The sequence below is a fragment of the Pygocentrus nattereri genome, chromosome 12 (genome assembly GCF_015220715.1).
Source record: "Pygocentrus nattereri isolate fPygNat1 chromosome 12, fPygNat1.pri, whole genome shotgun sequence".
NCBI lineage: Eukaryota > Metazoa > Chordata > Actinopteri > Characiformes > Serrasalmidae > Pygocentrus > Pygocentrus nattereri.
Window position 1 is genome coordinate 23,655,244 of NC_051222.1, and position 130,713 is coordinate 23,785,956.

Here is a 130,713-nt window from a genome sequence, read left to right on the forward strand (position 1 = left end):
TCACCAGCTCTAATATTGATAAACGACACACTCACCAGCTCTAATATTGATAAACGACACAAACTCACCAGCTCTAATATTGATAAACGACACAAACTCACCAGCTCTAACATTGATAAACGACACAAACACTCACCCCAGCTCTAATATTGATAAACGACACAAACACTCACCCCAGCTCTAATATTGATAAACGACACAAACACTCAACCCAGCTCTAATATTGATAAACGACACAAACTCACCAGCTCTAATATTGATCAACGACACAAACTCACCAGCTCTAATATTGATAAACGACACAAACACTTACACACATGCACAGAACAGTCTACTTGATTTCTAGATTTTTTTTCTTTTCTCTGCATCTTTCTTGTTTTTCTTTATCTTTTTCTTTCTATTTGTCTTTCTTATTCTTTTTGTCCTTTCTTTCTTTGCTGTCTTTGCCTGTTTTTGTTTATCTTTCTTCATTTTCTTTCTTTTCTTTTTGTTGCTTTCTTTTATTTCTATACCTTGTGTACCTTTTTCTTTCTCTATTTTTCTTTTTACACTTCCCATCTTTTGTTCATTTATTTATTTTTCTTTCTCCCAATCTTTCTTTTTTCTTTTCTTTCTCTCACACACTTTCTCTCATTGGGCCTCATTCACCATGTCTCTGCATTTTTCTTTTTCTTTCTTTCTTTGTTTCCTTTAAATTATGTTTTTCTGTCTTTCTTTCTTTCTTTCTTTCTTTCTTTCTTTCTTTCTTTCTTTCATTGTTTCCTTTAAATTATGTTTTTCTGTCTTTCTTTCTTTCTTTCTTTCTTTCTTTCTTTCTTTCTTTCATTGTTTCCTTTAAATTATGTTTTTCTGTCTTTCTTTCTTTCTTTCTTTCTTTCATTGTTTCCTTTAAATTATGTTTTTCTGTCTTTCTTTCTTTCTTTCTTTCTTTCTTTCTTTCTTTCATTGTTTCCTTTTAATTATGCTTTTCTGTCTTTCTTTCTTTCTTTCTTTCTTGTTAACCACAGGCCGCAACAACAAAACTGAGACAGGTCTCCTCCACATGCAGCATTTTTTGTTGATGGTGTTAGCTGTTTGGTTGAGCTCTAAGGTCTTCACTGGTGGGCTGTACCTCCATGGGACGTTTCTTTTCACTTGTTTTAGGGGTTTGAATATGAAGAAGTGGTGGTTCAGAAGTTGTGAGCCTAAGCATGACATGTAACCAACAAGGGACATGCAGCTTTCACTTTGGTTAAGTGGGTGTCAAACAGTGTTGAGGACCCTGAGAATGGACAAAGCAAAAGAAAGAGAAAGAGAAAAGGAGAGCAGGATAAATGATGAGACAGAAAAAAAGGTGATGAACTGTAGAGACACACTTAAGAAATGTGAAGGAAGGTTGCATGAGGGCAGGATCTTAGATACCATTAGCCAGTAACCCATATTAATACAAATCTCCAGTAGATAGTGTGACTTAAGGAGGGGCAATATGGCAAATATATAACTTGAAGACCTTATATTTGCTCATTGAACGTTGTCAGAACAAAACTTTATCTCCAAAACGGTAACCTTACAGGAGAAGGAAAAAATGGGCCTCACTCACCAATGTTTTTCATGATGTGTTCGTATTTGCACCTTTGTGTTCTTGAGTGTTTGTAGGTTCTTATCTAAGAACAAATCCCATTACGAAAACACTGGTGAATGTCAGTCTTTGTGAAAACTGTGTAGATGGATTTTAAGAAGAAATTTCCTCTTGTTGAATGAGGCCCATTGTTCTTTAATTTGAGTCATTTTGACTATTTCTGTTGATCCGTTTGTCCCCGTTTTCACCCAAAGTAAAGGGCAGCTGATGTTTTCAAATTGAGTGACAGAAAAATGGGGATACTAAGTTTTGTTCTGACAGTAACAATAAGTACGTTATATGCTTGAAGATATATTCACAGTACAGTTTGGTGGTCTACAAGGTCTTGCATTGTTGTTGAGTACCATTTTCTCTATAACTTTTGATTATTTTTGTTAACTCTTGTTTTGGAAATTACTGTTTTTTTTCACTTACTTTACCTTGTCTTTCTCCTTCTGTATGCAAGTGTATTATCCCATATGTAATCCCTACAGAAATAACAGAAATACAATGTAATGTATGAAAAATTAATAACCTTTATGGCTGTTTTGACTGAAAATTTAATAAATGAAGGGTGGGCTGATAATAATGAATAAGATAATGTCCTAATGTGCTGGCAGCCAATCAGCTACTGCTACTGTACACTGGTTTATGTTGCTGCTCTATAATTAATTTTTTTGGTATGGATATAGCTCAACATGGATTTAAAGATGTAGGTTATTTTGATGTTTTCCCTAATCTAACACTCCTATTTCAACTGCTCAGCTAATGATCTATCAAGGGTTGGGTAGTAGATGAATGCTGCAGTGTTCCCCCAAATCTCTATATGCTGCATCTGTAATGTACAACAATCTACTACAGACAGTCATTTTGAGGCTCCTCAGCACAGAAAACATGTAACACACTTAAAATAGAGGCCAACGAGCAGATGCTGAAGCTACATTATTTTCTGTGGTTATCGACCATATAGTGCAGATGCGGCACATAAATTATGCCGAAGCAGCGTTGCCCAAAGCGTGGCCCATGAGCCAAAGTTTGCCTGTGAGAACGTTTGATTCATCCCACTAGAAAGTTACTCTAAGCCCACCCCTTCACGCAATGAAAGAACATATTTTTATATTATTACATTTTCTTTAAGTATTTCAGTAACAAAATGCAGTGTAGTGTTGTTATAAAACTCACTAAAATCTTTGAAACCTCCTTTATTTGCACAGTCAGTTTTGCGCCTCTAGTAAAATTACACTGTGTCAATCAAAATAATCCTCTACAGCCCACTGCCAACACATAAAATGCAAAAAGAGCAAAAGCTATGCCACATTTTGTTGTTTTTTTCCCCTGTATTTTAAACTTATCTGTGTTTCCTGTAGAGGATGGGATATTTATTTCACTTGGATTGAATGTCATTTGACTAGAGGTGTTCAAACTTTTGCATAACACTGCATAGTCTTGTCATTTTGACCCACAAAGAGAAAAAGTTCAGGTACACCTGAACTACAGCACCCTGGTAACACTTTAAAGTGTTGATATGTGTATACTAATATTACATCATGGATTTGTTAACATGTGAACACACAAGGTACTACATTACCAATGGTTAGCTAACAGCATGGAGAACACAACTATGCAGAGATCATAAGCGCCGAGATCGGAAACTACTTGCTTCGGCCTAATCTTGGACTAAATTACACACTGTTTATGATTATTCTCTCAGTTTCAGTTTTAAACATCTATTGCCAGAAAATAAAAAAAACAAAACAAATAAAACACAACATCCAGCATGTTGTCTTTGAGAATAGTGTAAATGTTTATTGTTTTTTCTTGATATCATTCATTAAGTACAGAACACAGAATCATCATTTAATAATATTTTCATTAATATCTTCTTTATTACTGTCATTTATATTATATGTGACAACACATCAGTAGAACTGCGAGAGAGAGTGGACCAGATTTGAAGGTCATATGGGAGGACCGAACCACTGTTTATGAAATCAGGAAGCAGGGCTTATTAAGGACACTAGGAAAGGACATCGGCCCTGTTCCAATCCACTTTTGACAGCCTCTGTATTTATCATATTCCTAATCGACTGTTTATGTAACAGGTAGACACAGAGGGTTAGTGCGGAAAGAAAAGCAGATTTATGAGTGTATGAGATGTCACCATTTTGTTTTGATGTACCATTTTATCAAATGTATTGGAAAACAAGGAAACTGGTGAAATGCACTAAAGAGTGAACTGGAACAAAGTTCTTCTTTCTTGCTGTATCACTCCTTCAGTGAAAAATCTGCTCTGTTCTGAATTTGAAATTATGAAAAGTGGAAAATGATGTTTGTATTTTACACGATTCAGTTTATGCAAATATGTAGTAAATCTGTAATAAGTCTCATCTGACACTTGTTATGGCACCGAATAGGGGTCACTTCTGCCATGAAAACCCCAAGCAATCAACCATGATCCACAAATCCATGATTGCAATAAATAAAAGACACTGACACAAACATAAATGTATGTAAACAACACTGGAGAGATTGTTCTAATTTCACAGTGATGGATGTAGCAGGTGAAACTATTCAAATTGAATATATTGAGAAACTTCAAGCACCATGGTATTTTAATAAAACTGACACTGTGATAAACATACAAGTGACAGGGCATTACAAGAACATCCCAACTGCAGTATCTACTTGCTGGAGAATACCACAATAATGATCTCAGTTCAGATGACCTGAGCATGACTACATTGACCAAATGCTTTTACGTCTTGTTTGCAACAGGTGTTTGTCAATTGGTCAGCGTTCTCTGGAAGTCACAACGTCAACCACAAAGCAGTTACTGATGATGTAAGAACACCAACCTATGAGCACAACTTCCTCTGAAATTTCAAAAAAGCTACATTATTCCGTTACACCAACTGTGGGCCCTGACATGAGCTGATACATAACCTTGACCTCAGTCCTGCCACCTATGCCCACAAGATCAGTTGATGTGTAATACTGGGATTATTTTTCTTTTGTGAATCGCTCCCTTATTTTTAATGCGGAATAGGTTTCCTTTCATAGTGCAAAAGAATGTAGCATTCTGGCCAACACATATGACCATGATATACGCTCTAAAACATTTAAGTACAATTAGCTGTCTCGTACAACATGCACATTAGTGTCTGATAGAGGATATGATGATGGTGTGAAGCACTGAAGTCAAATAATAGAATCATTCACTCTTAATGACTGTCACTGCTCAGCAAGCATATTAACAGCACATTAAATTAAGTCCACACAGACTGGTGGGGGGTCCTCAGGCAACATCCTTTAGGTGTGAAAAGATGCTGCTTTTTGATCACCTGCTCAACAGTTCATTATGTCGCTGTCATATGAAAAGCCTGTAACTCCTGTTTTTTTATTGATGTATTTTTACTCCATTTGAAAAACGCCAGTTACCTTTATATTGTTGTTTCCTGATGAATGGAAAATCAAACCAATCAGAGTTACATGAACAGAAGTTAGAGCGTGCAAATATTTCATATTAGTTAGATTTGGGAAAAAAGCAAGCAAACCACACTTCAAACAGAGTTAAAAGCTAGACAAGCTCCACTGTTCTGCCTAATCATTACTGTGTTTGCGTTTGAACCGCATGGTGATTGACAGTAGCATAGCTACAGCAACAAAAATAACCCCATGTCAACAAACACATCATGCAAACAGTGTTAGTGTGGCTGGGTGGCTAGATGGTTATGACAGGAGACGTTAGCGATTCTGGACTAGTCAAGTCAGACTAGAAGAAAAAAAAAAGTCGTGTTTTCAGTAGTAGATGTACAACAAGGTCTGCCACCAAAAAAGCAGTGGCATAACAAAATGACAAATAAACAGAGTTGGTAGTTCAGGCCCCGAAAGGGAAATCCCTACTGAGAGTTTATTCTAACTGCCTGGGTTCTTTTATGAACTAAAACCAGCAGCAGAGTTCTCCAGGCAGTTGGAGCAAAATCCAGAAGTTGAATTACCTAAGGAGATGTAATTCAGTAAAGGAAAACTGGAAATAGTATAGCCCATAAAAATGTGCTTTCTCACTCAGGCTCAACTACAGGGTTGCAAACAAAGAAAAAACAAGGACTAATGTGATGTCAGTGTCTTCCAACATGGTATTGTATTCTTTACTTGACAGCCCATAGTAATTTCTTGGCCTTTTTCTTAGCAGCAAAAAAATAGATTTAGGAAATAAGGAAATAATTTTTCCTTCACTTCTTAAATTGCTGTTTTGGAGATATAAGATTTTCTTACAACAGCGACAATTTATTCTTTATGAAGGATACATTAAATACACCTCTCATCATTCAGAGTACACATAATGACCTATACATGTGTGCAAAAAAAAACGTTCTTCATATATTTAGAGACAACTTGTTCACTTCTAAAGCATCTGTCCATAATGAAGCCATGGTATGCTGTGAAGACATCTGAGGACATTTGAACATCCATTTCAACACCTACAAAGTCCATAACTATGTCTAATAAGGCAGTGATATGAGTGAATGAGGAGTCAGGGACGAATGTCTTATCAAGATGAAGATCTGCATGTATAAGTACTGATGGTGGTATCAAAATGTAGAAGTCAGAAATGAGGCAACAAAATGGTGAACAACTGCAGTGGCCTGGTTTTGACTTATTTGACAAACAAACAGGATGACGAAATATAAACAAAAACATGATACATACCTCAAATCTTCAATCATGTTAGCAGTCAACTGAGAAGTTCAGTCTTCTTTCTGCTACTGTTTAATAGATTCAGCACTGAAGAATTGACAATAGACATCAAAAGCTTATATGGCAGCCTCTTTGTTCCAATGAATCAGCTTGGCCAAATCCAAAACCAAAATGCTGAACAGTGAGTAGCTAGAACCTGTGGTTTGCATGTTGAACATCTATGAGAAACAGATGTCTTGCTAAAACAATTGTAGCCCTGAAAAGTTAACACATTTAAAATTATTTGTGAGGAAATATGGAATTCAAGTAACCCTGGAGTCCTTAATATACCCTCGTTCAAGTCATATTTCTTCACAGTACGTCTTGCTATGAGAGACCTACTCTACAGGGGAAGATGGGCTATTAGTTAATGTGCATATATGAACATAAGGAATATCTCAAAGGGAAATAAAACATCATCGTAGCAGCATAGTTAAAATTTCATTCTGTCTTTTCACCGCATTTCTAATGTGGCGTTGCCATGGAGACACTAAACGCCACCGTTTTGCTGTTTACATGGTTTGGCACAGAGGAGTAAAATTAAAAACAATAAAAAATTTGGCTGCCGTTTCTATGAAGTATTTATATCGGTCTCAGTATACATATAAAAAAATAAAAAAATATCAAAATAAATAGGAACATATAAATAATAGCAAAACAACTTAAGATTTGGCAATTTTGAAATACTGTGTTTGTTTTTCAATGATGGACTTTCGCTGTCCAAAAAAGTGTGATCACCCTCCTTGTTTGCAGCAAGGCATCAAGACACACACAAACAAATGGATTAGCTACTGTAAATTGTTAATATTTTTAGCTATGCATCTATTAACATCCCTATAATATCATATATGTAGAAGTCCATGCTCTTCTTCCACTTGTTTCTCTTTCACCCATCTTCTTTTCCCTCCCTCTTTCTTATAAAGTGATTGTAGTGTCTTGTAGGGTTGGAAATGTATCAGGCAAGGTGTCTTCTGGAAGAAAGGGTGAAAAACAAAATCTGGATGGACTGCTACGGAACAGTGGCAGAGTGTACGTGTGTATGAGTGCCGGTAGCTCCTGCACCTTCTTTCTGTAGGAAAAGGTTTTTAGCTGTCAGCGTTTAGCTTCATTAGCTTCATCCCACTGGTTCACAGCCAAGGGCCTGGCACTGTATGGTTCTTGTGGGATATCTTCTATTTCCAAGGAGTTTCACTGTCCATCTCCCAGATCTGTGATGCTACAGATTCAAAGTTGTGGCCCCAAGGAGTCTCAAAAATCAGGAGTCAAAGCCTCAAGAACCTTTGATTCAAACTATAAAGGTTCGTGAGCACATTTCAGTCTATCTAATAGAAAGGGCCACCAAAGGCTGAATCTCCATATCTAATTCATGATAGTGATAATAGTCATGATATGCATGGACATGTATGTTAGAGGCTGATCTATGGACATTTGGATGTTTGGACCCTGGACATTTGGACGTTTGTGTTTTACTGTAAGTTTCAGTTTTGGGTAGGTGTGAGATCAGTCGGAGAGAGGGAGGGAAAAATAACTTGTGTCATACACTCTTAAAAATAAAGGTTCATATATATTTCTAAGCTCCAGACCCCGTTTACACCTGGTCGTTTCATGTCACTTGTATCTGGATTGTGCCCAATGATGGTTAGCCAAGTTACCACAGTAAAAGCACACTGACCGCTGGTTTACAGCGGTCGTTCACTTGATTTATTTCATATATTTCCTCACATGGACACAACTGAACATGTTGGGTGATATCCTACTTTAAAATTACATTTATTATACCTAACATAGATGGAATTGTTCGGTAAATGTGGCTGTTGAGCTGCACTGGTTGAATGTTGTTCCTTGTTTTTTTCAGGTTTATTCAGAAGATGGTTGAAAATCACAATTCTTCAGGGCATTATTAATTTCCTTACACTGGCTTTACACTGATGTTTTCAAGACGACTGCTGCTTAGAATAATCAGTCTCCTGAAGGAAGATTATACATTAAAGCTTAATGTTTTGTAGTGAGATGATGATATGAAGTAAAGATTAACCAAACTGAGGCGATATTGTAACTGGCTTTTGAAGGCTACTGAGATACACTTTGAGAAGAAACTCATGGTATGAGCTAAGGAGCAGTGATGACTCTGTTTAGTGGTGGCAGTCAAGTGGGCATTTATTTCCCCAATATGTAGCACAGCTAAGGGAGGCTTCAATGCAGTATTGGTTGTCAAATGTGGTTTGGACATTTCAGGCTAAAATCAATCTCAGACCACTTCCTTAAGTTCTGAATTTGCCTACTGCATTTCAAAATCATTTATATGTGGATAATCTGGATATCATTATAATTCTGATACTCAAGATACATCAAATAACCAGGTGTAAATGGAGTCACACATCTTAATTACAGCAATACCATTATAACATACAGTATATAATATCATTCTTTGAGAGGTTCTTTAGGGAATTACAAGTAGTTCTTCTATGGCATTGCACCAAAGAACCCTTTGTTGCACCTTCATTTTTAAGAGTGCAGTCTGTGCTTCTGTACTTCTGTCGTGTTTCTATACATATATAGTCTTTCTCTTGAACTTAGATGATATTTATGCATTCTCCCCTTTCTTTTGTACCAATCACAGTTCGGTCTTCATGGGTGTGTATTAGTATGTATGTGTATGTTTGTACTCGCGTGTTCTTTGTGACTCTGCCTATGTGTTTGCAGTGTTTCTCCTCTCCCATGTCTCAGTATGAATCCATCACCCTCTTTTCTCCAGTACCATCAGTTCTCCAGGCCCTCAGGGCAAACCATACCGGGATAAAGCTGCTGTGTAGTGGGTAAGACATCCTGCCGCAGGTCCTGGTGCTGGATCCTCTCTTCTCCGTCACTGTCGGTGCTGCCCTCGCTGTCCAGCCGTGGGGATGGGTGGTGAGGGTACAGAGCGGTGGCTGGCAGGGGGCTCTGGAGGAGGTCCTCGTCCGAACTCAAGTAATCTCCTTCTGCAGAAGCTGGGCTTGCCAGGCACAGGTCCTGAAAGGCCCCACCTCCAGAGTTTTGGAATTTGGAGGGCTGGCCACGGAGCTGCCGTATCTGACAGAAAAAAAAAAAAAAAACATGAGAAAAACACAATAAAGCAGTAGTTTGTAATCAGTTCACATTTGGAATTACTGCAGATACATATGCAAACTCTGCGTAACTTCAAATAGTTTGTAGAAAGCTTTACAAAATTAAGACACTGGTGATGTGGGTTAGATGTGTGGTTCCCAGTTTGCAATGATCGCACCTTTGGTCTAAAACTAGGACTGCTTAACATAAGATCCCTTACAGACATTATCCATCCATCCATCCATCCATCCATCCATCCATCCATCCATCCATCCATCCATTTTCTCAGCCGCTTCTCCCTCAGGGTCGCGGGTGCTCTGTGCCTCACAGAAACGTGGATTAGACCCGATGAATACCTTAGTCTAAATAAAGCCACTCCCACACGCTACAGCTATGCACATAGCCCTCGTTTAAGTGGCCGGGGTGGGGGTATACCAACCATTCATACTAACACTTTAGGCGTGAACCAGAAAGTAGGATATACATTCTCTTCTTTTGAAGTTCTTTTACTTAATATACTTGATCAAGGAATAAATAAAAATTATTTTTTACGGCCCGGGCCGTGTTCTCAGTTCTTACAGGAATTCTCTGAGTTTCTATCAAGCTTAATAACGTTTTCAAGTAAAATAATAATTGTCGGAGATTTTAATATCCACTTTGACAATCCTCATGATGCACTAAGTAAGGCATTTATATCCATCATAGACTCCATAAGTTTCACACAAATTATAAAAGGGCCCACACACTATCACAGCCATATTCTAGACTTAATACTGACCTTTGGTGTAGACATAGATAACAGGCATTCTCCTCCAGAGCACAGCAGTCTTAGACCATTACTTAATCTCAGGCGAAATTCAGTTTAGTGGTAATGTGCATTCATCACCATGTTATCATATTAAGAGGACTATAACTTCCTCCACAGCTGGCAGCTTTATCAGAAACCTCCTGCAGTTATCAGCTTCTGCCAGCTGTGTATCTAACCCTAACAAGTTAGATATTTTGACCAAGTGCTTAGAGCATACTTTTCGATCTACTTTAGATAATGTGGCTCCATTAAAAAATAAAATAGTATGGTAGAAAAAACTCGCCCCTTGGTATAATGATCATACCCGAGCTTTAAAACAGACTGCCAGACAACTAGAGCGAAAATGGCGTCTGACTAAATTGGAAGTGTTCCAGTCCGCCTGGAAGGAGAGCCTTATAGACTATAGAAGAGCTCTTACTGCAGCACGATCAGCCTATCTCTCCTCTCTCATAGAAAACAATAAGAATAATCCTAGACTACTGTTTAGCACAATTTTTAAAATAAGAGAATAAAACAGTTACTGATGCCATCAGCCTATAGCAGCAATGACTTTATGAATTTCTTTAGTGATAAAATTGAATAAATTAAGCAGAAAATTCAGAACACACAATTAAACTCTACAAACCTGCTGCCTTATAATGCCAGTCTAGATCCTGAGAATATTATAATCACTACAGAGAGGCTGGAATCATTTACATTACTTCAAGAAAATGAACTAGTTAAAATGGTTTCTTCCGCAAAATCATCTACCTGTATTTTAGATCCGATTCCTACAGGTTTACTCAAGGACATTTTACCAGAAATGACGAAGCCTATTCTGTCAATAATAAACTCCTCTCTTAGTCTTGGATACATCCCAGAACTCTTAAACTAGCAGTAATTAGACAGCTGATTAAGAAAGCTAACCTCGATCCCTGCGAACTATCAAATTATAGACCTATCTCGAATCTCCCCTTCATATCTAAGATCTTGGAGAAAGCGATAGTAAAACAATTAACCTCTTATTTGCATAGGAATTATCTTTTTGAAAAATTTCAGTCTGGTTTTAGGCCACATCACAGTACAGAAACAGCACTAGTAAAAATTGTAAATGATCTTTTATTATTCTCTGACAAAGGAAATGTGTCTCTGCTAGTTCTTCTTATTGGGCGCCATTATCAGTAAACACAGTATAAATTTCCACTTCTATGCCGATGACACTCAGTTATACACATAAAGCGAACCGGATGATAAAATCAAACTTTGCAAGATTGAGGACTGTGTAAAAGACATAAAAGACTGGATGTTGAGTAATCTTCTCTTACTTAAATCGGATAAAACAGAGATCCTGCTTCTTGGTCTAAAAGCAGCTAGAAACAAACTGTCTAACTTACCTCTTAAACTTAACAATTTCTCAGTTGCATCAAGCTCATCTGTTAAAAATCTTGGTGTCGTGATAGACCCTGATCTGTCCTTCGATGCACATATAACTAATATCACTACAACAGCCTTCCTGCATCTCATCAATATTGCTAAACTAATAAATGCATTATCTCTACAGGATGTAGAAAAACTAGTTCATGCTTTTATTACTTCAAGGCTAGATTACCGTAATGCCCTGCTGTCTGGATGTCCCAGCAAAAGCCTTAACAAACTTCAGCTAGTTCAGAACGCTGCAGCCAGAGTCTCACAAGAACCAGAAAGTTTGACCATATTAGCCCAGTTTTATCAGCCCTGCACTGGTTACCAGTTAAATTTTGCATTGATTATAAAATTCTATTACTAACTTATAAAGCTCTAAACGGACTCACCCCTCAGTACCTGAGTGAGCTTCTCTCCTACTATGAACCATCACGCCTACTTAGATCACAAGGTGCTGGCTTACTACTGTTACCTAGAATTAATAAAGTTACATCAGGGGGTACAGCTTTCTCATACAAAGCCCCCCAGCTTTCCTGTTAATGTTCGGGACTCAGACACAGCCTCAGTTTTTAAGTCTAGGCTAAAAACTTACTTGTATAGTCAAGCCTTTGGTAATCAGTCTTCCCTGTTAGATCTAGACCTGCCAGAGTCTCTGCTGCTCTGTTAATACTGTAATCTGTGATTAGTCACTCTTTACAGAACTGACTCTGTGTTTTCTTCTTTTCTTTGCTGAGTTGAACAGCTGCCCATCCTGTGCATCTGATGCTGTTGGCCCGTCTGCCCTGATCGGGTGCCACTGCTAACCAGCCATTGGCTTGACCACCGCTGTTGCTGCATAATCATAAGCTAATCAAATTAGCCACTGCTTTCTTTTTTTTCCCCCACTTTGTTCTGTAACACTTCATAGTAACAATGTTTGCTATCCGGTGGAGGATGGGTTCCCCTTCTGAGTCTTGGTTCCTCTCAAGGTTTTGTCCTCTTTTGGGGAGTTTTTCCTTGCCACTGTCGCCACTGGCTTGCTCATGGGGGCTTGGACCCGGATTTTTCTTTTCTTTCTTTCTGTTCCGTTCCTATTTCCCTTATATTTTAATGTTGACCTCTTTTGAACTTGGGGTTCCCTTTGATAATGCAATTTAAATAAGTTATTAGAGTGTGAAAATGTATATAAGACAAATTACATTTTAATTATCATTATTACCATTGCTACATAATCACATTAAGCATAAATAATTCTGGAAATACAGTACATTTTAATTTAAATAAAGCTACTTATAAAGCATCTTATCTCTGTGTAAATGAAATGTCAATACTAATATAACAAATGGCAAATTAACATTGCAGTACTTAATTTGAATTTTCATTTTGAGCTCAACTTTGCATATATGACTGGGACATACAAACAGATTGCATTACATTTTAATTTAAACTTTGATACTGATATGTTTCCATACAGCCTTAGATTCTACTTGAAATCAGTGTACTATTCAATAAAGGCTATTCATTTTTAATGAGTCTCATTTTTAATAAATTTGAGATATTGGGAAAAATAACATAAAACGTGGCCTGTGCAAAAGTTACTGCAGATTTTATACTGTATGTTCCTCCAATATGTTAAAATTGTGCACTTGTCATATTTATTTTTTTTCTGAGGATGTAGAGGCTGTGTTAAAATCAACAGAACAGAACTGGGGTGTTTCAGAGTTTTGGATACAACTGTATGTATGAAGGAACCAGACAATAGAAGGTGGATTCAGATTTCCTTTTCTGTATTTGTGACATGTTGTAAACTCTTTTGTTCAGCCCAGGCCTGAGGAGAGTCAGTTAGATCGCTGGCTTCAGGCCTGTGGTCTGCTGCCATAGCAACACGTGTGGTTTGATAGACATAGTGGTATAATATGTGTCATGAAGAGGAATTTAAGCAGCACTGACGATAAGAGTGAGGTTACAGCGCAGCACATACACACACTCATACTCTTAAATACACACGTAGACACTGATTACGATCAAACTGCTTGATTTGTTTCTGTGTAAATCAGTGGGACTGATGTTGTGCTATTGATGTAATATCTGCTCGTGACAGAATTTAGCCTCAGCTAAGCACCATGTTCTAATATATTATATATAAAGTGATTGACTTTAATCTGATTTCATATTCTGCACTTTTTTCAAAATGAAATATGGGGTGTTTCTAAGTTTACATTGATTTTAATGTGCCTTGTGTGACTGACCTTAATTTGACTTCATCTTCTGTACTTTCTATGGAATGTTTGACAAAGTCTGTTGCTTTGTAGCTGTTCAGTGCATGTGCGTGCGTATAGTGCGTGTGAATGGCTTAGTCCGTGGATACCCTTGCGTGACTGAAGTGGACCACATTTTTCTGTCTCATTTCAAATCTCTCATTCTGACTCATTGATCTTGTGTGTGTATGATTTGTATGCATGAGAGAATGTCACAGGTATAGAGTAAAAAAAATCTCAGACTTGACATCATGGATTTCCCAACAAGCACTCAGGCAATCTGCAAATGGGGGAGGGTCGGTGGTTAACCAATGGAAAGGCTTCCTGAGACAGTGATCAGTACAGACTCCTCCTCTCACTTCCTCTCTCTCGGCTTTCAGTGAAAACCACAAAGCAAAAGTCACTGCGCCAAACAGGCCGCCACCGAGATTTACCTGCATATCTGAGCTACAGAACAAGTGTCAATCAGAGGCCTAATATCAGGGCTTCTTCTCTTTCTATAAATATATATATAAACGAGTTACAACAACTATCAATTTGCTTAATACTGAAGTCTTGACATTTTAATGCTCGTAATGAAACAAACCTTACACCACTTACAAGGAAACTGAAATGTACCATTATATGTTGTATAATTCAAAATATAAATGTAATGTATTGTAATATATTTTCAATACTCTGCATTTGGATGCAAAGTTCTAATGAAAAATTCTCCCAAAAATTTACTAATAATTTACAATAATCAGTGCCAATGCTTAAATCAGGGTGCTGCTCTGTGTTCTTCTACACTGCTCTTCTATACAAGATATCAATATATTAAGTTTGTTTAAAAAAAGAAGTGTGTGTGTATGTCCAGACTTTTGGACACATTTACTTTAAAACAAAGGGATCTAACTGCTCACCATGTGGCCATGAGGGAGGTGGTTAAAATAAGACTCCACCTATGGACTTCAGTGTTTCAGTAGGGACATGAAAACATGGAACAGCATTTTTTTAGTTTCAGTTTTTTAATTTAAAACCTAAACTCACGATAAATCTAAATACTTCAGTTTAACTTTTAAAGAAATCAGAAATATCTTTACTCTGAAAAAATAAAGTTCTGAATACTTAATTGTTTATAAACAGTTTTTTACTGTGGGACTACAGTTTGAAGTATGAAGTATCACGTATTTGCAGAATGATTCATATATGTATACATATACATTACAATATGATCAAATATGGCAGTATTTAATAAATTATTCAGCACTAATAAGACTTGCAATAAAATATTCTGTATTCCACCACATAGTGTTTAATAACTGTGCCTAGCCAATCAGGTTTTAGATTAATCCATTTTACAATAAAACAAAATTGTAAGAGGCTGTATGTTAGTGACTTTTACCACAGCTAAAGGGTGTTGTTAGGCAAGAGAAAAACAGTAAGAAAGTGCAGTATGATAAAATACACCAAATGCAATAAATAAGTTATTATAAATCTAATCAATGCATTATAATTTATTATTAATAATAACCACAATTAACAATTCCTCTGCTAAGAAATGTAGTTTATTATCAGTAGGCTTTGGTTGCCGAGTAACATAATGGTAAAGTATTATACCATAAACAGCACAATAATTTGTACTTATTTGACAATAATGTGTATATATTGGGCATTTTACAACAGCTTCAGACAATCAGATTTTTGAATAATCATAATGTTACATTTTTGACAGTGCATCGTTATTTCAAGAGCAGAGAACGACTAAATGCTGCTAATTTCACTGTACATAGATTTGTATGTAAACACTGGTTGAAGGGCATGAATAGTATGAGTGAAAGACAGAATGAGAGCGCGGTGAGCGGTAAAACCAAAAAGGAAGATGACAAGGACAGGATAGCAATACACAGAGACAGGGAGAGAGAGATAGAGAGTAAATGGAGAATGTCAGCATACTCTCACACCCCCATGTCACGAAAGGCTTGTCTCTGGATGAGCAAGCACTGCTCTGATCAACAAAATGTGCGCATGTGTGTGTTTGTGTGTGTGTGTGCGTAAATGTGGGTGCAGGCAAGAGGTCTCATTAGCATCACTCATACACACACACACACACACACACACACACACACACACACACACACACACACGCACATTCACACATCAAAAGCCCACTGTATGCATCTGTGTATGTGGTTCATTTGGGAAATAGGAAAAATGGGCTGCAGTGTGATCTATGTCGTGGTTTTTGGCCATTGTTAATGCATTTCTCAAATTGCAGGATTGACTTATGATCTGTCAATGCTAATCTTAAGGCCATACAAATGCTATACACTTGCTGACTTGGGAACAACCAACATGCTGAATACTAGAAATGACTGCGGACTGTTTTCCGGCTCAAAAGGTAGACAGTCGGACTGTAGACAAAGTGTGCTAAATGATATCCAGCAATGTTCAAGACAGAGACATTATGTTTAATATTTTGACCTAAAACTATACCAAATATCTTTCAGACTCACTTTTTAACCTATATAAGACTATATTTCTTTAGATTTACTTTTAATACTACTTTATAGACTACATGTCTTTTAGATTTGCTTTTTGACCTACACTATGTACTAAATTGCTTTTAGAGCTCCTCTTTAACCTACAGCACAGACTACATTTCATTTAAATTTGCTGTTTAACCTAAACAACAGAACAAACCTCTTTTAGTTTTGCTTTTTTAACCAACACCATAGACTAAATTTATTTTAGATTTGCTTTTCAACCTACAGTACAGACCAGTACAGATCTTTTACATATGCTGTGTTACCTAAAAATAGACCAAAATGTTTTTCACACTATAGACTAAATTTCTTTTGGATTTGCTGTATAACCTTGACTATAAAATTTTTTTTACCTGGAATATAGATAGTTAGAATATAGATTTGCTGTTTAACCCACAGTAAAGATGGAATTTGTTCCAGACTCACATTTTAACCTACACTATAGATATACAACATAAACTAAAATTTTAACCAAGATTATAGACTGTTTTTCTTTCAGATTAACTTTTTTTAAAACCCAGATTATAGCCTGAATCTCATGAGTCTGAATTTGCTTTTTAATTTGAGTAAAGATTTCAGTATGATCAAAACAACATATAGACTCCCTTAGCAGGGATAACTTTTGACAGTGCTTAAGTGTACAAATATACTGTATGTACTATAGTGTGTGTGTGGGTGTGTGTGTGTGTGTATGTGTGTGTGTGTGTGTCTCACCTCATTCTTTAGCTCGGCGATCTGTTCCCTCAGTTGAGTAATGTACTGTCTAGAATCAGAGTGATTCAGCTGACCCTGTATCAACCCTTCCTCTTTCTGAAACACAAAACACACACACACACACACACACACACACACACACACACACACACACACTCACTTAGAGACACTATAAGACGCATTAAAGGTGCTTCAATATAATAAACCTTCAAACCACATCTACGTCTTCAATATGCCTCCACACAAAAACACACAATTCCTGTGTACCTACTTGTATTTCTAGCTCAGCTATTTTTTGTCGGAGTTCAGCCATGGCTGCCATACTGTCTGCCTCCCTCAGGCGCACCGCCATCACCTCCTCCTTACTCTGAGAGAGAGAGAGAGAGAGAGAGGGAGAGAGAGAGAGAAAGAGAGAGAGTGGAAAGAGAAACAGAGAGAGAGAGAGAGAGAGAGAGAGGAAGAGATAGTGATTAATTCATTACATGCATTCTTTTTTTTTATAACACTTTATCCTTTTCAAACATTCTGACACATTCACTCATGCAGCTCATTACATGGTATGATTAGAGATTATTACAGACTTTTTATGTATGTGTTGATGTCCTCATGTTGGAAATGAACATATTTCTTAAGGGGAAATTTTTGCCCCCTAGATTAGATTTTTATAAAGACATTTTTTCTCCAGTCTTATAAGTAGATAAAATCAATCACAGATAAAATCACAAACACAAATGAAATCAATATATTTAAAAAATCAAGATCAAAGTTGCTTTGACAGCTGAAAATATCACTGTAGATTTTGCTGTATGTGCAGTTTTGAATGTTAGAGTGTTCACACGGTCATGCAGTGCTGCTTCAGAAGAGAATTGCATTTGTGTGTTTTTTTAATGTGTAATGATTCAAAAATGTTCCATGATTCACACAATCCCTACCAAAGAACATTATCACTATCAGTGAATGATGTGTAATATGTATAAAATACCATTCATTACTACAAAGAATGTATCTGAATTGTCTCCACATAAAATACATTACTACAACACAGTTATTAACAGTAAGTGAAATGAAAGAAAAATTGGGTTGACATTATATATTATACTCATGTGGAAATGAAGGATGTACAAATATAGATCAAGCAAATTCACTGCATCAGTTTTTGCAGATGCATATGCGTTTTGCATATACATGGGGCACTGGCTAATTTCTGATCCTGTTGTGTTTACATGTGCAAGACAAACAAGCATGCGGTACCTTGCAGTCTGACTCTGCCTGTTTCCTCTTCATCTCGTTGAGCTGGCTCTGCAGACTCTTGTTGTGAGATAAGGCATTCTGCAGTCTCTCCTGCAGGGCGGCGCTCTCCTGCTCATGACGGCTCACTGCTTTACTGTAAATCTGATTCTGCATCACAGAACACAGAGTGTGTGTGTGATTAATGCATGATCAACATGATTACAGGATATAGTATGAGCAGTGCGTGGGTCTTGTCACTTGGTAATCCATTACAATACTGAGAAACTGATATCTAATATGAGAAATATGAAACATGTTGAAGCAAACACATTAACAGTTAGGGGGGATGTGACAGAATGGGATGGGATGTGATAGAATGGAAGACAGAATATATATTCAGAAAACAATCTGTATTACACTTGGTAGAGTTTTTAGAAGAATATTTCTAGAGTACCTACCAACTTAATTTATGTATGAGGTAAAAACACTATTAATGGCTGGTTTATTAACTAAATTAAACTTTAAATTAACACACAGCATGTAGAGACATATGTCATAGGAAATCTAAAAAAAAAACAGCTTTACAAACACTGAAGTTCCTGAAAAAGCCTGATAGCTTGAAAGCCATAGCATAGTGTTAGTCTGTGTCACATCCCCATGTGCCAGTGGATCATGGATCCCGCCCAGAGCTTCAGTGCTCATTAACCACAGTGGACACCTTGCACTTTAAACCTAAACTGAATCTAGCAAACCTACTAACTGTATTACAGCGTAACTCGTCTCTAACATAATGCTTACTGGCACAACTGTACAAGTGTTAAAAATGTTTTTTGTCCTCTAGTTAAATATTTGTTAATAGCCTGTTTGGTCTGGGTACAACACAGTCGGGTCATTGAGACTGAGCATAATTTGGGAAAGCTTTTATTTGCTCTTTACCACATTTCAAACTAATCTGATAAATTAACACAGCCTAACATTATTATATTTAGATATTGTATTTCATGCTATTTCTGTGGTAAATGTGGTAAAAGCTTAGATATAAACCATAACTGTGATTAGGCCTAATTTTTCCACTCTGAAATACATACAAACTCTTGGCTGGGGCCTCATGAACTGCTGTTATTGCTTTGTACTGTATTGCTCTGCTTGTTGTACTGTATTGCTGGCTGTTGAAGTCCTTCAACAGCCAGGAACGACCAGTGGGCCCAAGTTTATTACATACTTCTTTAATCTAAGAATAGCTCAGCCAGTTTGCACTGACGTCTGTGTAGTTACTGGATAACAAGCCTTGTAATATGACTACTATAACTTCAATTCACATCCAGTTTTAGTTTTACTAGGCCTTGTACTAGGCCCAAAGATGTCCTTTACATCTTTGATTTTCTACTATAGAGCACCCAAGTGCATATTAAGGCATATTAAGTTTACGTTTCTTCTGGAAAAAGTTGGACGTTCACTTCTGGCCAGTATTAAGTTTTTACTATTAGTATTTTTACTATTTGGTAAATCCCAGCTCTTAATAGTGTAATTGTTTAAAAATCCTAATTTTGGAGCCGCTCATCTGTTGAATAAGGAAAAATAAAATTACAAGTGACAATAAACACATTTTCCACAGGAACTGAACTCACGACTGTTACAGTTGCTCATGCCTCGCTTTACTCAACTTCCTAATTAGCTGTGCAAACCAAAAAACTACATTGGTTCATTACTTTCACAAATACAAATATATACACACAAATAAAAATATACACACACAGAACAGCTTCTTATAAACATAATATTGTATAAGAGAACTGATAGACAAGTTGTTATTTTAAGGGCAAGACTGTGAACCCAATGCACAAACTTCACAGTATATTTTCCTTACTTAATTCAAACTTCTTGAATTGATGGTGTAGATATCTGGAACAGGAAACTAAGCTGCTAACAGCAGCCTCTAAGCTGTTGCTCCAACTACTCAGCTCTCAGACACTGGTTGCGAATGTTTGTTTCAACTGAGGTTTAAATGCTTGTCTAACAACAGTTCTTCTGATGAAACTTACCCACACAGCTAGACAACAAAGCTATGTCATCAACTGAAAAATCACACAGCTACCCACTTTACAGACAAGATTGCAAGATTTTGTTGTTGGAATATTGCAAATTGTTTGCCTAGTTTATGAGTCGACAGTGGGATTATGTGAGCAGCAGTGGACTGAAGCAAACAGTTAAGAGGCAAAATAATGATGAGCATTGGTAACTTAATTTAAATGTTATTTTTTCTTGTAATACATTAACAGAAGAATCCTATCAATATGTATTCTGAATACTTCTACCTTTCATACGTTGTAAAATACATCCTTATACATTTTATTATTTTGTTTACAGCTTGTTTGCAGTCTTCACTTTCAGAAAAAGACCTCACAGTGGATTATGCATACATGTTTTGGTGGGTTTTAGAAGTCTGGAATGTGTCTAACCTGGCTCTCCAGCTGCAGGTTTTTGAGTTTGACCTCTTTGAGTTCAGCCTGGGTCTGAGCCTCTCTCAGTTTTAGGCTCATTAATTTGTCCTGCAGCTCATTCAAGGCATTCTTCTTGGGAGACTCTTTCCAGTGGCCTCCTCCACGAGATGTGTGGTGCTGAGAGAGAGGGGCAGGTAACTTGATAAGAAACCATTGTAATCGGACAATAAATTACAGAATATTATTATTATACATGTCTTTGGACTACTGAAAAGTGCTATAGTCATACAATGTATTAATATAATTTTTTAATAGTTCCTGGTGTTCAATTTATACTGTTTTAATTGTCACTGTAGATGTTTTTATTGAACATGAATAATATAACCATTATTAACATGATAATGGGTCCTAACTTCAGTCCTATGGGCCCTCTGTATTACTTCCACTACTATTTATACCCAACACACTCATGATCATGGAGGCCTTGATAATTACTACAGACATGCACAGGTACTTGAATATTTGGTTGCTTGCTCCAGGGGTCAGTATTCAAATACTAAACTCACTATGTGAGTATCTGTTACACTGCATCATGGAAACTATTCAGAGAAATGCAGCTGTCCAGTGTGATAGTTTTGTTTGTATTTTTATTTTAATTAAGAATACTTTGCTACTATGAAAAATGCCTTAACATGAGCACATTTACAAGGATGCTTTGCTAAGGATATGACAGCAGTTGTACTGTAGTGTAGTGTTGTGTAGAGCTACCTGCCAGCGCTGGTTGAGTTCAGTGACAATATCTTGCAGCTCTCTGAAGGACCGTAGTGTCTCCAACTCTCTCAGCTTCACCTGCTTCAGCTCCTCTTGCAGCTGTGCTACATTTGTCTCATCAGGCAGGGAACTGCTCCTCTGTGAGCACATTACATGTTGGAACAGACATATAGTGGAGTCCAAAAGCCCAGAAAGACCACTAGTAAAAATGCTTCTCTTTTACATGTTTCTTTACATGTTTACATCTCTGTTTTCTAATTTCATATATTTTTTTCAAATCTGAGTGAAATGTACATTCTTTGAAATATTTACATGAATTTCAGAATTTCTTAGTATTTGGCATCTCTCCCTCTCCCTGTGAGAACTCAAAAAGCCTCGGATGTGTAGATTACATGTCACACATGCTTCAGTGACAAATATAAGACTCTAAGAAAAATCTGACCTTTTTGCACAAAACTATAAAAAATTGCTTAAATATTAAAATTAATGTTGCACAGAATTATTGAAGATTTTACAAACTAATAAACATTTAAAAATTTTCAGACTCCTAATACTTTTTTTTGTTTATTTCTGAGTTTAAATGTTTTCAAAAAAATAGTGTGGTCTCAGACTTTTGGGCGTCAATGTCAGATGTACAGGAACACATTAGGGACCTACTGATAGCATCTGGCTGGTGAAATCAGCCAAGGTTTTATACAAAGATTCCTCAACTTTATCAACACAGGCTAAAATCAGACCAATACACCAACTAGTATAGCAACTATTACAGTTTTTTCATTTTCAACTATATACAATTACATTCATTGATATGGCTAATTAATGGAATTTCCTTAAGATCAGTATCTATGACATGTTCATATTGGTTGGGCCCTAGAACATACACACAGTTCCTCACCTTCTCGAGGTCCAGCACCTTATCCTGCATCTCCTTCAGTGCACTGAGGAGCTCTGCCTCCTGAAGGCGAGACTGCTCCAGCTGAGTCTGCAGCCCATGCACAAATTGTTCTGTGTACTATAGAGCAAAAGAAACAAAGAAAGAGGCTGACACACTAATACAAGAGGGCATCTAATTGATATATTTTAATTACAGTGATACGGAAGAATGTGTAAACAACACCACATGGAGCAATGTCTTTATCACTGTCCTTTTAGTAAAGAAAAAAACTAATGTAAAGGTAGCTGGTAAATAATTCAGTAAATATGACCTCATGACTATGGAAATTCAGCAACTAAATAGAAATGTGAATGCCATATTTTATTACCCTCTAGTTCTTCTAGATTTCTGGAATGTTTAACAACAACAGTTTATAGGACACTTTTCATTCATGTAGCAGCTCAAAGTCCTTTTTAAGTGGAAGAAAAAAAAAAACATACAAATAATAATACATTTAAAAAAATAAATAATTATTGGGACAACATATATAATATTGGTGTGCAATATAATTTATACAAAAGCTACATTAAAAAAAATATGTTTTCAGATGTTTCCTAAAAGTATGTACTGGACTTGAATGCCTATTTGTGAATGGTATTACAGCGATCTGTTATTATGGACCTTTGTCTGTTATTTACACAGGGTAATTTCACCCTCTTTAAAATGTCAATTTCATTCATAATGTAATTTATACTGCGACTTTGGATTATAAAGTAATAGAACTGTGCTTGCTGGTTTCATATCCATCTGCTATTTTGGCCGCAAAGAAATAGGAATTAGAAATGGCCTTGAGCTGAGCATCCCTAGTGATAGGCCACTTTAAAAACACACAAAAGAAGTTTTAAGTCTATCCGAAAAGCTAGCCAGAGAAGTTTAGCATCTATACGGAAATCCTGTAGCCTATGCCTTCTAAAACCTTACCTCAAGCTTTACTAAGCTGTAACATTACTTTCAAATGTTTTGACTCTTCAAAAGAAGAAATCTTCAGGGCTCATTTCTTAAAACCACCATTATTCCGTACTCATCACTTTGAGCACTGTCCGTGCTAGTTCAGTGTAAAAGCTTTTTGCTTTTGGGAAATCCGGCCCTGCTCGAAAACAGGTCTGTATTAAACCACCCCAATTTTCCATAAACAGTGTCATGACAAGTTCTTCACAACTGATAAATAAGGCTGTTCAAAGTGATACTCGCTCAACTGCCTCACCATCAGCTTCGTTCTGTGGTGCTTTTGGGAAACCAGACCCCTTAGCTAGCATTAGCATGATCAGCAGTGCGTGTGTGTGATCTGTCACAGTGTGCATGTTGTAAGGTTGTGGGCTAGTGGGAAAGCTGTGGCCTCGCGCAAGTGTCGTGTTCTCACGGACCTTGACTTCTCTTTCTTCACCTCCCTCCATCTTTTCCACTCACCTCACCATTCATATTTCAGTCATCTTTCTCCTTCTCACACACATACACACTCTGCCCTCTCTTTCTGTGTAAACTCGTCTGTCATCACGGTGTCAAAAGGTTAGTATCACAATAGACTCAGTGGAATGAACACTCCACTTGAAACAATGACAAACCCCCGCCCCCGAGCATGAGACATCAATGAAAGTCCATATTCAGTGACTACCAAAAGGGCTTCTATGAAAGCTTGACTCAGTATTGGGATCTGACATGGACTAAAATTCACTCACCACTGTAAGGGTGTCATTTCATTCCAACCACTGTGGCCCCCTTTGCTCAGAGCGAAAACCCACGATGAACTGATTTAGATCAAATATAAACGCGCACAGAAACCTATTTACTCAGAATCATGACCTTTTTTTACTGATGTGCTCATACATGTATATATAGTACATGTATATATGTATATATAGAGAATAGGTTATTCCCTTTACAGCTTCAGGAAAAAAAACTACAAAGAACAACTAAATATATTTTTTGTGTTTTCCAGTATTTTGTGTGCCCACCTTATGGCTTTATAACAGCTTCCATTCTTTTTTAGGACACTTGCTTTCAGCTTTTCAAAGTAATCTGTAGGGATATTTTTTCACACCTCAAAACTTCAGTCTCTGAGGTTGGTTGACTCACTGCTTCTCACAATCCAAGCAATCCAAAATAGATTCAATTCAGGTCTGGAATCTTGGGTGGTCCATCCACTGTTCTGAGAACATTCACAGCTTATTTGCTTCATTTGCAAATTTTCTTCCATTTCATTTTGACAGCTACACATCCTTTCAGACCCAGAGTATTGCGTTGCCTTCTCACAATGGAAGCATGGACAAAATCAGCTTATGGTTTATTGCTTTTGTTTTTTTGTAGGCTTAGAGTTAAAATTTCCAAACCACAAGCTTTTTACATGAAACTATGTTTTATATAAAAAAGGACAGAACCAACAATCACTAACTTTAGCCACTGAACCCTCTGTACATATATTCAGTTGATCGACAGGGGTCATAGGGGCAGTATTTCAGCAAGTCATATAACACAAAACTGCTGAGAACGTGACAAACACAGTAAAACATTTCTCTTTCACACATCCCATCACACACTTCTCTCACGCCTTTATGAGTGAAATCCCCAAGCTCACAAAGTGCTAAAATAATGCGTTAACTGACAAACCAGCTATAACAAGCTTTGAACTTATAACACATCTAATGAACGGCCCTAGCAAGAAATTTGCAAAACAAGAGGTAAATTTTACAGTGATACAGTGGTTTAGGTTTAAGACCAGTTCGTAGAAATGCTGTAAGATGTGTGCAGTGGCCTACATTGCCAATGCCTTATCTCAAAACAAGTCTCCATGGTGTGGTTTCATTAGCAGGACTGTCTATTCACACAATCTGTAATCTACACTGTACTAAGATCCTTTTCGTGTAGAATTTTTACTTAATATTACCATAAAATTATGATACAGTAGTTATATGATTGTGTATGTCTGGACCTCACCGGTGACTAATGCCATACATGCCTATTAGCATGTATGCGGCTATAAACCCACACCAAAAAGAGTCTCACGAATGCACGTGTTTGCACTGACAACTTTCAAAACAAGACGTGAAACTTCTGAAAATGTTGAGTTACTCAGTATTATATTGGTTAGTTTGTGCTTGTCCTAAAAGATTTTAATTAAATCATTTAATGGTAAAAAAAGCAATAAGCTAAAAATGAGAAAGTAGATCAAGGCTGAGGCATACCGTTTTTTGACAAGACAGTTTGTTGATTATGCAAATAATTTTAATAATTGGCCATAATAGTACTACAAATAATAGTTATGGCTCACTGACCTCTAATGGGTCTTACCGTGTGTTGCTGCAGTTCTCGTATTGTGTCCTGTGCTTTTTCCAGGTTTTCGCTGGCTGCTGTGCACTGTTGACGCACCACAGCTAATTCCCGTTTGATCACATAATTCTCTTCTGCTTCCTGCGCTCGTGTCACCTGGCCCTGCGGTGGTAGCAAGAGAAGATTCTTTAGTGTTGTTTTTATTTTGACCCTTGGAGAGGAGAAACACATGGTATGCATGCAAATGATCACAGGTTCCATATTTCCAAGTACTAAAGTCTTTTATAAAAAAGGTAAATGATTTAATAATGTGTAACCAAGGAAAAACTGTACTGCCAACCTTAAAATATTTGTGGACCTACAATGGAACCATGGGGTACACCTGCACCTCCACAGTCTGCATGCAAATCTATGAAAACTGTCTCCATAAAATGCTGGGGTTAGCTTAATTTTTACACGACTGCCATCATTCCTGCCATATACAATGCATGCGTCCACAGGTGCAAGGAACAATGGATCATATCAGTTAATTAGCAAAACAAATGAACGTTCCCTCATGCATTGGGCCCATTCTCAGGAGAAGTGAGAGGCAGTGTGAGAGGCAAACAGAAAATAAACTGAGGGTATATAGATAAAACAAGAAGGGAGTTATGAGAGAAAAGAAGGGAGAGATTTAACATTAACATTGACAGTACTTTACCTGGATCAACCTGTCTGCCAGCGCAGCACTTTCCTATGACACCACAACAGAAGAAGAGTGGGAGGGAAGAGAAAAAGGAGGAAAAGGAAGAAAAGCAGAAGATACAGGTAGAAAATCACACATGGAAAGCGAGTGGGAAGGAGGTAACAAAATTAAATGTTTACAAATAAACATTTTTGAAAGAAAAATAGGTTTTTAAAAATAAACAGAAATAAACAAACCAAAAAAACAACAACAAAAAAACAGACAGGACAGACACACAAACAGAGAAACAGAGAAAGAGAGTAATAAAAGGAAATGAAGTAGGGAAGAAAATACCCCAGAGAAGAAGTTAGGGAATCACAACAGATAAATGTGAAGAGCAGGAGTGAGAATGTAAGGCTTCAGCATTTGAAAGAAGAAAAGAAACGCATAACAGCTGAGCACCTGACAAAAAAAAATCACTTTTTTCCAAAGAACACCAGAAATTACAGCACACACAAGCTATACTATTGTACATACTAAACTATCTGCCACAGTTCATAGAAGTAAAACAGCTTTTACCTTTTCTAGTGTCTCAATTCTCTGCTTCAGCAGTCTGTTCTCTGTTCGTAGTCTCTATTTTGGTGAGAAAAAAAGAATATTTTCAGCACAATATTTCTGGCTGTCCCTTATTTTGTTTTACAATTTCCGCATACATTTCCACACCTTAATTTCAATCTGCTCCTCCATTTCCTTGTTCTTGATTGTGGTGTATTCCTTCTCCAATCTGTAGTCAACAATGTGACAGTTAGTTAATACGGTAATACAGAGGCTTTACTGCTGGTTCCATTGTATTGTGATGTTATTAACAATTTTTCCCTCTCCTCATTGGCAACCACTCACTTTTTCATCTTCTTGGGGTTGTATTTAACTTGGTAGGCCCGGAGGATGAGTTTATCAGGGCAGCTGTCAAACTGGTGAGGTATCACCTTCTGGAAATGCTGCAAGATCACAAAGACAAATTATTTACACAATATTATTACATTACATTCAGTATGTAAACAAATATAACATATTACAGAGGAGTATATATTAAACCTTCCCTTGATCAACCAATCTATTTAATTCTCTTTTGACAGATTATTTGTTGTGTTTTCAGTCTCTAGTCTTGATCACCAAGTTTAAAATAAGAGGCCTTCTGGATGTTAATTTCATAACTTAATTTTCAAAGTCTGTTCATCAATTTGGACACATCTGACATTTCTTTATTTTCTTACATCTTTCTACACAGAGTTCCAATCTTTCTACAAAGCATCATAAGAGAATATTTTCCTATGTATAACTACAGAATATTTTATATTACTGAAAACAGCTACTCAAAACTATTGAATGGTTCTTCCACACTTTTATATGGTAGTGTGTAAAAAGAACCCTTGAACAGCATGCCACTGTTGTCATACTGAAACGTCACAACTTTTTGTTTCCACACCATTTGCAAATGTTAGTGGCCTTTTGTGTTGTGTGAAAATTTAACATTGATTGGACCAATAGCACTGGTGCTAAAATGACTTCAAATGATCTCCTTATGGCAACATCTGTTAGGATCTACTAGGATTTTTTTCTATTCTTTCTATTTTTTTTTCTATATATCTCATTTAATACAAAACGTGTCACTATAAACTATAAGCATAACAATGAGTAAAAAGAATTTTTGAAACTTCAATTTACATGTTTTTAGTATTTCTTATTATTTGGTATGTCCTCTTTAATGACTGCATGTACTTGATCTGGCATGGACTCCACATGTGTGCAGGGATACGATTTTTGTTTTTTAACATGGCCAATGTCACAAATCTGCTGTAAATAGTGATCTAGGAAATAATCCAGTATCCTGAACATTGAATCAAAATTCTTTTTCATTGAATTTTTTCTTTGTTTAAATTTTTTCAAAATTTTAAAAGTCTAAAAGTTTTGGACTCCACTCTACATTAAATTTAAGAATGTTTTTTCCACCTAATAAGATGTTCCTGTTATGGAAATAAAATGTTTGGTTACAAGAGCAACGAAATGTAAATCACTAGTACCAAATCTTATGAGCAATTCAGAAACCCAGATGGAAAGAATGTGTGTGTGTGTGTGTGTGTGTGTGTGTGTGTGTGTGTGTGTGTGTGTGTGTGTGTGTGTGCGCGTGTTTGTACATTTTCACAACTAAAATGTCCTGACTTCACTTTTAAACAGAAAAAACTGAACTAATCTACAATTTTAGTACTGGAAAGACAGTCCTAACTTTAAAAAATGTTAAACAAAATCTATGTTTAATTTTTTAAAACTGAAACAGCCAAAGCTTTTTGGTTTCAAAGGTTAAAGTTATGTTTAGGTTTAGAATGTTTGAAAACTCTTTGTCCATTTTATCAGCTCCACTTTCTATATAGGTGCACTTTGTAGTTCTACAATTACAGAATGTAGTCCATCTGTTTCTGTGCATACTCCCATTTGACTTTATTTTTGGTCACGAGCCCCACAGGACCACCATAGAGCAGGTATTATTTGGTTGGTGGATCATTCTCAGCACTGCAGTGACATGGTGCTGGTGTGTTAGTGTGTGTTGTGCTGGTACAAGTGGATCAGACAAAGCATTGCTGCTGGAGTTTTTAAACACTCACGGTCTATTCACTGTCCACCTTAACAGACTCAGCTTTTTTGTTGGTCCACTTTGTAGTTGTAAAGTCAAAGATGGTAGCTCATGTATTGCTAGACAGTTTGTGTTGGTCATCCTCTAGTCCTTCATCAGTGGTCACAGGACATTGCTCACAGGACGCTATCTGCTAGATATGTTTGGTTGGTGGACTATTCTCAGTCCAGCAGTGAAAACAAGCTGTGTCTGAACCACTCATACCAGTGTAACACACACTGACACAACACCACCACATCAGTGTCACTGCAGTGCTCATAATGATCCACCACCCAAATAATACCTTCTCTGTGGTGGTCCTGTGGGGGTCTTGACAACTGAAGAAAGGGAGATAACAAAGTGTGCAGAGAAATTGATGGACTACAGTCTGTAATTGTAGAGCTATAAAGTGAACCTATATGGTAAATGGAGCTGATAAAATGGACGAGTGTACTTAATGAAGTTGCTGATCAGTGCATATGGTATGTATTAGTTTCACATATATGTACTACATGATAATGAGAGAGACACACGCAAACCCAGTCATGTTTTTTTTTCCACTAACCTGTGACATGCCTTCCATGTCCAGCTGTATGAGGTCTGTCTGGTTGTACTGTAAAATGGCCATTCCCACTCGGAATATAATTTCCAAACCCTGAAAATACAACACATGCGCTGTTAAAACTGAATACATTCACTTACATTCATCCACAATGCACTCAGAAATTCACACATACACCTCATTCACACTCCTGCACAAGCAAACAAACATGCATGTGCACCTTTACAGAGTTTCATTTTTGCAGCAGGCTATTACAGAATAGAAGGCCCCCCACTTCAAACACACACTGATCTCTGTACCTCATACATGAAGATATCAAAGATGCGTGTTGCTATGGGCAGAGGCAGGAAGGTGAGGAAGAGTGTGAGGAACCATGATGAGGCATACATGGAGGTGTGAAAACTCTGTGAGCGAAAATGGACATTCAACTCCGGCAACTGTTCCTGGATTGTGAAAAGAGAAAAAGAGAGAATGAGAGACGCAAAGACAGAGAGACAGCAACAGTAAAGAAGGTCACTTAAAGGGAAATGCTGCTTAGTTACACTGAATATCTGCTGCCACCTGGTGGACAAATTTCATCTTCCTATTTTACAACATTAACTTTTTATTCTTATTCTTCCTATTTTGGGTATAAATAAATTATGCCTGTGCTTGTGTCCACATTCAGAACTGTGCCATATAGGGGTGGGTAGAGTGGATATACAGCAGAAGGGGTATGAAAATGTATCATGATGAATCAACTGGAAGGTGGTGATCCAACATCAATGACTTTGAAATATTAAAATAGATTATCATGTTTTAGAACAATATTCAAAGTATGCACTAATTTTTTGGCCAAAATACAATTCTTTTTTTTTTTAATCTAAAAATATAAAACAAACCCTCAGTGTGTAGTTTTTATTCCACTACTGTGTAAACAGATCTTCCAGTTAAGTAACCTGCATGTACTCAGTGCATTTAATAAAATCTAAAACTAGCATTTATTATGTTTTTTGGCAGAATTGACCATTTTTTTCTGTATTTTTTGCCAACAGAGTTCTCTCATTACAATACCCAGCATGCACTGTGAAAATACATCCTACAGCTACTGGAATTCGTCTCCCAGAGATGTACTACTGATGTAGAGGCTAATAAATACTCCTTAGCATGAACAGTAGCTATCTGGCTTCCTTCTGCATTAGACCAGCTAGCACAAACAAATTACAAAGAACTTGTCGTTTTTTATTTTTTTGAATTCCTCACCACCTTCAAAATACGTCATACCAGAAGGGGGGGGCGGTGATCCTATACCTTAAAGTAAAAAAAAAAATCTCGCTCTCAATACTATTGTGTCATCACTGTAGGAGGTGAGTAGGGATGTTTATGACCGATCTAGCAATGATTACATTTTTTATTATGCCCCAAATTCCTCTTTAATCACACCAAAATCAAAATTTGGTAGAATCCAGTATTTCATGATGGAGTGAATGATTTCCCAAGTCCTCAGGAGATAAAGAATTTCTATGTCTAATCAGCGGTGTTACCTGCAGCAGGTACTCAAACTGATATATGCAGAGGCCCAGCTCTGCCATGCTGGGTTTGAAGAGCTCTCTGAGCCTGTACTCCTGCATCAGCCGCACAAACACACAGAATGCTTCCTCCTCTGGCATCTACACGCATACATGAAGGAGAGGAGAAAAAACTGTTTAAGAAGTGTATTATTTATGTTGACGTAGAAAATGTGAAAGGTTCTGTGTTATGGATTACAGAAAATGACCGAATTCACCTGCATTAGAAGCAGTCCAACAATGAAAGCACTGCCCTGACAGTATCCCACCTCACGATCCACTAGGGAGTACGCCTGTGATACACAGACATATAACCAGTTCCAACATTTATGAAAAGTATTTGACCATTTTATAAATAAAACACAAATGAAATGTTTGGCTTATTTTCAAACTTTGTGTTGGTGTGCTGTTTTTATGGTTTATATTCTGCTATACCTGTGTAAATAGTCACATTATTCAGTGAATTTAAAAAATATAAAGCTGAATTAGATCAACGTGGGGGGAAATTTAAGATTTCATCATGCACTGAAATACTTCTTGAAGAACCCCCTTGAAAATACGAACAAGACAACAAATAGTGTACGCTGAAATCTTGTTTTGGATTTATGCTCATTTCATGTTTGATTAACGTCTCTCTTTCTCTCTCTCACCTTCATGACATTAAAGAGGACCTCCTGGCCCAGACTGTCCTGACCCTTGAAGAAGTCGTGCTCGGGGTAGGTGCGGGCGATGTCTCTGCGTATAAGTTTCTCGCAGGGCGAGGACATCTTCAGCAGCTCAGAATACTGGTTCTTCACCGGCATGTCAGTGGCATTGCCCAGCAGCTGCCACACAATTGCCCGGAAGTGATGCGGAATGCCTTTCCTGATCAGCTCCTATATGAAGGAAATGACAGGAACACAAAGGTCAAATGTGTAAAGGTTCATGTATGTTTTCATACTCAAGACATTTGGCAAACTGCTTTTGGCTTTTCACTTCAATGTGTTTTCTTCTAAAACAGGACTTTAAAAGTTGGTGTTTTTTGGTGAAATGCTGTATTTGTGGGACTGTAGAATGTAGAAACCAGCCAGTAGGAACCTGCTGACATGGATTCATCTGCACGGTGCTAAATGACCTCCAATAAGGTTCCATTCTCTATTAGCATCATCAGCATTTTTGGATGAAGTCTTTGTGGGTCCTGCTTTGTTACATTTATCAGCTTCAGCACTGATAAATTGAGCTAGAGCAGATGTGGCAAACTGTGGTTGGAACTAGGCTCAGCAGGACAGTAGCTCTTTAGCACCAGGGTTAGAGACCTCAGATTTAGCATGATTTTAACAATACTGATTGCTTTGTTGTGTAAATTCATATTTGTCTTTTATAATCTGCCTAGTTTTGATTAGCTACAACAATACAGTGCAGCTCAGTAGCATAGCATTTTAATCTTTTATGTAGTGACATCAAACAAAAAAAATCACTTTATTTTTACCAGCGTTCTGTAAAGATTAGATCAATTTAACAAAAAACAACCATCCTTGGCGTAAGTTTATCCATCTGCACTTCCTCATCTCCCCACCTTCAGCAGTTTGTCTTTCTTGCGCCTCCACTCATCCCACTCATTGACAATGCGCCCCCACAGGATCCAGGTGTCTTCTTCTAGGTGGGATAGGTTGGAGGAGGCAGAGGAGCTGGACACTAGCGAAGAACCGCTGTTTCTGCGGGAACCGCTCATGGAGCGCATGGACTTAGAATCAGCCTCTAGTAGCCTGGAGTGTGGCCGAAAACAGACAGCACTTTTAGTATGGTTTCATTTGTTAGCATAATGTGTAACTATGGTAAAAGTAAATACTGTGCAAAAGCAAGACTGGCCTTTATTTATTTCATTTTCAGTCCAAGCGGCCAGTACGTACAAGTAAATTATTTCTCAGGAGATATTTCTGAGGAGATTAGTTTTAAGACAATGCACTTGCATAAGGAAGGAAAAAGTCAAAGGAAAAAAAGTTAAAAATAAAGGTAAAAGATATAGAGAAAATGGAACTCCAAACAACAGTGTAAACCAAAAGTGTCACCATCAGATAAATAGTGCTCAGAGCTTTCATCTCAAAATTAAACTTTACTTGCTTTGGACCTGAAAAAAATCCATAAGTGTTTCTGTCCATCCTTCCACTGTGAGATGATAACTTAATGCTATGGGTCTGAAAGGATATGTAGCTGTCAAGAAGCTGCTACTGAGAAAAGGAAACAGACAAAAAAGAACATCTGCAAATCCTAGAAACTACTTGTGTTCTCAGAACAACTGTCCACTCTGGAGTCCTGACCTCAACATCACTGAGTGTGTTAATGTGTTAACATACTGAGTTCTAATAGTACTACATTTATGTCAGTAGTACAACAGTTGACCCTAAGCTAGAAAATCCAAAGTCCTGCAAAGGGGGTTAAATATCTGACCTCAACAGGACTGAATGAATTAGGTTTCTCTGACCAGTATTTGTGAATGTGATTGAAATGGCTATTGTTTTCTTTAAATTAAAGGTCCAGACCTGTTTTTTGCCCAAGAAGAACAGAATATACAATTTTCTGACTACAGGCTCGAGAATGTAGTATGCCAATTTAGTAATGGTTGTCCTCTATGCATCAGGCGGGCGTTTAATTGCTTCTGATTGGTCTAACTGAGGGGTGCCACTGGACAGTCCTGGATCAGATGTCTTGGATGAGGTCTGTTAGACTGAGGTGGATAAATCTCCATTCCCCAGTTAAAACTTGTAGGTTATAATTACAATTGCCGCTTTTGCACAACAATTAAAACTGATTATGTTGCCTAAGGAAACTCTTTACAGTATTCAATGAAAATAAGCTGCTTTCTGCATCCTACACTGGAATTCTCTGAAGATGTATGACGTTTTCCCATTTCCTGTATGCAGGCTTTTGCATGGACATCTCTATATCTCTAGTCTGTGTACAACGCATATGAGCATAACATTTGGACCTGAGCGTGTGAAAGTATCAGATAGTATGATCACAAGAGAAAGCTTATTAATCTCTGAACACCACATGTTAACAGTTTCTTTTTCAGGTGCCAGTCAATAACCACAAGCTGTTGATAATAAGAGCTCATTACATATCGACTGGTATATGAAGAAAGTGCAGTGGGCTGGACTCACATACGGTACAGTGTATCTCTCTCTTTCATGCACACACAAACAGGACTTTGTGGGTTTTGCATTCAGGTAGAAACTCATGAAAGTTATCTGTACTTTCATACTTGAGTGGCCGAGCACACAGAGTTGAGTTTCTAGACATTAGTGAATCATCTGGGGGAGGAGATTTTGATCATGAAATACTACATATTGTGCAAAAGAGACCAGCCTTTATGCACTAAATGAAACTAAAACAGCCTCAATCACAAGCTTTTGTTTTTAAAGCATCAGGGAAAAAAACAACAAAACATATTTAACGACCAAATATAATATCAATTTTCAGTATTCATATTTTGACTTTATACCAACTTGCAATCTTTTCAGGATATTTGCTTTCAGTTTTTCAAAGAAATCTGCAGCGATATTTCTCCACACCTCCGAAATTCAGTCTTACAATTTCATAAGAAATCCCAAATATATTCAGTGATGTTGAGGTCTGGACTCTGGGGAGGCCAGTCCATTGTTCTGAGAACACTAGCAGCTTCCCTGCTTGATTTCCTTTCCTCACTGACAGCTTCTTGACAGCTACACAACCTTCCAGACCCATAGTGTTGAGTTGTCTTGTCACAGTGGAAGGAAAGATAAAAACACCTGTGGATTTTTGAGAGTGGAGCTTGATTTTGGGATGAAAGGTTTAAGTACTGATGGTGACAGTTTTGGTTGCCCACTAAGTCTAGCAAGATTGTTAGAAGTCTCATTTTCTCTACATCTTTTAATACTTTTGTTATGTTTTTCTAACTCCACTTTTGGAAACTCCTGTTTTTTTCCCCATATTTTCATTTGACCTTTCCCTTCCTTAATGGAAGTGTATTATGTTATATCTAATCTACTCAGAAATATTTCCAGAGAAATTAATAACTGATTACTTGCTGGAAATGAATTAGTTTCCGAACTTTACACAGTACTGCACACAAACACAACCACATATGCAAACAACATGTTTCTCAGCATATACAGTACTGCGCAAAATGCCTTAGGCCTGCAAAAACTCTTCAAAACTATGTACATAGGTAGTGAGTGTGTGGTTGCTTGTAAAAACTTATGATATTAGAATAAAATGTGTTGTTTTCAATAAAGTTAATGGGCTACTTAGAAGAACATGACTTTGTTTCTCCTCCTCCTGGATGCAGCTTCAGCCATTGCATGGATTTGTTCAAATCCACCACCAGCACACAATTTCACATAACAGACCTCTGAGGTGGTGCATTATTTTGCAGTTGGCGACATGCCCAAAGAAGAACACCAGGTCAACTATTTTTGTCTATGAGAAAAAAGCCCCTGTGGTAAACAACAAAGTTCTGAAGCTAATACATTTTTTCATAAAAACATTTCCCCTCTGGATATCACGAAGTCCTGTGAATTACGAGGCCATTTAGCGGTTGAGGTACAAATATGTACACACTACAAGCTAGCTAACACTTCTGCACATTTAAGCGTCATCATTGGGTCAACCAATTTTGGTAAGATCTATCTTATGATGTCATTTAATGCACTGAAGTGTTAGTGAAGTGTTAGCTTACATGCTGCATATATGTAGCAATATTCCTTTTTCTACTAATTGTTAACTTCTAAACTCAATTGAACCAGGGGGGATGTACTTTAGATAAAAACTTGTCCAGATTCTAATGGGGGACTTCAAAATCACAACACATCCTCAGACATACACGAAGTGTTGACTAGTTGAATCAGCCATTTGACTGCACCTACAGATATTGTGCTATGAGGAGAGCTGTGGAAATATCTAATAAAAAACTGAGATACATAAATTCACAAATAATAGAATAAAAGTTTATTCTACTGATAGTGTTTTTCTAAGCAAATGAATGCTTACTGCACAGATAAACTGCTTTAAACATAATTTTATCAGGTGATATAAAGGCAAGAACACACCAACCCAACAGACACCAATATTCTAATACTGGAAGACCAATGTTTGGAAAAAGATTGATAAACCAGCGTAAATTGGGAAAGAGCACTGTAGAACGGTGTGAAAGAGGGGAAGGAATTCAAGAACAGTGTGAATGAGGCAACAACATTTTAGAACAATGTGAATGTCAGGAGAGCGTTCTAGAGCAGTGCGAATGAGGGGGGAGCTTTTTACAACATTCAGAGTATGAGAGAGAACATTCTAGAACCGCATTCTAGAGCAGTGTCCAACTACTATATAGAGTAGTTGTATCCAACTACTGTATAGAACATATACATCTGTAGTGCTGGCCTGTCAAAATATGATCCATTTCATTTAAAACTGAAATAGGTAGCTGTTGCTTGGTTCATTTTCAGTGATCAATGCCTTTGGTTTGCAAATATCTTTCTTAGCGTTTCTTCCATCATTCAAGTCTATGGTTAACTTACCAACTCTTTGTGAAACAATCGTGATAAAAGGTGAAGTTGGAGGAGAAAATCATGCAGTTAAACAAGTTTGTTTTTTAAAATAAATTACAATTAACAATTAATTACATTTATAGCATTTAAAAATGAATTTCTGATCAATCGAAATTCAACATTCTATTTTTACAATCAAGGCAGTTGCATCATGAGAAATACAAACAATGCATTGAGAAAATTAATGAATTGTTACACCACTGTTATAGAGTCTGTTGTAGAATCCCAATAATCATACTTTTTACGTAGATTTTGCACAGTACTGTGAGTGTGTACAGGTATGTGTGTGTGTGTGTGTGTGTGTGTGTGTGTGTGTGTGTGTGTGTGTGTGTGTGTGTTTAACACGCATACCTATTCTGTTCCTCCAGCTTAGCCAGCAGCTCCAGCTCATCTGGGCTAAGATTTTCTGAGTCAGCTGGCGAGGCCGCTGGTGCAGAGAGTGCGGCATCATGGGAACTGGAGTCTGGACTGAGCACAGGGCTTCCTACAGAGGGGGGGTCAGCCTCTAGACCTGCAGGCGAGGAAAGATTCTCCAGCTGCACTGAGCCCACCATTCCCCCATCTCTCTCTGGACTACTGCTGGGGCTAGACATGACCACCAAGCCCAGGGTAATGGTCCAGGTACAAGGTCAAGGTCAGACTGGGTTTCTGGCGGTGTAATGCCGTGGCTTACACGTGCTTGATCCAGAGACAGAAGCAGGCCACCTTAAGGGGAAAGGCGTATATCAAGGACGGCTTAGTCTGTAAAGGAGAGAAGAGAGTCAAATTTTAGACTGGATTTCATATTACGTCAATGAAAGATGGTTTGACTATATATTGTAGATCCAATTTTAGACTTCTTCATGCCCATAAACACTAGCTTTTTGTGGTATTTTTGGCATTAATGGTTCTTTTGTGATACTGCTAATACTGTGAAACTGTCTTGAAGTATTGTGATATTACATTTTTGCCATATTACCCACCCCTAGTAACTACAATAAATTATTACTATGAAACTATTATGTAAGGCAATGTTAGTTATGTTATGTTAGTGCAGTTCATCTGAACAACTAGGAACGCTGCCATTAAAACCTTGTTGTGCACCAAAAAGCAGACTGAGACCCCCTGAGCCCCTTGAGGTGGTGGTGGTGGTGGTGGGGGGGGCAATTTATTTTTCTTCTATAAAAGCAGTAAGCCACTCAAGGCAGTGCATTACTTTGATTTTGATGTCATGGGGAAACTACGCTAATGCACAGCCTCTGGTGGCTTACAGCCTTAGAATATCACAAGTCTGATAAAACCAACAAGCCCTGTTAGGCCAGAGAAGAGCACAGTTCCAAATGTTTGGATTATCAGCACCATTGATGACTGGAGCTGATATTCAGCATTTTTCTGATTACTTGGCACTTGAACTTGAGCAAAAAAGTTCAGTGCGCCCAGTCATGCCAAACAAACATGACCCAAACTGCTTGTGTTGTAGTTTGAACTCTTCCAAATTACGTGTACGTCTAGCAGAGCTTCTTTTTTGTTTACTGTGAAAAGTTTTACTCCGATGTTTACTGTATATATATATATATATATATATATATATATATATATATATATATATATATATATATAGTGTAGGCTTTACACAGATTTCTATGTCTCACTTGTACCCACATACTAAAAAGGTAAGCTCTGCCCGATTTGTGCCCTTTCAACACTATGTCAGTGACGCACACACACACACACACACACACACACACACACACACACACACATATATATATATATATATATATATATGAAGGTTGTGTAAATGTATATTTGTTTTTTTTTTATTTAGAATTTTGAGCTCCTTTTTGAGTTCCATCTTTCTTATATGTATCATTTAAGAAATATATTTTTTAAAGATGATCAAGAGCAATTTAAGGTATTTATTTTTATCCATTTAAAAATGACTTTAGAATGTTTTTTGCAGCCTATACTGTGTAAAGTTTTTATGATGTTCGAATATTAATTTAGTGTACATTCTTGCAAAATTTTTAAACTACATAGATCTGTAAGGGGGAGCGAGGAGGCGGACGCACACGCTGAGATAAGCGAGATTTATTACGGGCAAATCCAGGGTCGTGGTCAGAACAGTCCAGGGTCAATGAGCCGACACGTACAGAGTTGGGGTAAGACATAACAAAGACTAGAATCAACACAACCAAAGACCAGGTACAAAGACACGATACAAAGGTACAAAGACTGGCAAACGGAAGGGGCAAACACAGGGCTTAAATACACGGAACAATGAGGGACAGGTGATAACAATCAGGGGCGGAGTTACAAGACCAAAACATGAGCACATGGACAGGACTGGGAGGAGCCAACCGTGACAAGATCAAGTTTATGGTAAATGAATCTCGGCCCCAAATATCAGTTATGGGTGTTCTTGATTGCTAACAATAAGTATTGATTGACCCCTAAAATTATCCCAATTGTTGTCACCGATAAACAGCTTTTATGGCTTTCTATTCATTTAAGTTTTGTTTATATACAAACTACAATGAAAATACAACAATATGTCCTACTTTGGTCTGGAATAAAGGTATGTGTGTTCTGCCTTGTTTTGATTTATTTGTAAGAGTTAATGAACAGATATCTGGTTGTAAGAATTAATGAATGGATATGTGGTTGTAAGAGTTACAGAACGGATATCAGCAAGGATGGAAACAAAAAGAAAAAATGTGTAGGGCTCTAGGGTTAGTTTTTAGATGACAGCAATGGAGGAGAAAACATAAAAACGTTTTATTATTCATAAATAGCCATAGGAAATAGGTAGGCTGAATAATGGAAGCTGCCATTATTAATGAATAATGGAAGCTGCCTCTTCAGAGGGGCTAATGAGCAAACACTAACTGATGCAGTGTTGTATGTAGATGAGGACTCATCATCTTCTACACAAAGTCACTGTTTTCTGGGTTGAGGTAACATCAGCTACTGTACTTAGCCTAGTTAGCTAAAAAGCCTAGAAGGAACCAGCCATGTAGTGTCCGCTTCTCAGCTGCACCCTTGGCAATGCGCTCACATTCAGGCACTCCTGTTTCATAGCACAAACTAAACTATAATATATTCACTTACAAATATAACAAACACTAACATTTTAAAGTCCATTTTAAATGTAAAATTAATGTTGTACTGAGTTGTTGGTCTGTATATTTTCTCTGTCGTCCCATGAAGAAATGTAACAAATACCTGAATAGTGATTCCAGCATTCGAATGCTGGCATTTTGAACCATTAATAGAGTACTCGTGTATCCACATGCATCCTTAGTAAACACACCCTAAAGGTGGAGGATATAAAATGAAGAATAGCATCATAACACCTGAGGACATTTTCATGTTATATGTACAGGTGGGTATAGACATAGGTATGTGTATCAAAATGTAGAATGCAATTTCATTGAAATGTTCAAAATGCACCAGCAAAAGAGCAGCATCACTTTTTAAAAAGTATTAAAAATACTGATTAATTCAATGTGTGCAATAATAATCTATTTAGGTAAGAACAGGAGGAAAAATCAAACAGTTGGTGCAAATGAATGAATAAGAGAATGATATATGGGCTGACATCCAATCAGGTGGTTGTAACTTGAATCTGCTTAAACGTTGCAGTATGTACGGATGTTTTAGTTCACAGGTTCTACTTTTTTTTTTTAATAATATATGTAGTTGTTCAGTGTTATAGTAGGACAGATGAGATACTCTAAGTACCCATGTAATTGATCACAATAACGATATTCTAATGTCATATTTCTCATGAACTAATTTAAACTGTTTTTAATTCCACTGAAGATGAGCCTTTTAAACAATGCATCATTAACTTATCATAACACTCTAAACACACACAGACACAAACAGACAATCAGAAACTGCTGACCTGCAACCTAAGAAACAACAATAATTAAGGGTTGAGGCGAAGGCAAGAAAACAACTGCTACAATAATAACACCTGCTACATTCAAAATATTTTAATAAGGGAACCAGCACATTTGATGTAACAAGCACTCAGAGAGCTTTTTCTGAGCTACTGGACCAAATTTCCTCTCTTCCTGTTACAGAGGCAAAGTACTGTATATCTGTATTAAGACTTCATATATTGTTTATTCCCTCAGTTATTTTCCCTCCAGTAAACACCTGCAGTCTCACTGTTACAAGGGGAGAGACAGAGAGACAATTACCCAAACCTCGAACCATGAAAACTCATTTTCTGATAAGTGAAGCACTGTAGATGTGTATGTGTGTGTGTGTGTGTGTGTGTTTGAGAGAGAGAGAGAGAGAGAGAGACAGAGAGAGAGAGACAGAGAGAGACACAGAGAGAGAGAAACTTCACTGGAATAGCACACTGGATTTGTCTGCACTCATTAAGCATACTGATATGACATCTGTAATAGAACGCACATTTCTAGAAAAAGACTTCTAAACTCAGTGTTCTTATGTTAAAATACTTTTAATTAACAAAGTTGTGCCAGATGAAGGTAAAACACAATAACATTTTGAAGGCCAAAATGATATATGTTTATATCATAAATTCATAAATATGTGATATAAAAACTGTATAAGTACTCAGCGAATAATTTTGTCTGCACGTTAATACAACTTTTAAAATCAATAGTAGGATAACTGTTTAATTTATTCTTGTTCCAAACTAATTTCTCATTATGCAACATGGATGTAAATATGATTCTGTACATGCTCCTGAACTGTTATATTTTAATAACACACAATATTATCTAGTCTTGTTTTTAATTTGATATTTTTAATGTGATATTCGTTTGGTTGCACTATGCAGAAGTCAGAGATTGCTGCCTTTAATTAACTTTCCAGTCAAAAATATATAGTTTTTTTCAGCATTAGGAAAAAACTGAGGAGAATTGCTTTCATTTTTTTCATGAAATCTACACAGATATTTTTTCCTGATTTCTATGTTAGGACCATGTTGACTGGAAATAAAATAAATGAATGGTGGTCTCTGATTTTTACAGCACATAATGCCACAGTCTAAAGGGAACACTATCACAATATCAGCCTTTGCACTAAGGATATAATAATAATGATAATAATAATAATAATAATCTTTATATAGCACTTTTCATGTGAGTGGCAGCTCAAAGTGCTTTTAGACAGGTAAGACAGCTTGACAGTAATATAAAAAATCATTAGTTTTAATTTAGAATCAAATTAAAGAGATAAATACCAAGAGACGCAGAGTTTTAATTAAATGTTAAGTTAAAGAGATACGAGTTTAAGTCTTATTCACTGAGATTGACGGTCTACTAAAAGGTGGAATTGAGTTCCACAGTTTGTAAGCATAATAGCTGAACGAGGCCTCTCCATGTTTGCAGTATTTTACAGAAGGTATTTGCAGAAGGCCACTATCTGCTGATCTAAGATCACAGGCTGGAACATAAACAGGCAGACACTCTGCAATGTAAGTGGGTGCTTTATGATCATTTAGAACCTTAAAAACAATTAGCAGAACAGAATCTATCCTCAAAGACAGGCAGTGCAGTCCTTCTCTTTTTCTTAGGATGCACGCTGCTGCATTTTGTACGAGTTGTAAGAGATGTATTGTTTTCTTCTGAAGTCCAGTAAAAAGAGCGTAATCAACTCTGCTTATAACAAACGCACAAACAAGTTACTCTGAGACAGAAAAGACTGAATTGTAACGATGGGGAGCGATGTTGAGGCACACGCATGTGTGGAGACAAGCGAGATTTATTATGGGCAAATCCAAAATCAGGGTCAAGACAGTCCAGCTTTAACGAGCCAACATGGAGAAATGGAGGGAAAGACATAACGAGATAATCACAGAACACAAAAATCCAAATACTTCAAACCAAACAAACATCAAACGATCAGAATGATCAAACAGGTTTACAAGCATAAACATCAAACACGATCAAACAAAGACCAGCACTAGACTAAGGAAAACACAGCGCTTAAATACAAGAGGGCTAACGAGGGTTCACAAGACACAGGTGGAAAACAGGTGGAAACAATCAAGGGTGGAGACAAGAAACAAGGGGCAGAACGGGAGGAAACCAAACAAAGAAGCACATGGACGATAAAAAGTAAACAGAAAAGCACATGGAGGAGTGGGAGGAGCCAACCGTGACATGTTCAGCTCAGAGTCTAGATCACTTCAGTTTTGGTATATGAAGCTAGAAATCTGAGCTTCTCATAAAGCAGCTTTCTCTGCGTCTTAGTACCAAGGATCAGTATTTAGTTGTAGCATTTTGTGACATCCACTGAGAAATATATGACACACAGCTGGTAAGCCTGTCAAAAAAGTCTTGATTTTCAGAAAGCATTCAAATTTATAATTGCGTGTCATCAGCAGAGCTAAGAAAATTGACATTTTGTTTCCTAATGACGTCATGTAGGGGGTAACATGTAAAAGAGAAAAGCAAAGGCTCTAAAACTGAACCTTGAGGGATTATTAATACATTAATAAGTACTTAAACAAACCAGTAAGTGTGCTGACAGCAACCTGACCAACCATAATTGGGTGTTTGGATAAATTTATTTGTTGACCGATATGAGTACAAAATTTTGGCCTTGTAACCAGGTCACCAAAGGATTTATTAATATGGTTTAATAATTACAAAGCACATAACAGTTGCACTATGTAGCGATATATTCATACTATGGTATTCTGTCAATTTTGGCAAGCCCTAACTCACACACGTGTGCACACAAACACACACACACACACACACACACACACACACACACACACACACACACACACACACACACACACACACAGCTGCAGAGTGCTGAATTATGTATGGAGGGCTGTGCATGTGAGTGTGTCTTGTCAAAGGGGACTGTTTAACACAGAGAGTGCAAGCTCCAATCTGGATTCATTCAGCACAGCACTGTACCGAGGAACTTTTAATTGCAGGACACCTGGAGACTATTAAAAAAAGCCAGGCTGAAATATGTCTGGATGACAATATACACCTGGGTGTATTGTTTATTCATCAGTACTGTAGAGTTACTTCTTTGTAATACTAATATTGCAAAAGACTAAAATGAGCTCCTCTAACCTCTGTGTTGTATCACAGTTGACCAATCACAGTTCCAGATAAATACTTCTGTGATTCAAGATATCTGTGTAATCACAGCATGTTATATTGAATGAAACAGCTTTAGTGATGTGTCCATAGACAGAGCCTCTGTAAAGGCTGCATTTCATGTATAGCATATAAATCGAATTTATATTCGATTTAGAGTCAATTTTGGAGTCAATTTCAATGGATTATGATACAGTTATGTTCCCTGACTAAAGATACTGAGATGTACCCCCAGAGACCAAAGGGGCACTGCCCCAGAGAAAGTTTCATGCCTTTATTTCTGAGAGTGTACGTCTGGCATTGGAAGACTATGGCTCAACCAGACAATCCAACAAGATGTAAACTCAACAAGTGAACTCATCAGATTCATGTGATTCCTGCTGTCACTGTGCTACAGCGACTATTATTGAAAAAGACAGATAATATACTTTAAGTACAGATGTGCTTTTGTGACATGGAATGAATCCAGCTCTTCTCCACTGTAGCAAAGTAATTAATGTAACATAACAAGCTAATGCACATCATTTAACATTATTTACACGAATATCTACTTAATTATGTATAAGTTAAAGTAGGGTTTCTGATTATGGTATTGGTATTGACAAGTACTAAAAAACATGTACTCAGTCTAAATAAAATGATATTGATGCATCCCATACTAATAACCACTCCTCTCCTTGAGTGTCTGGAGGAGCTTAGGAGCTCAACAAAGGGTGGTGCAGAGGATGGTAGAGTGTCTTTAGAAAGTGATGTTTATTGCAGAAACGTTTTGCTTTGTAAGTAGCTTTTCTTATTGTCCACTTACCACTGCTCATTTCCACTTTGATTGGGGTTTTCAAGATCGTGTTAGCACTAAGCTAGTGATGGTGAATATTTACATTCTATCGCAGTTCTATAGCTCAAACACAAACATTTTAAGTTTGCAACAGACATTCAAAGAACAATCTTTACTCTGGATTTTGACTTCTTCAGTAAAGATATAAACTCATAGCCTGTCTCCTAATATTACTGGAGGCTGTTATCTTAGCTATATTCCCAACTTCGCCTAGTAATGACAGATAATGATCCCATAATGTTTGTGATTTGTGACATTATTTTGTTGTTTAACACTATCTTGTGCATCAGAGATGTATGAAGGCTGGGTAAGAGGACGCGGTTATTTAAACGGGATGGGAGACAAGCCTGCAGTCGCAGGGTCACAGTAAAAGGAAAATACACCAAAAAGGCAGACAATTCACACCTCACAACTATAAACTAAATATCTCATGGTAGATACAATAACAAGTAACATATATGTGACCCAGCAAGGAAAATGCAGTTTTAACTCCTTTAAATGGGGCTTCCGTTAGTAAAAACGATGCACACACTCATCATGCACACATAGCAAATTTGCATTGTTCCCTACCACAGATGGGAGTAGGGTAATCACACAACAAAGCAGAATACACAGAGAGCGAGAAAACAAAAGCAAGGTAGGAGCTCATACATTTGCACACCACAGATTTGCCTGCAGCACACAGGGGTGGTAAGAAGAAGCTGAAAAATAACTCATGGCAAGAAATAAACCACAGAGACAAAAAAACGTTTAAACAGAGAAAACACACAACTCAGACAAGGGTTGTATTCATTAAGAGAAGGCAGCCCAATCAAAAGAACCATTAACAAGCACATGAGTCCAATCCCCACACACACACACACACACACACACACACAACCTTGGCCGACTAGTGCACTGCAACAAGAAAGCACAATGAAATTAGCCCTAATCTCTACAGAGAATACTCACTGAGAATACAGAGAGAATGCAGCGCTGCTGCTACAACCTGAACACGAGGCACAACATCTTTCTAATGTCACATTTGCATATAAACTAATACTTACAGTATATAAACACTTGCTGTGGTCACTCAAGCTGCCAATCCAATGAATCTTGTGGTCAGAATGTTACATTTGTGATAGTTCTTACAAAAACATTGTGCTAATATGTGCTGACATAAACCAATACAATAGCAGCAAACTACAATTGGTCATAAGCTCTTCAAAACAGAGCTGCAATATGAGCATGGGGTACTTCATCCCATATCTCTCTAATAGTACATTCAGTCAACATGACAATTTCTAATAGTAACATACAGAGCTAAATACACTCATTTCCTAGCTCATACCCAGTAATATATAATATATTGTAATATATAAATAGGCTAATAACTATGTGCTAAAAAAAGAATCCTTACAGAGAAGCATATATTTGATCATGATAGCAAAACTTATCATTATACTGGCAAAATATCATTGTATTTTCCACCGCCAGATTCAAATATCCAGAAACGCAACTGTAAATGGCTATATGACAGAAGCTGAGTGTTACAGCGGATTGTTAAGGTCAGTCCAGCACACAGTTTTGAATGTCATCCAAATGCACCAATTAAAGTTATGACTCAACTCAAACACACTGAGCTTTATGTTTGGGCTCCTGCAGAGTATAATGACAGGTCCAGGATCAGGGTTCTTGGTCTCTTTCCTGTTTATAATTCATTGTCCTGTAAAAGATCAACTGAACTGACCTTGGGACAGCACTAGTCTAACAATCCTTACATCCAGTTATGAGTCATAAAGGAGTAATTCACAATGAATACAAATGAGATCGGACCGTCTTTTTTTCCACTGTGTCTGTGTACAGCTGCTCAAAGATCAGAACTCCCAGGTGGTGGAACGTTTAAAGCTGCCCAAGTAAATGATACAAGAGTGAGGTAACATGACTTCAATGCGAATGACTGCTGATTCCTCTTTTTGAAGACAATGAGACAAAAATGTCCAGACAGAAGAAGACTGAGGGTCAGAGAGAATAGGCAGAGAGAGAGAGAGAGAGAGAGAGAGAGAGAGAGAGAGAGAGCGCAGGGCTGTTGTGAGGGAGAGAGCCTAGGGCACTGGGAGATGGCACAGGGTGTGTGCATGTGTGTGAAAGTGTACCTCGGTTTCTAGTCACAATAATAGCATTGTGTGTACATGCCTCGTCGCATCTCTTTCGCTTTCAGGCTGGTGAGACTGAACAGCACAGGCACAGTTATTGTAGCTTTCAGCACCTTATTCATCAAACTTATTTAACCTTCTCTGCATAAAACCCCAAATCTCAACTCGTCTCTACACTGAGCTATTGTGCTGTTTTACAATGGCATGAAATCACAGAAATAAATTTAATTTACAATTAAAATTTAATTCGCAACAAGACAACTATTAAAAACATCACATCTTAGGATGCACTGATACACAAATTGTGGACCAATGCTGAATTTTAATGTCCATATCTGCTAATGGCGATACATAAACGTGTTAAATGTAAAAATTGGGAGTAATATAATCGGAATTAGAATTACAACTGAGACAAACAACATTTATTTCTGTAGGGTTACAAGTCCAGTATAACGAATAAGATGCAGATATTTTAGCACAGAAGTCCTGCGTCACCTACACGTTCTGCTCTTTTGGAGTATTCAACAAATAGTGCAACCGATACTGCATTGAAACACTGGTTGCAGCTTTCAGAAAAAGATGCACAGAAAAAAATCATGTTTGTCTCATTTCTTTTATCACTTTCTTTAATAAAAGACTAAACCTATTATGGTTATTAACAGCATTATAACAACAATGCTTATATGGAAGCTTATAGGTTAACTTCATATTTTAAACTTCATACATTTTATTACAGGTTAACGATCCTTTTATTTATATTTCTATTTTATTGTTATTTTAAAGCTGCACTATGTAAGGTTTTTGTTAAAATTAAAAGAAGGAGCATTACTGAGTCAAGAGAAAAATGTCATCTGTGTGCTGCTGCAAGTCACCCTGTAAAGCCTGATATCATGATTTAAAGGTCAGAGGTTTTTGTGGATTTTTTTCAGACCACGTCAAACATCTCTTCTTAGAAATGTCACACGCACAGGCTCAAAAAGAAGGCCCGGTATACAGTATTCAGGTCTCAATGCAAAATCAAAATCATACTGACATGGATATGATGACAATAGTAGATACTTCATTTACATTCTTGAAAGACACATTTTGTCTGAGTGCTCTTTGAATGCTCTTTTATTATGCTCACAGTCATTAGATTGTTCAGCTTGGAGGGGTCTGAAACACAACCAACGTTAGAAAATGGTCCTCTGCACACTGCATGCAATTTCACACATCCACATGAGAGGTCTCCAAAACTTACATAGTGTAGCTTTAACAAGAAAAATGAGCTTATAAGTTTTAGAGCAAAAAAAAAAAAGGTTTCAGCTGGCTTCTCTGTGGTGTTACCACACTGTGTGTGGAGCTGAAACAGAGTATTGAAAGAAGATGCTCAACAGCAATGAAGAGGATCAGAGGTTAGGGTTAGGGAAGCGGTTAGAGTTTGAGGCAACCTCTTGGTGAGTATTCATATTTCCTTTTTACTATGCACACTGAAAAAGTGTTCACTTAATGTGCCTGTGGAGCAGGAAAGAGGCTCCATGTACTTTTTATTTGGAAAGCAGCTCTTGCTTGCTTAACTTGATGCCCCCATAATACTATTGTGATCAGTGATGGCTAGGGGGCACGATCGAACAATGATATCCTGTAAACACTCTCAAACATGTCCGAGGCAAATGTCTATTATGATGCCACTACTGATATAGTACATATGAGTAAGGCTGCATTCAAACAAGGTGTATTTTTATAGAAAGAAATGCTGCCTGGAGTGCTCTTAGTGCTGATATGGAAAAAGGTGGAACATTCCATGGGGACACTGTACTAACTACATAGCTTGACTATCTATATTAGATTTATTTGAGACTAAATGTAACCTAAATATACAGAGGAAGAGACAGATCAATGGAAATAAAAACACAGAAGAGGCCTCCTTAACTTGTTAAAGGTTGGTAGTCAGTAGTAATTATTTTGTCAGTTTCCTGAACCATGACAGCAAATTTCAGTTTTTCAGTTTCTCTGATATTTCTGTAAACACTAGTGTTAATGGTAAAAGCTATTTAAACAAGTGCTTGTTGCACCATTTATTCTTCTTTGGCATGATGTTATTGTGGTCTACTAAGCTAGATTCAGTTCCCCCCTTTCTGGTGCCCCATAATTTTGCACAAAGCTTAGATCCATTTGGAATCCAAAGGATGAAAACTATAACAGATGAAGAGATGAGGATTAGCATAAACATAACAAATATAAACTAACATTTATAGTAAATACAAAGAAGTATAAATTACAGATGTATGGATATTGAAAAAAAGAATGGCTAACTAGTGGATAATGGAATGTACTGTGTGCATCTTTGTTTCTGAATTGCTTTGTGTGACCCGGGATGTACAGAAATAATTTCGCAGTCAACTTACAATAAGCATCACCTACACATTCTGCTCTTTTGGAGTATTCAACAAATAGTGCAACCGATACTGCATTGAAACACTGGTTGCAGCTTTCGGAAAAAGATGCACAGAAAAAAAATCATGTTTGTCTCATTTCTTTTATCACTTTCTTTAATAAAATACTAAACCTATTATGGTTATTAACAGCATTATAACAACAATGCTTATATAGAAGCTTATAGGTTAACTTCATATTTTAAACTTCATACATTTTATTACAGGTTAACGATCCTTTTATTTATATTTATATTTTATTGTTATTTTAAAGCTGCACTATGTAAGGTTTTTGATCAAATTAAAAGAAGTAGCATTACTGAGTCAAGAGAAAAAATATGTCATCTGTGTGCTGCTGCAAGTCACCCTGTAAAGCCTGATATCATGATTTAAAGGTCAGAGGTTTTTGTAGTTTTTTTTTTTTGCGGCCAATGCGTGCACTTTAAAATTCACAGTCCTTTGAATAAGATTTAATAAATGATAGAACTGCTTACATTACGGTTCTAAGAACTCTTAAATCTCCTGTATCCATAAATGACACTGAATGACATCACGGAACTCAGGATGTCTGATCTCATTCTTGAATGACTCACTACTGTTGCTGACTCCACAGCATCTTCTGGACCCGGTGATCACCCTATACACCATTAAAGGGCTATTTTCTCCATCTCTTAAAGACACTGAACAAAAGGTCGTTTCCGGTGTACTGTGTATGGATGTACACAACCTTGTTTATAAAGCTCTCTCTTACACGGCATTGCACACATACAAACACAGACACAAACTAGGGGTTAATTGCTACACCGTCCTGTCTGAACAGAATATGTTCCTCATTGACTACATTAATACACAATAGCTTCAATGAGGGACAAGCAGATCTGAAGGCCTCCACAACTAAACGGGCTGCATTAAGCACACTTTGAAGAGCTTAGTGAATGGGGAAGTATTTTTAAATAGCAGATAACTGAATAATTGGCGGAGCATCAATAATGGCAAGTGAAGGAAGGATGTAGACCAGCCATGCCCAGCTGAAAGATGCACTTATTTTGTTTACTAATTGTTCTCACTATATTGGCCTTGTAGTACTGACACAACAGAAAGCTCTAAACAATCTCTAACCAACCACAATGATTTTTACTGTGTACTGTGAGTGGTTTCAGATGTGAGTGTTTCTAGGGGTGTTTTCAATCAAGGTAGCCATGAAATCCAACACAAATAACTATTATTTTGGGTATAATAATGCAGGCCAATCCTTGCCCATGTAATATTACTGATTCTCTAATATGTCTTAAAATATTACATGCACAGTAATATCAGAATTATATGATCAATGTTTTAAACCCACGTTTGATGATGTAATTATTGTACTCCAGAAGAGCAGCATGTTTGGGTGACGATGGGCTACTGTGCTAAAATGTCTGCACTTTATTCATTTTACTGCATTTGTAACCCTACAGGCTTTTTTCTGATTCAAATCTATGTAGATGACATCCCAGTGTCCACATGTTTATATATCAGCATCGTCAATGCCAATTATGTATGTGAAAAATACTGGAATCCATCCACAATTCCCACATGCACAGTTGGAAGGCATAATGCAGTCACATCATATGTAGCCAAAAAACTAGCATTTTTATCCATATTCTTTAGCTCTACTGTATAATATAGACATCTGAGTTTCATTTTGAGCTATGTATGCACCCAGATTTATGGTCTGAATTTCAGAACCTAGCTGCGGTGGCTCTTGAACATGCTCTCTAGAAGAGAGAGACAAATTTATGTTTTTTTTTTCTACACATTTTTGCTTTAGTGGCCTTCACTAGTTTACAGCTCTTGCTGTAATTCACACATGCACTCTTCTACAAAACAGTTCCAACTGAACAACATGCATATGTGGTCATGAACATGTCTTTTTATAGGAATGCAAGATGCTCAACGTTAACAATCAATTTGCATGATACATAAAACTCTGTGACTCTACATACTTTCTAAACTGTTTGGTATGTAAAGCTCTAGGATGGAGAGATAACCAGTTCAGTCGGTTTTAGCTAAATATAAGTTTTTTTTTTAACATCCAAAGCTAGACGCAATGAACCCTCAAATTGTCAAAACAAATGTCTTACCAACTACTGAGAACATAAACTAGCAAAAGACCAAAGTTCCATAAGCTATATATACAAAGGGATGTAAAAATGTTGGCCCAACGGTGACAACAATGATCACATAGACTACTACATTTACATATTTACATCCTTTTGGTATTTGTCAGCATTTCTTGCATTCAAGTGTAAGTGTAGATCTCATTGAAACAGATGTGATGCTGTGACGAGAATACTTAGCTGGGTTTCAATAAAGATAAAAATGTAATTTTGGTGCTGACTGCAGCAAAATCAGTCACAAACTCTGCCCACAGCCTCCCCCTATAAAACCCGTCCACTCATTCTTTCAGTCTGTGTTCTTTTTGGTGTACATAATGCAGTTTCATAAAACAAATGAAACAAATATGTACTTTTTTTTCCATTTTAATTGTTCTACATCATTTGAGCACAGCAGCTGCCCTTTATATTGTGTGAAAATTCCATGATGAATGAACTGACAGACATGCTCCAAACTCATTATCAACTTTTATCACTGGCGTAAAGTGTACCCTGGTTCAACTGAACAGTTGGATGGGCTGGAGGGAGGACCATCCTACCCATGTAGATCAGTTTGGATGTAGATTTCTGGCCATGGATGGAATCACAATCTCCCAGTAATAAGGCCTACACTTGGACAGTCATGCCATTCTGTGGCTCTTGGGTTTTCCTGGAGGGGAAATGCTACATTACCTTACCTTACACGGCACTAACCACAGGCTTGTTTCTAAGCGCACTATCACTCCTACTTTGAGATCTGCCTTTTTACAAGGCTCTGTATTGGAAACTCCCACCCCAATGAGTCTACATTCTCACTCACATTTAGCCCAAATTCCCTCATGGTTGCCCCACAGATTCTTGTTACAAAGCAAGCCAGGCCTGTAAGACTAATATGACCCTGCATGTTTGGCATTTTTTGGTATAATGTGTTGGACTTGGGTCTTGTTTTTTTGCTATTTGTATGTGAAATCTTGTAAAGAATCTTGCACTGTGCCACAGTGGCTTCATTCAGATACTAACTGTCCAAAGGGAAACTGCAAAGCTGGTCTCAGATCAGTGCAACATCTTTCATTTTGAAACACAAGGGAACTACAAAGCAAACAGGAGAGAATGAAGCTTAAAGGGACAATTCCAGAGACCAGATTAAAAGGATCTTTCAGTGAGATTCACCACAGAGAGTGTTATTCAGCCTAAAGCTAGATATAACCTTTATCAAAAGTCAGCCTTTAGGATTCGCTTGAGCATGAGCTTCCAGAGTAGCGCTAAAACTCCATGACTCTATGAATAAAGCCAAACATCCAATAAAAACACCTTGTGACACAAAGTGTATTAACTAGAGTGTGTTAGCTGTTATACAAAACACAAAGCCACACCTAGAGATCATCACACTACAGTTCAAGATACACTAGACTTCTCAGTCTGCTATGGCATTTCGCATGCATTGTGTTTCATAAAGAAGCACATGTAATCCCAGAGGAACACAGACTCATGCTAAGCCTCTCTCCACCCTTCTTCTTAAATTATGGACCTGCCCTTCCCACACATAATCACACAAGAATAAATGAGTCACTGTAGAACAACACGATATGTCTGGAGGTATGACACATCACCCATTCAGCTGGGAAAGACAGGTGTGCCGATACTAGTCAGTTGGTATTGGTCTCAGGTCTATGTAGCACAGACTACTCGCATGGTAGCTAACAGTTTGATTTGTGCATGTACAAGTTAAGGGTGATCCAAAAAAGCAGCTATGAAGTGGCTTCTGCCATTTTATCAACTCTTTTCTGTTTATAATGCAATTTTTAAATGCAATTGTGTTTATTTTGATATGTAAGAATGTGATAAACAAAGCCAAAAATCTGAGATTTTTTATTATTATTGTTATTATTGATTTCTTTTGAATAAGAAATGATGAATAAGAATACAATCACATATTTGTCTTGTTTTATTGTTACTTCAATTATACAAATCAATAGTAAGTGCTTACCGATCTGACTTCTGTTCTGAATGAGCTCATGTACTCACTCGGAAAAAACACAGTGCATCCAGCAACAGCCCTGAGCATGTTTTATACAATGATAGAAAACATGGCAGCATACAGAAAGCTCCAGTTCTACACTGAGTTCTATACTGATTTATAATCACATCACCCAAGACATGTTAACTGGTAAACTATAAACGTTTTACACTATGTTGAGGTACTTAAACCCATTAATATCCATATCTGGTTTAAGTGTGAATGTCTTCTGGCCCAACTGTTCTCTGAGCTTGCTTAAGTGTTAAGGATTTTTTCAAACTAACCAAACTATATGAATAAAAAATGAGTTTTTATCACTTCATATATAATATTCAGTTCAGTCTTTTGGTCACATGAGACGATGATTTTTAACAAATTTGATGGCAAATTCACTTATGCAGTCATGCAATCAGTATTGAAAACTGTTACATGGTAAACAAAGGTACACTATACCAAATTTCACCACTTTAGACCAGCCAGTACATGTTCTGCGGCATCTGTCCTTATCATACTGAATTTAACTATGAACTTGAATGGGTGGAACTCACTCTCACACTTCAAAAGTGCTTCTCATATGGAACCACAAAGATGGTTCCACTGAAAGGTTCTTTATGACAGCAAAAGGGGTTCTTGAGTGGCATCACTCCATAGAAACTTTTTCTGGTACCTTTATTTTAATAGTGTGCTGATAATACTAATATTTCAAAGATAGTGCCCATAGTGTCAGTGTAACAAGTAAGACAAAAACCCTAAACCAACATTACAATGACAACAAACTACCCCAAGAACATAAAAAAACACAGCAGCCGTGACTAGAGAACACAGCTGTGGTATGTTAAAATCCAGTGTGACTCAGCTCAGTAAAAATACCAAAATAGCAGCGGCCAGACTTTGGATGGAAAGTGGAGAAAATAAGTAAGTACTCTGCAGCGGCTGGAGAGGAAAACATTGCTGTGATGGGAGCAGAGAGCTGGGTTGTAGAATATCTGCTATAGTGATAAAATACACTGATTAAAAAAATATAATACACACTGAAATCATTTTACCACAAGCATTTAAAGACTTTTTATTCAATCTCTTATGTGTCTAATAGTGATATGATACTGCAATGCAAAAATGTATGTCTATTAATTAATAACAGTTAATAACGATCTAGTAATTATGCCATCTAATGCAAATGCATTGTTTGAACACAAAAGTGCTCCAACCACTCCAGCACTCCTTCTGCCTCTCAGCTCTCGTGTTGTTGGTTATTTTTCTTCATTTTTAATTTTAGAAATGATTGAATCGTGAACCCAGTATCGTGAATCAAATCAAATCATTTGATGAGTGTATTGTTATGTTCTTATATACTTCAGTGAAATTATCACTGAAGTTTACTCTTAAGATTCTACAGACACATGTGTTGCTCTGAATCATGCTTTCATGATTCATGATTCACGAATCATGCAGGAAGACATCCACTGTCATCATTTAGCCTATTTGTGTTTTTGCTACATCACCTTCTATCATTTCCTATTACTGTTTTCTATATTTAGTTTCTGTTCAGAGATTTCCAAGATTTGTCCTAAAAGTAAATACATTTGCAAAGAAGAAAACCTGACAACTGCAGTCATCATACACAGTTATCTGAACGATCAACATTTGAGACTTAACAATTAAATAAGCACATTAACAAGACATGTTTGGTCTGTGAAGTTTGCTTCATTAGTAACAGATGTAATAAGAAATGCATGTAATAGAAATCTTTTATAACTTGTCAGCTACATCAGCCTCGTAACTCCAGTGCAAAGCTTCAGACACCAAACAAGTCTTTACTGATTGACAACATTTGAGATAAAGGGATAAATTGTACATTTGACCTTGCGTTGAGAGCCCTTTAATGGAATAGCCCAGTCAAATGCTAATGTTGCTAACACTGAATGAAAGCGAATTAGCTAAATATCATGCACACTGATGGAAACCAGCTTTGGGTTTTATATCCAAGTATTTCATTAAAACAAGTAACCACCTTAACCCTAGAAAAGACAGAAAATGGGGGAAATGGTGGAGCACAGGCTACAGCATCAGCTGTCTGTTGCTCACAGTGTCTCAATGTTTCAGTGGTGATGAAGTGCAGCAGTTAGCCAGAGGCCACAAAGCAGGAGAGAGTGTGACGCTGCACTGGTGTGGCTCACACACACACACACACACTGTCTCTACAGAGGGACTTATAACTAGACATCACAAGGCCAAGGGTGAAGGGAACGAAACAGCCACCCAACCAAAGACAGGAAGAGAGCTGTGTTGGGATGCAAATGATCCTCCTTTCTCATACTGAATCCTTCAGCACTGTTGCAGTGACAGGAGTGGCAGCTCCAGCGTCACACACACACACACAGGAAAAGAAAGAGATACTATATACTGTCTCTACAGAGGGACGTATAACTAGACATCACAAGGCCGAGGGTGAACTGAACGAAACAGTCACCCAACCAAAGACAGGAAGAGAGACGTGTTGCGATGCAAATGATCCTCCTTTCTCATACTGAATCCTTCAGCACTGTTGCAGTGACAGGAGTGGCAGCTCCAGCATCGCACACACACACACACACACACACACACACATACATACACACACAGCCTTATTTTAGCCTGACCCACTGCAGAATGCTAGTCATTTCAGAGTTTGTTTTCCTCTCCTCAGGTTTTTGATGCTCACTGCTTCTGTTACATTAATGGTAACACTAACCAAATAACACCTAATCTGTTCATGTACTCTGAAAGAGATTTTTCTGGAGCTACATTTGGTGGGATAATAGTGGTACTGCTGTATCACTGTGGTATGAATGCCACACATCAGTGTGTTTAGCTGAAGACGACACATTATAGATTACTTTTAACACAAACTGTCTTGATATATTTCACGGATAACATAATTTGTGTTAGTTTCAACACAGAACGTGTTAAAACAGAAAAAAATGTGACACAAATGGGTAAACACAAGCAAATGTGTTGTTATTTAACACATTACTTCTTGGAGTTTAGGACTATATCCTCCCTCACATACACTGACCACAGAGATAAGAGACTTAAAACAACTTGAGATATCCAGAGACAGTCTTTCATCACTGAGATGCTTTGTGTACACTCATCCACACTTGTAAAATCCAGGCCTGCTTAGGCAATCATGTTGTGCAATGGCATTTTCCTAACCTGCACAAGCACTGTGATCACATCAACAGCCCTTAAAGTCGCTGATGGAATTTTGTTTATCAGCGAGTAGCAGGCAGAAGAACCTCGCTGTAACCTTTTCATCCTCTTCATTCAGCACTGATGGCTAAAAACAAGGCACAGCTCCCCACCAGGAAAGCGAGTGATTAGTCTGCCTGTCATTCTAATCACAAGCAGAGGAGCTGGATAATTAATCCATTTAATCTCAGCCAAAACAGGACTTTAAATGGGGAGGGGGCAGTCTGGGGTTTCTATGCACTGCTTCATTCACTTTAAAGGAAAAGTTCACCAAATCATCACAATTCCATTTATTCATGTGCGTTGGTGAGATATTTCTGGGCCTACATTCCCAACATGCTGGAATGTCTAAATTTAGTCTAAATTTCAGCCCATCTGACCTATCCATGTCCCACCACAGCAACTGTTGCTAGATTGGACACGTTTTACATTTTTATGTCAGTATGCCTCTATTTCGAGTGTATTATTAATTTCAAATTATATTTATTTTCTACAACATGGGAAAAAATAACCCCTTTTAAGAAAAAAGAAAAAAGTGACTACATTGGTTGTAAACGGGCCTACTCACCTCTGACAGTGGTGCCACAACTGTCTCCAGAGCATTATTTTATCAGTTTAAAAACTAAGAAAACCTAAAGTAACTTCTGATGAAAAACCATAAGCACTGTGGTGTGTATTTGGTTTCTGCAAGCTGGCTAATGCAGAAGGAAGCCAGATAGTGAACCTCCCTGCCAGGGAGCCTAACATCACTGTCTGCGTTTATTAGCCTCCAACGTTATATCAGTGGCAATGTTAGCACTCAGGATTTGTTTCTTGTTGAAGGGGGATTCCCAGCGGTTACATGACATATTTACATAATACATCCTGGGCACTGTAGCGAGAGACCACTGACAGACGAAAACACAAAAAGAAAGAAAAATCGTGAATCCCGTCCAACCAGTGAGGCTGAGGGACGCAATGCTGCGCTACGTAGTATTAATTGGTGCCTCTAGGCCGGAATGTCCCTTTAACTTGGACTTAAATTGAAGGGGACGAAGCCCTTTTAGACCATGGCACAATTTCTCAGTGTCTCATTAGGTTGCTCAGCAAAAATATCTCTCTCTCTCTCTCTCCCTCCCTCTCTCTAAGGAAAAGATGTAGACTGCAGATGAAACGGAGCACAGCAGCCATTGCTGTACATCCAACAGTGAGCAGAAAGCAATGACAACCCACTGAGGCTAACACAACATCGGCTAGAGCTTTAAAAGGAGCCAAATTTAGAGAAAACGCGTGTCCTAATCGCATTACAGGCAGGCTAGTTTTACTCCCTAACCACGGGGGGAAGGCATATGAGCATACGAGTGAGCGGCATCCTATTTCACAGCCGAGAGCTCCGGCTGAAGCCGCTGATGTTGAACGATGGAGATTCCTTAAGAGGCGTGAACACAACTCCATTAGCAAATGCTAATTCCTCGATATGTTAGCGTTATTATTGTGTAACGTTGTGTAAATGAGGCCGAATTCATAATGAACGGCGTGTACACCACATTCTTCGCGGTGCTTGAGGGCATTTCCCAGCCTGTACATTAAATACATACTAGAAGACATTACCGTCCCCGTTTGAACGCTATCTTAAGGGGGAAAAGGCGACTAAGCGGCTTTTTCCGTCGTTATGTTAGTTCACACCGACTGACTGCCGCTGCTGTGGATGTGGATGCGCAGGAATGTGGATGGAGGCCACACTCTCTGACCAACAGCCCTTTTCATGGCACAGCACCAAAACCAAGTCGTTTGTCAGTGTGAGGTGACGGTGGTATAAAAATAAGAAATATGAATAACCGTTGCCCACCTGAAGTGAAGAAGCGGACGCGTGGCTCGCGCCATTACCGTGACAACGGAGCAGCAACGCCAACCGACACCGCGCACCCTTACTCGTCTGAAACGGGACGGACTTCAGGGTAGAAAACAGCGCACATAGTCCATCTTCGTCGTCTTGACGGTCAACAAAACTGAGGTGAAAACGCGACCTGTCAAATCTGCGAGCTTCCTCCAAGGATGGCTCTTCACGGGCGCCGCCCAAGTCCCGCCCACCAGGACCACCCTCCCTACAACAGGCTACAAATGTCAAGCTAAAATGAACATAAACTCCGCTGTTGTTGTGAATCACGGCCCGTTCGCATTTTCGCTGATTTCACTATAGGCCTCCTCTTTCGTCCACACCTCTTTATACGTGGAAAAGCTGAAGGAAAAATCAGTAGGAGTGCGTAAAGAGGACCGCGTTGATTGACAGGAGTATTAACCAATAGGAGAGCAGAGGTCAGACTGACGGTTGAGTGACCCACTCCCTTATTTCAGTGGTTTGCAGGAGGTTAAACCGGACAGGTGCTGCACATTTTATTTTTATTCTGTCCAAATATATGATGAAAATATGATGTAACATGTTAATAAAATGCTTCATAATAGTGCACATGCAAGTGAACCGAGACCACGCGGTGCCAGAAGCAGAACTGGTTTTACTGGCCAAGTAAGAGTACAGTACATGTAAGGTACAGTATCATGTATAAGGAATTTGTCGTAGTATCAACTCCCATTAAGACAGGCATGAGTTAAATTCAATAAATAATACATTAAATAATTCATTAAACTGTAATAACTTAAAGAGAGTACAGAGGAAACAACAACAACGATTGCACCATTTAATGTTTGTGTTTTTTCTTTTCTGTTTTTAGCGCTAATGAAAAACCACAAAGAATTTTATTGTAAGTGAAAGTGAAAGTGGTTTTGCCTCTGAATATGACATTAAAGTGCTTGTTGAAGTGCAGTAAGGATGTCTAACCATTAAACAAAGTCAACTTTATTGTCCTGTCAACTACTGAGTGAAAAACAAAATGGATGTTATATACACACACACACACACACACACACACACACACACACACACACACACACACACAGGCACACACACACACACACACACACACACACACACACACACACACACACACACAGACACACATATAGATAGAGATTTATGCATATGTATGTACAACCCCATTTCCAAAAAAATTAGGATGCTGTGCAAAATGTAAATAAAAACAAAATGCAATGATGTGAAAATCATGTAAACCCTATATGTCATTGAAAGTAGTACAAAGACCAATCAAATGTTGACGCTGAGAAATTGTATTGTTTTTTGAAAAATAAATGCCCATTATGAATTTGATGCCAACAACATGTTCTAAAAAAGTTGGGACAGGGGCATGTTTGCCGTTATTTTTCATCATCTTTAATTTTAACAACACTCTGTAAGTGTTTGGCAACTAAAGAAACCAATTGCTGTAGTTTTGAAAGTGATATGTTTTCCCCTTCTTGTTTGATATAGGATTTTAGCTGCTCAGCAATTTGGGCTCTCCTTTGTTGTATTTTTCACCTCATAATGAGACAGGTCTGGACCGCAGGCAGGTCAGTTTAACACCCAGACTCTTTTAATACAGAGCCAATACATGCAGATTGTGGTTTGACATTGTTTTGCTGAAATAATCAAGGCCATCCTTGAAAAAGACATCATCTGGATGGCAGCCTATGTTGCCAAAATATATATTTATCATTCCCCATTAATGGCGCCTTTACAGATGTGCACGTCACCCATGTCGGGGGCGGTCTTGCCTATAGTGTCTGATTGATATGATGCAGCTTCCTTTTTGCTCAATGTTAATCCAATAGTCCTGAAAGGGATATTCAAACATGTGGATATTATTTTGCAGTCTTTTCCATGCTTGTGCACATTTGGAACTTTATCTCTAATTTCCTTAAAATCCTCTTTCATTTGTATTTTCACAGCTTTCCTTTAGATTCACTGTCTGATCAATAGTACTTGAATTAAGGGTGTCTTTTATCCAGAGCTTTTGTAATGATTCAAAAGCAGAGGCCAGTTGCAAGCCAGTTGTGTCCTTGTTAGGCCAGTATCTTTCATCTGTATAAACTTCGAGCTTCTACAGCACGGGGACTGAATACTTATGCAATAATTTTTAAGTAAGTCAATTTTCACACAGCATATGTTCTTATATAAAACTAATATTACTTTAATTAGGTAATATTAATCAAAAATAAAAACATTACATCACAAAATATTGATGTAATTTGAATACTTTTGCAAAGCATCGAGAAAAATCTACAATATGCTATAATCAATATAAATTAAGTGATACTTTTTTTAATCCCACAAACGGGGAACGTTAGGTGTCTAGCTCAAGGACACCTCAGTCATGGACTGTTGGCACTGGTGATCAAACCACCAACCTTCCAGTCACAGGGCCAGTTCCCTAACCTCAAGCCCACAATTGCCCCCATATATATGCAAAAATATCAAATATTTTATTCAACATTATTTGGCTTAGAATTTACCTCCTCTCTCTGCCACCAATGCATGTTTTTTAAAAATGTTTTTAAATGTTTTCAGCCAAACGTTGTTCAGCTTCATTTCGTGTAATACGTTTCTGTGAGGGAGCTTTTAGAGGCATCAGAAACTCTGAAAACGAGGGAATTCCCCTCTGAAATGATTTCATTCCTCGCTTTCTTTCCTTATTTCTTACTTAGTTAGCTAGGTTACTTATTCACTTCATTCCTGCCTTCCTTTCTTTCTTAATCTGGTTGTCTCTGTCTATCAGTTTGCCTCTTGTGACCCCAAGTGGACATAAAGTAAATGACTGACCGGGTAAAGTGGGTGGATGCAAAGTACGCCAAGCCCGCCCTTCTCATCGACTGTCATTTAAATTGACCAATCATACTCGAGTCTAGCTTTGATTGGCGTCGAATGAGCCCAATAGCATTCGACATCCTTGTAGTCCTCGAACGTCCGGAAAATATGAGGCTTGAGGCCTAGACACGCGAACCGTAGGAGAGAGTCGAAGTCGGAGAGGAGCACCGATAGGTAATATTATAGTTTTAATGTCTGAGGATTGAGATTTACAATGTTATTTAAAAGCGTTAAGGCTAATGCTTTCGCCTGTCTTTATCAGTGTCGTTTCCAGGACTTACATTTGAGTAAATTAGTTCTGCAGGCCTGGAAGCGTCCCAGCAGTATTCTGCTTAGCGAGGTGGCTAACTAGAATGCTTAGCATTGTGCTAATGAGCAGGGCTGGCGAGGTTTGTTGTATTTGTGGTCGTTATGTCGGTTTATCAGTGTCTGGTCTTTTCTTGGCTCTGTATTCTGTGTAAAGCGCCTTTTAGATATTTTGGCGAGCGTCTGTAAACTCAAAAAAGTCGCAGCGTCCGTATTAAGCTAGCCAGCGTTGTGCTATCGGCTGTGCTAGCTGTCGAGGCGGAGTGGCGAGGCAGGGCGCCCCATTCATTGTTTGGAGGAGCGCAGATTCAGCGAGTTCAGCTGGTTAAGCTGGTTATGCTTTTCGTGGATAAGCTATCTAGTGCACTTTCTACATTAGCGACATTTTGACAGCGACCACCCAAGTCAGTTTATTTGCTGCTAACAACATTGAAACCGTACCTACATACCTAACCTGTAAAGTGCTATAGGTAGCTAGCTATCTGGCTAACTAACGTTAGCTTTATGAATAAGCACCGCTGAAGCCTGAAGTTAGCTGGAGGTCCTGGAGGCTTTATTCCACAAAGCAAGATTGCTCAGTTATTGGGTTGGACTACAGTTAAGTCAGGAAACAGACGTTGCTTATTTTGGGACTGCAGTTACTCCGGTTTTTATAGAAATCCTGTAATTGCTCACAAACTATCCAAGAATGTTTTAGCGAGCAGCAAATGTTTGTGTTGCTTTAGGCACCGTATATCTAAGGCGGTTTGACCTCTGAGCATCTAGGCAGGTCCTAAACACCTGAGGACCTTTTACAAAGTAGGATTAAGTTAACCAGTTCACTTAAACCTCAAGGTCAAGCCTGCCGAGTAGACGAAGTGGTCAGGTACTTTTCTCTTGGGCAGCTCTTACTTTGGGCTTAAGTAAACCGCCGTCATTAAATACGCAATGTTTTAGGGGGCAACACATGTTCGTGACATTTCTTCGAATTACTTCTGTCCAGGTTATAATTTTTATCTGCACAGGTACTAAACAACTGTAGACTTGGGACGCAAAACAGAATTTACTCCCTAAGTCAGGTTAGCTAGTTACCTTAAACCCCAAGTCAAGGCTGTCCAGTGGGAGAAGAGGTCATTCCTATTGGATGATGCTCATTAGCGTGATCAGGCAGTTTTGTTTGCTTTTAACGGTTAGATCGTGCATTTAGGTAGATGATAAACATTCATTATTCTGATAGGTCATTTAATTTCATAGCTTTGTACTCTAGCTAGGGCTGAATGGCTTAATCGCTAAGCTAACGTTGTTAATGAGTTAGATGTGCGATATTTTGTCCTTTCTTTCAGAGCAAACATGACCGAGAACGATGTTGACAATGAGTTGTTGGACTACGAGGAGGATGAAGAGCCACAGGGGGCAACGGAGAGTGCCGTCCCAGCGGTGAAGAAGGAGGTAAAAGGATCCTACGTCTCTATCCACAGCTCTGGCTTCCGAGACTTCTTGCTCAAACCCGAGCTGCTCCGTGCTATTGTCGACTGTGGCTTTGAACATCCATCTGAAGGTGAGCAGTTTTTTTGTAACTAAGCTCGTTTGGTCGACAACAGTCTTCAGAAGGCTGGGATTAGTATTGTGTCCGGTTTCAGTCCAGTCTTTACATTTGTGTAATATTTAATAAAAAAAATGTTTATTTATTCCAAGACAGCTTCAGTTTAGTTTGCATCAGAAAATGATGCAGACCATAGCAATAATGAAGATATGTATTGTGATAAATTGCCACAATACACTTTTCTGAATATATAGTGAATATCGTCCGCATCTAAAGAACACTGACTACCCTTGTGTATCATTCATGGCAAAGAGAGCATAAGTTGTCATTATTGTTAGATCGAATAAAGATCATTGTACTCAGAGATGTTTATAGTGTTTTTTTAAGTGCAGGGTTTTTCCATCAGTTCCAACTTATCAGCCTCAGACAAACTAAATATCGTTTGTGAACATGTTTCATGGTAGTTTGTTTTTGCCACATTGCCTAGTCCTAGTAGAACACCTTCACTTCTGTCATTTGGTAACCGCTATGAGTGCTAAGTTACTGTCTGTATTGAAGTGCCAGCCGTCAGCGTCCAAGCGCTATACACCTTATGGAGTCAGTAGAATATACATATAGGTTTTTAGTTTGGCCTTTATTTATAATAGACAGGATAGTTTGTACGCACTGACCTTTTGCTCTTATTTTGCATAGTATACTATTTTTAATAGACAAAACAAAATATGTAGAAAACAGTACAATATTTGGACATGACTTGTATTTGAGTGGTTGATTTTAATTCAATAACTCCACAGGAGTTATCCATCACAGAGTGCAGCAGAATTTTATGTTAAAATCACAAAGTTCTTCTGTGAATGATTGCGCTGGATACAGGAAATGATTTCTGATTTCTAACTTGTTTACTTTTTCATCGCTCATTTTTGTTTCGGTATTTATGATTGCAAATGTGGTTTGCATTGAAAGTTTGGTACCTCTGACAGAATTTATATATAATATAAATTATATATATATATATAATTACATATATTACACACACACTGTATATTGATCCTGTTTGGTTTCTCTGTCTCCCCAGTCCAACATGAGTGCATTCCACAAGCCATTCTGGGCATGGACATCTTATGCCAAGCCAAGTCTGGCATGGGGAAGACGGCAGTATTTGTTCTTGCCACACTACAGCAAATTGAGCCGGTTGATGGGCAGGTGAGTGGACTCTTCTATATGCTCTTAAAAGCTTAAATCTATAGTCTTTAAGGCATTTTCACACCTGGGCCATTATAGGGCTGTGTTTACCTGTAATGTTCAGGCTTTGTCATCCACACAAGTAGGTTTAAATGTTATTTTATCAGGATGGACATGTTAATACACCAATAAATGGGACTTGCATATAAATGGCCAGCAGCCCCTTCATTTCTGAATCATGTACATGTCATGTGTAGGTTGCATGCAAGCCAGGTAATGTTTGATGAGTGTCTAAAATCACACATGGGTTTACTCACAAAATTAAGCTGTGTGTGTGTGTGATATCTCTCTTGCGGTTGTCAGGAGGAAATCTTGTTGGTTTCCATTCACGTGTTGAACTCCTGTTAAATTCCTAGATAAAGGTGCATGTGTGAATGTGGCTTTAGAGTACTAATTTAGTATCAGCTCCCCTTTGTCCTTGGCTGCATCCAAAACGTAATACTCTGATGCCAAACAGTATGTTAGCAGTTAAGGGGGTGCATTCATTAGAATGATATTTCTAATTTGATATTTATGATATTATAATATTTGGTGACAGTTGGATGCAGCCCTTGTAATTACTTTCCGTAGGATATGAACATACATTCTAGGTTTGTGTTTACATAAATGAGCCATTTTGGTGCAGAGTACTGTCTACTTTTCAGTGTGCTATTTATGCATAGCTGAGTAGCCTCAGACAAAACTTTTTATGGCAGAGAAACAAGTGGTACTGTGAATAATTTGGCATATGATGTTATCTGTGGATGCTTCTACTGTGGATAACTTGTGGAGTTGGCAGAGCTTGCGTGTCCAGTGAAATGTTTTGTAAACATGCAGTTTTACGCCCCCTGTTAACCATGCTTACTTTCTGTGAAATTCACAGATGTTGACATATTGTACTTCTGAAAAAATGCTTTGCTAATCTGTGAACATGAGGAAGCACATCACTTTGCGTGTTTGTGTTTATGAGAGAGAGGGAGAAAGAGAGACTAGACTGGGTTTAAACTGTTCATCCGGCTTGATTTTGCTTTGTTTGCTGATTCTTGGTGTGATAATACTGTTTACATATTCATGTTTGCAGTTGCATTGCAAAAGGACATTCTCTGGATGACATTTGGTCTCTCGGGAGAATGGTGTCTAATTATGCTGATTAATGTTCACAGCTTATCTAATGGATTTGTTCTGTCCTCAGGTGTCTGTGCTAGTGATGTGTCACACGCGTGAGCTGGCCTTCCAGATCAGCAAAGAATATGAGCGCTTCTCCAAGTACATGCCCACAGTAAAGTGCTCAGTGTTTTTTGGTGGTCTGTCCATTAAGAAGGACGAAGAGGTGCTAAAGAAGAGCTGCCCGCACATCGTGGTTGGCACACCAGGCCGCATCCTTGCACTCATCCGCAACAAGACCCTCAACCTCAAAAATATCAAGCACTTCGTCCTGGATGAGTGTGACAAGATGTTGGAGCAGCTTGGTGAGTGTGCTGAGTGCATTCTGTATTGTGTTGTAACCAACACTTACACTATATTTCCTAAAGTATTCACTCACACAAACAAATCATTGAATTCAGGTGTTCCAATCAATTCCATGGCCACAGGTGTATAAAACCAAGCATCTAGGCATGCAGACTGCTTCTACACACATTTATGAAAGTCGTTCTTGGGAGATCAGGGAATTCCAGCATGGTACCATGATAGGATGTTACATGTGCAACAAGTTCATTTGTGAAATTTCCTCACTACTAAATATTCCAGTCAACTGTCAGTGGTATTATAACTAAGTGGAAGCGATTGGGAACAACAGCAACTCAGCCACAAAGTGGTATGCCACTTAAAATGACAGAGCAATGTTAGTGGATGCTGAGGTGCATGGTGCACAGAGGTCGCCAAGTTTCTGCAGAGTTAATTGCTTCACAACTCCAAACGTCTTGTGGCCTTCAGATTAGCTCAAGAACAGCATAGAGAGCTTAATGGAATGGGTTTCCAAGGCCAAGCAGTTGCATCCAAGCCTTACATCACCAAGTGCAATGCAAAGCGCCACTTGACGAGCAGTGGAGACGTGTTCTCTGGAGTGATGAATCACGCTTTTCCCATTTGGTAATCTGATGGATGACTCTGGGTTTGGCGGTTGCCAGGACAACGGTACTTGTCTGACTGCACTGTGCCAAGTGTAGAGTTTGGTGGAGGGGGATTATGGTGTGATGGTGTTTTTCAGGAGTTGGGCTCTGCCCAATGAAAGGAACTCTTAATGCTTCAGCAGACCAAGAGATTTTGGACAATTTTCATGCTCCCAACTTTGTGGGACCAGTTTGGGGACGGCCCCTTCCTGTTCTAACATGACTGTGCACCAGTGCACAAAGCAAGGTCCATAAAGACATGGATGAATGAGTTTGGTGTGGAAGGATTTGACTGACCTGCACAGAGTCCTGACCTCAACCTGATAGAACACCCAATTAGAGCAGAGACTGTGAGCCAGGCTTTCTCGTCCAGCGTCAGTGTCTGACTTTACAAATGTGCTTCTGGTTGTGGAAAGCCTTCCCAGAAGAGTTGAAGGTGTTATAGCTGCAAAGCGTGGGCCAACATAATGTTAAACCCTAAGGATTAAGAATGGGATCTCACTCAAGTTCATGTGTGTGAAGGCAGATGAGCAAATACTTTTGAAAATAGAATTTTTCTATAATCAGTTTAACTGATTATCAATGATTAATCAGCTAATCTTACTATTACTCCCTCTGCCGCCTTCTTTAACTGACTTTGACCCTTCAAAGCTCCACCGTAATTTCGTTTTTGAAACTTGAAACAAGTGCTTTTTCCCCTCTTATGGTGTTACAAAACGGTCAGCCATGTTTCCTCCAGTGTGTCTTGTAGTGTTTTGCAGTCTTTAGAAATGTACATGTGTACCAATGGTATTATAGAGCACTCATCCAGGGTTACAACGGAAATTTCTGTGTAATTTGTTGTATCACAGTTCTCTTTTATTTTAACCATGGCCAATTAAAGCCTTAAAGGCTTTATTTAATTTTTTTATTCTTATTTTAAAGGTAGTCATACAAGAGTGTTAAATCAAACATGAACTTTTTTTTTTTATTACTGTTTACTAACTTTTTTTGATGTTTATATTGCACGTTTGGGTATTAATATATAGATTATTGCAAAAATATTATGTACACAATCTGAATTTAGAGAGATTTTTATTGCATGTACAGGAATGTAAAACCATGCCAAATTTATCTACAGTGCCAACTTTATCCGTTTCTCCTTGTCTCAGATATGAGGAGGGACGTGCAAGATATCTTCAGGCTGACCCCTCATGAGAAGCAGGTTATGATGTTCAGCGCCACACTGAGCAAAGAGATCCGGCCCGTCTGTCGCAAGTTCATGCAAGATGTGAGTTACTAGGAGCTGTTTCTTTTTTGTAAATGCACTTCATTTTGACTGAAAACGGAACAGGGTATGTTTATGTAAGCATTTCTCTCTGTTTGGCTCTCCAGCCAATGGAGGTGTTTGTGGACGATGAGACAAAGCTAACACTGCACGGCCTACAGCAGTACTACTGCAAACTGAAGGACAGCGAGAAGAACCGCAAACTCTTTGACCTGCTTGACGTGCTTGAATTCAACCAGGTGTGTTCTAGAGATTTTTGGTTCCAATTCTGGTTGATTTTATATTGTTCACCAGTAAATGAATAAGGAAATTTTAATGTTTTTCATTGTACTGATATTTGAATTATGGCTGTGTGGTTGATACCTGATATGTATTATAGCATGCTAAAATACAAGGTGTAATTATTGGTTATTATCAGTATATGTCTAAATTAGATGTTAAATATTGGTTACCAGAAATTCCATATCAGTGCATCTCCATTGTGTATGATTTGCATCAGAACAATGATTTTATATAGTGCTTTTCTCAACCCAGAAGCATCACACAAAAATGACTGAATAACATGCGAACAATGTGCTTGTAGTAGTATTTACTTCATGTCTACAGTGTTACAGTTAGGCAGCTGGAAAGTCATGCGAACGTTGAAGCATTAAACCAGGATCTGACATTTTAGCATGTGGTTTAAAGTTATTTATTTTAGAACTAATGAAATCTATATCAGAAGGTCAGTGAAATGTAGAGCTGCAGGCCAATTGGGAAAGTAAATTAATGTAATATGATTTGTTTGTGGTCAGGTGGTGATCTTTGTGAAGTCAGTACCACGCTGCGTTGCTCTCTCGCAACTTCTAGTGGAGCAGAATTTCCCTGCCATTGCCATCCACAGAGGCATGGCCCAAGAAGAGAGGTGAGACTTCATTTACCTTTTTGGATATAGGGCTAAATGGGTTATATCTGACACAATTTTTACTTAATATTCACTTTAAAGGTGAGTTATAGGTGATGGTAAATCTTCTCTCTTCTTTTCCGAAAAACAGGTTGTCACGGTATCAGCAATTTAAAGATTTCCAGAGAAGGATCTTGGTAGCAACTAACCTTTTTGGCAGGGGGATGGACATTGAGCGCGTTAACATTGTCTTCAACTACGACATGCCTGAGGACTCTGACACATACCTGCACAGGGTGAATATACGCAAAGTCCTGTTTATTCTTTGAATGTCCTTGTATTCTTTAAACTGCTCTCTGACTCTGCAGCCTCTGTCTCTTCCGGCCATGCTCTGCTGTTTCATTCACAGTCTCTTCAAACACGGGGCAGCTGCGACACCTCTCTTCAATTTTTTGGTACAGAAACATCAGCCTAAATGTTTGAGTCTCAGCAGTGCGAAATTACGATGAATCTCGAGCTGGACTGACGTAAAAGTCACATAATTCCGATCTGGCTGTTCAGACTGAGTTGCATTGCCACAGATCAGATATGGATCGGATTTCAGTACTACTTATGAAAGCGTCTCAAATCAGAAAATCAATGTCCGATTCAGTGGATTTTTATTTTTTGTTGGCTGTTCACACAGCCACACAGATGACACATCTGTGTCACACATGAAGAAAAAGATTGGATTTGGACCACTTTTACTTGTTGTGTAAATGTAGCCTTAGGTATATTTGGGTAATTACATTATTAATTATGTAATGTTATGTGATCAGTTTTGATGCATATTTTGTACGAATGGGTTCAAGAACTTTTTTCCTGTGTTAAGGAGTAACAAACATGGCAAAAATGTCTTTGGTTTCTGCAGTATAAGACTGTACATACAACAGATCAAAGCATGATAAAAATCTTTCTTTTCTTCTTCCCAGGTGGCTCGTGCTGGTCGGTTTGGGACCAAGGGTTTGGCCGTCACTTTTGTGTCGGATGAGACAGATGCCAAGACCCTAAATGACGTCCAGGACCGCTTTGAGGTCAACGTGGCTGAACTACCTGATGAAATCGACATTTCTTCCTACAGTAAGACCTCTTTATCCATGTCATTAGTCAAGTGTTAATATTCAACTGGAAATTGTCACAAAGCAGATTTTTCTATTAATTAACATGTTATAAAATTACCTGTTTGATTCCATTAAATATTAGTATTTCATTAGATTCTCGCTTTGATGGAGGTTTGACAGGCTAAACAGAAGCTGGCCATAAAGAAGGAAAGTTCATTAGTGATTCATTCTCTGACATGTTGAACATTTTATCTAACGTTGTCCTTCCGCTCCTCCCTTCTCTTTCTGTCTCTCCCAGTTGAGCAGTCCAGATGAATTGTTCCAGTAGTGACCGTGGTCCACTTGGTGTTTTTGTAACAGCAGAAGAGGCCCTGCTTATTTTATTTTGACCCCACCTTTTCACTGCCCATAGACTCCTGTCTCTGTTAAACATGTACCTTGTTTATTTTATTGTGGTCTGGGGTAAATCCTTTTTTAATTTCTCTTGTTAATCGTGGTTGTTTATTGGTTTGAGAATTAAAACCTTTTTTTTTTTTATACTATCTTGAGTTTTCTGGTTTGTGTTGGTGTTGCTTGTTCATTTATACCTGAATAAGATGTCGTGTGCACACACCTGCTGGCTTTGATTTATAGATTTTGAACTAATACAGTTACAGTACTATGTACAAGTCAGAGATCACCCTCTATTAATTTAACTTCCAGTCGAAACGGCCAGTATGTACAAGTTACTAATTTTTCAGCTTCAGTAAAAAAAAAACTACATAGGATACAGAATGGAGTTAACTGAAAAAAGTGTGTGTGTGTGTGTGTGTGTGTGTGTGTGTGTGTGTGCGCGCGCGCGTGTGCGCCTTTCAGTATTCAGGCCAGGAATGTTCTGGGCAGGGATGGTTTGACTTCAGGTTTTCATTTCAACAAAGCAGGTGTGGAAGAACAGTTGGTAAACACTGAGACCAGCTGATTAAACAGTGGAATAAGGAGTTCTTGTTTGGAAAGAAAATCTGCATTTCAAAGAAACCTGCAGGGATATTTTTCCACCCCTCCATAGTTTAGTCATAGAAGCTGTTTTCTGCTTCTCACATTTCGTGTAGACTGCAACCTTTCTGGGTGAGTTTTGGTGGTTTTGCATGCTTGTTAGGAGTCATCTGTATTTTTTTTTAATATTCTGAACTCCAGTTTTAGAAAGCCCCCCCCCCCCCCCCATTTCTTCCCAGTCCTTATTCAAGTGGATTATCCTATATCTAATCTCAAAAAACATCTGCATCATATGCACAGTATATCTAATCTCAGAAACATCTGTCATATGTACCTACAGAGGGAGCTGCAGCTGCAGCTTCTTTTTTAACAGTGAGCAAAGCTGACACTCTTACACCATGTAATTAAACTGCCCAAGTCAGCAACACTAAGAGTTAAGTGTTACTGAGTTTATATTAACAGAAAAGTTACAATCAAAATGCAACATATTCATTTATGTTCCTTAAAATCATAAATTACTCTGTATTTTTCTTGGGAGGAAAACTTAAATGTACTACAATGTATCCTATTGCATTTACAATAAGTGAAAGTTCAAATCAGTTCATAAATAATAGTGCAGTAAAACAAGCTTTATAAAGATTAGCTGTGTCAGATGGAAAGATGGACACCACTGATATCTAATGGGAGGTATTTAATTTCCATCTAATATTCTGTAGTGCATAAATAATACATAGTACTTTACTGCGTCAATATGTCTAACTTGTTACATCAGTGCAAAGGAGAAATGAGCATTGATATCTCAAACTAGAAGAAAGCATAAGAGCTGTTTGGTATTGTCTGAATAATACATGAAGCTCATTGGATGCACTTTGTCTCTATTATAATCAATGCATGCAGATAACACAGCTGTGAAGCATATTCTGGCATTACTAACAGCTCAGTTCATACATTTCAGTTTGGTACTTTGTGACCTTTCATATTTAATTTAGTTTAATCTGAACTGCATCGAATGCAATTCCTCTTCGCCTCCCTCCGTGCCGTGTCTCATTTTAGCAATTTGGTATCTGAGCTAAAAGAGGCTGGCTCTATCTATAACCTACACACATAAATCTGTGGCTTTGGAGAGTTCATGTGCATCCACTCACACAAACACTCTCTCTGTATGTTAGAAAAGAATAAAAGACTTATTTTCAAAAATAATAGTCCCTTCCCATTTAAAGGGAAATTCCACTTTTTCAAGTTTTTTGCTTCATTAAATAATTAAGGTGTAAACAAAGTCATTTAGAGTGGTTTGAGGTGAAATGCTCCAGTCAGGAGAAACTTACAGAATCAGTATTGTTCACAGTGGTGTTGATAGGAACCAGACATCTGATATGTGTAATCCTTCTAAGAGCTCCCTCACAAAAAGCTATTACCTAAAATGGTTATGAATATCTTGCCTGATCTCCATGGTCTTGCTTTATGATAATTTTGGGAAGATCTGGCTTACATGTATAATTTTTAGTACATTTATGGTGGAGTGGTGCAAATTTAAAATCTTTCAGATTAACCACAATTTTACCATCATCACCATTACACATAAAAAAATCAGAAGATATGTTGATCGGTAAATAAAATGGCTATATTTATGTTATAAATGTCACAGCCCCTGGTCACCACCACGGTAAAGAAAGCTGAGTTGATAACTTTCTCTACAGTAAACCATTTCACATAAAACCACTCTTTGACTTAGACTAAATATATTTATATTTTTGCCAGTTGATTTATGCAGAAACTCTGCTTTAACAGAGTTGGGGCAGGGTTTTTGTTTGATCCCCTGGCTGTTCACTTTGTGATTGTCGCAGTTTTCTTTGAACAATTTCACAGGGCAAGTCAGAGAATTAAATAAAAAGTACAACTACAACCCCAATTCCAATGAAGTTGGGACGTTGTGTAAAACATAAATAAAAACAGAATACGATGATTTGCAAATCCTTTTCAACCTATATGCAATTGAATACATGACAAAGACAGGATATTTAATGTTTAAACAGAGTCCAACATAGTCCAACAGTTTAAGAACAACGTTTCTCAACGTGCAATTGCAAGGAATTTAGGTGTTTCATCATCTACAGTCCATAATATCATCAAAAGATTCAGAGAATCTGGAGAAATCTCTGTAAGTAAGTGGCAAGGCAGAAAACCATCATTGAATGCCCGTGACCTTCGATCCCTCAGGCAGCACTGCATTAAAAACCAAAAGCCAGCATCTCATGATCTCATCACTGATGGTATGGGGGGGTGTTAGTGCCCATGTCATGGGTAAGTTGCACATCTGTGAAGGCACCATTAATGCTGAAAGGTACATACAGGTTTTGGAGCAACACATGCTGCCATCCAAGCAACGTCTTTTTCAGGGACGTCCTGCTTATTTCAGCAAGACAATGCCAAGCCACATTCTGCACGTGTTACAACAGCGTGGCGTCGTAGTAAAAGAGTGCGGGTACTAGACTGGCCTGCCTGCAGTCCAGACCTGTCTCCCATTGAAAATGTGTGGCGTATTATGAAGCGCAAAATACAACAACAGAGACCCCGGACTGTTGAGCAACTGAAGTTGTACATCAAGCAAGAATGGGAAAGAATTCCACCTAAAAAGCTTCAACAATTAGTGTCCTCAGTTCCCAAACTGTTGTTAAAAGGAAAGGTGATGTAACACAGTGGTAAACATGCCCCTGTCCCAACTTCTTTGGAACGTGTTGCAGGCATCAAATTCAAAATGAGTGAATATTTGCAAAAAACAATAAAGTTCATACATCTGAACATTAAATATCTTGTCTTTGTAGTGTATTCAATTGAATATAGGTTGAAAAGGATTTGCAAATCATCGTATTCTGGTTTTATTTATGTTTTACACAACGTCCCAACTTCATTGGAATTGGGGTTGTAGATAATATATTAGTCAAATCAAATCAACATGTTCATTCATATCTGCTGTCTTCATCAGAACTCTTAGCCATACTTGCCAGGCAAAGAATGAGGACTTTCCATGTACATCCAAAAAAGTCCATCTAGCCATAATTTTTTCCTGTGCATCACTACAGCCTCTCTTTCAGAGACACATCAACAGTCTCAGTGCAACTGCATTGTGCACTCTCGTCACAAAACAGTCAATTGTTGCCAGTATAAAGTGGCATGTCAGAAGTCTGTGCAGCCATTGCTGATGAATAAAGACCGAACTAGTCAATGAACTTGTGTGTGTCTCCATAGAGCCACTTTTGTGGTGGCATGGCTGCTTCGTTCAGGTGCCCACAGTCTTGTCCACACTTGCAGGACCGGATAAACATGACGGCTTTTTCTATGCGGCCTCCTCCAGGGCACAGAAAGGGCACTGAGATGGTACGTGTGTGCCTTGGCACACAACACCGCCCGTCAGTGCACACCCCACAGTAGTTCGGCTGGTAGGTGCGAACGCTGCGGCAGCCTGTGTAGGTCATGTGAAAGGGTTCTGGAGACTTGTGGGTGCGCGTACACTTCTTTCCTTTCTGTAGTGAAGACAAAAGGTGGAAGGAACAGAGAAAGAGTTAGAGAAAAGATATGATGGGGAGGAATAAGCTGGTAATAGCTAGTCAACTATCCAGTCATACAGTGATATTCAAAGCTTTGGGTGCCACTGACCACATTACAGTTTTGTTGAAAGTAACAACACATCCTCTACAGAAACACATTCTGCTAAATTTAGTGCATAATTTCTATTTATTTGCTTCCATATTGTGAAAAACATGATTGTTGATACACTATATTGCCAAAAGTATTTGCTCGTCTGCCTTTACACGCATATGAACTTGTCGGCCTACCCTTTGCAGCTATGCTATAACAGCTTCAACTCTTCTGGGAAGGCTTTCCACAAAGTTTAGGAGTGTGCTTATGGGAATCTTTGACCATTCTTCCAGAAGCGCATTTATGAGGTCAGACACTGATGTTGGACGAGAAGGCCTGGCTCTCAGTCTCTGCTCCAATTCATCCCAAAATTGTTCTCTGGGGCACAGTCATGTTGGAACAGGAAGGGGTCGTCCCCAACTGTTCCCACAAAGTTGGGAGTATGAAATTGTTTAAAATCTCTTTGTCTGCTGAAGCATTAAAAGTTCCTTTCACTGGAACTAAGGGGCTGAGCCCAACTCCTTAAAAAGAATCCCACACCATAATCCCCCCTCAACCAAACTTTACGCTCGGCACAATGCAGTCAGACAAGTACTGTTCTCCTGGCAACCGCCAAACCCAGACTTATCCATCGGATTGCCACACAGAGAAGCATGATTCGTTACTCCAGAGAACATGTCTCCACTGCTCTAGAGTCCAGTGGTGGAGCTTTACATCACTGCATTTAACGCTTTGCATTGCACTTGATGATATAAGGCTTGGATGCAGCTGCTCGGCCATGGAAACCCATTACATGAAGCTCTTTACGCTGTTCTTGAGCTAATCTGAAGGCCACATGAAGTTTGGAGGTCTGTAGTGATTGACTCTGCAGAAAGTTGGCGACCTCTGCGCACTGTGCCTCAGCATCTGCTGACCCCGCTGTCATTTTACGTGGCCTACCACTTTGTGGCTGAGTTGCTGTCGTTCCCAATCATTTCCACTTTGTTATAATACCACTGACAGTTGACTGTGGAACAGGTGGCATCCTATCACGGTACCACGCTGAAATTCACTGAGCTCCTGAGAGCGACCCATTCTTTCACAAATGTTTGTAGAAGCAGTCTGCAGGCCTAGGTGTTTGGTTTTATTCACCTGTTGCCATGGAAGTAATTGGAATACCTGAATTCAATGATTTGGATGGGTGAGTGAATACTTTTGGCAATATAGTGTATCAAGTGTACCATAAAATTTGCCCAGGCCACAGTTTATGTTTTATACACTGATCAACCACTTTATTAAGCACACATTCTTCTATCTACACACACTGTCCATTTTATCAGCTCCACTTACCATATAGGAGCACTTTGTAGTTCTACAATTACAGACTGATGTCCATCTGTTTCTCTGTATACTTTGTGAGCTCCCATTTACCCTGTTCTTCAATTTTCAGGACCCCCACATAGCAAGCATTGCAGTGACACACTGACTTGGTGGTGATGTATTAGCTGTGCTAGTATGAGAGAATCAGACACAGCAGTGCTGCTGGAGTGTCACTGCTGGACTGAGAATAGTCCACTAACAAGAAATATCCATCCAACAGTGTCCATTTTCTAACCTGTTCATCCTTTAGAATTAAACAGGCTGTTTTGTTACTGTGTCGTTAAGACGCATACAAGTAAAAAATGTCTGTTCTGATTTTGTGCCTCAATCAGACAGCAATCCTTGCTGAAATGTGCTGAACAAATTGTTAGGTGTAAATCCTCATGGACAACAGAAACTATAAATGTGAGCCACCCCTGTGTGACATCACAACCATGCCGGAACTGAACCGTGATACTATGAAGTACCTTAGTAGGAAGAGCCAGTGAGCTGCAGGGACGTATGTTGCAGAGGCGGGTCTCCTTTTCCAGCTTGCACTGAGTGTTGTCATTAGTTATTCGGGATGAGACACCCATTCCACAGCTGCTTGAACACGGTGACCAATCAGTGGTTTGGACCACACACTGCATCTGAACACGGCTCCAATCTGAAAAATTGAGTTACAAGCTTTTGTTCTGACATCAACGATATCAAAGTGGGAGAGATGGATGTAAGTAAAGAAACTTTTGCACAAGCATTGATTATAGCAAGTCTTAATTGGGGTTATTTGACAATGATTTGACTGGTCTACAAACTATAATATTTCTTACAGCATCTAGACAATATCACCTGGACCATGAACAGACAAGCTGAAAAGTGAAACCTCCAGTCCTCCTTAGTCTTGTTCATTATTACATTACTTTCAGTATATTTTCTGTATGCAAATAGGTTACCACTATGTTGAGGTTGGACTTGGATGGTTAGATCATTTAACATTTGAAGGATCATGTTTTGGCAGAAAAGAGACTGGGCTTTAAAATTAGAGATGCTATTTAGAGCAGCACTATGTACTTTTTTGTTAAAATTGAAAGTAGTGTTACTGAGTTAGAGTTTGCCTGCTTTGAGATTTTGCAGAATGACCATGTCATGTGTCTTTATGTATTAAAAATATGAACCTGGACAGCCTGGACAGTTCTCATCTTTATTTTGTAGAGACAAATCATTGCATTTGAAGATATTTTCAAGCTCCTTATTGACTACGGGATACTTTGTTTTTAATAACTGATCCAAGGAGGCAAAAGCTGTCCAGCATTTCCATATCTTCTCCAACAACGGTAGTGGTCTTTCCTGTTGTCATAACATTAGTGTTCCTCATGCTGAGCTGAAATTCCATCTTTTCACTCTGTTCCTTAACCTTTCTTATAAGGACCTTCAGCTCTTCCATATTTTCTACTATTAAAGAGAAACTCCACCAATTTTTCAAAAATTCTACATAATTAAAACACTTGAGATGTAAATAGTCATTCAGAGTGGTTTGAGGTGAAATGCTCCGTTCTAGAGAAACTTGCCAAGTCAGAATGGTTCAGCAGTGGTGATAGGAACCAGATGTCTGAAGAGTTTAATGCCCTTGAACACTCCCTCACAAAAAGCTATTACATGAAATGATTAGATATATCCTGCCTGATGTCTGGCACACTGTTTATGATAGTTGTGTGATACGTTTTGGCTTAAAATGTATTTTAATCCATTTATTTTAGTCCATTCATGGTGGAGGGATACATGCAGGGAACTGTAAGGCAAAATAGTCCCCAAAGAAAACTTATTTTATCAGATTTAGCACTATTTTACCATCATCAACATTAAAAACTTAAAAAAAGACACGTGTAGGGTCACTGGTGGTTTTCTGACAGTAAATAAAATGGCTATATTTGTGTTGTGGACATTGGACCCCTGGTTCCACTGTAAAGAAATCTGTCTGTAAGTTTGTCTGTAATTAACCATTTCTCATCAAACCAATCTTATATATTAAGGATTGAAATATTTTAAAATTTTGAAAAATTGGCACGTATGTGTTGTTTCATCCACATATTGAAAACTACCTCCACTAAATAAGGTAATAAAGCCCTAAGCTCATATGTACTGTACATCAACTAGGCAGCTATTGTGGATTCAGAGTATTCTCTTACCTGGTAAGTGTTTATATCCTTGTTCATCCTCCCATCCTCTCTCCCTTTCCAGAAGTCCATTCCACAGCCTGTTCTCTCCCTTATCCAGATGACCATTAGCATGCTGCTTTCTTTTCCATGTGGGCTCCACTGGCCCTATCTCCCCCTTGTGGCAGTCCACGCTGAAGCAACACTGGCCAGGGATCCGCACCAGATGAGGGTAAGGGCACGAAGGTGATGCCAGGGGCAGGCTGGTGGTACAGAGAGGTGCACAACCCACTGCTCCATCGATACAAGTACAGTGGTGTTTACAGCCCACACTGAAGCTCTCACCATTCTGGTACATTCTGCCGTTATACTCGCAGGTGCGGCCTTCCAGTTTGGCTAAGGAGAGACAAATGAAGACTTAGCCAAATTTCTAGAAAGTAGTGTAGTGTAATGATTATTGTAGGACTGCAGGCTAAACTTAACGGTAGCCTTAGCCTTACTCGCCAAACAGCCATTTTTTGTTACATCATGGAAGTTTACATTACCATCATGCACTGAACTTCTACCCTTTGAGTCTTACTGTCTTCTATCACAAATATAGATTAAAAAAAAGCTAAACATACAGGTAGGAGACAAAGAAAAACCAACATGACGTATATTGATTTGCAGTGACCCTTCTGTTATGTTTCTCTACTTGTTTATCCAGGCGTTTCCTTTTATTTTTCAGCCACCTATATATTTCCATTGTTTCTTGACTGACTGAAAAAACAGAATGGACAGGAAAATTCTGAAGGGGCATTGAGCCAGATTTCAAGGTAAATTGATATTTGGTCACTCATTTAGCTAGCTAACGTTGACCTATGACCAACCCAACTAGTGTTTGTCAGCAAGCTTGAAAGTTAGGTAACTGTTAGTAGGCATATGGAAATGCATGCTCAGTGCTCATTAGGACATGTTTCCATACAAACCCTATACTTGAGGTAATAAGCAAAATGCCTGCTCATTGAAACAACATGTTAATAGCTCAGCGTCTAGCATTAGGCAGTCATTTTCAAGTAAATATTCAAAAATGACCTTAAAAAAAAAAAAGGCAGACCCTTTTTTGTGCTTCTGACGAGAAACACTTTTACTGTTTGGGAATGATGTTCAGTTCTCAGACAGAAAGCCACTTTTCCTTTTCCAATTCAAAACTGAAATTAAAATCTTGAGTATCACCTGAGGCTGACGACAATTCCATACTCTTTCTTTAAAAACTACCAAGCTTTAAAATGAGTTATTTTTTCATTGAATCACTGCATTTAATGTAAGCATCTAAAAGTAGGCTATCATGCTCAGTCACTCTACTATCACACATGAATAAATACTCAGCTAACAACAGGACATTACATCGTTTGCGTGGGCAGTATTTCATGCTAGCTCTGTTACTAGACTGAATCAGATTATTTTTCTTTTTTCCCCTCTGATATCCAGTCCAACACTTTCTGCTAATACAGATATCCATCAATACCATTATTCCGTCTCTAGTTCCAATGCATTTTCAGGGATTCTGGACATGAGTTTGTTTTAAATGACCCTGCAGCTGAACATAATTTGATGGCAAGTGTGAATTTTAATGTGTTCCCTTTACTGCGGCCCTACAGGGCCTTCCTCTATGGTGCCTTGTGCTTGTATGAAAGCAACACAGTCTGATGCCACTTAGGATATCAACAACAGTCCGCCAGCTGTCCAGCTTTTTCAGGCTAGTGAGGAAAAGAAGCTATTTAAGACTTGACACCATCAAAACACTGAAGGAGGCCCTCAAGGGACAAGGAACATGTCTTCATAACAACAAACATGTCTACCTTCCTTTGCACTCTATAAAACTAGACTTTTCTTTCCGTCTGCCTCTCTCAGATACATGTGCAAACAGAGACTTCTTGGTCTCGGATGTGGCTGGAGTGTGACTAAGGGACTGCATAACATACAGCAGAACTCTGTGAAAATTCCAAGTATTCCTGAAACGTTTCTGAATTTTCCTATGGTTCTGATTACAACAGTTGGCCCTTTCCTCCCCCTAGCAACATGCAAACATGGGACCAGTGACAGTCACTTTAAAATAAAAGGTTCTTAGATGGTTCTTGGCTTATTGTAATTCGACACTCTTAAGAATGAAGGACCGGAAAAGCTTCTTTGTGTAATGTCATAAAAAGACTCACTTTTGGTTTCCTTAAGAAACTTTTAATGGATGGTTCTTTAAAGAATCTTTTTGAAAAGGAGAAGAATCTTTTTGAAAAACCTCCATATGTTGTAGGAAGAACATTTAAATTAGTATAGAACCTTTACATTACATGGAGTTTTTTACTTTATAAAGGTTCACAGATCTCATTTACAGAACTGGTCCTTTAAAGTACCACAGATCGAAAGGTTCTGTAGGGAATCCAGAGTGGTTCTTCTAAGGCACCGCTCCAAAGAACCCTTTTTGGCACCTTTGTTTTCTAAGAGCATGCCACCATGCTGTCAAAACACAAAGCAAAGCCAATAACAGGGGTTACGGGGTTAATGAAAGGTCAAAGATAATGCAGAACATGGGTGGGGGTAAAAAGAGGCAGAGAGAGAGAGAGAGAGAGAGCGAGAAAGAGAAAGAGAGAGAGAGAGAGAGAGAGAGAGAGAGAGAGAGAGAGAAAGAGAGAGAGAGAGAGAGAGAGAGAGAGAGAGTGAGAGAGAGAGAGAGAGAGAGAGAGAGAGAGAGAGAGAGAGAGAGAGAGAGAGATATTCTATCCACACTGTAATGCAAAAAGTATCTATTCATAGAGCAGACTGGCATCCCCAACTTGTGTAGAATGCTGTTCCATTTCCGTCTGTCTCTGGTGGGACTCAACAAAAAAAGACCATCATCTCCATCCTAATATCCTCTCAGTGGACTAATAGATTCTTCCATACATCCCCCAGTGGACTTACAGGTTTACATGTGTACCTCATATATTTTGATTACAGATTTATGTGTCCTCTCGATGTAATTTTTGATCATCATGCTTCAGACAGTTGGAATGTAGTTGACCTATCCATGCTCCGCACACATGCATTCTTTTGTAGCAACAAGTTTTACTTATATAACGTTGGGGTTCCAGTTTAAAATGCCGCTTACACCATCAAACTTAAAGGTTGGTTTTGTAGCTATTCAAAACTCGGCAGGTTGGAAATGACAATGATGAATTTGCAGTCATGCTAATGTTTGCTCAAACAAATAAGCAAGCAAACAAACAAAAAGTTTCTTTTTTCATTTGTAAACAATGAAATATGTGTTCTGTTTAACATATTTGGAAAAATTCAACTTTTAAATTTAAATATAAAATGTGCCATAAATTCTGCACAAGTGGCATTTTGTTTTTTTATTCTTCCCCAATATGTTAAATTCAATAAACTGTCATTGTGTATTAAAATGTGCATAAGTGTGTTTCATGTAGAAGATGTGTTAATTTATTGCTACTTAGAAAATCAACAAAACATGCAATTTGACCAGGGGAGCAAAAACATTTGCATAGGACTGTATTTGCCAGTCTGTATCTGTTACATTCTTACAATGTTAATACAGCCATAAAATGAAACAAAACATTTAGAAGAAAGTGCTCAACATTAACAATTTGCCTGTGAACTCACTCTGTATAACTCAGAAGTTTAATGCCTTCCTTTAAATTGCAAAGTGGGTGTGGTTTAAACTAGATGAATAGATTAATGCGGATTAATCGCTTGTGTTAACACGCATGTGGGATTTAATTTGGTTAGCCACTCGACAGTAAGAAGCATAATTATTGGCTCACAGACGCTGATAAAACCGCTTAGTTATTGATATTTGGTAGTGATAAGGAATTTTTCCATACTTGGTAGCTCTGAAATAATTCAATTACCTGTATTTGCTACAGAAGACTGCATGTGGGGCCAGTTTTGGCCGTGCTCGAAATGGTTCACTAGTTAACTCATTTACTATTCACTCTAAGTTTGGGGTTACACCTAATAAGGGTCCTTGGGCAAGACTCCTAACACTACATTTGCCTCTGTAACATGATTCAGAGGTAAGTTCCTTTGGATACGACTAGAAGGTATGTCTGCCAAATGCATTGACATAAACATAAGCATAGCAACATGGTTGACGTACACTCTTTCTCTAATAGGAAGCGATTCCAAACAGCTCTCCAGTTTTTAAAGTAACAGCATTTCGTATGAAGGAACTACGAAAGAAAGCATTTGCGGGCAGAGCAAGGTCAGGTCTATTTTCTTGATAGTTCTCTGTATGTGTACTGGGCTATGAGTATGTAGACAAAAATAAGACCAGCCATAATTTGTCCCACTGTTAGCTTTTCGGAACACGCTATGCCACTGCACATAAAAATAACACAGCTCTAAATACAGTCTCAGAGCAGAGCGCTTCGTAGTCACTACACCTCATGGCCCTGGCCCAACATGTTTTACACATGCCTGTACACATGCACCCAAACCTCTACGCTTCCACTTCACTCACCTCGACATACACCTGTTCCAAACATCACATCGTTGCCATAATTACATTCCAGGCCTTTATGGTGATCACAGGGCTTGTGGGTACTGCAGTCCTGGTTGAGCTGGGCAGCACACACCTTACAGCAGCCGCAACCATCCGAAACCAAGCTTATGCCAGCGGGGCACACTGGACGACCTGGAGGGCATTTACATACAGCTGGGCAACTGGCATCAACCTGGAATAGATACATTGTAAATAAAATGATAATAAGTATGAGAAGGGTAGGAAAATTGGGAAGAAATTCGATGGGAAAATTGATGAAGCGTGAAAACGTCACAAGGAAATGAAAAAGTTTGCTTCTAACTGTATGAATGGTTGCTAACAGGTTAAGACTACCCATATATATATATATATACATACGTTTTTTATTATTATGATGTTTAACACTCTACGGTTTGGTGTTGACTTTTTTTGTTTTGTCGTTTTTTGGTCTGATATATACAATATAATATTTTCCTTTAATAAGCTGATATACTTTTTACATTTCTTTGTCCTAATCATATGAACTCCTGTTGCAGGCTGTCATTTTTTTCACATTTTGAAGAGTAGCATCTGAAATGATCTCAAAATACCCAAACATATCAATCTCTGTACACAGCAATTTTAAGCAAACAATTTAAACAGAATCTATAGGGTGTTAGATTATCTTATTCAGAAATGAAACCAATGTAGACACTATAGGTTTTACAGAAAATGATCAAAAATAATTGTTGCCATATGGCAAAAGAATGCTACAGTGAAACTGCAACCTGTAATGCATACAGTGGGAATTAACACACTTTAAATTAACACACTATCATTGGCCACTGTCATTTTCTCAATTCTTTTTACAGTCCAAACTGGTATTTTTATGAACATTGTTTTACATTTTTTTTCTGTATTCTTAAAACCTTTATGTAGGTATATTTGGGATGCTCATGTTTGTTTTCATGCCGGGCTAAATACAGTGGCAGTTTGTTTTCTCCCATTGTATCCATTGCAGTCTGCTGTGCCACTGCTGCGTACCATACTAATGCCACATGGCAATAAAATGCTACATATTCCCCAAAGATCCTTCTTTCCTAAAGATGAATTTTTCTATTAATTTTGCCAGTTTTATTAAGAAAAGTGATTTTTTCATAATCTATGCATTTAGATTTTGAAAAAGTGGTCTTCAGATTGATTTAATACAAGAAGAAAAACACATTCTTATCTTCAACGTAAATTAACTTAACCATTCAAATTTACCTGGTACCCAAAGGATCTTAAATCAGTCTCAGTTCAGATGTATGATTCTAGAGAAAAGCTGACCTATAGAACCTAAACATAATGTGAAGGTTCTTTGAGCTTTCAAAAAACATGGTATAAGCAACTCAAATAAGAATGGTTGAAATCAAAGGTCACCAGCGCAGTTCACAGTTTGAATCTGTACCAGACTATAGATAATCACAGTCTGTAGGACTGTGATTAGTCAGATGAGGTGTTTGGGGAGCTCAGAATAGAACAAAAATGTGAACAGGCACATCAATCCTTCAGGAATGGACCGGAAACCCCTGTATAGCATATGAATCACTGGTGCTTCATCTTACTACCAAACAGCAACACACCTGACTCAGGCAATAACTGTCATGAACAGTTTTTAAGTAGATGAAACAGAAATTAAGTAGATGAATCATTTGTGCTGGCGGCTGTTTTAGATGGAATGAAAGCTTGGAAACATTCTGGCCTTTAGCGGACAAAACGAGACACCTTGTATTTTGTCAGTCTGGATCAGATATGGTGATGATTAGAGCTCACTGCAGTTGACTGAAGGCTCTCTCAGCTGTGATTAGAGTCTTAGTATATAAGGGTGCCAGTAGCCAATTACACACACACACACACACACACACACACACACACACACACACACACACACACACACACACACACATTCCTATCTTTGTAGGCTATTTCCATAAACATTTGTAGCTAAATGATTCTGTACTTGCACTTAATCTTCCAAACTTAACCTCAGTAATCATAATGAAACCTTTTATCAAATAAACACTGCATTTAATGTTGCATTTTCCCTTGTGGGGACTTGCCAGATGCCCTCACAACATCAGTATCTTCATGTTTTTATCATCTTTGGGACATTCGGTTCCCACAGATACATACATAACATGTGGCCCCAAATTAAAGCAGACACACATAATCAGAGAGACTACATACTGTTCTGTTAAAGTGGACTGACATTCAAATAACAGGCACTAAGTGACCAAATAAGACTTTTTTTCAGGCCTTGATAAATATTTAGGTTGAGAAAAGGAGGAAACAAATTTTAATTGCATGCTTAAAGTCAAACCCACTTACCATGCAAACAGACGCCACTGCCAAAACAGCTAAACAAATCAACTGCTCCATAACCGTGTATGAAATGCTCCAAAAGAGACGATGACAACAATTTCTAACTATTACGCTCTAGGCAGTAATAAAAAGACAGTAAGTGTGACGTGAGTTATCAAAAATAAACCAACAGACAGTCAGAAAAGCCAGCTGTAAAATCTCGCGCTGCTCCTTAACTCCACTCTCCTACCGTCCACCAGCACTCCAACTCTATTTATGCTAACCTCGCGTTGCTCTCCCAAACCCCGCCCACCCTCATGAATCCGGCCAATTATCTTCAGGCATCGTGCCAACACATTCCAAAGGGGAGGGGCGTGTCGGTCTACAGCGGGTAGGGGGCGGGGCCAAGCATGAATGCGGTCATTCATAAAATCAGTCGAGCTCGCAGGAGCTGGAGAGCTCCGTTTATTATTCTGGCCGGAATGAAAACACTGCCACCGCTTTTAAGTGCCTTTCAGGCGCATTCCGACCAGCCCTCACGGCAGGGAAACCCTGGATAAATATACTCAGCCGCCCGTCGTGTTTGGGACATTTTAATAGCACGACTTATACTTGCTGCGAGGTAGGCCAATAGCCTACAGTGTGTGTGTGTGTGTGTGTGTGTGTGTGTGTGTGTGTGTGTGTGTGTGTGTGTGTGAGAGAGAGAGAGTAAGAAAGAGAGGTAAAGAGAGAGAGAGAGAGAGAGAGAGAGCAAGACAAAGAAACTTTGCCTTATATAATATTAGCCAGTCTTTTATAGTAAATTAACCTCTCATTATTAACTCAATAGCAAAGTTAAGTTACCAAGTTTTGTCTTTCATGAAGGAAATCTTAAAATAAACACAGTAATAACAGTTATTGTTTTCCATGTCTATACACACACACACACACATAAATATATATATATATATATATATATATATATATATATATATATATATATATATATATATATACACCCCGACTATAGCTGGAGTAAGTGGTTAAATTGTATATATATATATATATATATATATATAACAGCATATAACAGGCTGTGCGTAACAGCATCCCAGGTTACAATACATCGTATAATGCACACCCCAAACACCCCATCTCCACTGGATGTGGTGATGTGATGGTGATGCTGGAGTTCTAACAATACAGTTATATAAATTAATAGATGGATAACAAGTTTTATTTTTTTGCTCTTAGCAAGTTTTTCCTTGCCATTGCCGCTATTGTCTTGCTCATGGGTGCTTCGTCTGTAAAGCTGTTTTGTGGCCACACCTGTTATAAAAAGTGCCATATAAATAAACTTTGACTTGACTTGACTAACAGCATCAGCAATTACACAATGTTGTAAAGATTGCTAAAAATCACCTGTTAGTACATAGCAATCAAAAGGAAATGAAGCTTTAGCTGGAAGTAAGAAAGCTTTCATGTTTGGGAGCATCCCTCACCAACCATCAATAAAAACAGCTCAGTTTGAAATTATTGCTTTTGTGATGTCATGAGAACCACCACATTTGCTGCAACCTCACTCATTTACACCATTCCCAGAAATCAGTTACAGTACAAAGAATTTACCCATTTGCTACATATCCTGCCTCAAAATATAACAGATCAGTCTTCATTACCTTAAACCATCCCTAAGGATTCTCCCATCTCAGAGAAAAAAGGGGGAGAGAGAGAGAAAGAGAGAGAGAATATGTCAAAGCAGGTGTGGTATGATTGGATAGGTTTTCATAGAATTAGTACAAACCCCACCCTGGTGCCCTGCTGCTGCTGCTGCTGGAAGACTGTAATCTTTATTATGGTTAATCTAACCTTGAATCAAGGCAGCCACATTACAGTACTGAGAAAAAGAATGTGGAAAGCTGGAATTAAAAAGAAGGACAGAACAGCTCAGGAAGGGAGTAGTAGTATGGTGGAGAGAGAGAGAGAGAGAGAGAGAGAGAGAGAGAGAGAGACCTCCAGCTGCTATTTTTAATTTTTTTAAACAATCTGCTACTAGAGCTTGTACATCCTCTTATTTGTTCTGTATTGTATTATGGAATGTATTCTCTCTGTAAAGATGCTACACTTACATCTCTCTTACTTTGAGAAACTAAGAATTTATAAATAGGTCTATGTAGACTGTCCACTCCGGAACATTTGCTGACTTCTTCTGTGTTGAGTCTCCACCAAACACAGTATTTGAACCAAAGGGTTCTATTTTGTCTGGTCTGTCCACAACTCTGTTCTGTCATGTTTTAATGGGACAGTTAGGAAGGCTTTCAGATGGTGCTGTTGAAGGAATGACGTATTTTCTGTCATTCTGTTCTGTCTTCTGCTGATTTGTGCTCTTCAGTAACTTTGTCTCTGATTTGGAGAGGTAATTTAATCCCAACCCCTCTCCTTTTCAACTTGATCCCCCTGCCAGTCAGCCCCACCCTTCATCCTGGGAGTGTGGCATCTGGTTGGTACTGCTTTTACAGTCCTTCCTCCTCACCTCAAACTTTGGTCATTTGTTTGGGATTTTAGGCCAGCAAATTCTACTTTGTAAATCATCTCAGTTTTAGCTGTAAGAGAAATTCCAGGGTGTTTGAGGCTTTGACGAAAGCCCTTTGATGATTAAATGTCCACATGCTCTTCTTCTCTTGCTCAAGGCCTCTTGATCTCATGGCGCCTTGGGCCAACCACACTGTTGGCATCAAACCCCAGAGGTGCTCCATCATATCCAGTATTTTTTGCAAGTCTTGTTCAAGAACAACACCGGGATGCATCACAAAGTAAAGGGGGGCCACACAGTGCATGTGTTAATTGCACCTGTCAGGTCCATAAATATTTAGACATTGCCAAAGTTATTGTCATTTTAGCTATCTACCCCAGCATGCTAGAGTTGAAAATAAGTAATGAGCTCAATATGTTGCCTCCCTCCCAAAAAAGTGATTGGATAAACTAACACTTATAAACTAAATCATATTTTTTAAACTTGACTGCGATTCCTTTGCAGTCAATGACTGCTTGAAGTCTGGAACCCACAGAAATCACCTGACATTGGGTTTCTTCCTGGTGATGCTATGCCAGGCCATTTACTGCAGCTATAGCAGTTCAAAACCTCAAAAAAGCTCACAAGCAGCTGGCATTAATTTAACCTACAGTTCGTTCAGGGGTCTGGTCGAGTCACCATAAATCAGAAGCTGCCCAGAACTGCATTTCTCAGAATTCCCTCCTACAGTCCTGTAGTCATTCCTTATACTACAACCATAGATTACAGGCCGGTACTCATAGAATGAAATGTAAAATTAAGTAAGTGTGGGATAAAGACCACACCTGAAATTCCTTCTCCTTTCTTGCGAACTTTCAATAGTAGAGCCAAATGTTTATAAGCAACATGAAAAATTCCTTTAAAAATTATATTAATTTGGGGGCTCCTCAGTGGTCCTACTGTCTAACCACTGGAGTTGTAACGTTGGGAAATTGCAAGTTTGATCCTGGGGGTGAGTTAGCTCAGGTAACAGAATTGGCAGTTAACCCCAAGTTTTTACATACTAAGGCTTATTGTTCAGTAACTTAGATTAAAGAAGTGTGTAATAGTGCTGAGTTAGTGATGACACCTTATGTGACCAGAAGCCTTTATGGTAGCCTGGTGTGATAGAAGGAGAGCCAACTCGCAGGATGAAATGCACGGCAGTAAAAATACTTTATTTGAACTCTTTGCTGTGTAACTTGGACATAACTATGCAACATGTCATATGTCAGTAATATAACAGTGTTATTTTACTATTGATGTTAACTGTCATTACACTGATCATAATGCTTGATGTCATGCTGGCTTACTCTAACAACGACAATGTTTGGTAATGGTAACGTGACACTGTTTTATTTGTGCACATAATCTCTCTGGCCAGTTCATAACAGCATATGAAATCTGCCATGACCTGATTAGGTCATGTTTATGCCAATCTAATGACGCGGGATTCAGGTAAAGTGTGACCAAACCCGTACATTCATTTTACTTTCTTGTCATCAAGTGATCACATTGATGATATTAAGCAACATGCTTAGTATAGAATATCATTTGGTTATCATTTTTTTGCAGCTTGAGCTTCCAGCCCTTATTATATTCAACATAATTTGACCTTTCAGATGCTTCTGAAGGCTTGATTAAATACATCAGTAATAAGTGCTCACTGATCTCACTGAAAGTATACTAGCTCCACCTGCTGGACTGATCTGGAGTTGCACCGGGCACAAACATCGAATTAATCACATCTTCATGCCAGAGAGAGACTGTGGTCTAAGAAAGCTTCACTGAGGGGGAAAAATCTTTATTTATTTACTTATTTACTGTGTAGGGTAAAGTGTCATATGTCTACAGCTCAGTCTCTGCTTAAGGATCCTCTGATAATGAAAAGAGAAACTCACTGTTTAAACACTGGTGGAAGACCACCAGTCTTAACCTGTGCAGCCTGATTTCTTCACTCAGTAGTCATGAACTGTGTCCAGTCCTGACGACTAACGTCAGACTCTTTAACTAGAGACTCTTAGTGACATCAAACATTATGGCATCTGTCAAGTTATTGGTAACCATAAAATGATGCTGTTATATTACTGAATAAAATCCGTCATGGTAACTCATTAAAGCATATAATATCTATGTGAATATGTTTATGGCATGTTTATGTTAATGTTACATAGCAGGGTCCAAGTAAAGTCTTCTCAGTAAGAAAAAAACAAACACATAGATATAAAATAAAACTGTCAAGTTATTGGTAAAATGTACTAATTGTTATATTTTCAGTACTTACTGTTTTCGGCACATCGTTCATCAAAGTCCTCCATTCCCTAAAGAATGATTAAAATGATTAACATGGCAGGTGATTCCAGCCTTTTGAGCACTGCTGAATGTTGTGTCAGAGTATAAAATACATTAGAACTGGTATTGGACTGTTAACACAGATACTGAGCTGTTTAAAATGAGCTTGTTTGAACAGCAGACAGTGGAAAACCTAGATCTGCTGGATGAGTATAGAGTCCAGCATGTGCTGCTCTCCAGTTCACTCACTTAGTGCTCTCTGTTCACTGTTACCGACACAATAAGATCAGCAGCCAGAAGCAGCATCTGCCGGAAGAATCGATCACAACACACATACATTTTCTAAGCTGCTTGTCCCTCAGGGTCGCGGGGGGTGGGGGGTGCTGGAGCCTACCCCAGCAGTCACCTGGACAGTCACCAGCCCATCGCAGGGCAGACAGACAGACAGACAGGCATACAAAATCACACACACACCCAGGGGCAATGTAGCATGTCCAATTGGCCTGACTACTTTCCGGAGGAAACCCACGCAGACACGGGGAGAACATGCAAACTCCACACAGAGAGGACCCCGGTCACCCGGCCAGGGAATTGAACAGAGGCTCTCCTTGCTGCAAGGCGACAGCGCTACCCACTGTGCCACCGTGCCACCTCGATCACAACAGATTATTATTATTATTATTATTTTTAATAACAATAATAATAATAATAATAATAACCCCCCCTCAATTATTACATAATATCCAATCAGATCTCCTCCTTGTATTCCCTTTAAGAGTGAGCGTGCAGGGACATTTCCTGCCTTCACAGAAAGCAGGTGAGCTTCATTACTTTTACCGATGGTGAAAACTACCGATGGTAGTTCTACTGACTAACTCCTTTCTCTGTGATGCTGAGACATTTGGAGAGTTTGATATTTCATAGGAATATTCACTGTAATACAGTAAGAGCTCCAGTGGATTTACTTTTACAAAACAGAGATGGTTTACAGTTTGATCAGTAAACAATGTTCCAGCACAGAGTTCTGTGTCTTTCAGTGCGGAGAGACACTGAGAACATCAGAGAAAGACTCTGAGATTAAAGACTCCATAATAATAATAATAATAATAATAATAATAATAATAATAATAACACAATAGTGGAGTGAAGGTGTGAGGAGAGTCCAAATGAAAGGAATAGAATCACAGCCTACCTTTGGCAGATCATCGTCCTGTGTAAGTACACTTGTAAAGTAGTAGAACAGCCATGAGATCTAATGCAGTAATGTAGTCACTGTTTCAGTGCAGTTACCCAGACTGTTCTGCAGAGCTGATGGTATTACATGATGTGAGATGATGTAAGTGGGAAAAAAGATGGAAAGAAGCCAGTTTGCATTTTACAGCTCTGATAACATTTAGCTTCACTGTAATTCCAGCGTGTAACTTCATCCTGCCCTGACCACTTAAAGACATAACAGCTAAGAAACCTGAAAGCTTTTACTGTAGATGCAGTAACAAGTGCTTGGTTTGGCTTCGTCTTCTGTCAAAAGATATGAATCTTCAATGTAATTGACAGGACATTTGTAACAATGACATTGTCCCACTGCAATGATCTGATGACCAAATATGACAAACAAAGTGTCAGTTGAGGTGTCAGTTTTGGGTTAACAACTACGAGCAGGGTATTGCATCAGGCTGGAAAACCCCAGAGCTGGATTAAGACATATATGTATATTTTATCTTTTGTGCATTCAATAGATTGATAGATTGTGATGTCTATTTGATTATGTAAATAATCTGAAATGTACAGTAGTTAAATGGGCAGCATCCAAATTTGATCCACAGCCTGTAATGTAATTCCTTCTTCTGAAGATTTCATGTTAAAATGCATTTGTGTGAATATTGAAATGACTTATATCAGCGCTTTGCCCATTTAAACTTTGTGAACCTGAAGAGGATCTGTGAAGATTTGCTTTTTTTCCAATAAAAATGAAGTACAATCAGTTAATTATCATAGATGGGGGTCTGAGCTGCATGTTTTTCTTGGACCAATGAATGTCAGAGATGTCACTATTTGCTTTGCTTCTCATGTATTCATCAGAAACAACCATTGTTACATTATTTTATCAAATTAATCATTTAGCCTCATTCAACAAAGGGATCAGGAGATCATAACATTGTCACAACACAACAAACTTGTTATTCAGTAACACGTATGGTATTATGTTAGCAACTGTCCCAAAAACAACATTGTGAGCAGCAGAACAATAGGTTTAGTTTAATAATTGGAACTGGACATTGGAATAAATGCAGTGTCCCCAAAAATCCCAAAACGCTGCAATGCTGAGTAAAATGTAAATAAATTTAAATAAAAACATAAACAAATTGCAAAGATTTGTGGATTTCATAGACGCATATTTATAGTTGGCAGCAAAACAAAGAGGACGCCCTCACAATAAAAAAAAACATTACCAACTCCATCTCTTCTACCCTTTTATTGACCATGTGACAAGCCAACTAAATACCAGCTTTGTGGAAAACTCTCAGCCAGCTATGGTTGCAACATACCTAATTCATTCAGCTTTGATCATGCTCACAAAAGAAAAGCATGACCTTGAGCCCACCTTGCAAGCTCACTTTGTGGACCTCAATATTTACAAAACCCTGCATATGGTTGCCTCAATAAAAGAAACGATGAGTCTGTTGAAAAATGAAGTGTCAGCATCATGCTCAGCCATTGGCAGCTGGAGTAGACAGCTTTATTGATTCTAATGGTTTTGTTATTTGCTTGCAATGCTTGTTTTGAACGCACCAAATATATGATGAGTGGTCAAGCCAATGGATTTTTTAAAAATAATATGTATATAATGTCCTTAAGTTCTAACCAATGGGAGAATTCATTTGGCTGTATCTATCATAGATATATAACAGAGAGAAAGAATAGTTTTATATAACTCATTTTAAACAACAAGATTTTTTTTTGAGAAAGACCTTTTATCTACAAAAACTACCAAAAAATATAAAAATAATAATAATTATAATAAAGTAGTTACTGTCTCTGGAACCAATGTTTTCTCTCAACTCCATTTTTAAAAAAAATATTTATCACATTTATAGTATTTTGTTGACTCTCTAACCAGTATTTCTTTCTTTTTTTTCTTGAATCAGCTTCTGCTGTGTTTGTCTTACATAATCGTAGGCTTTCCCACCATGACCATCACATCATATGACCAGACTCTTATTTGACCCTTTCAGGTCTCCATGGTGACCACATCCCCAGGGAATAAATCCCTTTTCCTTAAAGTCTTTTATTATTATTTTTTTATTTAAACATTTCTGGAAAAACTGGAAACATTTCTGCAATTAGAGTCACAATAAGAGGTAAATCAAGTCTGAGGAATATTCAAACATTCATATGCGTACTCAAATCAGTATTTTAAACCAGAAAGGAAATCTTAATATTAGATGTATCTAAAAACTGTATTTATAACTGTACATGCAGTACCAAAGTGAAACATATAGATGTATTCAGTGTTACAGATGAATTACAGAAATGCAGCTTTTGTAAATAAACGTATCAACTTCACTTTTTACTCATGCGATTGCTCAAGTGTGTCTTGATGGTTGTAAAAAAAAATGTGTTTTTTCTTGTGTACACATGTGTAAAAAGGTGAACTGCTGTCTTTCCAAGAATAATTTTCTTATTGTAAAATGTGGCATTAAATTTAGAGAATGGTTTAAAGCTACAACCTTGGTTAGGTTATCATGTCACAACACAAGTGAGGCATAAGCTATGTGAACATCAGGCATTCATTGTAGTTTAGTCATATAAAAACACTCAAATCTTCATTTGATACAACTTCAATGGTTGTAGTGTTGTAATGTATAGAAATGAGCCACCAAATTTCTGGATCAGTCTTATGGACTTACAAGACCAAGATTAACCTCTACTGAAGTGATTAAAAGGCTCACAATTAAAATCTGCTCACAAACCAAAGCATACACGCTCATTGGTTAAGCATGGTGGAGGTAGTGTCATTGCTTGGGCTTGCATGGATGCTTCTGGAATGGGCTTACTAATCTTTATTGATGATACAACTCATGATGGAAGCAGCAGAATGAATTCAGAGGCATTCTTACAGAAACATTCTATCTGCCAATTTTCCAAAAATGTATCCAATCTCATTAGTAGTAACTTCTTTAAGACAATGACCCAAAACACACTGTCAAGCCAACAAAAATACTTTTTCAGGGGAAAAAAGTGGAAGGTTTTAAACTGGCAAATTCAAAGACCAGACCTTAACCCAATTAAGCATGCATTTCACCTCTTGCAGAGGAGACTAAAGTGAGAAACCACTGAAAACTTAAAGTGGATTTGGATCTTGCCTGTAGTTCAGACCAGCTTGTGTCACGGTTGGCCCCTCCCAGCCCTGTCCATGTGCGTTTTTGTTGTGGTCCTAGTCCAACCCCTTGTTTTGTAACTCCGACCCTGGGTTTGCCCTTAATAAAAGTCGCTTACCTCCGCACATGCGTCCGCCTCATCGCTCTGCGTTACAGCTTGTCCTTTTAATCCAGAAGCCATTTAAATACAGAATTATTCTTATGAAAAGCTATGACTTAAACTGTAAAATTTCTTTGTAATCACTAAATCATACAATGTTGTTGAGAGACAGAAACTTGATGTTTTCATTTTTTTGAATGGTGAATTACTGGACCAGATAGAGTGAATAGATCACTGCAAAATCAAATATCCCTGCAGCTTATGAAAACTAGTCTTTACATCTGTTCATTTCTGCTTTGGCTGACTAGATATCAGTGTTAAATAATTAGCAACTATCAGAGCTGGGCCTTCAATTCTGCCCAGAAATGTCAAACCTTTCAAAAACAAGGAAAAAATGTCTATGATATTCTTCTACTGCCTTTTTGGTATTGTATATTAGCACTAAACTAGTGACACTATCTGTATATAGACCTGGCATAGAGCTGCTGCTGCTGCATTGTGATATTGGTAAAATTTTGACCAAAACACTTTGATCACACTAGCATTCATACCTATGGTCAGTGACATATCCAGGACTTCCAGAAGTCCTAGAGTAACATGGTTCTCACAAGTCCATCTATTAGTCTTATCCATTGTAAATAAAAATGTGATTTGTTTGATTTCACTGTCAGTTCATAATTATATTATTAGTTAAACTGACTCCCACAGCATTTTCCATATATTTGGATAATAACATTTATTTCATATTCAGAACAGCCCACATGCAAATAAATAAATATTAAATAATAATAATAATAATAATAATAATAATAATAATAATAAACCAGTTGTCTCTGGGACACATTTCTTTATCTCAGTTATTTCTAATTCCCATATTACATGTACAGGAGGTTTTGACATCCCATTCTAAATCCATGGACACATGTCTAAGATATAACGCTGTACTTTAAGTCACCAAATCCAAAAGTCTGATTTATAAAACAAATTACTCCCTTCAAGTTTTGTCAAATTGTCACGATTGGCCCCTCCCAGTCCTGTCCCTGTGTCCATGTTGTGTTTTGGTTTAGCTCACTTGTTTTCTTTGTTTTGGTTTTTAGTCCAGCCCCCTTGTTTAGTGACTCTGATTGTTTTCACCTGTCCCTTGTCATCCCTGTGTTGTATTTAAGCCCTGTGCTTTACCTTTTGTTTTGCTGGTCTTTTTTGATATGATTCAGGTTTGATATGTTATTGTTTGTATGTTTGATAAATGCTCTGAATTGTTTTGTTTGGTGTTCGTTCCTCCAGGCATTCGTACTCTGTTTATCCTGTGTTTCTTTTTCATTATGTCTGTCCCTCCTGCTCTCCGTATTGAATACCTGGACTGTCATGACCATGACACTGGATTTGCCCAAAATAAAAGTCTCAGGATATGCATTCGCCTCCTCGCTCCCCGGCGTTACACAAACATTGCACAAAAGGTACAAAAACTAGACTATAGCATTTTTAAATGTATAAATAATAAATGAACAACTTCAAGTATTGTATAATGTTGCACAAAAATAACAGGAAAAAACCTAAATATTTTGGCAAAATAAATGATGAACTTCTTGAAATTCTGTCAAATTATGTACTCAGAAAACCCCAGGAAACAAAGCATTTTTATAGTATTTGTGTGCCAATGTCATTAATGTAAACAAATCTACAATTTGCAATTTACGAAAAAGTAAAATAGCCATTATCATTAAAAGCTTTCACTAGGATGGAGAAAGTAAACAGCAGCATTTTCCAGCAGCAATTTTGACATGAACTGGGCATCTTGGGATTTACCTCAAGTCATGAGATACAAACACTAGCCTGTCCACAGCATCTGGCTTCAGAGCAGCATGATTACATGTTACAACATTTCTTTTGGTGCTGAAAACCCTTTCAGAAGGGCTGCTTGAGGCAGGGATGCACAAGTACTTTTACACAAGTTCAGCCAGCCTGGGGAAGTTTACTTAGTGTTTTCCACCAGTCAAACAGATTTACATCACTGTCCACCTCTGGTATCATCAAGTAGCTCTCAATCTCTTTTTCAGTCACAGTGTGCAGAGAGTTGCCTTCTCTCGATTTCTGTGTTTTCTTGAAAAAACTGCCAAAACACTCTTCTTTGCTGGCTCTCTTTTGTCGTCACCTGCTCCAGCTTCTGCTGCCATAGCCTGAGCTGAAGCAGTTAAAGACCTGAGGTAAGGCCGTCTTCCTCTGTTGCCACAGCCATGAGTTCTGCTGTAGCCGTTGCCGCAATCTGTCATCATTGTAGAGGTTTTTGAGCTGGATGTCAAGTGCTGATGCCAGATAACAGAATCTGATTTATCACAGTGCTGAATATCTAGTGTTTCATGAATCTTTACAATGACAGACAGAGAGACAGCCAGAGACAGAAAGACATTTATTGATCCCAAAAAGAAATTGCAGTGTATCATAATGGTTAATTTCTTAAGAATCTGAGTCTAATTGATCCTCAACAAGAACTGATTTTGGGTTCTTCATACATGCAGACAGGAGGCACGAAGGGCAATCCAGCACTTCCATGCCTGAGAAGACAGAAAAAGAGAAGTGATGTAAACTCACGGTACTGTACATCTATAAGTCTTGGCTGTGATCTACAGCTACAATCAGGAGTCAATTCACCTGACAATTTACAAGTACAGCACTAACAGACACTTTCTCATAATACTGTATCCTATGCATTTATACTATTAGAAGAGATGTAACGTCCAAGGGCTTTGCTATGCCTTGTCCTTAAAGAGACTTTAAGTATTTAATGATATTATGTAGTGGACATAAAGATTGTATTAATAAATGTAAATTAGCGCACTCACCAGGTAGATAACGAAAATCACATAGGCAATAGAGAGGAGAGCACTGATGACATAGACCACTATACTGTTGAGACCAGTCACATAGACCACCACAAAGTATATATTTATTACACAGATGCCCAGGATGGTCAGAGCTCCACCAATTTTCCACACTCTGTAATTATAACACAAATATAAGGCATGTGATTATGGTTGTAATTCCAGTGTAGCTTTTTTATATAAAGGGGAAAGTAAGGTTGGTTGGCACAGCTTTAACGCTCTGCTGTATTTCCTGCACACACCATATGTTGGGATAACCCAACTAGCAGCTACTGAAAACACTATCGCTGTCATTTCTGGAATTCATGTTTTGCCAACCAGAACCAACCTAAGGAAGGCTGTTATGGGGATATAATAAATTCACCATTTCAAAGCATTTAATTGAGCATTTAAATTTAATTGAGCATTTAAATTTAATTGAGCATTTAAATGATAGCTTTAAATTAAATGAACTTCTAAATGAAAGCTTAAATTAAATTAAAGCTTTTAAATCAAATCACAAATATAAATCATTCAGTGACAGCTAAATAAAATTTTCTTTTAAGTAGCCTGTAGCAAAACATCACAATTAAATATAGACATTCTTTGTAAGTGTGTCCTACGTAAGTCAAAATAAGGTAAAATACAAAGTTAAAAAATACAAGTTAAATGTATTGAAATAAAAAAAAAAGTTTATTCTATTAATGGTTTTCAGTGTTATTTTTATATCTTGAAATTGCCTAACCATCAAATGGCCTAAAGCATAGACGTGACTTGATACAAAATTAATGTACATTAAACATAAATATATAGCACAGTTTTGCATTTTACTTGTATATGCAGTTTGGTTAGTGGGTGGCTTATAATATAATTATCTATCAATCTATCCTATCTACACACACATATGTATGTGTATATATACACACATATATACATATACACACACACACACACACACACACACACACACACACACACACACACACACACACGTGCAACTCTCAAACTGCCCACCAGAGGTCATCATCTCCTGAATACTAACTTAACTTCTCAGTCTCCTCTCGTCAATGCCCCTACAAATACTCTCACGCTCTTCCTCCACTCTTTGGGAATGATTTGATTTCGGATTTTGTCTTTGCTCTTTTGTGTGAATTTTTGGCCACTGATCCTCTTGCTCTGCCCCTGATTCTGCTTTTAGACTGTGTTTTTGTGCCTGCTTATGTTATGGGAGTGGTGTACAATAACTAAGTAAATGTAATTAGTTTCAGTACTTAAGTAGTTTTTCATGTATCTGTACTTAAGTTTTTCCATATATAAAATATCTCACTTTTTAACTACACTACATTATTCAAAATCTGTCGTTCCTTTTGGTTTTTATGTGTATAAAAACGTAACATGTCAAAACAAAAGAAGTGCAAAGCGAAAACACCAATCAGGGCACAGCGGCCACTTTGCTCTGAGCTTGTTTTGACCTGTTGGTCATACCGACCCAGTTCAACATCAGTGCAGCAGCATAAAAATTTGGGAGCATATACATCTACCTAAATGATGAACTCACCTAACTTTGTGTAAATAGACCAGAATATAGAAATATGTACACATATGCAGTCGTGACTGGCACGTTTCTTTTTTTCTGAATTCATACAAACACTTTCATTTGATAGTAAATCAGTTTGGGCTGGTTTATGTTTATGAACAGAGGCCTACAGATCAATACAGTAAAGGAAAATTTATTTGTGAACCTGAGTTTTATTCAACTTAAACTTGGAACTAAGTTGTAAATAAATCTTAAACTGAAACTTTGCTTGTTTGTAAAAGTGATTTCAGAGCCACTCGGTTCTCCCTGATGGAAACTGTTTACCTTCAGTGTTTTGTGATCATGATCATTTTAATAGACGTCAGCGTCACTAATTAATGACGTTCTATTAAAAGACTGGTTTACCAAGAGAGACGCTGGAGGATCTTCACCTAAAATGAGTTCATGAAGCGAGTCTTGTTATAAAAATGATAACAGGACATTTAGTCTTAATTTATCTTTTAGTACTTTAAGTACATTTGAAGGCAAATACTTCTGTACTTTTTCTCAAGTGGAGGTCGAGAGTAAGCATTTCTACTTTAACTGGAGTAATATTTTACCCTGGGAATCTCTACTTTAACTCAATTACATGATTTGTGTACTTCGTCCACCACTGTGTTATGGATCCTACTAAACAGCCTAGCAACCAACCCCAAAACCAATGTGACAACCAGCATTATATTTAAATATATATACACACACACACACATATACATATACACACACACACATATATATATATATATATATATGTGTGTGTGTGTGTGTGTGTGTGTGTGTGTGTGTGTGTGTGTGTATGTGTGTGTGTATACATATCACTGTTGTTGGAAGAAAACCTTGTATCTCCAAAAAAAAACCTACTTTATTTTTAATGTAAGTCAATGGAACCAGTTTAGTTTATTCATCTTGAAATTTACACACAATGTAAATGATAACAGGTATTTTCAAATTATGTCAAAAGCTGGAAAACATCAAAAATGAAGACACAAGGTTTCCTTCCGACAGCAGCGATACACCTTTTGGAATTTTGCTTAAACAGCACTTTTATATGTTTTCACACTATTCCTATCCTATAAATCAACTGGGACAGCTACACTAGGGATGGTGGTACTCACAGTCCATTAGCAAAATCATGCATAACTCTTGTCAGGCTGGTGAAAGTCAGAATCGGGAGTAAAGCAAACGGCAACTATTTGTGAAAAAAAAAAAAAACAATGCAATGTTACGTAGCAGGTATAGTACAGTCACAATGACACTACAATCATTAGTTTAAGGCTTTGGTATAAACTTCCTACAGTGGTAAGATTGGAGTCCTGACCAACCTGTATGCTCTGCAGTGCATTCAATAAGTCATTCATGACAGTGAGATCCTTTAAATCCTGGAAGAAGGCCACCAGCAGGGTGGGGACAATAGCAATTGAGCGTGTCAGCAGCACTCTAGCAAAGCGGGAACACCTGAGATTAAGAAAACCCTTAGGATAGAGAGAAGAAGTGGGAAAGTGTGAGGAAAACAATGGGAACAAGTGCAGGCACCACAAATTGTTCTCTGTTAACCAGCTGAAAAGAATTCAGAAAACTGCTGCACTCATTTAAGGTCTCTTACGTCCATCACAAACTGGCCAGCATATGTGCCTGTCATGGTAGAGCTTTGTCCTGCTGCAAGGATTCCAATAGCCCAAATATAAAGCGCTGCAGGGCCAAAGTAACAACCCAGGACTGCACCCTGTGATATGAAAATATCAGGAAACAAAATGTAAAAAAAGCTGCCATTACAGATTTTATGAGATTATATGCAACTGAACTTGCAGTGTGCCTTAGTTCACAGACGTTTTTTTGAGCTCTACAACATTTCTATTGTAATTCATTTTTACATGATCGTTTTCTAACCTCTCTTTATCGTGTACAATTAAACAGGGTGCTTGTTTTTGTTACTGTGTTTTTAAGAATGATAGATGAGCTCTGCTCTGATTGGCTGCCCTGTATTGTGCCTCTTTCAAAAACTGCTGAAACACTCTTTATAACTTCAGCGTAAATGGGTGGAGCAAAACTGTTGTAGGTTAATGGGACAGATACATGTTAATGTGTTGGTTTTCATAACATGACAAAAATAAACACAAGTTGTGATATATCACCAGTCACTGCATTCTCTGATATCATGTGAAAACAGCAGACCAAGCATACACGACATCCAAACATGTTGCTTGTTCATATAATAAAAGTATTAAAAACTTTTCCTTACAATCTGGTGATTTCTGACTTTATGAGTTGACAAAGTTGATGTGAATGCACCATATGTGAATACCGGCCTGGTGGCTGGTGCTTGTTTAAAGCAGCAGAGGCTGATCCTGCTTTGCAATAGTTTTCAGAACACCACTCATTTGAATGTCACTAGAATTTCATAATGTAGAGCTCTTCACTCGTATCTGCACTCAGACACAATTCTCATGAATATTTAAATGTATTTGAAAAAGGTAGCAGGTGGGGGGGGCAATTTCTGCATAATTGATTTACATATGCAATTGTATGCAAAAGTTTAAACTCGCCTGGTCAAATTCCAGAATTTGTAGCTGAAAAAAAAATGATTGTACTGTTTCTATTAACTATCTGAATTTAACGTATTAGAAAAAACATACAATGTAAAAAGTGGCATAACTTTTGCACAGACCACATATTATTTTATTTAATTTCCCCAGAATATGTTTAAATAATGAATGAATTAATAGTAATTGTGTGTTCCAATGTGCAGAAGTGTGTTCTCTGTAGAGGGTGGGCTAGCTTAATTTTACGTCAAAAATCAAAAAAACGTAAATTTGACCAGGAGGACCCAAATTTTTTAAATGCAACGGTATCAGCTTTTTAACTCATCAAATAATAACTCCGTTCAAAAAATTAATTTGAATAACATTTTCTGACGTACCCCTTTGTAGATGTCCACTTCTAATGTTTCATTGTTGTAAGGGAAGAGGCCTGCATATGAGCTTCCTGACTCGTTACACTGTTGCCTCTAGAAAACATAGATTTAGTCATCATAAATATAGAAATTTTAAAATCAATGAGTCATCATAAATATGAAAAAAAAATTCATTCAATAAATTGTTTAAATAGTCATCAGTGATATGAAAGTGTTTGAATGAATGGGTCATCAAGCTGTTATACGAATTAAAATTACATCATTACATTAATGTAATTGAAACTGTTCTTGAGGTTTCAACAATGAAACATGAAAGACTGCAGTCTTTTCAGTCACCTGATTAAGGGTGGGATTGTGCAATACTTACCACCTGCATGTTTGTTTTACCATAAAAAGCCTCAGCAAAAACGGCCACCACAAACAAGTTGATGAGGAAGGAGACAAAGAGTGCGATACTGGCCTCAATGAAGAAGTACTTGTTGGCCTCTTTTACTTCCCTGTTATTAGCTCGGTCTATCTGCCGTGACTGTAGAAAACAAGTAGACAGAGCGTCAGACCTTTCACATACAAGACATCGGTTTTTTTAGGTTAAACACCAAAAGTTGGCTTGATGGCTCTTAACGAAGCAATTGCAGTTGCTATTTAAATAGAAATATCTTTTCATAAAATCTCAAATTTGATATGATGAAACATAAAAGACAAATACTGCATATACACTTCCATTTAAAAGCCTTTCATATTAATAACTGGGTAGTAAGTGGGTAGCACTTTTGCCGCAAGCAGGTTCGATTCCCTAGCCAGGCGACCAGGTTCCTTTCTATGTGGAATTTGCATGGTCTGCCCATGTCTGCCTGGGTTTTCTCCCACAGTCCAAAGACATGTGGTCAAGAGAACTGAAGATACTAAAACGCCCCTAGTTGTGAGTGTACTGTGAGAATGTTTGCCCTGTGATGGACTGGCAGCCTGACCAGGGTGTTTCCTGCCTTTTGCCCTATTAGCATTGGGATGTGCTCCAGCACCACCCACAACCCACATGGATAAGCGGCTTAGATCATGAGTGAGTGAATATTCATTCGGTCAAGTTTTTGGGAACACCAAGAAGTTATTAAATTATAAAGAATACACTCCAGTCTAATTTATCTGACCATTATGATATGTTTGATTGAGATATGAGCCATTCTGGATGTTAATATTATTATAATTTCATTCTCAATGTTGTACAGTTTTCTCTGACATTATGGAATCCTGTACATAAACAGATGCACAGCAGTACATTAGAGCTTCCTACATGTTTGTTGAAATCAGTGGATCTGTAAACCAGCAGCATCATAATAGAATCATTTTACGCCTTCAACGAATTTGACAATAAAAATGTCATTACAAATTTTGAATGGTAGTACTCATGATGATGTAGGCCTTAAAATGTAAAAAATGTTTAAAATAAAAATTTTGGAAACCTTTAAAAAATGTTTTGATTCCTGTTATGAAAGACACAGACTAGCTGCCTATCTAGATTCGAGAGGCCTAAAATCTAAAGAACTAGTACGTAACCTTGGTGTACAAATGGACTCTGATCTCACTTTTAACAGTCATGTCAAAGCTATCACCAAATCAGCTTTCTATCACCTCAAAAACATCAATAAAATCAAAGATTTTCTGGCTAAAGCAGACCTGGAGAAACTCATCCACGCCTTTGTTTCTAGTAGGATTGATTACTGTAATGGGCTCCTAACTGGACTCCCAAAAAAGACAATCAAACAGCTTCAGCTGATTCAAAACGCAGCTGCCAGAGTTCTCACTAGGAGTAAAAGAAGGGAGCACATCACTCCTATCCTTAAATCCCTACACTGGATACCAGTATGTTACAGGATAGACTTTAAGGTACTATTACTGGTCTATAAATGTCTTAATGGTGCAGGACCAGTATATTTATTAGATGTGCTCCAGCAATATGAGCCGGGCAGAACTCTCAGATCATCAGGAACTGGTCAGTTAGTGCAGCCTAAGGTAAAAACTAAACACGGAGAGGCGGCATTTAGCTACTACGCTGCTCTGAAATGGAACCAGTTGACAGAGAGCATTAGAAGAGCCCCAACACTCGACACTTTTAAATCCAGAATGAAAACCTTCATGTTTGAGCAGGCCTTTAGCTCAGTTTAATCCACTTTTATCCTGTAATGGCACTCTTATCCTCATTCATTTAACTTCTTTTATATCTATTATTTTAATCATGTTTCTTATTTTTATTCTAATTTTTTATCTCCTTCTTTTAAATTTGATTAACTTCTTTTAAATCTATTGTTTTAATTATGTTTTTTTAATTGTTTAATTTACATAAATTTTATTTTATTTACATTAATTACATTTTCTGTATTTTTTCATTTGTAAAGCACTTTGAATGACCGTTGTGTATGAAAGGTGCTATATAAATAAACTTGCCTTGCCTTGCCTTGCCTTATAATTGAGGATATAGTAAAGATGTTTAGTAAAACAGTTTGCTGGGTATATTGAGTTGTGTGATAAAGTTAACTTTAAAAATCCAATCAACTTTGTAAATTAATAATAAAAATAAATGTAACATTTAATTTTTTGAAAAGTATACATGTAAATGTAAATACATCTCTAAAAAAAGAATAATCGAATATTTATTTATTTATTTATATATATAGATAGACACAGTACATTGCCTTACCTTAACGAGGGCTGAGTGCAGGTAGATGTTATGAGGCATTATTACAGCTCCAACTATTCCAATAGCCTGTTCTAGCTCCGCTGATCCACAGCCTCGACAGTATGGAACAAACATACCCTTAAGCACCTCCGCCTGGTTTGGAGCCACAGTCACATACTGAAAGAGGAGAGGAAGGACACAGCATGTAGACCTGCTTTAAAATCCATTCTCATTATATTTCTATGCAATGTGACGCCTTCCATTAATGCCAGTGTAATAGAAAACAATACATGTTCACAGAATCATTTCATAACTTGTAAAAGAGTTGAAAAAAATTGTTTTACAACGTATCAAATTATCATACAACATATCAAAATTGACACAATTTCAGATTATTATTATTATTATTATTGTTATTATTATTATGTGAAAATGGTAAACGGATAAACTAGGCTTTGCAACAATAATAGCATTTTTTGTCTGGTAATTTTAGGACTATATTTCTCAATAGTGTATGAGCCACAAAACATTCAAGAATATACTGTAATAGAGTGTAATTCTGTCTGACAAGCTTTACCAATTCAGAGTTTATAGCTGCATAGCTTAGCCTGATGCCTACTACTTCAAATGCTGAGACATTATTTTATTAATGTATTTTTCCTGAGATTCAATGTCTGATGTCTGAAACCTGTCACTGTGGTTTGATGATGTTCTGAAATCTACATCATACCATGCAGGAGGCTTTTTATACAGGCCTTTCTGCCTGCAGCAGTGAGAGTGTTCGACCAGTGCAGCTCAATAGCCATGTTTCTACAACTGGTCTACGTTAGCAACAACAAATGTGGTACAAATGTAGTATCTCTCATCAAACAACATACTTAAAAGCTCAGCTACGTTTAGATGTGACAACAGTAGTGTCTTCCTATTGATTGCTCAAAATAAATAAAAATAAATCAATACATTTTAACCGGCAGTGTTTTTACCCTTCACAGGGTGCTCTTACCATGGTAACTCAGTTTACCATCACAGGCCACAGGCCTATCGGGAACACACTCTACACAAGATAAAAGTCTTTGACATGGAAGAAGTAAAAAACTTCCCTAAATTCTCTAAATATACCTCATATCCAAAGGTGACAGCCATGACAGTGATAAGAAAGCCAAAGAAAGCCTCCAGCTTCCTCAGCCCTATTGTTCAGAATGAGATGCACAATGAGACATGGTTTTTATTTAAAATAACTTATTACGTATGTCTTATTATGTATTAGATCTCAGTAAGATGGACCCACCCCACTTATCACAGCAAAGGAAAATAAGTGTGTCTCCAATGGTGATGATTACCCCACCCCACAGAGGGATTCTGCAGGAGGGAAGAAAACACTTTAGGTCAAATTATTATTGCTTACAGTCATAATTGAATAGTAATTAATACATCGTTAATTAAGATGAAGGAAACCTCCAAAAAGTATGAGGGGAAGGGGAAAGTTACATAAACAAAAACAGAAAGTTACAAAACCCAAAGAAATGAAGAAATGAAAATACGTGACTTGTGGGTCACTGTTTTTGGGGTTCATGGTGAGGGGGAAGTCATTGTATCTGTAGTATGTTGGTCTAGACAAAAATCCAGGCATGAATTTAGTTGCCAATCTAGCCCTGCTAATGTCCCATCTATAGCTCTTGTGGTGGCTGGGAGTCCCACAGATATATAAAACAATATAAAATTAATTGTTCTAAATCATGTAATTTGGGCAGAAAGCCTGTGCTACCTTCCAGCAGAAAGCAGATTGAAAGCAATGGCTGTACCGATGACCTCTTGCATGTCTGAACCGATGATGGCCACTTCTATCATTAACCAGAGAATTGTACGAGGAACCTAGAGAAAGAAAAGGGCGATATTAATGCAGATAGGGGTTGCTATACTCATTTTAATTTTCTGCGTATAAATACACCACCGCTCTTCAGTACACTAAAGAGCAAAAAGTATCTGGACATTTGTGCTTTAAGAATGTAATCAATTTTTTCTATTAAGAAGCAAAAATGTCAAACCAAGAGGCAGATCATTCCAAGACTGTCATTTTTTCTTTGGCAGCATTTCATTTCCCCAAAACAACTGGTGTGATTTAGATTATCAATTGAACAGTTTCTTTGCAGACTTCTGCAGGTTTGCAGACAAAATGTTATTGTACACTTCTGGGTTTGTGATCCTGTCAGTGAACACAAGCTCACTCACAAAGTACAACCCCAATTCCAATGAAGTTGGGACGTTGTGTAAAACATAAATAAAAACAAAATATGATGATTTGCAAATCCTTTTCAACCTATATTCAATTGAATACACTACAAAGACAAGATATTTAATGTTCAAACGGATAAACTTTGTTTTTTGCAAATATTCACTCATTTTGAATTTGATGCCTGCAACACGTTCCAAAGAAGTTGGGACAGGGGCATGTTTACCACTGTGTTACATCACCTTTCCTTTTAACAACACTCAATAAGTGTTTGGGAACTGAGGACAATAATTGTTGAAGCTTTGTAGGTGGAATTCTTTTCCATTCTTGCTTGATGTACAACTTCAGTTGCTCAACAGTCCGGGGTCTCCGTTGTTATATTTTGGGTTTCATAACGCGCCACACATTTTCAATGGGCGACAGGTCTGGACTGCAGGCAGGCCAGTCTAGTACCCGCACTCTTTTACTACGAAGTCACGCTGTTGTAACACATGAAGAATGTGGCTTGGCATTGTCTTGCTGAAATAAGCAGGACGTCCCTGAAAAAGACGTTGCTTGGATGGCAGCAGATGTTGCTCCAAAACCTGTATGTACCTTTCAGCATTAATGGTGCCTTCACAGATGTGCAAGTTACCCATGGGCACTAACACACCCCCACACCATCAGAGATGCTGGCTTTTGAACTTTGTGCTGATAACAATCCGGACAGTCCTTTCCCTCTTTGGCCCAGTGAACATGACATCCATGATTTCCAAAAACAATTTGAAATGTGGACTCAGGCCACAGGACACTCTTACTCTTAAGAAAGCTGAGTTGATAGGTTTCTCTACAATTAACTCTTTCAGCCCAAACCACTCAGAATGATTTTGTTTCCATCTCAAAGACTGAATTATGTAGATTATTTTCAGAATTGGTGGTTTGACTGTTTAAGGCTTTATTAACTTACACAGGGGTACTCTCTTTTGCAGACCTCCGCTAAGTCCATCCCTGTGACAACGCCAAGACGAGCAGCCAGTCTCTGTAGTAAAAGGCCGATGACGGTGGACCACAAAAGTACCCACAGGAGCTAAAGCATAAGAAGAAGCATAAAGAGTTTAGATGTGCTTATGAATAAAAAATATGGCAGAAATGGAAAATATTCATTCCTTTAAACACACCTGAAACCCAGCTATGGCCCCGGAATCAAGGTCAGATTCTATATTCCCAGGATCCAAAAAGGCAATGCTCATAAGGAATCCAGGTCCTGTGAAGGCCCACAACTTGCGAAAGCTAAATATCTAGAGAGAAGTAGAAGACAGATGCAGTCTTAGAAATAGAAGTGTCAGAGGGTCTCTGGAGTAGCCAACTTTGGTTCTCTAAAACAACCTTTCAATTGATGGTTCTTTAAAAAAAAAAAAAAAAAATCTAATTTACATGATTTTCCAGTTACCCCAAATGCAGTTGATCAGCCAAGACATGCTAGGAGCTGTTAGGCTAACACTGCAAACAATGGTATCCATTAATCACCAAAACAAATATATGCCCAAACCTTCTCTCAACCTGCTCAAACTCTGTCCAGATCTTACTTCAGGCCCTCAGACAAGTCAGTGTGGTTTAGAACATAGTATGATTTACTATGAACTACAAAACAGTAAAAAAGAAGCCATTTTAGATAACCTGAATCACTTCTTTCCAAAAAAAATTGTGTATCTGTTACAGGAACCAAGTGCAGAGAGGAAAACCTGTGAGACATGGTCTTAAATGAATTTACTGAGGTGATGGGGCGTGAATTTGGTGATTGTGCACGTTGCAGCTGAGGTGGCTCAGAGCCGGACTCAAACCACAAACAAAGAGGATGCTGAGAGCAGCGTGCTCAAACAACGGCTGAGATAGAAAAGTGAAATCAAAGATGATCAGAAAACAACAACAACAACAAATCACTTCCTGTGTGATTGAGAGGAAGGTATGACTGTTTCACCCATTTGCTCTTTGTGGAACAAACACTTTTTGTATGGCTTGGAGCAGATTTTTGTTCAAGCCTTTTTTTTTTGGTTTTTAAGTAGTTTTGGGGCAATTTCTCTCTTTTGTTTTTCTTCATTCTTTCCTACCCTCTACAAAGGTGTGACAAAGGGCTGCTGTTTGCCACAAGTAGAGAAGACCACAGGTGTGCCAGGTTGGGCCTTATCAGCCGGAGAGTTTCTGGGGATTGGAGCTGAACCTGTGGTGCCTCACCACCATCGCCCTCTGCTGGCAGCACACAGCTCAGGCTGGGCCCATACAATATCATTCTGTGCAAGACGACTGCAGACAGGGCTAAGGGACTTCACAACACAGACGCACTGTAAAGTAACATTGGTAGAGAAGTTCAGCAAGTGTACTCAGAAAATCAATACACTGCCTGATTATGAATTTGAGGATCACATTTTTCTTCATAAATGAGCCTCAACCATATATGCTTGAATCTGAATATAGAAGTAAAGAAACGAGTCAGTTTCTGTACCCATCAGTGGCTCCCGCTGGACTTACCTCTTAGCTACATATGGCATGACAGTAACTGAGCACAACAAAGACTGAGAAAAAGCAAACAACACTTACTTTGGATTGATTCACTGCTTTGACATGTCATCCATAAAAATTGAGTAGGTATAACTGTAGGTTTTAGAATATTCTAGAGACCTTTCTTGTAACAGTCAAGCTGTTTGCTAGTTTGTGCTTCATTGCCAAACCCTAATGTTACAGCTAATGTTACGCACTTGTGCCATGTCATTTTACACACTTCTGCACTCCAGCTTTCCAGAGTTTGAAGGTGCAATAGTTCTGTAAAGCAGGATGTCACACAAAGAAAAAAATAGTTTGATATATTTTCTATTCTATTCTACTAACCCTATTTTTAAAAAGTGTAGATTTGATTTTCTGCCAAACTGTTCTTCAACTGAAAGTATTTTTCAACTTATTCTGCTAAATTTGTAGCATAGAACACTTATGAGCAATGATTTAGGCATTCCCAGTATCCACTGACTCAGAACTCACAATAGTAACTTTTGTGTTTTTTGAGTGAAAAGACTTCCTGCTCATGCACTAAATACTAGGAAAAGTGAACAAATTCTTGTTTGTGGTAAGTGGCCATAGATGGATGGATAGAGGTCAAAGACAAAAATGTAAAAAGTACAAAGAAACCTCACAAGGATCTTCCTGTTCTTAGTTTAAGGAAATATTTTGCACAAATTTCTGCCTGTTTGGAGCCGGAGGTGGAAAAAGAAGACAGAAAAGTCTTACTCAAAAAGTCAAAATCTTACTCAACTAATAGTCACAAATATACTAGAGTAAAACTATCAACATTTAAACATATTCAAGTTTATAAAAGTAAATGTTTTGATAGACAGCATTATAAGCAGTGCCATGTTCATTTACTCTAAAATAATGCTAGACCTGAGCTGATCACACCTTTTATTATATCATCTAACCAAATTCATTAGAATAATAAAAGTGTGGGAACCAACTGATTGGTAAGAGGAAAATACAATAAAAAAGAGAGAAAACTGCTGGTATTTGAGATTTGTAACAAGCACTCTGAAGGTATAAATTATATTGCATAAAGATTTTTTTTTATCCTGAAAATGTAACTAAAAGTATTAAACAATTGAATAAAGCGCTAATCTTCTAAAATATTAGTAAAGTATAGAAACAAAGTCTAATTTGTCAAGTATTGTCCACCTCTTGTTAGATTTTAGATTCTTTGACCTTGTAAATCCTGACAGAAATAGTAATACAAAATTTCCACATTTTTGAAGTGATACTATTAGCCTTTGAATTTTCTGCACATCAAACGTCCTGTGAACTTTTACTAGTAAATCAGAATTAAACTTATTCAGTGAAACATGTTTGATTCAATCTGAAATTTTATGAAGTTTTTTTGTAACTAATCTAAATACATGCAATTCTAGCACAACAGAAAATTTGCAGATTTCGTACATAAAACTATGTAAACTATGTAAAGTACACATGTTACTATATTCTTATACTATCTAATACTATATATGTCAACTTTAAAACACAAAAAATAATAAGAAAAAATAATAAAAAGAAATTACATATGTGAAAAATTGTAGTGTAGATAGATGATAATCATGTAATATTGATGTGAATAAAATGAAGTTAGCTGTTTGGCTAACTGACAGAGATTCTTTCAGGCACAGCTCAGCGTGCTCTTTGTTTTAGCTTGTTTGGGCAATGGGAGATTATCAATAATATAAGCTTTGTACTTCTTTTACCAACCATCTTGCTACACCACAAAATTTGTTTTGAGTAAGTACAAAAAGTGAAGAAGGACTTAAGTGTGGAGGAATATTGGAGGGTTCTGACTTAAGACCACGAAACCCCCAACGAGTCGATATGCCTGTTGTGTTTCAGACACCAGTATATACAAGTCTGGTAAGAAAGTAAGTCCAAAAAGAGAAGTAAAAAAGCTCTTATTCTTTATTTTCACTACCACATTTCTTCTTCGTCACCAACCATGCTCTTAGAAATCTGCCAAGCTGCAGTTTGTTCAGAAGGTTGAGTGTCGATGACCACAAACACATTTTGCACACTGTGTAGATTTTTATTACTATCTTCTCCTTCTTCTTCTTCTTCTTCTTCTTCTTCTTTCCGCTGCTCCCTTTAGGGGTCACCACAGCGGATCATCTGCCTCCATCTTGCCCTATCCACTGCCTCCTCTACTTTTACACCAACCATCTCCATGTCCACCTTCACTACATCCATAAACCTTCTCCAACATTCTTTGACCAATATATCCACTGTTCCTCCTCAACACATGTCCAAACCATCTCAACCTGGCCTCTCTGGCTTTATCTCCAAACTGCTCCACCTTCACTGTCCCTCTGATCTGCTCATTTCTAATCTTGTCCATCCTTGTCACTCCCAATGAAAATCTCAGCATCTTCATCTCCGCCACCTCCAGCTCAGCCTCCTGTCTTTTAGACAGAGCCACAGTCTCCAAACCATACATCATAGCAGGACGCACTACTGTCTTGTAAACCTTCCCTTTCACTCTTGCTGCTATCCTTCTGTCATACATCAGCCCTGACACCCATCTCTACCCACTCCATCCTGCCTGCACCCTCTTCTTCACCTCTTTTCTACACTGTCCATTACTCTGGATGGATGACCCAAGATATTTGAAGTCATCCACCTTTACGACCTCTACTCCTTGCATCTTCACCTTTCCACCTGCCTCCTTCTCATTCACACACGTGCATTCCGTCTTGTCTCTACTGACCTTCATTCCTCTCCTCTCCAGTGCAAATCTCCACCTCTCCAGATTCTCTTCCACCTGCTCTCTACTCTCACCACAGATTACAATGTCATCTGCAAACATCATGGTCCATGGAGCCTCCTTCCTGACCTCATCTGTCAACCTGTCCATCACCATTGCAAACAAGAAGGGGCTCAAAGCTGATCCCTGATGTAACCCTACCTTCACCTTGAAACCATTTGTCACTCCAACTGCACACCTCACCACTGTCTCACTATCCTCATTCATGTCCTGCACCACCCTAACGATACTTTTCAACTACACCTGACTTCCTCATACAGTATCCACAGTTCCTCTCTTGGCACCCTATCATATGCCTTCTCTAGATCCACAAAGACACAATGTAGCTCCTTCTGACCTTCTCTGTACTTCTCTACCAACACTCTCAAAGCAAAAATTGCATCTGTGGTACTCTTTCTGGGCATGAAACCAAACTGCTGCTCACTGATCTGGACCTCTCGCCTTAGCCTTGCTTCATCAACTCTTTCCTATACCTTCATCGTGTGGCTCATCAACTTTATACCCCTGTAGTTACTGCAGCTCTGCACATCACCCTTGTTCTTAAAAATGGGGACCAGTACACTGCTTCTCCACTCATCAGGCATCCTCTCACTCTCCAGGATTTTGTTAAACAACCTGGTTAAAAAGTCCACTGCCTTCTCTCCTAGACATCTCCATACCTCCACAGGTCTGTCATCTGGACCAACTGCCTTTCCATTCTTCATCCTTTTTAAACCTGCCCTCACTTCCACCTTACTAATTCTCTGCACTTCCTGATCCACTATCTCTCCCCCGTTGTCCTCCTCTCTCTCTCGTTTTCCTCATTCATTAGTTCTTCAAAGTATTCCTTCCATCTACTCATCACTCTCTGTTCACTCACTAGTACATTTCCCTCTCTATCCTTTATCAGCCTAACCTGCTGTACATCCTTTCCAGCTCTATCTCTCTGTTTAGCCAAACGATACAAGTCCTTTACTCCTTCTTTACTGTCCAGCCTCTCATACAGCTCATCATTGGCCTGAGCCTTTGCCTTTGCCACCATTCTTTTTGCTATGCGACTAGCCTCACAGTACTCCTGCCTACTTCCTTCATCTCTGGTTATCCCACTTTTTCTTAGCTTCTTCTGAATACTCTCCTGGACTTCCTTATTCCACCACCAACTTTCCTTGTCTTCTTTCCTCTGACCAGACGAAACACCCAACACATTCTTGCCAGTTTCTCTCACCACCTTAGCTGTAGTTTCCCAGTCCTCAGGTAGCTCCTCACTAACCCCAAGGGCCTGTTGCAATTTTTCCCTGAACTGCCTGCAACCATCCTCCTCCTTCAGCTTCCACCGTCTAATCTTTGGCTCTGTCTTCACTCTCTTCCTCTTCTTTGTTTCTAATCTCATTCTCCAGACACCAACCCTATGCTGCCTTGCAACACTTTCCCCTGGCACCACTTTACAATCTCCAATCTCCTTTAGGTGGCATCTCCTGCTAAGGTTATAATCCACCTGTGTTCACCTCCCTCCACTCTTGTATGTCACCCTGTGCTCTTTCCTCTTCTGAAAATACGTGTTCACCACAGCCATTTCCATTCTCTTTGCAAAATCTACAACCATCTGACCTACCGCATTTCTGTCTTTCACACCATACATACCCAGCACCTCTTCATCCCCTCTGTTCCCTTCACCAACATGTCCATTGAAGTCTGCACCAATCACTAATCTCTCCTCTCTAGGGACACCATCTACCACTTCATCCATCTTACTCCAAAATTCCTCTTTCTCCTCTAACTGACAACCAACCTGTGGTGCATATGAACTGACCACATTCAAAATTACACCATCAACCTCCAACTTCAGGCTCATGATCCTGTCTGACACTCTCTTTACATCCAGAACACTTTTCACAAGCTGTTCCTTTAGGATTATCCCTACTCCATTTCTCTTCCTCTCTACACCATGATAGAACAGCTTGAATCCACCTCCAATGTTCCTGGCCTTGCTTCCTTTCCATCTGGTCTCCTGGACACACAGAATATCTACCTTCCTTCTCTCCATCATGTCTGCAAGCTCTCTGCCTTTACCAGTCATTGTCCCTATGTTCAGAGTCCCTACTCTAACCTCCACAGTCCTGTCTTTCCTTCTCAATCGCTGTCTTCTAACCTGCCTTCCTCCTCTCCTCTTTGATGGTCTTTGACCTACAGTAGTCCAATTTCCACCGGCACCCTGCTGGTCAACAGCACCGGAGGCGATCGTTGTTAACCCGGGCCTCGAGCGATTCGGTATGGCAATCATATTTGTGATCCACATGATAGTTTTGGCACAAGTTTTACACCGGATGCCCTTCGTGACGCAACCCTCACCATTTATCTGGGCTTGGGACCGGGACCAGAAGTACACAAAATACACCCCTAATAGCTGGTGTGTAGATTTTTATTACCATAATACCTTAAATTTGATCCTCACATTTTCAGTCTGAAAAAAAAAGCACTAAACTTTTTGAGCTGTTTTACTGCACTAAACACTCATAATAAAATATTTCTTACACTGTTTATTATTAACTCTTACACCAAGTTGCTTTCCTTTCACAACATTGTCTTAAGATATTTTCAGCATGCAAACAATAATTTCACTAGGAATAATTCACTAGGAATTTTTAGTAAAAGTTTCTGAAGGTGTCCACTCAGGTTTTTGGATTTTCATTCAATGCCATAATGGGAGTCAAGAACTTGCATATCCTATTTCATACACTTGGCATGTTTGAAGGGTTTACTGAAAGGTTCTTTGCACAATTAAAGGGGGATTTTCCATGTAATCACTCCAAAGAACCTGTTTGCCATATTTACTTTTTCATGTGAGTGTATATGTAATACTAGATGCTGTTTCCTAATGATTGTAATACTGTACAAAAATGCTGCTTATTTAAATATGTATGTATAAAAACTGTGTGGTCTTTTTATACCTCAGAGTCATCAGTTGGGATGGCTACCCTATCTTCAAAAGTTGAAGAGATGGGTTCATCGTCAGAGCTACCAGTGGGTGGAATGGCGCCATACTGGGTGGGCCCTCCATGCATGTCCTCAATCTGATGAGGTTGACTTTCTGAGAGGAAAGGAAATGAAATGAAGGCCAAAGGCCAAAGATGTCATTATAACTCTGTATTACATCCTCTGAACCAAATAATTCAGGATTTACTCTAAAACTCCATTTGGGTACACTTTATTTGGGTAGTCCACTGTTCGGGCTTTGTTAGATTTTACCTTGTATTTGACTTATATTTATGAAAATCACTTTGACCTTCCCTAATACTGGCCCTAACCCTAGCCTTAATCTAAAACCTAAACCTGGCCTTAATACCAAGCCCAACCCTAACAAACTACATAGTTTGTTAATCTATACGGAGCTATAGGTGGCTATCCAAATAAAGTTGGACCCTCTTTTTAAATATTTTTCTAAAGGTGGGACCACTTGGTGATTTTTTGAGAATTTTCAGTAATACCTGTGAAATCAGCAGTTCTATAAACACTTCATTATTATTATTTTATATGCTTAAACACAGTGTTGAATTGCAGGCTAACTTCCACACAAAGACAGTGCTATCTGATGTGTGGCATTACTGTGCTTTTTTATTTTAGTCAAATCCTTAGTTGAACTAAACTAGTTACTAACTAAGGCTGTTGCCCCCTCTGGCAGGAAATATCCTCCTGGATATTCTGAATATTGAGCTGTAAAGTACTTATGGCTTTAACTAGTAAAATTGTGGATCATTTATCAATACCTTTCTTCCGACTGATGGATATTCTTAAACTGCTTATCATCTCGGCTCTACTTTTTTCTTTTTTTGTGTTGTCACGGGAACTGAATGACATTAATAGTTAATAATAGCCCAAACTCTGCATGTTGCAACTTTGGAAATCAACTGAATGCACAACAGTCTCTGAAAAATAAACTGTTGTTCCTTATTGAAGGCAATGGAGAAAGACTGAAATGAGGGTGCCTCTATGGTTGTGTGTTTACAGCAAAGGAAATAATTAAAAAGGCTTTGTTTTCAGGCAGTGGAGGTTGACAAGGGGCACTTTTTTGTGATCAACCTGAAAAAACATGCCAGGTAACCCACTGCACTATAGACCAATGCATTATTTTGCTTGCATGCCTCAACTTGTTTGCATGCCTCAGGACTGCAAGCAAAACAAAAAAACCTATGTTTTTGGAATGTGAAGTAAAAGTCATATGATCATGGTTTAATTGTGGTTAATACAATCAGATTATGCTTAACCAGATTATTGCTCCTACAATCAGATTGTGTGTTAGAACTGAAAGAAATATGATGTACATAACAAGTAATAAACCCAGTTTGTTGCTTTTATGTAAACTTTACCCATAACCTTGGCCACTTTTCACTGAAGGATATGATTAAAAAACACATTAGTAAAATGTAGCTTTCATTTAAAATGACATTTCACAGTAATCCTGTACTGATTCAGCTATACAGCACGCAAATGTGACTTTCTTCTGATTATTTACATTTTAGTATCATACAAAATGGAACATTTTTGATAAATTAATGATATACCACAATATTTCATATAATATTTTTAGTACATTATATTTAGTAACATATATTATCCACCACAAATCAAATATGTTGTAAATACTTTTGGGGCACATTTAGTGCTACTGACAATGACTGTAAATCTGCCGCTAATGTAAATAAGACAGAGGAACAGCATAAACAAATAAATAGCATAAACAAATAAATAGAACAAACAAATAAATAGTGAATTATATAGAATACGTTCTACTTACTAAGTTTGGACTGCTCAGTTGCCATTTCCTCTTACTTGTGTTCTGTCATGAGCATTTGGTAGTGGCTAAGCAAAACTGCCACTGATATAACGTCCCCTGCGCACATCAGGAACTCATCTGATCATCTTTCAGGAAATACCTTGTGCTAAACATTAGCCTGCCTGGGGAGGTCTCATCTTTTATCCGTTATCTGTCAGTTTTTGATGAGTGCATCTTTATTTGTCTGGAAGGGTTTTTGTTGTTAGTGCAAATTGAATTTGTACCAGCCTAAGCCTGAAGATTTGTATGAGCATCAAAGAAAGTGAGGGTGTAGGCGATAGCTGGACATGTGGAGGGCAATTTAACTACCAAAATAAAAAAAGGAAAACCAGGAAAGCCAGCTTACTTTCACTGTAAGTTGATGTCAGAAAGTTTAATTCCAAGTGATTTTGGAATATTTTTATTACTCCCTTCACGATGAATGGACCAATAGAAATGCTCCAAATTCACTTGGTCCACACAATGTAAAGGGCAGCTACTGTGTTGAAATGGTGCAGGAAAATAAAAATTGACAAAAATTTGTTTGTTTTTTATACAGCGATGAAATGCAAGGATGGTTTTAGGTTTACATGTCATCTCATTTAAGTAAACCGTTGCCAAATTATTAATTACACTGTAATTAAAAATCATGCAAAGTTATTGCCTTTTGAAAATGTATTTGTTTTGCAGGTTCAAGCACAAATGACTTCATATTTGAGTCATAATTAATTTCTAATTTTCAGCAATGCACACTTTAACGGCAAGTAAGGTTAACTCAAACAGCCTATTGTAAATAGTTTCTAATCAGCTGGCAGTGCTCTACTTTTCCAAGGTTTGCTTAGTATTGAAGTGGTGGCTTAAGTTAGCTTAACGAAATCACCAAAGTCTTCTGAGTGTTTTTTTTATTATGTCATGTTTACTGGGTTGAGCTCTCTTAACTAGATACTTTGTTTTATTTTGCCATTCATTGGTTAACTTTTTTTTAGCTGTTTACTTATGTATTCTCTGCTTTACTGCAAATACTATGTATTAGAATCAATAGAAACAACTGTTTTAAGTGGACTGTTTCAAACAGCAATGGACAAATGGGTCAGACAAGACAAGAGTCACCACTTTCTAAAGACTCAAATAGCTTCATGTATGTTTACCATTCTGATTCGAAACTGCTTGGGGGCTGGAACTAACCATCTGATAGCAATCATGGTTATAGGCTGAAGTGGTAAACCTGAACACAAAACATCATCATGGAATAACAAAAACATGCAAAAGTGCATCCAAATAACGTTTAGAATATGAGAATATGAGAAGAAAACATGAGAATATGCAATGACACATTGTATGTATACACAGTATATACAACACTTTTGGCACAGGTAGAACATAAACATGTTGTGCCCTATACAATAGTGTAAAAATGCCTATAAGATACTTAAACTAACTGAGTGTTATATTAAACATACAGCAAAGTTTGAATGAAAAAAGCAAGATAGAAATATATTATAAAACATGGCTTAAAAGACCTATCTGAGAACTTTCTGGACGTGGCCGTAATACTCTGCTGAACGTGCATAATTGACAGCCTTCAGTCTCCGGCTCCCGACCTGCTACTTGACTGAACCAGAACTGAACATGCAGCCAGAGGTAATTCATGTCCAGAAAGTAATTCCTCCCAGGACTTTGTCCCAGCTGCCTGGACACTTCAGCCGCTGGCATTGAGCCAAATCCTAGGGAGTATTTCTACTTTCTGGACCTGAACTACACACCTATGACAACAGCTCACATGTAGGTTATGTTGTAGCCTATGCTGCCATGGCCAGTTGGCCTCACAAAGACACGAACGGACATTCTTGCTAGCTCAGTCATGCTTGAAAGCTAGAATAGCTTTCGCTTGGTTGTTAGCTTTCTCTCTGTAAATTTCTCTGACTCAAACACAGCATAAGTGAACACAGTTTTGTTAATCTGTGTGGGTGGGACAAACCAATCCAAGTCTTTGGATTGGTGAGCTGCTTACTGCTTACATAAACACTACCCAAGGATAAGACTGCCCAGTTTACATTGAGTGAGGAGAATGTTGGCAAAATACAGCCATTAATAGAAAAGTTATGCACAGGACATACTTTACTGTTTGCCCACAAGAGCAGGATTGACCTACTTAGAAAACACGGATTTAGATTTCCTGGGGCTTTAAGACTGTGTCACTGCTGAAGAACCACATTAGTGGTCTAATGTTTTGTGTCTGCTTTCTCTTTCTCTCCCTGTCTGTCTGATAGATAGATATTACTGTTTCTCTGCTCTATAGATTCATCATATTTTGCTCAATTTGAAATTGATATTGATTGCAAAGCCTTCCAGTCATCTAGCTCAGTGGTCACAAGCCCTCCTCCTGTATTTCTACTTTCCTGAAGAGTTTAGACTCAACCTGCACACATCATGCTGTCCCAGAACAAGACTCTGACGGAAGGCAGGTGTGCTGTTGTGCTATGGTTTCAGATTGAGCAATATGTTTTTTGAAACAGTGCAAAGCAGTGTGAAATGGTGTGGAATTGTGTGCAAAGGCCTTTGAGGTCACATTTGATGGGTGTATCAGATGTTTTACCCAGTGACATGCATATAAACCCCTGCCATATAAAAAAGATTCTAATATGTCTCCCATAGTTGTGGCTGCTGCAGCTTGGTTTATGCAGCAATTGAAGGGATTAGAAGACACTGAAGTGTTAAACATGTATTTAAACCTATTTCATCTGTCTCACCCAAAGAAGCATCTGAAAAGTCTTTGAAAAGAATGACAGCGTGGCCTTCTCAGCTGCCATAGATGCAATGCTTGTGTAACACATCACGCTCGTGTTTCTGTTTAAATCAGCATTCCGCTATGTTTGGGTGGGGCTAAATACAACCCACACAATGTTAGTGACCACAGACATGGTTAGTATTTCACTTGATCAGGTGTTTTGATATCCATTTGGCTAGTGTAGTGTAATGTAGAGTCTTGTAGCGTAGAAAACCTGACCCTAAATGCAATGTTCTATCTTTTCTCTTCAGTAGGGCTTGTCAGAAAATACCTTGATCGTATGCAACTGTAACTGGCTCGGCTAGCTAGCAACCAAAGTCAGTATCTACACACTATTCCAGCCTTACTAAAAGTCAAATGGAAAACACTTCAATGACCTTTTGGCTAACTGCACTAAATAGGCTATTTGTATCCAGTGGTGGACAGTAACCAAGTAAATGTCATTCATTACTGTACTTAAGTAGCTTTTTCATGTATCTACTTTACTGAAGTATTTCTATTTTTAACGACTATTTTTAACGACTTTTTACTTTCACTCCACTACATTTCAAAGTCAAATATCTCACTTTTTCCTCCACTACACTTTGAGAAATCTGCCATTCCTTTTGGCTTTTGTGCACATAGAAATGTAACATGTCAAAACGAAAGAACAGCAAAGCAAGAACACCAATCAGGGCACAGCGCACACTTTGTTTTGACCTGTTGGTCCAGTACAGCACACGATTCAACGTCAGCGCAGCAGCATAAAACTTTGGAAGAGTCTATTCAACATAAATGATGGAACTAACCTAACTTTGTGTAAATAGACCACAATATAGAAACATACACATATGCAGCTGTGACTGGCATCTGTCTTTTTTCTTTGTTTGTATAAACAAGTGTGTTTAGTTTTTATTAAACTTGCAACTACACTGCAAATAAATCTTAAACCGAAACTTCGCTTTTTGGCAAATAGTTATTTCAGAGCCACTCTGTTCTACCAAATGGAAATTGCTTCCCTTCAGTGTTTTGTGATTATGATCATTTTAATAGTGTAACAGTGGGGAGCGATGAGATGGACACATACGCCGAGATAAGTGACTTATTGAGGGCAAATCCAGGGTCGTGGTCATGACAGTTCAGGTAGCCAATATGAAGAGCAGGAGGGACAGACATGACTAAGCACACAGAAGTCCAAACTATACAAACAGCACATCAGAACTGGCTTACAAACAACTCAAACATCAAACAAAGACCAGCACAGACCAGGGCAAACACAGGGCTTAAATATACGCCAGGATAACGAGGGACATGTGGGAACTATCAGGAGGAGTCACAAAACAAGGGGCTGGACTAAAAACCAAAACAAAGAAGCACATGGACAGGACTGGAAGTAAACACGAACACATGGACAGGACTGGAAGTAAACACGAACACATGGACAGGACTGGAAGTAAACACGAACACATGGACAGGACTGGAAGTAAACACGAATACATAGACAGGACTGGAAGTAAACACGAATACATGGACAGGACTGGAAGTAAACACGACCACATGGACAGGACTGGGAGGGGCCAATCGTGACGGTACCGCGCGGTGGCAGACGGCGAGTCCGGAGGTGCGGCGGCAGGCGGTGGGTCCGGAGGCGCGGGGTGCGGCCACGGGATCAGGAATGCTGCGGGGTGCAGTCAGGGCCAGGGGCCAGACTAAAAACCAAAAGCACACGGACAGGACTGGGACGTAAACACAACGCGAGCACATGGATGGGATTTTTGTTATAAAAATGATAACAGGACATCAGAGCCATAATTAATCTTTTAGTACTTTTACTTTTGATACTTAAGTACATTTGAAGGCAAATACTTTTGTCCTTTTACTCAAGTTGAGGTCTAGAGTAAGGACTTCTACTTTTACTGGAGTAATATTTTACCTTGGGTATCTCTACTTTAACTCAAGTACATGTTTTGTGTACTTCATCCACCTCTGTTTGCATCACACTAATACAATCTTATTCAAAATATGACTAAAGTGACGCTAATGTCTGTTTTAATAAGCAATAGCATTCTGTAGAAGGGCTAATGTAATGGGTACATTTTACTCAATGACCAAACTATTTTTGCAAATTCAGGAGTTGGGGCTGGACATGTCCACTCCACTCTTAGAAATGATGTGAGAAAAAAATCATGGGTCATGGGACTGTTGTCAAAAAACTGTACATAGCTGCAAAAGAGCGGTCATATATGAACTATTATAGAGCTGTCAAGTACAGTTTAATTCTCTAATTAAATCCAAATTGATTGATTATAAAAAATGTAAATTATTATAGGCAGTGTTCACAAAAAGGAAGGACCATTAACTTGCCCTTATATACATTTAGATTGTAACAGTCAGGAAGAGTTTTTCCTTTTTCTTTCCAATTTTCATCATATTTATCTTTATAGTAGAATGCGCTAAAATACAAGGTGTCTCAAAAAACTGACATCATTTGGGATCATTCGTGAATATCTGAATAAATGGAAATTAAATAGGCTTCATCTTGAAAAATACAACATTTATTTATCAAAATCTGAACAAGAAATTCAGAGGGATGTAGATTTTATAACTGATTTCATAGCTTCACAAATGTTCAATATGCACACCACCTGTGAAATGACACACGTTACAGACAGCCTTACTCTTTGAATTTTTTGTGCCACGTCCGAATCTGCTTTCCAATTGGTGCATTTTTATTGAATTTTCTCGAAAATGCATGCTGCACACTCTTGTGTCACTGTGTTCAAACATATTCTAAAACACAAAACACATTTTCATTTCTAGTGACTGCCTTTCTTCAACCTGAAAAAAAAAAAAACATCAAAAATTTAACTTGGTTCGTTTTTACACATTTTGTTAAAATTTGAGATCATTTGAGGGAGAATTGGTTGTTATTAGACTACAAAGTGATATCAAGTTTCTTGGGACACCCTATATATAATGACATGCAGATAGAAAAATGCCAATGTAATAAGCAACAAAACTGAATCTAATAATCAGTGCATTACATTTTATATTTGTGAATATTCTCACTTTTTCAGGTATTTTGGTAGAAGCTCCTCTCGATTCATAGCAAACTGACAGACCATGCAAATACTGGTAAATTCTCCAGCATTCACATTTCTATAGATCACTAGAGCATGTAAACATGCTTTGGAAAAGATGTTACAGCACAAATGACTTTTTGCAATGCTATTGTCCATGATTATTGGTAGCAGGGAAGACCTAACGAACATCTGTTTATTAGTGGCAGGGAAAAACTGGATATCTGTTTATTGTATTTTTCTGTGTTGCACTGTTTTGTCACGAGCTTGTTGCTTCATTACTGAGTCAAAGGATGACAGAGTCCTTACTTTTTTCAAATTGTGCAATCACTCTTAATAATTATGTATAAAGGCATTTTCAAACCACAACATCCCGTTTTTCTCCTAGAGGTTATCCAGAGTTACTTTCAAACAGATATGACTGTTGAACCATTTTCAAAGGCTACAGTAACTGCCAGTTCACTTTTATGATCAAGAAAATCACAGTAAACATTTGCTTTGCATGGTATGTTGGATATCTTATACATCTTATAAAATATAAAGCTAAAACAAAGTTAAAACAGAATGAAACAAGGCTGCACAGTGGAGCTTCTCAATGGAAACTGAAAGTAGGAGAGGAGGTTTGTCATGTGGTAGTTATGGGGAATGATTAGACCCCAAGCTGTCAGTGACCATAGAGATTTAAGCTCTGTTTTTGCATATGTTGTCATTTTAGGCCAAGCTGAGGTTTAGCTAATTCCTCAACAGCAGTCAGCTTTGTAATCATGTGGGTGTAAAGCACGTGTTGTGGTTTCTATATTCAAATTTATGAATGGCCTCAAGCTGGCCTCAATGGCCTCAATTATATTTGCACATCAAAATAAAACATTATTTCCACTTTTTTTTGAGTCATATGAAAAACTTTGTATGAACCCTCAAAGGTCTGAGGGCATTTTTTGCATATCTCAAAGACATAAAACCCATATGTATCATAATGCTTCACTATCTTAATCGCTACTTTTCAAAACCGCTGCAGCAACTTCAGCTGCTGTAAACTCAATGCACGCCATTTCACACGTCTCTGATGTGAACTGGATGAAGAATAAAGGGTTTCCGAAGTGGTGGGTAAATCCTGAGTGATTTGCTGAGTGTCAATTGATCAGTTTTACACAAAATTAGTGGACACATGAATAAATTACATGTAGTGAGTGGCAGATAACATGTTTCTCAACCCCTCTTCCTAGCCCAACCCATCCTATCACAGTACCACGGTGGAATTCACTGAGCTCCTCAGATCGACCCATTCTTTCACTAATGTTTGTAGAAGCAGTCTGCAGGCCTTGGTTTTATACACCTGTGGACATGGAAATGATTGGAACTCCTGAATTCAATGATTTGGATGCGTGAATGAATACTTTTGACAATATAGTGTATATACACTGCTCCACAGCCACAGCAGTGAGGGACTTTATACCTGTCCAGCTGATGCTTGGGCATGGTGACCTTGTGCTTACACATCTACATTAGGATAAAATGTAGATTGATTGCCTTGTAACTAAATGGGGCTCCTTTGGTTTAGAGAAGCCATCAGATGTTATCAGTGGTTCTCCTAAATAATTCAACACTGAATTATAGAAACTGTAATATTCTGAAATGTACTGAAGCTTTTCTTTCTAAAGTTCATTATATTCTTAAGTAGGAAACACATAAATAATCAGAGGTCTGCTCCTTGTGGCTGGCAATTTTTTTGTAATCAGCTGAATCTAACATCAGTCACAAGAACCCAGTAGACACTTCTCTGCAGTCACAAGATTCACTCTGGCATATTTACCCAAACTAGAACAGCAACTTTCATATCCTGCACCACAGCGTACTATAATGCTGCACTGAGCTGATATCGGACATGTTCTCTCCCTACAATCTTGGGTTTTCACTCATGTTAAAATCAGCAAATTTGACAAGTATGACCACCAGATGTCACCACAGTTCTAACTCTGAATTAAAGCTGCTTGCCGTCCTGAGCCCAAAATACTTCAGTGAAGTTAGAATTTAGCAACTTATTCATCTCCCTGTAGTGGATGACATTTGTTGTCCTATTAGAAAATGACATCATGAATGTAAAACATCTTGTTTTTGGTTTGTAACTCTTCAGTTGTAAAAAGCAGAATCAAGCATCAATACGAGTAATTGATATGAGATATGAGATGTTTATGTTATGTGTTTATATAATGGTTAATTTTACAATAAGTAAATAAATGGTGCAAGGCCTAATTATTGCAAATTTAACAAATATCTAATATCTGCATGGCTGTTTTTTGATATATGTGGTCAATTTTCTTTTTTGGCAATCAAGCAATCAATCGGTCAATAAAAATCATGGTTCAGGCAAGAAAGAGATGATTTCTAACCTGTTGGCTTTGGTCGTTTTCTGTTTTCTTGTTCTTGTGATTGTTGCTGACTAGTTAGTATCTACGCTAACATTAATCACATTCATTTATTCATGGTTGATCATGACAGAGACTGCATGAAACAAAATAACTTGCTTGGTTGATATGTTTTATAGTGACATAAGTGAAATATGACATTTTAAATATTGTTATACGTGTCATGTGTTATACTTTCTTGTACAAACAGCAGACTCAATGCAAGAGTATTAATCAGTTAAAAAGATTGTGTCACCATAAATATATCAGATTCCAGCCCCTTTTTAGCAGATTAAACTCCTTAATGAGTTTAGGACTGCAGGGATACTGCAAAAATGTTTCCTGATTAAAAAAGGAACTTTTCCCATTACCTGGGAATGGTGCTTCATAACAGAGTTATACATGTAGCAAATGTCAGTCACTTTAGCGTATAGTCTAAATATATGTCAATAAAACATCATTTACTTCAGACAGCAATCCATCCATCTTCCATCTTCCAAGCCACTTCTCCATCAGGGTCGCATGGGTGGGGTGGTGCTGGAGCCTATCCCAGCGGTCATTGGGCGGAAGGCAGGATACACCCTGGACAGGTCGCCAGTCCATCGCAGGGCAGATAGACAGGCACAGACAGTCACTCACACCCAGGGGCAATGTAGCATGTCCAATTGGCCTGACTGCATGTCTTTGGATAGTGGGAGGAAACCGGAGAACCCGGAGGAAACCCACGCAGACACGGGGAGAACATGCAAACTCCTCAGAGAGCAATATAACACCAATTTGCAAGTGCTGGCATAAGAAACTGAAATTGATTTACTGAATTACTGTTTTTTATGTGTATTTAAAATGTTATTCAGTGTGTATACATTTTTACAGATTTGTGGCTTTACAGCTTTCTATGTATTATGGAGTTTGTGCTTCGCTTAAGTGATCAGTAACTTCAAGGTTCCAGATACTTTTACTGACTTTATTGCCATTTGCACAAGTGGTATAGTTGCACTGGAAGTCCTATGAGGTTTGTATCAGTACCAGCTATTAACACACCCACATGTAGACACTACATACAGAAAAAAATAGTCCAGACAAAGACAATGCACAAGCTATTGTGGTATATACAAAAATATATACTATATTGCAGAAAGCATTCGCTCGTCTGCCTTCACACACATATGAACTTGAGTGAGATGCATACTTGTGAGGTCAGACACTGATGTTGGACAAGAAGGCTCACAGTCTCCGCTCTAATTCATCCCAGAGGTGTATCATGTTATGGTCAGGACTCTGTTCAGGCCACTCAAGTTCTTCCACACCAAACTCGTTCCTCCATGTCTTTATGGACCTTGCTTTGTGCACTGGTGTGCAGTCATGTTGGATCAGGAAGGGGCCGTGCCCAAACTATTCCCACAAAGTTGGGAGCTTGAAATTATCCAAAATCTCTTGGTCTGCTGAAGCATTAATCAAATCAAATCAAATCAAATTTATTTGTATAGCGCTTTTTACAACGGATGTTGTCACAAAGCAGCTTTACAGGATTTCAGAAAAGACAAAGTTTCCACAGGACTGTAAGAACGTACAGAATGTACAGAAACCCCCCAGTGGGCAAGCCGGAGGCAACAGTGGCAAGGAAAAACTCCCTCAGAACTGAGGAAGAAACCTTGGGAGGAACCAGGCTCACCAGGGGGGACCCATCCTCCTCTGGTCAAACTACCTACAAGTGATTAAGAGTTCCTTTCACTGGAACTAAGTGGCCGAGCCCAACTCCTGAAAAACAACCCCACACCATAATCCCCCCTCCACCAAACTCTACACTTCGCACAATGCAGTCACTCCATCAGATTGCCAGACAGAGAAGCGTGCTTTGTCACTCCAGAGAATGTGTCTCCACTGCTCTAGAGTCCAGTGGCGGTGCTTTACACCACTGCATTTGGTACTTTGCATTGCGCTTGGTGATGTAAGGCTTGGATGCAGCTGCTTGGCCATGGAAACCCCCTTCATGAAGGTCTCTATGCTGTTCTTGAGCTAATTTGAAGGCCACATTAAGTTTGGAGGTCTGTCGCGGCTGACCCCGCTCTGTCATTTGCAGCCTATCACTTCATGGCTGAGTTGCTGTTGTTCCCAATTGCTTCCACTTTGTTATAATACCACTGACAGTTGACTGTGGAATATTTAGTAGCGAGGACATTTCACAACTGCACAGGTGGCGTCCTATCACGCTACCACGCTGGAATTCTCTGACCTCTTGAGAGTGACCCATTCTTTCACAAATGTTTGTAGAAGCAGTCTGCATGCCTAGGTACTTGGTTTTATACACCTGTGACCATGGAAGTAATTGGAACACCTGAATTCAATGATTTGAATGGGTAAATGAATACTTCTGGCAATGCAGAGTATGTATAAAAAAGGGAAGCATATGGAGGAAAGAGCATATGGGGCTACACCACACAGAACATCTAGGCCATAGCAATAACTCTCATGGTCTGCTTTCCTTACCAGTCAGACATGCTGTCCTGTTCAGGAACCTATTCTTTTGCATTATGATGGTCTCTCACAATAGATTTGCCCACTGTAGCTGCTATGGCTTGAGTGTCCTACGTGCTGGAGGACGAACCTCGATCCTACAGTGAAATGTGCCAAGTTGCTCTTTTGATGGAAACTGAGCACTGTTGAGCTGTTCCGATCATTCTCTGGAATGTATCCTTTGAGTGACATTGTCAACTTACACAGTGATGCTTCCAGTCAGAATTCTCTGAGTGGTGAAAGTGACTGATGTTTGTTGTTGTCACCTCCTGAAGTACTCAGCTTGCTCTACTGCAGTGCCGTCAGACATCCTGTATCCTTAATGGGTCTGTATTATGGATCTTTCTACTGATTTTTGCAAAATAAAATAGTTTGATGAAGCATATAAACATTACTAAAGTTTCAAAACATACTATTCATTCCTCCATGTAGTCTAGATGCAAACAAAAAAGTCTGTTTTGAATTCATATCAGAAATTCACCACAGGCATAACATTATGCCCTAATATATCCTTGCTTCTGAGCTCACTGTCCATTTTATCAGCTCCTCTTACTATATATGCACTTTATAGTTCTACAGTTACAGACTGTAGTTCATCTGCTTCTCTGCATACTTTGTTAGCCCCCTTTTACCCTGTTCTTCAGTGGTCAGGACCCCCATGGACCCTCACAGAGCAGGTACTATTTGGGTGGTGGATCAATCTCAGCACTGCAGTAACATTCACATTGTGGTAGTGTGTCTGATCCACTCAGACCATCGCAACACACACTGACACACCGCCACCATATCAGTGTTACTGCAGTGCTGAGAATAATCCACCACCCAAATAGTGAGGGTGTAAGGGTCCAAGGGGGTCCTGACCACTGAAGAACAGGGTAAAAGGGGGCTAACAAAGTATCAGAGAAACAGATGGACTACAGTCTGTAATTGTAGAACTGTAAAGTGCAGCTATACAGTAAGTGGAGCTGGTGAAATGGAAAGTGAGTGTAGAAACAAGGAGGTGCTCATAATGACATGCCTAGTAATGTTATGACTGGTGTATATCTGCCTATTCAACCTACAACTGTTTAGCCTCACCCATCCATACTGAAGTCACAAGCAATGTTTCACCCTGGACTGCTTTTTAAATGATGCCCAATACAGGGCAGCCAATCAGAACAAAGCTCATTCACGTTTATCAGCCTTAAAGACAGAGCACCAGAAAAGCACTGAAGGACAAAAACAGGTTGGAAACTGGTCAATGACTTATTAGCAGATGAATTATAACTGTTTTGGCACATAAAACCACACTGAACATTAGTGGATAAATTAAATGCAAATGGACTTTTAAAATGCATATTCGGATTTCCTGGTGCCAGAACTCCTTTTCACATCTTGATATGATTTCTTCATATCAAATTCAGTGTCTTGTAATCGCTTAGAATTTCACTAGATGAAACCAACATTCCTAATTCACATGGGAGCAGCGCTAAATGTCTGGCCTGGACTTTTCACTAAGAATAAAAGCATATTTTGGCAGTTTTACATATCAAATACTCCCATGCAAGTCCAGTTATTTTCATATAATTTAAAAGTTCCATCTATCATTCTTGAATGCAGCGTCAGACCCACAGTAGCTCATTCCAGAACATACCACAAAAGTTCTCTCACTCTTCCCAAAATAACACCATTTATAGCTGTTTATTCAGGTAAACACATGTTGCCAGTGGAAACTCTCATAGTAAAGGCTGACGTAGGTGACCCTCTCCGCATTTTTTCCACCCATAACTCAAATAAACAGTGAGGATCCCCCGGATCCTGCTTTACGAGGCTTCCCCATGGGCAGCAGGCATTTCCCCACAAAGCAGGAGGGGGATCTGCTGCTTCGAGAAGACCCCACACCGCTATGGTCTTTCCTCCCTACACACACGCACACATTCACAGCTGTAACGAGACCATTAGAGCTTCACAGCCAGTTATTTTTATGTGGCAGAAACACAGACAGCAGCATTTAAGACACGTTTTTGTTTAGGAGAACTGAGAGGCATTTTCACCTTGTAAGGGTTAGACCACCAAGGGCCAGTTTCTTAAAATGTCCAAATGTATCCAGACACCCCTTCTTATTAGGGAATTCAGCAAACCCATTACTGACACAGGCACATTTTACATACACAACTTGAATAATCTCTGTAGAAAAGCAATGCTGATAGCATGTGACACTCTGGAGCAGCCACTCATGAGCCTAAGATCACTATGCCCAATGCATCAGCAAGAGGGGTCTATAGTCCCCCAGCATTGGGCTGTGGAGCAGTGCAACTATGCTCTCTGGAGTTATGGCGTGCCATCCAATGTCTTTGGGATGAGTTAGAGATTTAAATCATCAACATCATTATCTGACCTCACTAATGCTCATGTGGCTGAATGCAATTAAATCTTTAGCAATAGTCCATCTATGATAAAGCTTTTTCTGATGCAGCAAAGGGGGAAGTAATGCTATTAATACCCTTGATTTTAGAAGATATGTTGGATAAGAAGATGTCAAATATTTGCACATATAAGAATAGGTCTCACAAACCTAGATTAAGCCTAATCGTAGACTGAAAAGTTCACTGGAGATTCACCACTGAACCTGAAGTTTAGTCCAGGACTATCATACCTGGCAAACTAGCCCATAGCGTAGAATAAGTCTAGTCTTACTGAATACTAAATTGCAGAGTCAATGGTAAATCTCTGTTGGAAAATCTAGGATTAGTCTTCATTTGGGAAACTGGCCATTTATGTCCAAAAATGTGACATCTGCTCAAGCAACACTGAAAAGTTTTTTTTAGTCTAGGCTTTGGCCTACAATGGTCCTAGAACCATCTCCACAAAACCTCAACTAACGTAGGCTGAATTCCAAGTTTTAAAACCACCATTTCTAAACACATTTGCTGGGAGCTCCTTAAGCTATAACACTGTGGTCGTGAATCAGCTGCTGCTAATTATAGACGCTTGATGTCACCTCTGCCTGATGGAGAGAGCCCATTCTGAATCCCCCACCTGTAAAACGGAGCATTAAAATGATGATGAAGCAGCTGCTGGAGCACCAGGGATGCCTCACCGCTTCGTAAAATGCCCAGGCTTTCGAGAGGGAGGAGAACGGCAGGCTTGTTAACACCCCAGGCTCTCCCGTCCTTGTGAAACGGCAGCTCACATGCCGGAGTGAGAAACGTTGAAGGATTTCGCTCATGGTTTCCTACACGTCATGTTTCGCTCCATTCCTTGGGCAAAGGAAACGGTGCCAGGCCGTCGAGAGATACCTCATGGCGTATGGTAGTGGTTGTTTTAATTGCCCTGCACATAAAAAAAATGTGTTGTTTTTTAAGCTACCGGTGAAAAGTGCTGTTTATAGATGTGGGGTTCCCTGGATGTTTCCTGCCTTCCACTAGTTGGGCTCAGGTTTGGGATCGGGCCAGTTGGGCTGTTGGGGTTTCTGTCTGACACACACATACGGCCGTATTTCAGCACCACAGCTGAGGCTGAATGGAAAATCAGTGCATTGCTTGGCAGCATTGCTTACCACAGGCACTTAGCCTTTTAACAGTTCAAATAAACAATGGCCTGCTCCATAGGCCCGCCATACATTTAGCACGCACG

The 130,713-nt window shown here is 38.3% G+C and overlaps 3 protein-coding genes and 1 pseudogene across 4 annotated transcripts; 1 reads left to right on the forward strand and 3 right to left on the reverse strand.

Moving 5' to 3' along the window:
- Positions 1-3,375: 3,375 nt before the first annotated feature.
- si:ch211-239f4.1 (EVI5-like protein) lies at positions 3,376-58,811 on the reverse strand. Of its 2 annotated transcripts, XM_017699115.2 has the most exons (20): positions 58,432-58,810; positions 37,097-37,486; positions 32,740-32,929; positions 31,835-32,059; positions 31,403-31,477; positions 31,161-31,286; positions 29,937-30,080; positions 29,641-29,730; positions 27,308-27,405; positions 27,131-27,191; positions 26,987-27,040; positions 26,444-26,476; positions 25,765-25,905; positions 22,441-22,557; positions 21,543-21,683; positions 20,793-20,951; positions 18,355-18,501; positions 17,375-17,470; positions 17,104-17,199; positions 3,376-9,403 (listed from the first exon to the last, which is right to left on the reverse strand). In XM_017699115.2, exons 2-20 carry the CDS (start codon positions 37,336-37,338, stop codon positions 9,095-9,097), a joined length of 2,544 nt encoding a protein of 847 aa, XP_017554604.1. In that variant the 5' UTR covers positions 37,339-37,486; positions 58,432-58,810; the 3' UTR covers positions 3,376-9,094. The 2 variants fall into 2 exon arrangements, with proteins under 2 accessions (XP_017554604.1, XP_017554605.1); XM_017699116.2 differs by lacking the exon at positions 26,444-26,476 and having other exon boundaries at positions 58,432-58,811.
- Positions 58,812-61,406: 2,595 nt separating this feature from the next.
- ddx39aa (DEAD (Asp-Glu-Ala-Asp) box polypeptide 39Aa) lies at positions 61,407-70,290 on the forward strand. Its single transcript, XM_017698986.2, has 10 exons — positions 61,407-61,512; positions 62,967-63,181; positions 64,242-64,369; positions 65,580-65,856; positions 67,650-67,768; positions 67,873-68,004; positions 68,560-68,669; positions 68,800-68,944; positions 69,620-69,767; positions 70,047-70,290. The coding sequence occupies exons 2-10, from the start codon at positions 62,974-62,976 to the stop codon at positions 70,061-70,063; spliced, it is 1,284 nt and encodes a 427-aa protein (XP_017554475.1). The 5' UTR covers positions 61,407-61,512; positions 62,967-62,973; the 3' UTR covers positions 70,064-70,290.
- A 3,266-nt stretch (positions 70,291-73,556) lies between these two features.
- Positions 73,557-84,921, reverse strand: LOC108428189 (CCN family member 1-like). Its single transcript, XM_017698988.2, has 5 exons — positions 84,713-84,921; positions 82,343-82,556; positions 77,881-78,243; positions 76,183-76,361; positions 73,557-74,241 (listed from the first exon to the last, which is right to left on the reverse strand). Exons 1-5 carry the CDS (start codon positions 84,761-84,763, stop codon positions 73,936-73,938), a joined length of 1,113 nt encoding a protein of 370 aa, XP_017554477.1. The 5' UTR covers positions 84,764-84,921; the 3' UTR covers positions 73,557-73,935.
- Positions 84,922-96,376: 11,455 nt separating this feature from the next.
- Positions 96,377-116,443, reverse strand: LOC108428246 (annotated as a pseudogene).
- Between the last annotated feature and the right edge of the window lie 14,270 nt (positions 116,444-130,713).

Coding starts and splice junctions, on each gene's coding strand:
- ddx39aa (XM_017698986.2), top strand. CDS start 62,974: ATGACCGAGAACGATGTTGACAATGAGTTGTTGGACTACGAGGAGGAT. Junction 63,182..64,241: donor CTTTGAACATCCATCTGAAG/GTGAGCAGTTTT, acceptor CTGTCTCCCCAG/TCCAACATGAGTGCATTCCA. Junction 65,857..67,649: donor CAAGATGTTGGAGCAGCTTG/GTGAGTGTGCTG, acceptor TCCTTGTCTCAG/ATATGAGGAGGGACGTGCAA.
- LOC108428189 (XM_017698988.2), bottom strand. CDS start 84,763: ATGGAGCAGTTGATTTGTTTAGCTGTTTTGGCAGTGGCGTCTGTTTGC. Junction 78,244..82,342: donor TGGAACAGGTGTATGTCGAG/GTGAGTGAAGTG, acceptor GTCTCTCCTTAG/CCAAACTGGAAGGCCGCACC. Junction 74,242..76,182: donor CACTGGCTCTTCCTACTAAG/GTACTTCATAGT, acceptor TCTTCACTACAG/AAAGGAAAGAAGTGTACGCG.
- si:ch211-239f4.1 (XM_017699115.2), bottom strand. CDS start 37,338: ATGTCTAGCCCCAGCAGTAGTCCAGAGAGAGATGGGGGAATGGTGGGC. Junction 29,731..29,936: donor TTGATATCTTCATGTATGAG/GTACAGAGATCA, acceptor TTGTATTTTCAG/GGTTTGGAAATTATATTCCG. Junction 9,404..17,103: donor TCGCCGAGCTAAAGAATGAG/GTGAGACACACA, acceptor TTTTTCTGTCAG/ATACGGCAGCTCCGTGGCCA.